This window comes from Canis lupus, chromosome 6 (assembly GCF_011100685.1).
Source record: "Canis lupus familiaris isolate Mischka breed German Shepherd chromosome 6, alternate assembly UU_Cfam_GSD_1.0, whole genome shotgun sequence".
NCBI lineage: Eukaryota > Metazoa > Chordata > Mammalia > Carnivora > Canidae > Canis > Canis lupus.
The window spans coordinates 25,978,804-26,093,354 of record NC_049227.1 but is presented as its reverse complement, the minus strand read 5'-3'; the positions used below and the strand labels follow the sequence as shown (position 1 = coordinate 26,093,354).

Sequence of the window (114,551 nt, the reverse complement as noted above, 5' to 3'; positions counted from 1 at the left end):
CAAAAATAAGTAAAGGTAGCTCGGTGCACGTGTGTTTAAGGAATTGCTGAATTGTATTTATAAATGAGAAGCGCGACGTGGAGGGGCCTGGAGGGTGTTATGCTGAGTGAAGGAAGGCAAGCAGAGGACAAACATTATATGGGCTCGTTCATTTGGGGAATATAAAAATTAGTGAAAGGGGATAAAGGGGAAAGGAGAGAAAATGAGTGGGAAATACCAGAGAGGGAGACAGAACATGAGAGACTCCTAACTCTGGGAAATGAACAAGGGGTAGTGGAAGGGGAGGAGGGCAGGGGTGTTAGGGTGACTGGGTGATGGGCACTGAGGGGGGCACTTGGAGGGATGAGCACTGGATGTTATGCTATATGTTGGCAAATTGAACTCCAATAAAAATGTTTTTTAATTTTTAAAAATTAAAAAAAAATGAAGCGTAGATAAATTTCCTGTGGCATTCCAGATCATTTATATAGATATTTAAAAGGGGTGGAGCCTGTGATTTCCTTCCAAAGAGGGCAGTATGGGTGGGAGGGCAAGTAACTTTATCGGGATAATACTTGGCAAACTCTCAGACGTTCAAGGTCCACACCCAACAGTGATGTCATGTTGACGGTATGCACTCTTGGTATGATGTGATGAGAATGACGCCACCGGTGGGGTTTCTCTCTCTCCAAAACCTGTAACCCTAGTCCAATCACGAGAAACCATCAAACTACAGGCGACACCTTCTACAGAATACCTGGGTATTACCCCCTTAAATTGTCAAGTTTGCCAAAAACAGGGAGAGTCTGAGAAACTCTGAGCAGCTAAGAGGAGCCTAAGAAGATATGACCCTTGTAAGTGTAGCTGGGCTGGGGAAGAGTAGGGACATGAAACCAGGAAAAGTAGCATCTATGCAAATTTGAATAAAATATGTGCTTTAGATAATAATAATGTGTCAATATTGGTTTATCTATTGTGAAAAATATATCAGTGGTTTAAGATAGTAGGAAACAGAAACTGAGTGGGGGGTGTACAGAAACTCTGTGTACTATTCTCTCTGTACTAGTCTCTGTATGGAAACTCTCTGTACTCCTTGGGCTATTTTCTGTAACTTTAAAACTGTTCCAAAATAGAAAATTTATTTATTTTTACAGTAATTGCTTGGCTCAAAATAAAGGCTATTTTTATTGTTAAGGGTGGGGTCACTGGGTTACTCTTTGCAGCCTAGTTTCCAATTATTCCCTAAGTCAGCTGGGCCACATGCCTCCACCTCTCTGAGCCTCTGTTTTTTCACCTGTAAGATGAGAATATATTACTAGATCCTGGGCTATAGTGAGAATACTCATCTGAAGTGCGGGCAGAGCTTGGAGTGGGGTGGGGTTGGGGTGGGTGGATCCTAATCTGGATGCCAATATCACACCTACACAAAAGAAAATCCAAACAAAGATGGAAATGAAAAGGTAAGACTATAGAAGTACTAAAAAACAGAAAAAGGATTTTTTTTTTTTTAAAGTATCCCCGAGGGCAGCCCGGGTGGCTCAGCGGTTTAGCGCCTGCCTTCAACCCAGGGCGTGATCCTGGAGACCCGGGATCGAGTCCCACGTTGGGCTCCCTGCATGGAGCCTGCTTCTCCCTATGCCTGTGTCTCTGTCTCTCATGAATAAATAAATAAAATATTTTTAAAAAGTATCACCGAGGGGAAGATCTTTCTGAGTTTGACCCAAACCCAGAAGCCGAAGAAGCATGATAAATCCAACTACACAAAAATTTAAAATTCTGCACCACAAGCGACGACATTTGTATAAGGATATTTTTTGCGATGTTGTTTATAACAGTAGAAGACTGGAAGCAGCCTAAATCTCTGTATGTAGGAGGCTGGTTAAATAACTTTTAACACATACCATGCAGCTATTCTACAGTTCTATACATAGACATATGGGAAATTCTGCATAGAAAAGCATATAAGTAAAAAAGCAAGATGCAGAAGTATATTAGGTAAGTTACCATTTGGGTTAAAAAAAAGTATATGTAAATGCATAGAATATCTCTAAACAAGAGTGAGGGATCTCTCTCTGGCTCTCTCTCTCTCAAATAAATAAAATATTTAGAAAAAGAGGGGGGTGCCCAGGTCAGTTGGTTAAAGCAGCTGCCTTTGGCTCAAATCCTAATTCCAGGGTCCTGGGATTGAGTCCCACATCAGGTTCCCTGCTTGGCTGGGAGCCTGCTTCTTCCTTTCCTTCTGCTGCTCCCTCTGTGTTCTCTCTTGGCTCTCTCTTTCTGTCAAATAAATAAAATCTTAAAAAAAAAAAAAGAGTGGGAGTATTTAATGATTATCCTTTTTTTGTACTGCATAGATGTGTTACCTATATGCAGATGTTTGTATTTTTAAGAATTACCTTTAAAGTTTGTGCAGTGTTGGGACGCCTGAGTGGCTCAGCAGTTGAGTACCTGCCTTGGGCTCAGGGTGTGATGGGGTCCGGGATCGAGTCCCACATCAGACTCCTTGTGGGGAGCCTGCTTCTCACCCTGCCTGTGTCTCTGCTTCTGTCTCTGTGTGTGTGTGTCTCTCATGAATAAATAAATCTTTAAAAAGAAAAGTCTGTGGAGTGTTGACTAATGATGGCTATTTCTATGATGAGGTAGTGCCTCCCTCACTCCCTCATCCCATTCCTCATCAGAGGCCACCTACTAGTCCCCAGTCCCAGCCTACAAATCCAGAAGGGGATGGCCAGAACCCAATGGCCTTTAGGGGGTGGGGTGTTCTTAAAGAAGAGGCTCAGAACTCCAGGTGTGAATCTCCATCCTGCTGGTCTCACCCTGGCACCTGGCCCTGGCTTGGGTCTGCATCCGGGGCTGGGTGGGGGGCCTTAGTTTCTCTCCATGCAAGGGAATAAACCCAAACTCCTGAAGGAGACTTCTTCCTCCTAGGAGAGGACAAATTTTACAGGAATAGAAATAAGATAGCTCTTCAGGAAAAGATCACAAAGATCTCCTGTTGGAAAGAAGTAGAAGACTGTCAGCCAGACAAATTCAGACAGAAGGATGGTGAAATCCTTGATTTATTGATTTTATTTCAAAGGAAGGCACATGTCTTGCCACAGTGCCCCCATCTCCTTTCTCAATTTCAGCACCTTATTTTTACAACTTGTCTATTTTCCATACTAGAATGTAGTATGGAGGCTCGGTGAGGGCTCTCTTTTGTTAATAGGGGAATAATAATAATAATTACTACTGCTTATTGAAAAATTACTTTGCACCAACCTTTATCATGCTTTACCTCTCTTAACCATCATTCCTAAGAAGACAATGGGAGCTTCTAAATTCTATTTTATGGAGAAAAGAGCCATGCTTTTCCCTAAGAGACAGGCAGAGTGGAATCACTCCTGCTTTCTCCTTCCCAGCATCCCCCAGAGATCACCTACCCCAAGCACCACTGCCTCCCCCTAAGGCAAGGACTGCTTCCTGACGATCTCCCTGCCCTGTCCAAACATTTTCCCAAAAAGGAAGTTGATCTTGTGATTTTCCTGCTTAAACACCCCCCTCCTCCAATGGTCTCCTCTTATGGCTTAGAATACACACTCATTCTCCTTATGGCCCAGGATCCCCCCAACCCCATCTCCTACCATCACCAGTGTGGCTGGCCTCCTTTCTGCCCCTTGAACACACCTAGCACATTCTTGCCTGTAGGCTTTCTGTTTGCTGTTTCTTTATTCTTGGAACCTACATCTCACACTTGCCCCTGATTTTGTCTACTTCTCCCTTCCCATGGCAAAAGATGGTCACATCGCAGCTCCAGGTTTTCATAAACTCTGCAAGGATTGAGTAGAGAGTCTGTGAGTCATAATTCCCAAATCCTAGAGGGAGGGTAGGTAAAGTTATATACTTAAACAGAAACTGATAAACTTAAGAGTAAATTCCAGAGACACCTGGGTGGCTCAGTTGGTTGGGTGTCTGCCATCAGCTCAGGTCATGATCCCAGAGTCCTGGGATAGAGCCCTGCATTGGGCTCCCTGCTCAGTGGGGAGTCTACTTCTCCTTTTCCCTCTGTTCTTCCCCTGAACTCGTGCTCTTGTGCTGTCTCTTAAATAAATAAATAAATATATTTTTTTAAAAGAGTAAATTCCTGTCCCTATCAACCGTGTACTTCATGTAGGCTGTCCTGATACAAACAAGGTTCCCTGTATTAGGAGTTAGTTGGATAGTTAAGTGGCCAGAGCCAGGGTGCCCAAAAAGAAAATATGGAATCAGGACAGCTAAATAAAAACAGCACTAACATCCTGCTTTACAGTTTAGACGGGACCTCACTAACATCCTGCTTTGTAGCCTTTGCAGAAATGACTTCTGCAAAATGTCCTAAAATAAGGCAATTAGCCACAAAGCACTTGTCAATATCACAGGCAAGGGGCAGTTAAGACATAAGCCTCCAGATGTCAGCAAAAAAAAGATCACCAGCACATTGACATTAACCTAATAGGTAGACAGAAACCTGACCAGAGCCCAGGTTAGCACGGCTCAGCATACCCTGATCGCTTAAGACAGTTCCGCAAAAGAACTCATAAAAACCCCTAAACTTAGAAACTCTGGTGGCAACCGTCTCGGGCCCCACTCCCTCTCTGGGTGCTTTATAGTATTACTCAACAAATCTTGCTTTGCTGCGCACTACTCTTTATCTGGTCGCCCTCTTCATGCTCTGAAGTGGCATGACCAAGAACCGTGAGCACTCAAGGCAGAGAAATCCTGGAACACCTTGTGCATCCTACGATGGAGTTTTGGAACATTGGTGAGGTCTGGAGCTGACAGCCAAGGAAGAATTCTTGAGACCTCTTTGGTGCAAAACAGGTGGTTTTATTAAAACACTGGGATAGGACCCTTTGGGCAGAAAGTGCTATTGCCCTGGGGTTGTGAGGAATGGCTAATTATATACTTGGGAGTTGGGGAGGGACAGAGAAAAGGAGAAAAGGAGGTTTTCTTTTTCTTTTTTTTTTCTTTTTTTTTAAAGATTTTACTTATTTATTATGAGAGACACACACCGAGAGGCAGGCAAAGGCAGAGGAGAAGCAGGCTCCATGCAGGGAGCCTCATATGGGACTCTGGGACTCCAGGTTCACAACCTTAGCCAAAGACAGATGCTCAATCACTGAGCTACCCAGGTGTCCCCAAAAGGGAGATTTTCTTTTTTCTTTTTTTCTTTTCTTCTTTTTTTTTTTTTTTTAAGGAGGTTTTCAAAAGTACTTTGATATGTTGAAGAAGACTTACAGGATACTGATGGCCTGGCCTTTGCTGAGTTAAGGTTGCTTTTCATTCCTGTAAGACACTAACAGTAAGACATTTGGGAGTTTCCTATCCCAGGTCCTTATCAATGGGCAGCAGGTCATAAAGAAATTTAATGTTTGGGATGGCTGGCTAGCTCAGGTCATGATCCCAGGATTATGGGATCAAGCCCCACATTGGGCTTCCTGCTCAGCGGGGGACCTTCTTCTCCTTCTCCCTCTGCTACTCCTCCTGCTTGTGTTCTCTTGCTCTCTGTCAATTAAATAAAATCTTTTATTTAAAGATGTCATTTATTTATTCATGAGAGACATAGAGAGGCAGAGACACAGGCAGAGGGAGGAGAGCAGGCTTCATGCAGGGAGCCTGATGTGGGACTCACCAGGAATCCAGGATCACACTCTGAGCCAAACATAGATGCTCAACCGCTGAGCCACACAGGCGTCCCAATTAAATAAAATCTTTCTTAAAAATTTAATTTTGCTTTCCCTCCTGCTGCTACTTCCCACACTCATAAAAGCGAAGGGGGCGTTCTTTCTCCAGGAAATTGAGTTATGGGTCTCTGGAAGTTAGGCTGTTGATAGGAATGCTTTTTCGTTGTAATCACTAAGAAGATATTGGTAAACTGATGGAGACACGTCCTGCAGGATTGTGATCTTTATCAGTTCACCATTTGTTTTCCCTTCCCTTAGCTTTAGGGCAGCCAGGAGTGCTTTAGGAATGCCACACACACTCTCGGCAGGGGAGCGGAGGAGGGAGGGGAGGGTTGCGGAGTATCAGCTTGTGCTTTGTCTTCAGCTTGCCTTCTGCTTCCCCATCACTGTGACCTTGGAAACTCATCCTCCTGCCTCCACCAGTTGTCATTTCACAAGTTGCCTGGAACAGAAATGTTTTGTAAACTGTAAATCTCTAAATAAATGTTTATATAGGAGCTTGGCCGTGTAAGACTTATAACTATGGGGTCACAAAATGAGACACAAAGAGAATTTTACATACCAATAGATGCATGCAAATAAAGCATATTGTTTTAGTTCATTTATGGAAAAAGAACTAGCCAACGTCTTTGCTACTTTGAATTTTCATGGACAATTTGAGATTACTTTTGGTTTGCCTTTTTACTCATTTGGTTGGTTTTTTAACTCACTTTTAATTTTGCATAGGCTGATTTGCTTTTATTTGGCAGCAGTGATAATCAGTCTAATTCTCTTTGAGGATAACAGGAATTTACTGGATGGTAGCGGGGCAAGATGCAGCTGAACCTCAGAAGGAGATGGAAACAGTCACACCAAGTAGTTATTTCTAGGTGGTGACTATAGAAGTCTTTTTCTTTTCTTTGTAAGATTTTTATTTATTTTAGAAAGAGAGAGCAAGAGCAGAGAGAGGGAGAAGCAGACTCCCCAGCTGAGCAGGGAGCCCAATTCAGGACTTGATCCCAGGACCCTGAGATCATGACTTGAGCCAAAGGCAGACACTCAACCAATTGAGCCACCCAGCATCCCAGTCGTTTTTTTTTTTTTTCTCTTATTGCTTTTCTGTATTTGTCAGCATGTCTACAAAACTGCACTCATAATTGAGACATGAAAGTTATTATTTTTAAATGATGTATTATAGGACACCTGTTCTTTATCCCTATGCTTTCTTTTGGGTCAGACTCTTAATAGAAAGACACAAAGATGCAGGGACATAAAATTTTTATCATTACTACAGCTAGTAATAATAATGTAGTTCAGCTTGATTGTGTGCTTGCAGACAAACCATTTCACCCATGGAGTCCACAGATTTCGCATTTGCAAAATAAATGGTTTACAGCAGTGGTTTTTAAACTGGGGTGATACGCTCCCCCCCACCCCCCCACCCAGGGGGCACTTTGGAAATGTGGGCAGGGAGTTTGGTAATTACCATGGACAGGGAATGCTACTGACTTAATTCAAAGGTGAAAGCCAGGCTGCTCCCTAGCAATGAGCTGATGGGTCCCATCCCATGCAATAAACATCCTGTTTCCTGGGACACAAACCACTCACGATCCAAGCAGACACGAAGGCAGGTTACAACCCGTTCTAATGATCTAAGCCAAGAACCAGACTCCGTCTGATGAACACCCAGTATTTTTGCATGCTCTGAACCTGTATTGAATTTTCCAGGAACACAGCTACCATGTACATTGAGGAGAGTATACATCACCTAGCCTCTAATTCTGTCAAGAGTTACTCACTATTTCAGAAAATCGAAGTTACTCAGGGTACTTGGGTCATCACGGATGTGGGGAACACAGGCAGAAGGAAATGTAGATAAAATTAAATGTCCTATAACCTGCAGCCCATTGACAAATACTTGAGGCAGTCAGTTCCTTCGGAAACTCCCAACTGTCTCTCTCTCTCTTTTAAGATTTTGTTTATTTATTTGAGAGAGAGAAAACAGGAGTGGTGGGGAGGGGCAGAGGGAGAGAGAGAGATAAGTAGAATCTCTGCTGAGCAGGAAGCCTGATTGGGGTTCCATCCCAGGACTCTGGGATCTTGACCTGTGCTGAAGGCCCTGCTTAACGGATCGAGCCAGCCAAATGCCCCAAGCTCCCAGCTCTCTTAATGTTAATGCCTTGTTAGAGGGAAAATCAACCTTAGCCTGACAGTTGCAAGGCCTCCAGTATCCTGGGTCTTCTTTAGCGTATGAAAATTCTTTTGAAACCTCCTTTAACTTTACTTCTCCCACCCCCAAAGCGTATACTCAGCTGCTCCTCACAATCCCGGGGCACTAGCTCTTTCTGCCCACCATCTCTTCCCCATGCTTTAATAAAACACCTTTTTTTGCACCAAAGACATCTCAAGACTTCTTTCATGGCTGTCTGCTCCGGACCCCATCCATATTAAAAAAAAAAAATTGACATCAATCATAACTACCTCTCTGCATCGCTCTGCCTTTTTTTTTTTTTTTTTAAGCCTTTGAGATATCTTTTCTGGTAGACATGCATTATTTCATGACCATTATTATTTTTTTAATTTTTATTTATTTTTTTATGACCATTATTTTCTTATAAATACTTGTGTTTTATCCTTCTTTCCTCTTAGACTTGGGTCAGGATACTGTTTGGTTTTCCGCATTAGTTGTACAGGTAGGTTTACACCATGTGCAAGGAACACTCTGCCTGTAGAGAGCCATGTGGCTCACTCCCTTGCTTCTCCTTCATGTAAGACTCTCACGTCTCTTGTTCAGTGGCATTCTTCCAGGCCACCTGTTTAACATTGCCCGCCTCTGCTCCCCTTTTCCCTCAACCCCTACCAGCCCTCTGACCCTTGGCTTAAATCAAGAGTAAATTCTTGGGGGTCCCTGGGTGGCTCAGTCAGTTAAACATTTGACTCTTGACTTCGGCTCAGGTCATGATCTCAGAGTCATGAGGTTGAGCTCCACGTTGGGCTCATTGCTGAACTTGGAGCCTGCCTAAGGTTTTCCTCTCCCTCTTCCTCTGCCCCTCCCCCTCTGCCCACACTGCACACCCGGCTTTCTCTCTTTCTCTAAGAGTAAGTTCTTGGCCTCATCAACCACATGTTTTTGTGTAAGTTGTTGTCCAGGTGCAAACAGGCCTCCCCGTGCCTCCCACTGCTTTTTCCTTTCATCCCTTTCCCTTGCCCCCTACAGTCATTCCACGGGTTGGCTTACAACAATCTATCCATGCTCTGTATGACTTCCTTTTTCATGGCAGTCACTACCTCTAACAAAATATACAACTGACTGTTTTCCGTTTATTGTGTGTCTCCCTCACTGAAAGGAAAGTCCCACGTGGGCAAGGATCCTGGTGTGCCTGTGGTCACTGATAGATTCCCCATGTCTAGATTGTCTGGAACTCAGTGACTCCAGCGGCTTCCATAAATTGGGTTCCTGAGGTTCATTTGAGGATTATAAGGGGGGGTGGGTTCCAAACTCTGGTCAGCTTGTGTTCAAATTTTCTCTGGAAATGTGAAAAATAACAGGGTGAGGGAAGGCCAGTTTCTCTTACATTCTGGGATAAATTGCTCCATGATTTTTAAATGCAATACTTCTTTGTTTGTAAGTCTTGAAAAGTAATTTTCAGGCAAATTGCAAGGTAATTTGAAGAAGGAAAAACACCTCTGAGATCTGGAGAGGATGAGCCCACTTTCAGTTTGCTAGGCTATTTGCTAAGGGCTCTTAGCAAAGGTTCCCTCCCTTGCTGGAGAGAGCTCAGTTGCTATTTTAAAGACTTCAGTGTTTGTGGTCCTGCCTCCATGCACATCCACACTGGCCTGTCTCTTCCCAGGGGGCTCGGAGATGGGCTGAGGAGGGCCGATCTGGAAAATACTTCCTTCCTGCCACCCAATTCCTACTTGGACAGCAGCCTTAAACCACTCCCTTTGCCTTCTCACAAAGCACAGACCATCCCCCCTCACCCTGGGATGATTCAGTTTTAATCCCCTCCTGCCAGGAACTGAATCCTAACAAAGGCCGAGAGTATTGCCCCTGGGGCTGCTCACAAGCCTAAAAACCAGCTGTTAGAGCTGATGGTGGCCCCTTCAGTGACATGGGAAGAAAAAACCGCCCTGTCAGCTTGTTTTACACACACCACCAAGCCACGGAGCACAGGACAATTGCTACATTAAATTTTTATTATAAACCCTTAGGTCCATCTATGTGCATGAGTGTATCAAGTTGCAAAGCCTTCTTTCTTGGGAAGGACCGTTTGATTCGGCTGTGTTATCCTTTTTCATGTTAAAATGTCCTATTTGCAGAGACAGGTGGCTGGCTAAGATTCGACAGCTGGCTCTTTCACTCAGTAGCTGTGTGATCTGAGGCAAGTTGCTAAACCTCTCTATGCTCCTGTTTTCTCATCTATCAAGTGATTCTAATAGCAATATCTACCGCCAATTTAGGGCTGGGACTAGAGTAAGGCAGGCAGGGGGCCTGGGGGCAACATTTAAGGAGATACCCAGGGTTGCAAGTACAGGGTTGGCACCTGAGAGTTACTATGTCACTCCTCCACCCTCCCCTTCTTGCCCCAACCCCCGTCCCCCATCGAAACTCTTAAGACTGTTGGAATGAGGGACACCTGGGTGGCTCAGCAGTTGAGCGCTTGCCTTTGGCTCAGGTCATGACCCCGGAGTCCCACATTGGGCTCCCTGCATGGAACCTGCTTCTCCCTCTGTCTATGTCTCTGCCTCTCTCTTGCTTTGTCATGAATAAATAAATAAAATCCTAAGAAAGAAAGAAAGAAAGAAAGAAAGAAAGAAAGAAAGAAAGAAAGAAAGAAAGAAAGAAAGAAAGAAAGAAAGAAAGAAAGAAAGAGAAAGAAAGAAAGAAAAGAAAGAGAAAGACATTGGGATGACATAGGGAGGTCATTTCTACAAAGCACTTGCAAGAGTGCCTGGTCCAGAGTAAGTGGTATATATAAATGTTTGCTAAATATACTAAATTTTTTTTTATTAAATGTTTGTGTTAGTAAATGGCAATGTATTTTTCTTCTTTTTGTTGAATTTTGCCTAGTATGGGTCATGTGGGAAAAAAAATGGTGACCCAAAATTTCTTCCCAAAGTTTATAGGAGAAATGTTATTGTTTTATAAACTTCATAGTCCAACCAAAAGGCCCGTGATGTCACACTGTCTCACTACTGGTGATGTTAAGTTTGCTTGCCTGGTTGAGATGGGGAGTTTGGGAATTTTACTTCCTTGGTTAAGTTTGTTCTTAGGGGGATGCCTGGGTGGTTCAGTGATTGAGCATTTGCCTTTGGCTCAGGGCCTGATCCCATCAGGCTCATCAGCAGGGAGATTGCTTCTCCCTCTGCCTGTGTCTCTCCCTCTCTGTGTCTCTCATGAATAAATAAATAAATCTTAAAAAAAAAAAAAGTCTGTTCTTAGGTATTTTTGATTTTTGATGCAGTTGTAAATGGAATACTTTTAATTTCTCTTTTTAAAAAATATTTAATTTATTTATTTGAGTGAGAAAGCACAAGCAGGGGGAGGGGCAGGGCGGGAAGGAGAAGCAGATTCCCCACCGAGCAGGAAACCCATGTGGGGCTGGTTCCCAGGACCCTGGGATCATGACCTGAGCCAAGGGCAGATACTTAACTGAGCCACCCAGGTGCCCCTCATTTTCTTAATTCCTTGAGCTTGGGAATTTTAAAGCACCAAGTTTGGATCATTAGGACTTGCTAACGTGCCTGGTCTGTTCTGTGCCCAGACCAACGTGAGTTCACTCCTTGGTGAGTCACAGAAACTGTACCGGGTGAGTTGTCACAGAGAGAACACTTTATTTGCAGCAAATAAGGAGATCACAGGGAATGGCTTCTTAGAGAGCTGGGACTCTCTAAGAGAGGGCGAATGGGTACCTCGGGTTTAGACTTAAGAGTGAGTACTTAGGGAAGCCTTGTCATTGGATGTAGAGGCCTGCAGAAAGTCGTGCATGTGCCTTAAGGAAACATGCCTGTGCACACCTTGTATGCGGTGTAAGTGAGGCTTGTGGTCCTCTTTGGGCGGAGATTTTAGCATTATTATGAGGCAAAGGTAATAGTAGGTCACTCCCGGGGGTGGGGGTGGGGGGTCACTTCAGGATCCATCTACACAGGCACCAGTGGGCAGTTTGGCTCAAAGGGCCTGGGTGGCCTGGCCAGCTGGAGGTCTTCTCAGGGCAGCCGGTCGCTTTCACCCAGGGTGGTTTTGGGTTTCATTTGCCTGAGTGAAGAGGTAAGCCAGAAGGAGGAGCTTAAGGAAAAATGGAAGAAAAAGGCTACTGAGTACGAGCAGGTGGGCCTTAAGAGTCAGGTCGCGGGGTCTAGCTGGTGACACCTTCGCTCCCTGGTGAGTCATAGGTAGACACTACACCAGGTGGAGTTGTCACTCAAAGGAAACTTTATCTGTAGCAACGAGGAAATCATAACAGCATGCCAAGCCATAATTCCCCAAGTGGGGGTGAGTGGGTTTCTCTTACTTAGGGTTAGGATGAATATTCAGAAAGGGGAGTCTTGTCAGCTCACGTAAAGGCGGGCAAAAGGTTGTGCAGGCATCCTTAGAAAACATGCCTATACACGTATCACGTGTTGTGCTATTAAAGCCTGTATTCCTCCTTCTCTGGAGATTTTTTATTTTATTTTATTTTATTTTATTTTATTTTATTTTATTTATTTTATAGAGAGAAAGCGCATGCGAGCATAAGCGGGGAGAGGGGCAGAAGGAGAGGGAGAAGCAGACTCCTCGCTGAGCAGCGAGCTGGCTGGGGCTGGATCCCAGGACCCTGAGATCCTGAACTGAACTGACAGTAAACCAACGGCACCCCTTGGGCGGAGATTTGAACATTACAATAAGGTAGAGGTCACCGTGGGACACTCCATGGCCCATCTGCACAGGCGTGAGTCAGTGGTCGAGCTCAGACTGGTCTAGGCTGGTCGGAGCTCTTCCTGTTGCTCACCTCTAAAAGATAAGATTAATGTTTCTGTCAAGAAGCAGCGTCCCTGGGGTCCTGCTGGTGACCGTTTTAACCTCATTAACCTCATGGGCCATGGTTTCAATCCTGCTAAGACAATTGGAGAATGTGTGGAATCAGTCCTGGGAGTTTTACCATTGATTTACTGTGATATACACAGGTTATGTCCTGGCCTGGTAGAGACCATTAAGTTTTGTATTCCCTTTGTTCCCTTAAAATCCATAAGGAATTTTTGCATTTTCTTGTTTTAACACCTCCTAGGAAGTTTTGGGAGAAGTGTGCCAGGGCAAGTAGGGCTGGTAAGGCACAGATCACAGAAAATAGGTGGGAGACTAAAATGACTTCTACCTCCCAGAAGCTGTGTCTCCTCTTTCTTTTTCTGGGGACCCCCTAACTCTTCTTATAGTTTATCTGTAAATTATATTACTTTAAAAAAAAGGATTTTATTTATTTATTTGAGAGAGTAAGCAAGAGAGAGAACACATGAACAGGGGCAGAGGGAGAGGGAGAAACAGACTGAGCAGGGAGCCCGATGTGGGGCTAGATCCCAGAACCCTAGGATCATGACTCCAGCCAAAGGCAGGTGCTCAACCGACTGACTGAATCACCCAGGCACCCACATATTCCTTTTGTTAACGTTTGTGATTCTTTTCTTTTCTCAGGGTTAAGATTTGGGTCAATTGAATCTTTGCAATTTCCAAAAAAAAAGCAAGTCAAATACCAAAGTGATTTGTAATCATCAGCAAGAAACAAACAATATCTGTGCATTAGAGAAACTTGTGAGCCCTTGATTAAAGAAGAGATGCAAGTCAACACACCAATTGGATAAACCTCCTCATCTGACACAGCTTCACCTGCTAACTGGATCTATTCAAGAGGAATAGAGGAAATCCAACTGTGGGATGTTCCAGAGAGGCAACTGGGCAAGATGTCTCAAAAATACCAATATCTTTAGAAAAAAAAAAAAAATGGGACAAATTAAAATGAAAAGAGATCAAAGAAGAATAAAGAGACATGAAACTAAATGCTATTCATGATCCTTATGGGCCTCTCCCCAGAGCAGCTTGAGCATCCTCACAACATGGGGGCTGTCTTCTCCCAGAGCTGGTGAGTCAAGAGAGAGCACGAAAGGCAGAAGTGGCACTATCTTTTATGACCTAGCCTTGGAGGTCACATGCTGTCATTTCCACCATATCCTATTGGTTACACAAATCGGTACTATTTAGTGTGGGAAGAGAATATACAGGGGTGTGAATACTGTGGGATGAAAATCACTGATGGCCATCTTGCAGGCTGGTGACCCTAGTACCTACCACACAGGGTGGTTGTGGGAATGAAATGCATTATTAATACATGGAAAGAATTCCAGACCAATGCTCTACGCACAGTAAGTGCTTATATTTTGTTGTTGTTGATTTTTTTAAGATTTTATTTATTTGAGAGAGCGTGCCAAGCAGGGGGAGGAGCAGAGGGAGAGGGAGAAGCAGACTCCCCGCTGAGCAGGGATCCCGATGCAATGCGGGGCTCAATCCCTGAACTCCAGGATCATGACCTGAGCTGAAGGCAGATGCTTAACCAACTGAGCCATCCAGGCGCCCCTACAGTAAGTGCTTATAAATGTTAGCTTTTGGTGTTACTGGCCCACAGCATAGCAGTTTCCTTTTCTTCAACTCCATATCACTGTCACAATTTTTAAGGCAATAATCTTTCAATCTTTAACCCAGGAGGTCCCTCTGAATCATCTGTGGGATTTTCAGGTTTGTTTCTTTTTTTAAAGATTTTATCTATTTATTCATGGGGGTTGGGGGCAGAGACACAGGCAGAGGGAGAAGCAGGCTCCATGCAGGGAGCCTGATATAGGACTCAATCCTGGGACTCCAGGATCACACCCTGGGCTAAAGTAAAGGCAGGTGCCAAACTGCTGAGCCACCCAGGGATCCCCAGATTTTCAGTTTAACATTGCTTTTTAAAACAATTTTAATATTTCTCTTTAGTATATACATTTTAAGATATTGTTTATTTATTCATGAGAGACAGAAAGAGAGAGAGGCAGAGATATAGGCAGAGGGAGAAGCAGGCTCCCTGTAGGGAGCTTGATGTGGGGCTTGATCCCAGGATCATGACCTGAGCCAAAGGCAGATGCTCAAACACTGAACCACCCAGGTGCCCCTGTCAATGCATTTAGATGTCAGTCTCCAATTCCACCTCACACCCCAAGGACTAACCACTGAGGGATTTTTTTTCTAGAGCATGGGGGCATGTTTTCATAATTGCGATTTCATGTGGAATGGAATAGTGGAGTCCTGACAAAGTTTAATCCCCAAACAAGTCAGTAGGCTTGACTCCATTTCAAATCTGTAATGCAATGTTGGGGGGAGTCTGTGAGCTCTGGAGTCAAGACGAGTCTGTGTTCAAATGTTGGCTCTGATGCTTACTAGTGGGTGGCTTTGGGCAAGTTTGCTTTTCTTTGTGCTAATCTCTCTTCTTCAGTCTCTGTATTTGTAAAGCCACCACTCGAGGATATTAAATGAGGTCATCCATGATGTCAAGTGCCAGGCAGGTTCTTAGCCTTGAGGTACTCATTCTAGGTTAGCCACGGTCAGTGTGGAACTTCCCACAAGAGGGCGCAAGTGAGCAGGTGTGAATGCCTTGCTGTCTTGGGTTGTGCAAGCTAGTAGCCACTAGGAGCCACCTTTGTATTCATTGCGAACTTCCCTGCAGTGTGTAAACACCATCCTCTCTGGAGACGGCAGACTAAAATTGTGTTGTGAATATAATGAGTGCTCCAGAGGGTGGCAACAGTTCTGTGCTGCCTCTGGGGAACTTGCCGTCTGGTTGCTATGGAATTTTCACAACTGTTCTCCCAAAAGCACTGAGTCAAAACCATTTTGTGACCAAGAGCCTTAGTTTCACCACCTTTAAAATAGATGGCATCATGCTTTCTGGTCCCTCTGGTCCCTCCTCGTCAAGTTAGCTGGAGATATTTGGGCAGAGTTGGGGGCCACTCAAAAAAGTGTTTGAACACAAAGTAACATGCTCATATTTTTAAAAGGTATTGTTTTTTTTTTTAGACACAGAGCATGTGTGCACATGCATGAGGTGGGGAGCAGAGGGAGAGGGGGAGAGAGAGAGATTCTTAAGCAAGTTTGCCCATGCTGGGCTAGATCTCACAACTCTGAGTTCATGACCTAGAGATCATGACATGAGCTGAAATCAAGAGTCCAATGCTTAACCAACGGAATCCCCCAGGAGCCACCCAAATGTATTTGTTTTAACTGGCTAATCCTGGGATGCCTGGGTGGCTCAGTCAGTTTAGCATCTGACTCTTGATTTTGCCTCAGGTCATGATCCTAGAGTAGTGAGATCCTGGCCTGCATGGAGCTCCAGCTCAGTGGAGAGTCTGCTTAAAATTCTCTCTCCCGGGATCCCTGGATGGCGCAGCGGTTTGGCGCCTGCCTTTGGCCCAGGGCGCGATCCTGGAGACCCGGGATCAAATCCCACGTCGGGCTCCCGGTGCATGGAGCCTGCTTCTCCCTCTGCCTGTGTCTCTGCCTCTCTCTCTCTCTGTGACTATCACAAATAAATAAATAAATACCTTAAAAAAAAAAATTAAAAAAAAAAAATTCTCTCTCCCCCTTGCCCCTTTTCCTACTCACATTCTCTCTAAATAAATAAGTAAATAAGTAAATAATAAATAATAAATAAATCTATCTTTAAAAAAGTAGAACTGGCTAATCATAACATACCAAATCTTACCTCCTTCAACCCTCAGAACAACCCTATGGAGGGGATTACTATCATTATCTCTGCTCAGTCATTGAGAAAATGTGAGTCACAGGGAGAGCTAGCAACTTTTCCAACATCACACAGCCAGAGAGTAGTAGAGGCAAGTTTCAAAGTCTTGTTTGTCCTAACTCCACAGCTCACGCATTTAACCACTATATATGCAGCCTTTTTGCTTGGGATAAGGACACCTGGACTCAGAGTCAAAAGTCATGGTTGAATCACACCTCTTTCACTGCTGAGTAGGTTTGCCCTCGGCAAGTCTCAGCAGTTTTTTCTGTTTCTTTTTTTTTTTTTTTAATTTTTTTTTATTTATTTATGATAGGCACACAGTGAGAGAGAGAGAGAGAGAGGCAGAGACACAGGCAGAGGGAGAAGCAGGCTCCATGCACCGGAAGCCCGACGTGGGACTCGATCCCGGGTCTCCAGGATCGCGCCCTGGGCCAAAGGCAGGCGCCAAACCACTGCGCCACCCAGGGATCCCCTTTTCTGTTTCTCCATGAAAAATTGGGGTCTGGGGAGAGTATGACTCTTCACTAATATCCCTCTCATGGGGTTGCGTAGGTATCAAATGTGACAGAGGTGTGAAAGTGCTTTGCAAACTGTAAAGCGAGGTACACACATGGAAGAGGCCTGCTGACAAAGTTGAAGAAGCTGCTGATGGTGAGCAAACATTCAGGGACTGCAGAGTCCTCATTGAATTTACGAGTTGGTCCACTTCCTTCTCCTTTCTCACTCTTAGTTCCATGCCGTAGTCATTCAGCAAATATAGAGTGCCCACTATGTGCCATGCTCTGTCCTGGGCATTAGGGATTCAATAATCAGACCACAGAGCGGGTGCAAATCTCTGCCCTCAAAAAGCTTCCTAGATTCTAGTGGAGGGAGCAGACAAGACACACATGCACCTATAATGTGTCAGAGCATGAGTGCTTTGGGAAAAAATAAGCAGGAAAAGGTAGGGAAAGAATCCAGGGCTGGGGACAAAGTACAGATGTAACTAGAGTTTTGAGGAAGAAGGCTAAAGGAGTCAGCAAGAAAGGGATGAAGGAGTTGGGTTATGTACATTTCCGAGGGAATGTTGCTATAGGCAGAGGGAACAGCACCTACAATGTTCCCGAGGAAGGGGATGGTGCTGGAATGCTCTAGAACTAGGAAGGCCAGAGTGGTGGAGCTGAGTGAGTGAGGTGTGGATCTGTGATAGATGAAGTCAGAACACAGGGTGATGGAGCAGAGTAGAGAAGGCTTACTGTAGGGATTTTGGCTTTTACTGTGGGTCAGGCAGGAGCCACTAGAGAGATTTGAGCAGAGGAACCGAGGTGCCTCTGCAGCATTGCTCCAGGACTATTAGCTTGAGAGTATACTGTGGAGGCACAAGGACACAAGCCAGGAGACCATGAAGAGGCCAGTGCAGTAATCAAGAGACCATGGGCTGGACCAGGGAGGTCGCAGTATGGAAACAGTGAGAAGTGGTCAGATTCTGGACATAGAGCTTGGACCCCCAGGATCTGCCGACAGAGCATATGCAAGGAGTGAAAATAGGAAAGCCATTGATGGTTTCTCTGTAGTTTCTGAGTTGAACAACCATCTGGAAAAATGGAGCTGTTGCTTTCTGAGAGGGGAGACAGTAGGAAAAACGGAGTAGAGGAAGGACCCTCGGGGATCAAGTTTAGCCTTGTTGGGTTTGGGACGCACAGTAGTTTTATATAGGAAGATGGATTCTGGTTCTGCAGGTCACATTGCCAAAGGGTATCCTTGCTTACAGGGAGGGGAGGAATTTGTGAAGAATTTATAATATATCATAACAAATAAAGTGGTTAGCACACTTGCTAATATGTAATTAAATTTTTTTGAAAAGATTTTATTTATTTGGGAGGGAGAGTGAATGAGAGAGAGAGAGCAAGAGCCTGTGAGCATGAGTGGGGGAGGAGCAGAGGGAGAGCGGGAAGCAGACTCCTCGCTGAGCAGGGAGCAGACACATGGCTCAATCCTGGGACTCCAGGATCATGATCTGAATCAAAGGGAGATGCTTAACCATCTGAGCCACCCAGGTGCCCCTAAATTTTGTTTTATGTAATAACTACTTAATAGCCCCGTGCTGTGTGGCAGGTCCTGTTTATGTAATATAACTCATAGTGTAGGCTAGCTTGTTAAGCCTCATGCCAAGAGGTGGGTCCTCTTGTTGTCCTCATTTTACAGATGAGAAAACTGAGACACAGAGATTCAGGAATTTGCCTGAGATTATGAAGCTAGATAGGATACAGCAGAGCTGGAATTTAACCCCAAGTAGATTGGTTCGGACTCTCTGCACTTAACATTTATGTTAATTTTCAGTACGTGTTGGCTGTTATTGTCATCGTGATCATTGATTCTATTCATGAAGCAGGCAAGTTGGAGACAAGTGTGCTCTACAAAATAAATTCAGATTCATCACATGACTGACCCGTTGCCCTGGGATCTTTGCGTGGGCTGCTGCCTCTGCACTTGCTGCCCTCACTCCTCTCCTGTTTGACTCTGAAGTTAACTGAAGCATCACTTCCTTATGGAAGACTTCCCTCATATCCAGTATACCCCTAAGTTATAACTTTTTTTTTTTAAGATTTTATTTATTTATTCATGAGAGACATAGAGAGAGAGAGACAGAGACACAGGCAGAGGGAGAAGCAGGCTCCATGCAAGGAGCCTGATGTGGGACTGGATCCCGGGTCTCCAGAATCACGCCCTGGGCTGCAGGCGGCGCTAAACCACTGCGCCACCGGGGCTGCCCTCAGTTATAAGTTCTTATATAGCATGTCGTACCCCCACCTTGGTTGCAATACTCACAATGGCATTTATATCACTAAATGTTTTTCTAAGATTTTATTAATTTATTCATGAGAGACACAGAGAGGAAGAGACAGAAGCAGAGGGAGAAGCAGGCTCCCTGCGGGGAGCCCAATGCAGGACTCGATCCCAGGACCTTGGGCGCAACCTGAGCCAAAGGCAGACGCTTCACCACTGAGCCACTCAGGTGCCCCCCTTCCCCCGAACGGTTTTTTGAATTGTGGCAAAAAGCACGTAACATTGAATTTAACATCTTTGTCATTTTTTTTTTTAAGATTTTATTTATTTATTCATGAGAGACACAGAGAGAGGGAGAGACACAAGCAGAGGGAGAAGCTGGCTCCATGCAGGGAGCCCGATATGGGACTCAATCCCAGGACCCGGGGATCATGACCTGAGCTGAAGGCAGACGCTCAACCGCTGAGCCAGCCAGGCATCCCCTTTGTCATTTTTTAAAAAGATTTTATTTATTTGAGCGAGAGAGAGCAAGAGAGTGAGCTTGAGCACAAAAAGGGGCAAAGGGAGAGGGAGAAGAAGACTCCCTGCTGAGCAAGGAGCCTGAAACAGAGCTTGATCCTAGGACCCTGGGATCATAACCTGAGCCATAAGCAGATGCTTAACTGACTGAGCCACCCAGGCACCCCTCCATCATTTTTAAGTTCAGTAGTATTAAGGATATTCATACTGTTGTGCACAGATCTCTAGAACTTCCTCATCTTGCAAAATCGAAACTCTATCTCAACAAAACACTAATTCCCTCACTCCCTCCTCACACCCTTCCTACTTTCTGTTTCTGAATTTTGACTACGTTAGGTATTTCAGGTGAGTGGAATGATATACAATTTGCCCTTTTGTGACCTGCTGATTTCACTTAGCAGAATGTCCTCACGGTTCATACACGTCATAGTGTTTGTTAGAATTTCCTTATTTTTTAAGGTTGCATAGAATCCCACTGTATGTATACATTGCATTTTCTTTATCTCATCATCTGCTGTTGGATATTTAGGTTGCTTCTCCCTTTTGGTTATGGTGAATATGCCGCAATGAACATGGATGTACAATATCCCCTTGAGATCTTGCTTTGAGTATGTTCTTTTTTGGATGTATACTTGGAAGTGGATTTGCTAGATCAGATGGGTGTTCTGTTTTTAATTATTTAAGGAGTATCCACACTGTTTTCCATGATAGCTGCACCTATTTACATCCCCACCAACAGTGGACAAGGGTTTGAATTTTTCTACATCCTCACCAATACTATTTTCTATTGTTCTGATAGTAGCAATCTTGATGAATATGAGGCAATATCTCATTGTGGTTTCGATTTGCATTTCTCTTCTGGTTAATGATGTTGAGCCATGTACTTGTTGGCCATCCATATGTCTTCTCTGGAGAAATGTTCAAGTCCTTTGCCCATTTTATTTTTATTATAATTATTATTTTTTAAAGATTTCATCTATTTGACAGAGAGAGTGAGCGAGCACAAGCTGGGGGAAGAGCAGAGGGAGAAGCAGGATCCCCACTGAGCAGGGAGCCCAATGTGGGACTCCATCCCAGGACCCTGAGGTCATGACCTGAGCCAAAGGCAGATGCTTAACCAACTGAGCCACCCACATGCCCCCCTTTGCCCATTTTAAAATCTAATTATTTTTGTTTGTTGTTGTTGAGTTGTAGAAATTCTTTATATATTCTGGATATTAACTCTTTTTCAGATATATAGTTTGCAAATATTTCCCCCCATTCCTTAGGTTGCCTTTTCTGTTCATTATACATTTTATTTAATAGACCTCTCTCACCTGACAGCCCCAAAGTCACTGGCAGTATCTGTTTTGCCTACCATGCTATTTTCCCAGGTCTAGCTGTTGGAGGATGTCATGGAGGGAACATGAACACTAGCTGGCCCTTGAGCTTGCCCTGGGCAATTGCAGGCTCCGCTCCCTCCCCCTGGCCTTGGTATGTACATTCTACCCACTGTTCCCACAGTAGGAGCTAGTTTCAAGAATGCACACTTGAGAGAGTAAGGTGTTGTTGAAAATATCTGGACTTGATACATGACTGAACCCCATTAAGGCTTTTTTTTTTTTTTTAAAGATTTTATTTATTCATGAGAGACATAGAGATTGAGAGAGAGAAAGAGAGAGAGAGGCAGAAACACAGGCAGAGGGAGAAGCAGGCTCCATGCAGGGAGCCCGATGTGGGACTCGATTCTGGGTCTCCAGGATCAGGCCCTGGGCTGAAGGTGGCAGTAAACCACTGAGCCACCCAGGCTGCTCCCTCATTAAAGCTTCTATATAAACATTGAAGATTCTGGAAGGCTGGTACAGAGATCTACTTATCTTGCAACTGCCCAAGACAAGCCTTGTATGTAAGTTTCCCTTGCTTATTAAACCAGCCACTTATCAATCTGGAGTGGTTTGGCTCTTGGGTCTTTCTTTGTCCTCTATGTACAGGGCCAATCTCAGATTATACCTGGGAAGCTCCTGAATTTGCAAACCAGCACTTGCACCATGCCTGATTCATACCGGGTCTTCCCTAAGTATTTCCTGAAGGAAATAAGGGCTGAATAAATTGTAGAAGAGAACTGGGAGGGGATCCCTGGGTGGCGCAGCAGTTTAGCGCCTGCCTTTGGCCCAGGGCGCGATCCTGGAGACCCGGGATCGAATCCCACATCGGGCTCCCGGTGCATGGAGCCTGCTTCTCCCTCTGCCTGTGTCTCTGCCTCTCTCTCTCTCTCTCTCACTGTGTGCCTATCATTAATAAGTAAAATAAAATTTAAAAAAATTAAAAAAAAAAAAGAAGAGAACTGGGAGAGGTATTTGGGGGAAGAGCTTCAGGTTCTTGCCCAAGACCGGCAGTATCCAATAAAAGTTTAATAGGAGACACATAATTTTATTTTTTATTTAAAAAAAATTTTTTTGGTTTGGTTTTTAATATTTTATTTACTTATTCATGACAGACACAGAGAAAGAGAGAGAGAGGCAGAGACACAGGCAGAGGGAGAAGCAGGCTCCATGCAGGGAGACTTACGTGGGACTCAATCCTGGGTCTCCAGGATCATACCCCAGGCCGAAGGCAGCGCCAAACCACTGGGCTATCGGGGCTGCCGGAAGACACATAATTTTAAAGTTTCTAGTGGCTATATTTTAGAAAAGGAAAATTAAATTATTATTTAAAAATAATTAAAAATTAATTTTTATATAAAAATAATTAAAAATTAGTTTTATATAAAAATTAAATTATTATTTAGAAATCATTGTAACAATATATTTTATTTAACGATTATCAGTATCCAAATATAATCATTTTAACATGCAATCAACTTAATGCTTCTTAAGGAGTTTGAAAAAATGTGTGTGTGTGTTTTTTGGGGGGGTGTTTTTTGTTTTTTATTTTTTTATCCTATGTCTTAAAAACATCTCAGTTCATTGGTGCCACAATTTCAAATGCTGTGTTACTACATGTGACTAGTGGCCAATGTTTTGGAGAGCGCAACCGTAGCCTGTGCACCCTCTGGATCCTCTGGGTGCGGGCTCGCAGCAGCCGGTGCGCGCTTGGTGACGTTTGCCTGATGGAAGGAAACAATGAATGCAGTGCCTAGAGGTTTCTGATGCCAACAGGTGTACTAACCCAGCACTTGCAGGAACTTGGCTGGATTCCAAGAAGGCGATCTTGCCTCCAGGCAGGAAGTCCGGGGGTGGCACCAGGACCCGCAGCCCAGCTACCCACTGCCCAGGCCAGGGTTGGGTTGCCCATGTGCCTTGCAGGTGAGCAGACGTGGTAGCCCGGAGAGCCAAGCTCAGGGGACTCAAAGCCAGCGGAGGTGAGGTAGGTTCGCCAGGTGTTGGGGCCAGCTCTGGGACCGTCTTCTCAGGTATCCACCGAGACTCAGCAGCTCTGGAGCCTCCTCCCTGGCTCCGAGAGGTGACTGATGAAAAGAACCAGGTGTCTGTCCCCAACGTGGGGTGGCAGGGGGTTGGCCAGGGGGTGGCAGCTTTGGCGGGGGAGCAAGGAGTGAGCGGGGATGGGGTACAAGAAATGGGAGGATCCGTTTGGGGAATATAAAAAATGGTGAAAGGGAATAAAGGGGGAAAATAGTGAATAAAGGGAATAGAGAAAATGAGTGGGAAATATCAGAAAGGGAGACAGAACATGACAGACTCCTAACTCTGGGACACGAACTAGGGGTGGTGGAAGGGGAGGAGGGCAGAGGGTGGGGGTGACTGGATGACGGGCACTGAGGGGGGCACTTGATGAGATGAGCACTGGGTGTTATGCTATATGGTGGCAAATTGAACACCAATAAAAAATAAATTTATAAAAATTAAAAAACAAAACAAAAAGAAATGGGAGGAGAATCACCCCGGGGGTGGAATCTCGGAATGGGAGGATCCAGGTGGTGGCTCCCGCTTTGGGCAGCAAGGCGCTGACCTGGTTAGGACCCGGTTAGGGAATATAGGGAAGCCCCTGAACAGTATGTACAATCCGCCGCCCCCCCCCCCCCCCCCCCCCGCCCTGTGCAGCCTTCCTGGCAGCAGCAGGAGAGAAAGAATAACCACACCCAATTATCTGGCACTCACTCAACCATGCCCAGTCTGTGAGCTTGTCTCAGCGCCGGGTCAGATTTAGAGCTTGGCTTTGGAATCACACTATTAATGGGTTCTGCACCTTTGGGCAAGTTACTTACCCTCTCTGGGCTCTAGTGCTCACCTGTGTAAAAAGAAGCTCAAAATAAGATGTGTCTCCTGGGTTTCTGTGAACCTCGTGTGTGCTAGGGACCCAAAAAGCACTTTCTAAATGTTAGATGTTTGTTTTTCTCCTGGGACAGCCTCCTGAGATAGGGCCTCCTGGTTCTAGTATACTCATGAAGATATTTGGGCTCAGACAGGTTAGGTAACTTGTCCACAGCAATCAGATGGAAACAGTAGGATTTGAATTCAGGAAGTCGAACTCCAGAGATGGAGCATTAATGTCTAATCCAGGTCTCACTATTTCCTAGAAGGTTGAAGGGAGGTGGGGAAAAGCTGCTTCTGAGACCCCTTCTCCCTATCTGTGAAATAGGTACAGTACTGTAATAGTAAATAGCCTATGGGTTATTGTGAGGGTTAGAGTTAACACATAAGTGCATCCTTATGCGTGTGTGCATGCCACACGGGTAGGATCTTTTTGCTATTTTTGTTTGCAGATATGTCCCCAGTGCTTGGCACATGGTAATGCCCAGTAAACACTTGATGAGTGGAGAAAAAGCGCTTATTAGTTGTTATTCTTAAAACAATCCCTGGGGCAGCCCTGGTGGCTCAGCGGTTTAGTGCTGCCTTCAGCCCAGGGTATGATCCTGGAGACCCAGGATGGAGTCCCATGGGCTCCCCGCATGGAGCCTGCTTCTCCCTCTCCCTGTGCCTCTTTCTCTCTCTCTCTCTCTGTCTTTCATGATTAAATAAATAAAATCTTAAAAAAAAAAATCCCTGCTATCTCATACTCCTGATGAGGAAACTGAGGTTCAGGGAGATTAGGTCATTTGCCAGATGTTACACGGGTGGCTGGTAGAGGAGTCAACATTTGAACTCTGGTCTACGGATCGTAGCCTGCATGTCCTTGACGTTCTATTCACATTCCCTCATCTTGTAGTAGAGTGAATGTGGCAAGTTATTGCTCTTCTGGGTCTGTTTCCTTATCTGTAAAATGGGGACAATAAATGATAACTACCCCATATGGTTTTCTTCTGGGTCAAATAAACATAAAGCACTCAGAATAGTGCCTGGCACTTAGCAGATGCTCAATAAACATTCGCTACAGTGAATGCTATGACTTTCCACTACAAGAGTAGAGGGGAATGTTACAGCAGGTATGTTCATTTAGAGGAGACAGGGGAGAGTAGAAGTGGGAAGGGAGGGGAGGAGGTGACCAAGGAGCTTTCTTGCCTTGTGTGTAGTTCATAGAGCCAGACCCCTGTTTGCTATCCGGAACATTGCTAAGAATCCCCCTACACTCAGTGCAGAGTGAGATGTGTCACTCAATATCCTAGTCTCCATCTAATATACAAGGAGGCTGTTACTGGGAGCTTTTTGTTGTACAAAGAGGGCACAAGGTCCTCTGCTTCAGTACATGACCCACAGCAGCTGATGAGGCTTTTGGGGAGGAGGATTTCAGGTGGCAAGGACAATTACATAGTAGTTATTCTGGCTAGACCTGGATTCAAATATTGTCTTTAATTCCCAGCTCTGAGACTTTGACAAGCTGTTTTCTGAGCTTCAGTTCCCTGATCTGTAGGACAGGCGCAATATGTAAAAATATGGTGTAGTTTCTAGAAGTAAGGAAACCGAGGGGGAGAAAAATTTTCCTAGAGTAAAATGCAGAGGTGCTAATTTCCTTGTCTTATCAATGGGAATCAGGAGATACTATCCAGAGTTTGTGGCACATTATATCAATAACAAAGGTGGTTCTTAACTGGGGATGGTTTTCCCTCCTAGAGGATACTTGTCCATTCCTGGAGATATTTTGGGTTGCCCACAGCTTGTGAGGTTTGTAATGGGGTGTGTCCTACTGGCACCTAATGGATGAAGGCTGGGGATGCTGCTAAGCATCCTCTTATACTCAAGACAGCCCCGTGACCAAGCCTATCTCGCCCAAAATATCAGTAGTGCTGAGGTTGAGAAACCCTGACTTATCCCTACAAGAGATTTACTGATTTGTCCTTTTACTTTGGATTCCCATCTGGCTCAGCTCCATACTGATTGGCAGGCAGGATTCTGCAATCCAGGTGTTCCGCAAGTGCTGAGGGCTAATAAGCCCACTGAAGGTAGAGTGTATTGTCCCCATTTTGCAGAGGAGGGTGGGGAAAAATGAGGTTCCAAAGGATAGAATTGTAGAGCCTCAGAGGGGTAGAGTTGCAGAGCACTAGAGTCAGGGTCTGATGCAAATTAGCTTGTTGTGAAATGTGGGGCTGGTTCCAGGCTGCCTGTCCTTTATCTCTGGAAGGGACGTGCCAGCAGGATTATGGAGTTAGTAATGTCTGAATGTTGCCCTAGGGGCATTACCTGCAAAACAAAGAGACCAGTGCTTGAGGGTGTCTAGCAGAGCGTCATGTTGTAGAAGAATGCTTTGGTGAATACATGAAAAGATAGGCTCTTTCCACTCCACTTCACTCTCTGGGATTAAAAAAAAATCAGCCTAGTTACTTCCTTATGGTGTCTAAGAGATAAAATAACCTCTAGAAAGGACTTTGCTCTTTATAGTGTACTGATGCCAAAAGAACATTGTTGGGAGGGCAGAGCTGGGGTTCAGGAAGAAAGAAATACACAATTTGGGCTCCTAGGCAGGGCTTCTTTGCAGATTCAGTACACAGGGGCCACGGCACAACCATGACATTGGGGATCAAGGACCAATCTTCACTTTAAGTGAGTGTGACCTGGTTATTTATTGGCTGGCAGCAAAGGGAGAGAGGATACCTAGGGTGGTATCAAACTGCCAGGAGCTGGTAAATATCCCGTCTGGAGGCTGAGTGGCAGGCCCAGCACGGTGAGTAAGAGCAAGCAGAGCTGTGTCTCAGGCACAAGAAGATGGGCTTTATGGGTTAGTGTTATAAAAAAAAAAAAAAAAAAAAAAAAAAAAAGATCCGCTGTCTCCATAGAGTGGAGAGGAAACGCCAGAACAGATGGAGGGCAGGTAAGAAAGACGTTTTGTGGTTGTTGTTTGTGGTGTATTTTTTTTTTTTTTTTTTTACGATTTTATTTATTTGAGAGAGAAAGAGTACACATGCGTACAAGTTGGGGGAGGGACAGAGGGAGAGGAAGAGAGAATCCCAAGCAAACTCTCTGCTAAGCTTGGAGCCAACTCAGGACCCTGAGATCATGACCTGAGCTAAAATCAACAGTTGGAGGCTTACCTGACTGAGCCACCCAAGCACCCCAAGTGTTTGGAAAGTGGTGTGGGGGTCACAGAAATGATAGAGAACCATTGGGAATGTGCCATAGGAGGAGGCAGGAACAAGCTGTCCTATTGCTTATTACCAGATGCCAGGTACAGAATAAATATACAATAAATACTTGTCACAGGGAAGAATGACTATGGGGAAACGGGAAGCAAGGCTTAGCAAGCTCTGGAGCTGTCTGCCTGAATCAAAATCTGTAGTTCCTTGGGTCCTGCTGTGCCACTGTGGGTGAGTTATTGTACCTTTCAGGGTTCAGTGTGCTTGTCTGTAGAATGTATGCCAAGAGCTCCCACCTTCCCCGGTGGAAATAAGGGTTAATAAGAAAATATGGTGCACTGTAAGCCACTCAGTAAATATTATCTCTAACTTCCCATCTTCCTCTTTGTCCTTCTCTTCTTCCTCTGATTATGATGATGATGATCCAAGTTCAGTCAGAGATGCACAGGTTAGAATCCCATCTGCCATTTGCCTCTGTTTAGCTTTGTGACCTTGGGGAAATTACTTAACCCTCTCTGGGCCTCAATGTAATCATCATAAAGTGAGGATAATACTTCTCCATAAAGTTGTTGGAGGATACAATTGCTAATGCATGGGAGGGGCATAACATGGTGCCTGGCACTCAGGTAGATCCTCAATAGATAGTGCTGTCTTTATGCTTATTGATATTGTTGTCTGACTAGGTTCCTTCTGCCCTGGAGAGGCAAAGAAGAGCTCAGTGGATATGGATGTTAAAGAAGTAAGGTCTATAATCATGCTTTGCTGGGTAGACCTGGATTCTGGCTAGGAGGAATCCCCAGGAGGAAGGGTCAGGTTGAAGGCATAAACTTCTTTCTAGAAGTTCGGTGAATAACACCATGGCTTATGTTTGCCAAGAGTTCCCAGAATGGTGTGCCGGAAGTCTGGATTATATTACTGCTCAGGCTATTTTCATCCACCTCAGGTTCAATGTTCCCAGAGATAAACCCAAGTTGATGCAATGCTAATCATCAGTAGGATCATTTCTAGAAAGAACACTCCTCAAATAACAGAAAAGAAGTAAGGAGTGGGGTAGGATTTCTGCATTTTAACGAATGTCAGAACAAACAAGTTCTGTTTTCTATGGCATTTAAATCAGGGTGGGTATCATTTAAAAGAAGAGCAGAAAGTTCTATTTCTATAAGTTCACAAGAAGAACTGGAAGTCCAGAGTTGTTCCCAATCTTTCATCTGTTAGAACCCCCAATAAATGAAATTTCATGGCTCTCCAAAGGAGAGGTAGAATTTTCTCCTGTTTCAGAGACTTAACTTATAAATTGTATGATCAGAGGAAAGCCCTTATAGAAGAGGAGGTAGGTGGAAATCCCAGGAAGATGGTTTAATTTGTGTACCGCCCTTCCCACCAAACTGTCATTCTGGGGACTCATGAAAGGCCTGGATTGCAGAGTCCTGTCTGCCAGTCACTGTGGAACCGAGCCAATTTGTAACAATCCTACAAATCAGACCTCCTGAACCTGGTTTGGGGCTTCTGGGTGGCTCAGTGGATTAAGTGGCTGCCTTCAGCTCAGGTCATGATCCTGGGGTCCTGGGATAGAGCCCTGTGTCAGGCTCCCCACTCCATGGGGAGTTGGCTTCTCTCTCTCTCTTTCCCTCCCCTTGCTCATGCTTTCTTGCTCTCTTTCTCAAATAAATAAGAGAAATCTTAAAAAAAAAAAAAAATCCTGGTTCTTTATTGAAATGTTCTTTCAATGAAAGCATGTTCTTTCATGTTCTTTAAAGTGTGTTCTTTATTGAAAATGTTGATATTCTAGTCACTGTGTTTTTTGCATTATTTCCAGTTTTTAAAAATATTACATAAGATAGTATTTATCTAGGTTATGGGGATTTTTGATACTCCCCCTTAAATTTGTGTCCCAGACAAACTCCTTACTTCTTCACTCTGCTCCTGGCCATGCTGCAAATAACACTGAATCTAGAAACTTCCCAAGCTTAACCTCATGCTTACCCAGCATGAGCAAAAAGATGTTTAAGTACAAGATGTGGATGTTGAGCAAATGAATTGAAAAAGAAAATTTGCTTCCTTGAGAGAAAGGGGCATTTACAATACTGTATTCCACTCTTTGTTGGCTGTGTTCTCTGGCCAGGTGTTACTGAACCTCTCTGTGCCTCAGTAAAATAAGTATGAGTAAAATAAGAATAGTAGGGGATCCCCGGGTGGCTCAGCGGTTCGGCGCCTGCCTTTGGCCCAGGGTGCGATCCTGGAGTCCCGGGATCAAGTCCCGCATCAGGCTCCCAGCATGGAGCCTGCTTCTCCCTCTGCCTGTGCCTCTGCCTCTCTCTCTCTCTATCTGTGCCTATCATAAATAAATAAATCTTTAAAAAAATAAAATAACAGCATTTGCTAAGGCTGTGTGTGGTAAGGATTTAATGAGTTAATACCCATCAGGTTCTTTTTTTTTTTTTTTAACCGTTTTGTTTTTTTTTTTTAAAGATTTTATTTATTTATGCATGAGAGACACAGAGAGGGAGAGAGAGAGGCAGAGACACAGGCAGAGGGAGAAGCAGGCTCCATGCAGGGAGCCCGACATGGGACTCGATCCCAGGTCTCCAGGATCACACCCTAGGCTGAAGGCGGTGCTAAACCGCTGAGCCACCTGGGCTGCCCTACCCATCAGGTTCTTATAACAATGCCTGGCACACACATATTGGTTGTTTTGTTATCATTGGTTTCTTTTTTATTTATTTATTAAAATTTTATTTATTCATGAGAGACACACAGAGGCAGAGGGAGAAGCAGGCCCCCTGCAGAGAGCCCAATGCGGGGACTTGATCCCAAGGACCCCAGGATCACCACCTGAGCCAAAGGCAGATGCTCAACCACTGAGCCACCCAGGTGCCCTGTTATCATTGGTTTCAGCTTCTGTTTTTCTTTCTCCAGATCTAGAACCACAATACTGGGGTTGTAAAATATGCTGGTTGTTTAAATAGGCATTATATGGATTAGTATGAGGATCTGAATTAGTCTGATTAAGAACTAAGCTTCTAGTCCCAGAGGTGGATCTAGAAGGGAGTTCTTTTTCCTCTCAGAGAGGCTTGCCCCAGACCCCAAATCACAGGGTATGGATAGAACTCATCCTAGCTTTACTGTCCTCTCCTGCCTTTCTGAAACCCAGTGGTAGAGAAAGCAGTAGAGCCACAGGGGACCTTAAGGTTTATCATTTTCCCTGCTCCTGGCAGGATTCTGAGCACATGGATGGTGGCAAAGGGGATGAGGAGGGGTTCCCACAGCCTTTAGGTTTCCAGAAAGTGAGATCCTTTCTTGAGTTGCAGAGGAGGCCACTCCTTCTAGCAGGTCTCAATGGATTCAAGAGCCATTATATGAATCTTGTGTTGTCTCTGGCTCTCCCAGAGAGGTCCTTGTTCTTCTGGGGCAGGTTGGAGCAGTGCAGCCATGCAAGAAGGCACTAAGCTGCCTGGGTGTCAGCAACTCACTACTTTCTCCTTCCCACCTCTGTGTACCTGCTCTTTGCAGCTTCCATTAACTGGCTGCTCTGCAGTGATTCTCAAACCTTGGCATACAGAAGAATTTCCTGGGAAACCTGATAAAAAGGCAAACTATCAGGTCCCATTGCACACCCAGTGAATAGAAACTTGTGGGAATGGGACATGAGCTAAAGTTGTTTTCCTGAGACTGACAGGTTCCTAGGACATGGAACTTCCAGTGCTAAAACCAAGAAAGTTTTGGGTAAACTGGGACTAGTAGGTCATTGACAATCCACAGCCCTTATCTCCAGCAAGCTCCCAAGTGAGTCTCCTGGGTTCCCCAGCTTGATGTACACTGATCAGTGAAGTTTTATTTATTTATTTTTAAAGATTTATTTATTTGAGAGAGAAAGACATGGAGGAAAGGGCAGAGGGAGAAGGGGAGAAAATCTCTCAATGCTGGGCTTGATCTCACCATCCAGAGATCATAACCTGAGCTGAAATCAAGAGTCTGATGCTTAATTGACTGAGCCACCCAGGCACCCCTGATTAGTGAAGCTTTAAATATTGGAGTTCCTAGGGCACCTGGGTGGCTCAGTCAGCTAAGCATTTGCCTTTGGTTCAGGTCATGATCTCAGGGTCCTGGGATTGAGCCCTGCATCAGGCTCCCAGCTCAGTGGGGGGTCTGCTTCTCCCTTTCCCTCTGTCCCTCCCTATCACCCACTGTGTTCTCTCTCTTGCTCTGTACTCTGTCTTTCAAACAAATAAAATCTTAAAAAAATATATTGGAGTTCCTTTAAGCTTTATTCTTCCCTAGACTTGAACTGCAAGATGCATGGTATAGAATGATTTCATCATCATAGAATGTTCTATTAGACAGTATTGCCCTAGATGATCTCCTCTATAAGGGGCTTTCTCAACCTCACCACTATTAACATTTTGAGTCAGATAATTCTCTGGGGGGACTATTCTGTACATCACAGGATATTTAACAGTATCCCTGGCCTCCACCTACTGCCAATATCATATACCTCACCCCAAGTTGTGAGAGAACAAGAAAGGCTTCCAGATGTTGTGAAATGTGCTATCTGGAGGCAAAACTGTACTGATTGAGAATCAATGTCCTAGATACATGACTTCTACCAATAATCTAAGAGAAGAAAAACCAACCACACACCCTGTGCTTCAAACAGAGCATGGGCACCTGAATGCAAATGCCATCTTGCAATTCCCTTGCATCAGTCTGCTTTATATCTAAGGCCTGTGGGCCTCACCTACTTTGAGGATGGTCTTATATACAAGATGGTCTTGTTACAAAATGTCATTTGTGGAGCCCCTGGCTGGCTCAGTTGGAAAAGAATGTGACTCTTGATCTTGGGGTTGATGTTTGAGCCCCACATTGGGTGTAGAGATTACTTAAATAAATATATTTTTAAAAAATGTCATTTGCATGGAGAGGGATTGAGTTCTGGTTATAAAATGAGTGAGATTCCTGGAAAGAATTTGGGGAGTTCTGAGGGAGTGCAGAGACTTTTCATCAAGAATGGATTATAGTTTGAAAAAAATAAAATGAGGAGGTATCTTAGCCAGTGTAATGAAATTTGGGGGCCTTCAAAACATCCATGTAATTAAAAGAATGATCCTATCTTAGCTTTTTCTTGAATTTTCCTCTAAAGATTTTGTTAAAGATTTTATTTCTTTGTGAGAGACACAGAGAGAGAGGCAGAGACATAGGCAGAGGGAGAATCAGATTCCCTATGGGGAGCCGGATGTGAGACTTGATGCCAGGACCCTGGGATCATGACCTGGGACAAAGGCAGAAACTCAACCAGTGAGCCACCCAGGTACCCCTCCTCTGAAGATTAATTGGTGACATTTGTCAGCTCTATCATCCAAGTTTCCCAAATTATTGTAAATATGTGTTAGAATCATCTTAATTTGGTGTTATAAAAAGCATTTGCAACCTCCACAGTAAATGTAGCACATTAGACCATTCTCTGGGTGGATTTTTGCCATGTCTAGGTGATATCTTCATGAGATTAAAGTTCCAGTTCATTTGGCAGCCTCTGACTCTTTCTCACATGTTAAGCAAGCTAAAAATCTTAAATTCTTGTTTTAAAAAAATATTTGGGGATCCCTGGATGGCTCAGCAGTTTAGTGCCTGCCTTCGGCCCAGGGCGTGGTCCTAGAGTCCCGGGATTGAGTCCTACATTGGGCTTCCTGCATGGAGCCTGCTTCTTTCTCTGCCTGTGCCTCTGCCTCTCTCTCTCGCTCATGAATAAATAAAATAAAATCTATAAAAACATATATATATATATTTATTTATATTAGAGAGAGCGAGAGAGTGGGGGAAGGAGCAGAGGAGGAGGAGGAGGGAGAGGGAGAGAGAGAATCTCAAGCAGACTACATGCCCATTGCAGAGCCCTACATGGGGGGCCAATCCCATGATTCTGAGATCATGACTTGAGCTGAAACCAAGATTCTGATGCTTAACAGACTGAGCCACCCAGGTGCCCCTCTTTTTGCAGTCATAAAATATAATTACCATTCTTTGGGAATTAAGTAAATGTCTTAAAAATTAAATTATTTTATGAAGGGCAAACATAAAGGACAGGAAGATATACTGACTTAGTTCTATTTGTATTTTCCCATTCTATTCAGAGTTTTGATATTGATATTTTGCAAACACAGACCTTGTTTTCTGCAGGATCCAAATGTATGGCTATGACTGCACCTGGGTCAAAGGTGGAAACGGTCTCTGAAATGTCCCATGGAGATTAATGCTTAGTAACCAGAGGGTTTTGTTAAATGGGTGATTGAAGGTTTTGCCCTCACATGCTTATTAGATGCTATTTAAATTGCCTTTATTTTCTCGTTCTAAACATTATGCACTGCAGATAAAAGATCCTAAAGCATATATTTGTAGTGGTGTGGATGATGACAGCCAAAGTAATTATTAAGATAACATGGCAACAAAGAGCATGGCAAACAAAATCTATGTCTCTGCTGAAATGTGGGTGTGTTCAAGTGTAGGATGGCTTCCTGCTCTGGTAACTGCTCAGAGATGGGTGATGGCCTTCCCTCTTTGTGTTGGAATTGTTTTTCCAAGATCAAGTGGAATCGAAGCTTCCAGAACTGTGATTACGAAAGCTTTCTTGAAATGAGATGCCTAGGAATGGACTGATTCTTCTTGTAAAATTCTTTTTTTCTTCCCTTTCTGGAGTTCTTAGAATTACAGACTGGTATTTTGTGTTCGTGTGTTGGGGTGAGGGGGTGCAGTTATATTATTGTATAATGTCTATTGTAATCCAGAATTTAGTCATTTGTGTTCCACCTTCATGATTTTGCCCCTTTTCTTACCACACATACTAATATTTATCTATTATTTTTACCTAACTGATTCATTTTAAAAGGAAACTTACGTCATTTTTGTAAATGGAAAACTTGTATCACTTGCTTATAAATATAGGTGACTATATATGTACATACATACAGGGAAAACCAAACCATGTTATTAAATCCTAGCTAGATTATGCTGAATGAAAGGAGTTAGTCTCAAAGGGCTACATTCTGTGTGATTCCATTTATACATTTTGAAAAATGTGAAGCTAGAAGGACAGAGAATAGATCAGTGGTGGGCAGAGGGTGGTAGGAGGGGTTGATCACAGAAGTGGTGGCATGAGGGCATTTTCGGGTGATGGAGCTGGTCTGTATCCTGGTGGTGGTGGTGGCTATGCATGTGTTCAAACTTGTAGAACTAGATACCAAAGATATTGTACGCTAATTTCAAAAATAAAATAAATCCTAGTGATAAATTGTGGCCTCATGAGGGTTCTGAGCTTGGAGCTTTGTTCTATCTTTGTTGAAAAAGAGACAGTGATGGGACCCCTGGGCAGGCTCAGCAGTTTAGTGCCTGCCTTCGGCTCAGGGAGTGATCCTGGAGTCCCAGGATCAAGTTCCACATCGGGCTCCCTGCATGGAGCCTGCTTTTCCCTCTGACTGTGTCTGGCTCTCTCTGTGTGTGTCTCTCATGAATAAATAAATAAAATCTTAAAAAAGAAAAAGAGACAGTGGCAAATTCAGACAGGTATTAAAGACTAATTAGCACCAGTGGAGACTTTACCTAGCTGTTAGTTAGAAATACTGAATGGGAATTAGGAGGCAAGGACTGATTGCCAGGAGATTTCTTACTATTTTCCACAAGGGAAACGATCCTTTCAAGAAACCCTGAACTAATCCCAAACTCTCAATTTATAAATGGGATATGTTTGTGCCAAAAATGGATGCAGGCATGAAAAAATATGGGTCCTCACCCCATCTTCCCCAGAGTAGTCCATCTAGTCCAGTGTAGGTTTGTTTTTGCCTCCCACTGGTTGAGGGTGTCATCACCATGATGGACTCTAGGTGATGGATGACATGAATGAAAACTTTGTGGGACAACATTCAGTCATTCATTCAACAAATATTGAGTGCTCTTACATGCTAGGCATGGCGCTAGATGCTGGGGATAGAGTGAGCAAAATAGTATAATTCTTGCCATCACAGAACATTCAGTCTAGTGGAGGACAAATATTGAACAATATAAGCACGTGAAGTAATATATAATTACAAACTGTTAAGTCCGTGGGCTTAAAGGATGGGAATTTATGATAGAGGCTGAGGGAGAACTATTTGCATGTGGAGGAATGAAGGAGACCTTTCTATGAAAGCAGCATTTATTTTTTTATTTTTAATTATTTTTAATTTTTATTTATTCATGACAGACACACACAGAGAGAGGCAGAGATGTAGGCAGAAGGAGAAGCAGGCTCCCTGTGGGGAGCCTAATGTGGGACTCGATCCCAGGACCCGGGATCATGCCCTGAGCCAAAGGCAGATGCTCAACCACTGACCCACCCAGGTACCCTCCTATTTGGTTCTTTACCAGTAAAGTGTGTTGATTCTTGATTTTGAGAACGAAGAACAAGGGCAGAAGTAGACAGGGGCCAGCTCATGTACACTTTTCACATCATAGTAAGGAGTTTATTTTTAATTTATTTTTATTTATTAAACATTAAAAAATATTTGAGAGAGAAAGAGAGTGCAAGTAGTGGGAGGGCAGAGGGAGAGGGAAAAGGAGAGAATCTCAAGCAGGCTCCACACCTAGTGCAAAGTTCACTTGAGGGCTGACGCAGAGATCATGACCTGAGCCGAAACCAACAGTTGGACGCTCAACCTACCGAGCCACCCAGGTGCCCTTACTTATTATTACTTTTTTTTGTTAAAGTTTTACTTATTTCAGTAATCTCTAACCCCAATTTGGGGCTTGAACTCATGATCCCATGATCAGGAGTCACATGCTCTTCCAACTGAGCCAGCCAGGTACTCCCATGGTAAAAAGTTGAAATGTTATTCTAGTATCAGTGGAAAACCATCAAGCAGCATTGGGGTGGAGGTGGGGCGGGTGGTTATGGAGTCTCTCTCTCTGTGTTTTTTTTTAACTCCGGTTTTTCTGGAGCCCTCGGGAAGTGATTTCCTCTGGATAAGCAAGAGAATCCTCTTCACTCTTATCTGTACCCCTAGATTTTGCTTCTCTTTTGTTGCTTGCCACTCTGGTAGAGGAGGTGGGCTGAAAGTTGTCCCATTTGTCAAATGTCTTTGTCAAGATGGAACTGAAAATGTGTTCAGGGCTGTTGGTTTTTCAATTTCCTTTTATTGCTGGGATGAATGTTATGCTCAACGTTTCTTTTTTTTTCTTTTCTATGCTCAACATTTCAGTGATGATTTTATTGTGCTTATTTTGAGGCTTTAAGTAAATGACAGTTCAAAAACTCAATATGCTTTGATTATAGAAAATTTTGATTTATTTTAAAGCTTCTGCAGCTTATTTGGGAACGGAGGGAAAAAAGCCTTCATACATTCAGCTTATTCCAGCATTTTCTCTCCCATTTTCCCCTAGACACTGCTTTAGTGTTTAACTTTTTTTTAGAAAATGGGTTTTAACTTTGAAACGACTATGATTTGGAAAAGTTCCTGCTTCCTTTTTTTTTTGTCTTTACTATTCTTTTTCTTAAATTTCGATAAAATACATATAATAATTTATCATGCTAACCATTTTTAAGTATACAATTCAGTAGTGTTACATACATTCACATTGTTGTGCAACCCATCTCCAGAACTTTCTCATCTTGCAACACTGAAACTGTATACCCATCAAACACCAAAAACAATTCTCTATTTCCTTCTCCTCCCAGCCCCTAGTAACCACTGTTCTGCCTATTTCTATTTCTGTGAACTTGACTACTCTAGATAACTCCTACAACTGAGTCATAATGTATTTGTCTTTTTGTGACTGGCTTGTTGTACTTAGCATAATGTTCTCAAGATCTACCCATGTTGTAGCAGGTGTGAGAATTTCCTTTTTAAGGCTGAATAATATTTCAATGCATGGATATATCAAATTTTGTTTATCCCTTCATCCATTGATGGGCACAGGTTGCCTCTACCTTTTCACTTTTATGAAAATGCTGCTATGAAAATGGGTGTATGCATATATTTTTTGAGACCCTGCTTTCAATTCTTTCAGATATACCCAGCAGTGAAATTGCTGAATCAGATAGTAATTCTATTTTTAATTTTTAATCTTTTTAAAGATTTATTTATTCATTTTAGAATGGAGAGAGAGAGAGAGAGAGAGAGAGAATGAGCACACAAGTGAGCAGAGGGGAGGGCCAGAAGGAGAGGGAGAGAGAATCCCAAGCAGACTCAGAGCTGAGCCCAGAGCCTTATGCTGGACTTGATCTCATGATCCTGAGACCACAACCTGAGCTGAAACCCAAGCTGAAACTTGGGTTAACCAAGTGCTTAACCCACTGAGCCACCAGGCACCCCTCTATTTTTACTTTTTTAAGGAACTGTCATACTGTCTTCTGTAATGGCTGCATCATTTTATATTCCCACCAGTAATGCACAAGGATTGCAGTTTCTCCACATCCTCATCAACATTTGCTGTTTTCTGTTTTTCTGATAGTGGCCATCCTAATAGAAAAGATAAGACAAAAAAAAAAAAAAGATATGACATCCCATTGTGGTTCTGATTTTCATTTCTCCTATGACTAGTGATGTTGAACATCTTCTCATGTGCTTGTTGACTTTTTGTATATCTTTTATAAATAAATGTCCAAGTGCTTTGCTTATTTTTAAAATCTTGTTCTTTGTTGGATTTTTTGTTGTTGTTGAATTGTGGTAGTTCTTTCTATATTCTAGATTTTAACCCTTTATCGATATATGCTTTGTAAATGTTTTCTTTCATTCCATGGATGACTATTCACTCTTTGGATTGTGTCTTTTGATGTATAGAAAGTTTTCATTTTGAAGTAGGCCAGTTGATCTATTTCTATTTTAGTTGCCTGTGCTTTTAGTGTCATATCCAAGAAGTCATTGCCAAGTCCAATGACATGAAGACTCTTTTCTAAGAGTCTTACAGTTTTAGGTCCTACTTTTAGGTCATTGATCCATTTTGAGCTGATTTTTGTATGGTACAAGATAAGAGTCCAACTTCATTCTTTTGCATGTGGTTCTCCAGTTTCTCAAACACCATTTGTTAAAAGGACTGTCCTAAAAAGAAAGAAAGAAAGAAAGAGAGAAAGAAAGAAAGAAAGAAAGAAAGAGAAAGAAAGAAAGAAAGAAAGAAAGAAAGGAAGAAAGAAAGAAAGGAAGAAAGAAAGGAAGGAAGAAAGAAAGAAAGAAAGGAAGGAAGGAAAGAAAGGACTGTCCTTTCCTCATTGAATGATTTTGGTACCTTTGTCAGAAATCATTTGACTTTATATGCAAGGGTTTATTTCCAGGATTTCCATTTTATTCCATTAGTCCATGTGTCTGTCTTTAAAACATTTAATTAATTAATTAATGGAGCAGGTGGAGGGACAGAGGAGAGGGAAAGAGAGAATCTCAAGCACTCTGTGCTGAGCACCAAGCCCAATGTAAGGCTCAATCCCACAACCCTGAGATCATTATATGAGCTGAAATCAAGAGTCAAATGCTTAATTTACTGAGCCACCCAGGTACCCCTATGTGTCTATCTTTATGCCTACCCTTGCCTCCTTTTTATTCAGCCTGTTTGCTGTTTTCCTTCCTGCGAAGAAGGCTTCTTTTCACTTGGATCAGAGTTGTGTGGTTTTATTTTCTATCTTTAATAGAGGGGAAAATGTGCCCCTATTTCCCTTTCTGCTTGAGCAATCTTCATTGGTTGTTCCAAATATGTAAGTAATTAAATGAGTAAATTAAAAAGTGAAAAAGTCTGTCTGCATGGGAGGTGGTCAAATGTAGTAGTTAAGGAACTTATATTCAAATCCTTGTCCCCATTCACTATCTGTGAGAACTCAGAGGAGTTACTAAGTATTTCTGATCCTTAATTTCGCATCTATAAGATGAGAGCATGGCCAGTCTCCACACTGAATCAAGTGAAGACTAAGCAGGAGCAAACATATACATCGTTCTGCTCGCTGCCTGGCTCGGGATAATAGTAAGAATTATAATGTCTCAGTTCACATTTTCTTACTTTGTCCACTTCACTTCTTCACTTAGCTTTCGCTTGCACAAAATGTCACGAAGTCTCCTTTGGCTCTGCATCTTTTTTCTTTTTTTCCTATGATTTTTTTCTTCACATAGTTGACTTGGAGAATGTTCATTGAGGCCAGTTATTTCCCCAAAGGGAAAAACCCTTTTAGATCTTTCTGCATTAATATCAGTTTAACTTGGCTGTTCTGAAACACAGAAGTGGGATGGTGGGAGTAGTGATTTTGTCCCCAGCAGACATTTGGTAATGCCTGGGACATTTCTGGTTGTCAGACCTTGGGGGAAGTGCTACTAGCACCAAGAAGGTAGAGACCAGGGGTGCTACTGAACATCCCACCATGCCCAGGACAGCTGCCCGGCAAAAAGAATTCTCTGGCCTCCGATGGGAACAGTGGTGAGATGGACAAAACCTCATTTAACTGAGGTGGGGCAGCCCGGATGGCTCAGCGGTTTAGCGCTGCCTTCAGCCCAGGGCATGATCCTGGAGACCTGGGATCGAGTCCCATGTCGGGCTTCCTGCATGGAGCCTGCTTCTCCTAATGTTCGTGTCTCTGCCTCTCTGCATCTCTCTGTGTCTCTCATGAATAAATGAATAAAATCTTAAAAAAAAATAATACTGAGGCAATTCCTGTCATCCTTGCTTATTTTTTTTAAAGATTTTATTTATTTATTCATGAGACAGAGAGAGAGAGGCAGAGACAGAGACACAGGCAGAGGGAGAAGCAGGCTCCATGCAGGGAGCCTGACGTGGGATTCTATCCTGGGTCTCCAGGATCACGACTGGAGCCAAAAGCAGATGCTTAACTGCTGAGCCACCCAGGCATCCCCCTTGCTTTTCCTTATTAGTATCTTGCACTTGACTTTTGCAAGCTGCATATGGGACTGACTTGTACTCTAGGGAAAGTAAGAAAGACCAGTTTGGGGAATATTCCTGGTTGTCTTTCTGGGGTGACAATGTGCAAGTGAAAAGACTACCTAGGGCAGCCCAGGTGACTCAGCGGTTTAGCGCTGCCTTCAGTCCAGGGCATGATCCTGGAGACCCGGGATTGAGTCTTATGCTGGGCTCCCCGCATGGAACCTGCTTCTCCCTCTGCCTGCGTGTCTCTCTCTCTCTCTCTCTCATGAATAAATAAATAAATAAAATCTTAAAAAAAAAAAAAAAACCTACCTACCACCATTGGAAATTGGTGTAACTATTTGGGGACCATCTCTAGTGAAATTGAAAACACTCAAGCCAAATGGATAGTGGATCTTTGGAACTAGTTACAAATTTCTACAGGATTATTTTGGTAATTTTGACTGTAGGTCTTTTTTTCTAAAGATTTTATTTATTTATTCATCACACAGAAGAGAGAGAGAGAGAGAGAGAGAGAGAGGCAGAGACATAGGCAGAGGGAGAAGCAGGCTCCATGTAGGGATCCCGATGTGGGACTCGATCCTGGGACCCTGGGATCACTCCCTGAGCCAAAGGCAGATGCTAAACCACTGAGCAACCCAGGCGCCCTGACTGTAGGTCTTAATATGCATGTATCTTATATCATTTGTTGGAATGTAGCTGGCACACTACGTATCAGCACATCTGATTTCACTTAGGTTCAAAGGTTTTCCCTGTCACTTGTTGGCATGACAAAGTTCACTTCTTCATTTATTTTTTTAATTTTTAAAAATATTTTATTTATTTATTAGAGAGAGAGAGAGAGAGAGAATGAGACCAAGTGGCAGGAGGGGTAGAGGGAGAGGGAGGAGCAGACTTCCCCAATGAGCAGGGTTCCCAGCGTGGGGCTCAATCCTAGACCCCAGGATTGTGACCTAAGCCAAAGGCAGGTGCTTAACTAACGAGCCACCCAAATGCCCCGAAAGTTCACCTTTTTAAAAGATAAAAGGTACAGCTGAAATTAAAATTTGTGACCTGGCTTCTCCTCTCATGGGATGTTGTTCTGCAGTTGGTGCTGTTTTACAAGGCCATGACTTCTCTCTCCTTTTCTTTTGGGTAATAACTGGCCTCAATGAACATAATTAACCTTTGCACCTTTATGACTGCATGGCCACAATTCTAGCCTGGCCCTGGGCCTGGGGCAAGAGAGAAGAAAAAAAAAAAGATTAGAGAGAGAGGCCATATATAGCCAGCTGTCTTCTGCTGCTATGTGTAGATGTCAAGCATTCTTTTTGATAGCTCCATAATATTCTTTTATGCAGATGTGCTGTCACTGATTTGGCCCATCCTTTGTTCATGGTTTCTGGATTGTTTCCAATTCTTTTTGTCATTACCCGCAAAAGTTGGCCTGACAACCCTCGTGCCTCCACATCCCTGTGATTTGTGAGGCCACTCTGGTGGCTGCAGAACCAAGCTTATAGGTGGCTTGCCTTGGCTTATGTTGTCTTAAGTCTGAGAAGCCTAAGAAGTGGCTGATATTCAGATAAGTGGCCTGAATGAGACCTCATCAGGGGATGTAATTTATCCCCTGAACATTCCTAGACTTGCTGAATGACAAATACAGGATTGTTCCGATCACCCATTCAAACTAGGAGCCTTGAAAGATCAAACAGGGAGTCTACAATGAACAGATTTAGAGGGCATATAATTTCTTGGGAATGTGATTGAAAACTACTGAAACTGTGAAGTGGGAAACCTAAATGGGATGTCCAGGATAAGACGGAAGTCAATGGGATGTCAAAAGGAAGACTCAGAATAGATAGCTCAATAGCCCTTATTGGGAAGTTAATAGAGCAATACAATTTGGAAGGAAAAAAAATATTTCATATCCTCTGTACTTTTCCAAGGCGCAAAGCAGAAGTATTCTTTTGTTTTTTTTTTTTTGTTTGTTTGTTTGTTTGTTTTGTTTTTTTTAGAAGTATTCTTTTGAAAGGGCGGGACATTTGTTTCTCTAAGAGTTAAGAGGAAACTGAGTGAGGTTCTCAGAAGATCACTCCCACTTCATCTGACAATTAATACAAGACTATTTTCTTGTGGTTATTTCCTCCTTCCTCCTCTTTTCTAATCCTTTTCTGTGGGCTTAGTTTTTGTTTGTTTAGGAATTTGTCCCAGTGCGGATGGTAATGGTTAGAGCACCATTTGTGCCTGGGCTGTGAAAAAGATGTGGAGTATATAAGCTCCTGTCAGATGATGCCAGTGGAACAGAGAACTGTACCAACAAACTTGGAACTAATTGTTGGCTGATCACAAATGAAACCTATCATCTATCTATAATCTTCTATGAATATATAATATGTTGTTTAACTCATAAAATTTCTTTCTTATGAGAAGCTATTTTGGGTTGGTAGAGGTGGGCTGTGCTCTAAATAGTCAGGCAGAAACCCAGGCTGATGAATGGGTTCCCATCTGAAATGACACTCACTGCCATTGCAGGAAGAAAAATGAAGCTAGAAGGTTGTGTTTTGGCTCTTAAATGCTTTGGCTTAGAAGTGACACAATCATTATGCTCACAAACCATTGGTCAGAAATAATCCTATGCTGCTGCCTTTCTGCAAGGGGGATGCTGATCTCACAGTGACCTGGAGGGAACTCCAGGGTCTCTTCCCCTATCTACCCCTGCAACTTGGCCTGGATTTGCTAGAGCTTCATGAACTTTTTGCTGGTGACCTTGAGCCTTGACCTTGAATGGTTATCCTATCCCTTTGGAAACATTCTTATGGTATATTCTTTTCAAAAATTCATCCTGGGAAAAAGTGTGGCCCTCTTAAAAAACTAGTATACTTCCTCTTTTTCACAAGTAGTATTAGATAGCTCATCATGATTCTCTTTCAGTCTGGGCTAATAAGCTCATAGTGGGGTAGCTGGGTGGCTCAGTTGGTTAAACATCCAACTCTCGATTTCAGCTCAGGTCATGATCTCAGGATCATAAGACAGAGTCTGGAGTTGGGCTCCCTGCTCAGTGGGGAGTCTGCTGAAGGTTCTCTCTCTCCCTCTCCCTCTGCCCCTCCCCTCATGCTCCCTGTCTCTGTCTCAAATAAGTAAATAAATCCTAAAAAAAGAAGAAGCAGCAGCTCACAGTCAAATTTAGTTCTTGTGTAAAATCACTATGTCAACCTAGGAATTATGCAGAATTGCACCTCTCTCTACTTTATCATAAGTATAACATTGTCTATTTTTTAATCATGCCCTGGGAATTGTCCACCAATTCCCTTCTTTTTTGGAACTTGCCAGAGTTTATACTACACATAAATACAGATAATGGTAAATAAAAGCTTCTTTTTGGTGAACACTTCCTAGGTATCAACTACTTTATGTGCCTTATCTTCTTCATTCTTTACAACAGCCTAATGAGATATTGTCAGGATTGGATGGGTGAGGAAAAAGGCTCAGAGAGGTTGTTAAGTGGCTTGCCCAGGTCCCCACAGCCAGCAGAGGGAAACTGAATTCAGTTATACCCGATGCCAAGGGCTGGCTTCTAACCACTTTCATTTTACAGCAGCACATATAGATGATTTAATTCAGATAACGTGTCCTGTTCTTACCTAGCTTTTGCTTTCATTAATTCAGACTTTCTGTGATATACATATAAGAAAATTGGGAATCTTTGTGAGCCAGAACCATTCTTTTTTTCAATTGTTATATAGTCCCTTGGGGGAAATAGAGGGTTTTGTGTTAGGACTTCTGGTTTAGGTCTTTTTCATTTTCAATTTCTTTTTAAAATTCAGGACAAATATATTTACAGGGATGTGCACAATTCTTAAGTGTATATGATGAATTTTCACACACATATGTATATCTCTCTCTCACACACACACACACACACACACACACACACGTAACCATCACCCATGCATTCCAGTACCCATAGGCCCCCCTCATGTCATTTCCCATCTCTTCCTTTCCCCAAAGTAATCACTATCCTGACTTCTAGCACCATTTACTAATTTGCCTGTTCTTGAACTTTGTATAAATGTTATTCTGTCTATACACTTTTGTATCTAACTCTTGCAATCATTGTTTTATTTGTGAACTGCATCCATGTCTTGCAAGTAGCTGAAGGTCAGTCTTTGTTATATCTGTGTAGTATTTCATTGTATGACTATACTACAGTTGATTGAGGTCTGCTGTTGAAGGCCATTTGGTTGTTTCCAATTTCTGGCATTTATAGAAAAAAATCTGCTGAGAATGCTCTTATTGCCTTTTGGAGGACATACTTGTTTCTCTTAGGTTGGTATTGTTGTACCAGGTTCCATTTTCTCAACTTGGAAAGGCATCATTTTTTTTTAAGATTTTATTTATTTATTCATGAGAGACAGAGAGAGAGAGAGAGAGAGAGAGAGAGAGAGGCAGAGGAGAAGCAGGCTCCATGCAGGGAACCTGACATGGGACTCGATCCCGGGTCTCCAGGATCACGATCTGGGCTGCAGGTGGTGCTAAACCGCTGCGCCACCAGGGCTGCCCTGAAAGGCATCATTTAGCTTCTTAGACATAATAGCTGGGATTTTGGTAGGCCATGGGGAAATCCTAGATCATAAATGTATTCACTTGTAGTCTTAAATATAAGCAAATGAATGGGTTCGTATTCCAAGTCATCAGAAAAAATTTGCATTATCATTTAGTTTCGTTTCGTTTTCATGGCACTCTCAGTTTCTGTAGATGTGTGTGTGTGTGTGTGTGTGTGTGTGTGTGTGTAGATTTTTCTGTTTGCCAAACTGGACATGTTAGTCAGAATCCTCTTTCATTTGCAAATGACAGAAACCCAACTTAAACAAACTTAAGTCTAAAGGGAATGTAATGATTCAGGTATCCAGTGGTCAGCTGCTTTCAGACATGGGTGGATTCAAGTGCTTGAACACTGTCATCAACATCTGATCTTTTGGTTTATCTCTGACTCTTATCTCTTCCCTGTTGATATCACTCTCAAACAGCCTCCTCCACTGGTGACCACTGCAGCTTCAGTCTTAATAACTTCCTCATTCCAAGTTCAGCCATAATAGAGCTTCTCTCTTCCCAAAATTTCTGATAAAATTCCCAGAATTTCCTGGCTCTGACTGGGTTATGTACCCTGACCCAATCACTGTGGGTAGAAAGAATTCTGCTTAGGTCATATATCCGCACCTGGCACATGTGAATTGAGAGGAGAAGAGGTATTACTCAAGGAAAAGTGCTATCACAAAAGAGAAATGATTGCTGGGCAAGGACAAAATAATAAACAATCAGCCTCCATTATGTTGAGGAATATGGAACTGAGTTGGCAAATAAACATTCTAAGGCGACAGTTAGTGACAGAAGGTTAATTCTTCAGCTCTGATTACTCAACAAAGAGTCTAACCCTTTTCATTTGTGTAGAGGTAAACTTGTAAACATCGGGTGAACTTTAAAAATGGTCTACTTCCTGCTTTCAGAGACCTCAACACTTTATCTAATCACACTGCCCTGAAACTTGGAGGTATTTTTGTCTTCATTTCCTTGCCTTTCACCCTTCCCATATTTGGTTAGTCCACAAATCCTTTGATTTTTCCTTTACATTTTCTTCTCTACTTATTTTCTTCTCTGTTCCTATGAACACTACACTAGCAGGTCCAGGCTCACATTCTATCACCATGGTAACCTAGTGACATAAAGGTTCCTCTTTCCCAGTCAAGCTCCTGGGGAACCAATGTGGGTTAGGTGCCCATTCCTGAACCAAACCCTGTGGCCAGGGGCATAGTGGACACTGATTGTCTAGGCTTGGATTGTGTGACTGTTCTTGGCGTCCGGAATGGGGAGAGGCAGGTCCCCAAATGAAAATCAGGGCATTGATGCCAAAAGGAGAAATGTGTAATAGCCTAGTAAATATGCTCCTTGCCTTAAACAGCACAAACTTGGGAATTATATTAATTGCTTCTGCTCATGTCCAATTGTCCACTCTTGTGGCCACATCTTGGTGCACAGGAGGCTGGGAAACAAGGTCCTGATTCTGGGCAGCTGTGTACCCAACTGTGAAAGAAAGGAGAATAGGAGAATAACCAGCAATTTCTGCAGTGAAGCAAAACTATCTGAACTTTTTCTTCTTTTTGTTTTTCAGATTAAAAAAAAAAAAAGATCCCTGAGTAACTGCAAATGAAGGAACATTTTAACACTCTAGGGTAAAGAATCCATACCAGCATGTCTGCCTACTACAGGAATAATGGATATGAGGAAGATCCAGATTACCCTGATTATTCAGAATCTTGGAACCGTTCATGGGGGCATTTGAAAACTCAGGATTATACAGATTCTCCAGATACTCTGAAAAACTCAGGCTACCCTATCCCCAGGAGCAACCCATACTCTGCAGACTACAGAACAAGCTTAGACTATCCTAAGTCTCTAGCAGAACCAGATTATCCTGGATCTCAGAATAATCCAGAAGAGTCTGGCACTAGAAGCAATCCATTCTTTGCTGGCTCCAGAAGTTCAGATTATCCCACATCTCTGGCAGAGCCAGATTATGTTGGATCTTGGAGCAAACCATCCCATTCAGGCTCATCCAGAGAGCCAGGCTACTCTGAATCCCAACGAAATTCTGACTTTGGAGGCTCCAGAAGCAGTGGAAACTATGCAGGTTCCAGAACAAATCCTGATTATCTTGACTATTTGGGAGAACCAGACTACCCTGGAGCCCAGGGAAACACTAACCATCCTGGCTCCAGAGCAAATTCCAACCATCCAGGCTCCAGAAGGAACCCAGAACATGCTGGTTCCGGAATCATTCCATATGTAGATGTTCTGGGAGAGCCTGATTATCCAGGAGCTGAGAATCAACCTAACTCTCCAAACTTTTTTTGGGAACCAGACTATCCCAGAGCTGAGAACTCTCCAAACTTTTGGGGGAAACCTGATTACCCAGTCACTGAGGATGGTCGTGATTATGGCTCTTCTGAGACTTCAGAAATTACCAGAGAGTAAGTGCAAACATCTCCCTCCATAGGGGTGAGGGCTGAATGCTAGATCATCAAGCTAATGGAATCTGGTTGGCGTTTGGGTTTAGGACTCATAGGATGGCTCCTGTGATCTGAAGTTGTAAGAAACTTTCATATCTACCTGTAGACCTCACCTGGGCCATGGACTTTCATGTTGAGCTTTCAAGCTCTTACTTGAATGGAACTTTCATCACCTCTTGTTTGGATAGCACCCTCCTCAGTCTTCTTGTAATCTTCCTAGAACCTCTTACTATAATCCCTACAAGACATTTAGATTCCCACTATTTTGACCCTGCTACTCTGCCAATAAAGCTGGGGTTAAGACTTGATTGTTAAGAACCCAAACATTTTAACCAGAATTATATACACAGAAGTGCATTTTAACCAAGACAATATTTTGAAGATCTAACTCCATGAACTCAATTTTATTCCTCAATTTTTTTTTTTTTTTTTTAAATTCAAGATGGTTCAGGACGCCTGGGTGGCTCAGTGGTTGAGCGTCTGACTTTGGCTCAGGGTGTGATCCTGGGGTTCTGGGATCAAGTCCGACATTGGGCTCCTTGCATGGAGCCTGCTTCTCCCTCTGCCTATGTCTCTGCCTCTCTCTGTTTCTCATGAATAAATAAATAAAAATTAAAAAAAAATTTCAAGATGGTTGAACCACTCTTGATTTTTTCCACTTTCATTTTTTAAAAAAGATTGTTTGTTTGTTTGTTTGTTTGTTTATTTATTTATTTATTTATTTATTTATTTATTTATGAGAGACACAAAGAGAGAGAGGCAGAGACACAGACAGAGGGAGGAGAAGCAGGCTCCATGTAAGGAGCCCTGATGCGGGACTCCAGGATCACGACTCAAGCCGAAGGCAGACACTAAACCGCTGAGCCACCCAGGCATCCCTCCACTTTCATTTTTATTTTACTGTAATTATTGTTGTCAGAATTAATTGCTTTTCATGTTTATGGCGGATTTAGTTTATTGATCTTATACATAATTGTTGTATTTATCAGATTTAGCAATCATAGTTTTCCCCATGTTGGTATTTCTTTAAATTCGTTTTAAAAAACAAAGTCCAATTTTTCCTAGTTCAATTCTGTAGATCTATATTTTGTCAAAAACCTTTTTAATCATGGGATGACTGGGTAACAGGCACTGAGGGGGGCACTTGACGGCATGAGCAATGGGTGTTATGCTATATGTTGGCAAATCAAACTCCAATAAAAAAATATACAAAAAAAAAAAAACCCAAAAAATCGTTTCAATCTTCCAGCAATTTTTGGTCATCAACAAATTTTACTAGGTACAGTTCTGGATATTGACAGTGTTAGTTTGGATGACTTAGTTCTCTACCAAGTCTGATTTTTTCTGGGTTAAGTTTTCAAAGTTCCTGTGGCAAACAAGATGTGGTTCTTTAGTCAGGTTATTTTTAATCTATAAGAAAAATTTTACCCTTTGAAAATTTAACCAATATGAGTCTCATTTGGCATGTATATGAATTCTACTGGTAATATTTATAAATTCAACAAAAGTTAATGGCTTGTATTTATCTTGAGAAATAAGGTTATAAGCTTCGGGTGTGCAGTAGCATCAGATATTTTCAGGACCTAAATAGGAGGATTAACAGAGCCAGATCAAAATGGCCTCCTTGGTCTTATCCCCCACTGCCTGATTCATCATGTCAAAATGCACCTTTGATTCTCTCACTCCTTTGTTTCTAATCTTTCATGGTTCTCCATAACCTTTGGAAGAAAGGCCTCACTGCTTTGCTTATGCAAACATTTAAGAAGGAGAATGCATTGGTCTAATGTAAAGTGCCAGCCAAAGACCTGCCTGCCTGCCTTCCTCCCATCTTCCCACCTACGTATCCCTCCCACCCCCTACCTCTAGCATAGTAGTTCTTGACCTGGACTGAACCTTAGAATCGCCTGTTTGCCTAGAGAACTTTAAAAATAACACAGATGCCTGGATCTAACTTTCAGAGCTTCTGATGTCATTGTCTGGGGCCGGGACTGGGAATTGGCATGTACCTAAAATTGAGAACATTGCTCCAGGTTAATTGATTTTTTTATAGTATTCCCTTTATATATTCAGCCCTTTTATTTATAGTCTTATACCTTTATTTATGCTGTTCTTCATCCTTGGAATGCCCTCCTCCTAACTCTTTATGTATGAATTTATCCTTCCAATCCCACTTCGATGTTTCTTTTTCTTTTCTCTTTCTTTTTTTTTTTTTTTTTAAAGATTTTATTTATTTATTCATGACAGACACACAGAGAGGGAAAGAGAGGCAGAGACACAGGCAGAGGGAGAAGCAGGCTCCATGCAGGGAGCCCGCCGCGGGACTCTATCCTGGGTCTCCAGGGTCCGGCCCTGGGCTGAAGGCGTCACTAAACCGCTGAGCTACCTGGGCTGCCCCAATGTTTCTTTTTCATGTAGATTTTCATCCAAACTGCCAGCCAGAATTCTTTTCTCTTTTCTGAACTCCTTGGGCCTGTCTTCTGGTACTCACCAGTTACTACTTGTATTATAATTGCTTAGCTGTGTCTAAGAAGCTCTACCAGAATGGACTGAGAGTTCCTTGAGGGTAGTAGAGACCCCATGTTTTTATCTTTGTGTTTTCACCCTCCTAGACTATGCCTAACACATGGTTGGCATTCAGTCAGCATTTGTGGAATGAATGAATGGATGGATGGATGGATGCATGGATGATGAATGGATGACTATCCTTACTATGTTACTGGATGAATATTGATCTGTCATTTTGGGATTTCAGGGTGCTCAGCAGAACATCTTCATTCCGGCCCTCATTGCGTCATAGGGGTGATGGCTCTTTGGGGATCGTTGGGAGAGAGAATGAAGATTACCCTGAAAACATTGCAATGAAATCCATGAATATGGCCTCTGTGCCAGGGGCTTCTGGCAATGGCTATGGTAAGCATTTGTTAAGATGAGGATCATATCCTGGGAAGAAAGTAAAAATCAGTGGACTTAGGGGAGCGGTTATTAAAAGTTCCAGGAAGAGAAAAATTAGTTTATTCCTCGCCCTTCAAATACTCACCTTACAAAGGTTGAACATTGACAGTCTAGAAAAGAAAAGTATTATCATCCCTTGTCAAAGTAGCCTGATTAGGTGTTATGAAAAATGAGACCCTGCACACCCTGTGCCTATATGAGGTGACTGGTGTTCAGATTTGGCCTATTAGGGTTATGGGAGAATGTGGGCTCTGTATGGCCATATCCTCGGATTTTTCTAAAGAAGCAAGAAATTATCTTTCTATGACTTATTTTGCTTAGCATTATATCCTCTGGCTCCATCCATGTCATTGCAAATGGCAAGATTTTACTCTTTTATGGCTAAGTCACATTCCCTTGTAACAATTATTTGTAACCAAGGTTTATATTTAAATGAAAACCACTGATTGATGCTGTTTGTACTTAATAGCATTATTTTCATATTTATGTCCTATTTTCCACCCAAGCACTCAAGCATTAATCTGTTAGGACCTCAAGGTCAAGGTTGAGGTCTTACTGATGATTACGTGCTTAATAATATTTAATATAGTGGGTTAATTGGTGATGTCTCCTGCCTCTTCATTCCAGTAAACCCTGCTTATGTGGGTGAAAGTAGCCCCCACCCAGTTTATGGAAACCCACCATTGTCTGGATGTGAGTGGCACAAATCACCTGAAGGTAAGGCTTAAATGGATAGTATTCCCCAAAAATCAACCCTAGAGAGGAATGTGTTCACAGACATCACTATTTCCTTTTGGCTTCTTGTGTGATAACTGATGCAGTACTAGCTCAATTTATAAAATGGAGTTTTATTTTAGATATGCAGAGTTTTTTTTCTCTCCTTGATAGCAAGGTGTCTTCATCAGGACTCTTCTGGTTTCATGTGATGGAAGCCCAACTCATATGGTGTATGTACTGGTTTATGCGGCAGGAAGGAGAGGGGGAAGCAAAGAATTAAAGGTAGAATTACCTTCCAGGACCTAGTAAGAACATTGGAACACAGTAGATGCTCAGAGATATTTGTGAATTAATTTGTGAATGAGTTAGTTACAGGAACAAGGGCCTCTGAGTCTGCATAGATCAAAATTTCTCTGTATAATCATATAATGATTATGATGCTGGAGTATAGGAGTGGTTGGACTGGAGAAAGAATGCTGTGAAATTAGTTAGGAAGCTCTGTAACGATCACTGTGTGTGGTGATGAAGGTTTCCTCAGAGGCAGACTGAGAAATAAAAAAGAAGTGAAACAGGAGAGAGGCCAGAGAATGCTGAAACTTGGAGGCAAATCTATGAGCAACAAGGAGTAAACCAACCGATGGGATTCTCTCTATAATAATGTGAATCAAGGGGCCTTGTGACCTGAAACCATGTCTCACCTTCTGGCCCCCTAGCCTAATGTGACAGCCTTTAGCCTCATTCTCTAAAAGCCTTCTCAAGTAGAGGTGTATCTTCTGCAAGGGTTGGGTATTGCTACTTGTGAGGGAGAACAATGGAGGTATAAATGATCACACTTTCCATTTGATTCCCATGAGAGCAGAAAATGGCTTAACTATTGGGGAAAAGAAATGGATTTTATTTTATTTTATTTTATTTTTTATTTTATTTTATTTTATTTTATTTTATTTTATTTTAAGAAATGGTTTTTAATTTCACTGGACTGCTCTACCTAGCCAGCCTGAGGTTTGGGGTCTCTAGTAAGTTGGGGGCTCTAGGACTCTGGAGAGTCTCAGAAGGCAGAGATAATTAAAGAAATAGAGGACCCAAATATGAATCTGGTTTTCTTCACCATTTTGTTTTGTATTGGTTTGGATTCTCAAGTCACCTACAATTAGTTGGTGGACAGCCTCTTGATAAAATATCACTTTGATGAATTATGCTATGCACCTAAGAAGCACCCAGTACATGGTAGGTACTCTTAAATATTCACTTATTTATAAATGAATAAATGATACATCAGCATCTTGTTACAGGAAGCGGCCAAGTGAAGTGAAGTGATTAAGGCTCCCTGCTTTGGGTTCAGAGGAACCTGGGTTTGACCCTCAGCTCTGCTACTTGCTAGTTTTATGACCTTAGGCAAATAATCTCTTTGGGCCTTGGTTTTCTTAGCTATAAAATGGGGTTTATTGTTGTACATGCTGCATAGGGTAATTATAAAAATTAAATTATAAACTTTAAAGTATTTGGCTTATAGTAATGGCAGGTATTGTTACTGTTATTATTATTGGTGGGGAGAAGGGATAGAGTCCCGGCCCAATCCTGCCATTTACTAAGAGTGTGATGAGAGTGGAGGTCAGTTTATTTGTGTGCACTTCAGTTTCCCCAAGTATTAAATAAACAACTTGGCCAAGGTGATTTCCAAATCATATCTATTGGGTAGGAATGGTGTTCTTGTGCCTAGCACTGAAATAGAATGGCTTCACAATTCAAGAGATTTATTTTTCTTCTGTAACAAGAAGTGTGGAGAGAGGGGGTTCACAGTTTATATGGCAGCTCTGCCCAAGATGCTGTCAAGGACTGAGCTCCTTCCATAGCTTATTTCTTCACCATCCTTTGCAGCTTTTGTTTTCAAAATGGCAGCTTCTGGTGAATAAGAAGGAGAAATGGTGAAGACCAAAAAATGGAACCAGGCAGACTGTCACGTTTTAAAGAGCATTCCTGAAAACTCTATGTCTCATTGACCATAATGGGGTTACAGATCCATCTTTAGCCACAAAGGAAGCTAGGAGAATTTTAGGTGAGCCTGGTGCCTACCGAGGAAAGGAGGCTTCTTGGGGTATGAGTAGATATGGGGGTAGAGACAAGTGGTGGGGCTGGCTACCCAAGGCAGTCAGGAGATAATAATTCTATTACTCTAAACTTGTCTGGATTTATATAGGTATATAAAATTGTAAGTATAAAATATAAGTTTTAGGCCAGAGGCACCAAATTAAAAAGGTAAATCTTGCCCTTTGATTATGAATCATTTAGAAGAATCTCTGCCTTCTGTTTCTAGAACCCTATTGTCTTTAATGAAGGATTCTGTTTCCAATTTCTTACCTAGCTACCAAGACAGAGATTTCTTCAGGAAAACACACTTCTTCATGAGGAGACCCTTCTGGTGCAGACGTGGGGTGTTATGTTGTGATCTGTGTAGGGCCAGCTTTGGCAATATAACCCTGATCTTTTAAAAAATGTGAATAGGGCATCCCTCTGTGATGACACTCTTCCTGGCGGCTCCAGGCAATGCCAGTGTGACTGCTCTATGAGGTCTTCGGAAGGCCACTCTGGTAGGAAACAAGGCTGGGAGGAGGCAAGAGATGCTGTCTGATGACCAAGTGAATGAAATCATCATCGAGGTTGAGAATGTTCCATCTAGGGTTGTTCCAGAAAAGACACCGGTTAACTCAAGCTTCAGCATGGTCTCATCCATTTCTGACGTCAATGTGACAGACTCTCAGAGTTTCAGCAGCCCACATGACAAAAAGAGCAAGCAGTTGTTGCGGTTTTCAACATCTTTGAATGAATCATTTTCTCAGGCCCTTCATAGCCGACGAAGTGTGGGCATAGACACTCCTTGTACTTCACATGAAAACATTCAAGGTAGAGAGACACTGGGAGAAAAGAGTTAGGAAGGGAACAAGGAAGGCTTCCAAGTTGTCTACAGGACTATTTAATTTTAAGACATCAAGTAGGTTGAAGTTTGGTGGGTGACCTGAGGATGCTACAGACCCCAGGAAGGGGACACTTTAGGAGCATCTAACACCTACAAAGGAATTTACCTTGATCAAGCTCACTTTCTGTGCCTGACATTCTGCTGAGTGCTTCCTTTTTGTTATCCATTGAATTTAGTTTGACTCATTCCCCATACTTTGAGGTAGGCACATTTGTCACTTCCATTTGGTTGATGAGTAAATCAAATGACCTCGCAGAACCAGGGCTCAAATGCAGGTCAGCCGGGTTCCCAAGCCTGACATTTTAACCACTGTCTTGGTTTGGTCCAGTTCCTTCCCACTCTGGATTTGCCAACATTGGATGACTCTTACTGCCAAGTCTGCCATGAAACCAGGTAGCTGACCCTACATCCCTGCCTTTCTGCTCTTGAGGCAAAATACTAGTTTCTTGGCTAATATTTCTGTTTCATCCCATTGTACTCCAGGCATAAAATCCAGCCTCTCTCAATGATTTCTAGGAGAAAAAAAAATCCATTCACACTAAAGCATTTTGTGGGTTTAGCCCCTTTATTGAAGATTGGGGTGTCTCCTCTCATGCTCCTATCTCCCCACATCTTTGTGTTCTTTTCTCCTCCTTGTTTTTTTCTTCCTCTCTGTTTAGCCTCCCTTCCCTCTCAGGAGAGACACAAATTCCTTGTCTTCAACAGAGTGAGTTGATGGATCTCTTTTGGAGATTTCCTTTTCACCAGTTGAGCTAGGTCAAATGAAGAGTTCAGCTCAATAACTCAACCAGGGAGCCAGTCTGCTCCCTCTGTTGTTGCTTCAGTCGGCCCCCCAACTGGCTTCATCATTACAAGATGGTAACATCAGTTCCAGGCTTCAAATGTGGCTATAACAACAAGCAGAGGAAAAAGGATCTGTCTTTTTCTTAGGGTTTTTATTGGGGGGAGGGTGTTTCAGTTTTTCCTTTTTGAGAAGGAAGAAACCTTTCCCAAGAAACTCCTCAGCAGATCACCTGTCACAGAACATTGGCCAGCATCTTGTCTCATGCTCATGCCTAAATCAGTCATCTGCAAGGATCAGCTTGGACTCATGGAGCTCACCCCCTGTGCCTGAAGATGCGTCCCACTCTCCAGAAGTTCAGGGGCTTGGGAAGCAGTGGGTAAATTCTTAAACAAAATCATGATTCTATTAAAAAGGAGAAATGACTGGGGTAGGTGATCCACAGTATCTGCCATGCTGAGTGAAGATGTGAATATGCATTATCAGGAGAAGATGAGTCATTCTGGAGGCCAGAAGAGCATATGACAACTGTCAAGAAATGTAGAGAAGGTGCTGGGGCCAGAGTGTGGGGATCAAGAGAAAGTGATGCAGGCATTCAAGTAGGGGAGGAGAGTGAGCCTGACCAGACATGCAGGGGCTTAGGGCTTCACTGAATGCTTCTTGTCATAGGAAAAAGAGAAATATCAAATGGGAATTGCATGCAAATGTTATCATTTCCTTTGGCTTTGAGATTTAAAAAATATACCACATTGGGGTGGCTGGGTGGCTCAGTGGTTAAGTGTCCAACTCGATATCAGCTCAGGTGTTGATCTTGGGGTTGTGAGTTCAAGGCCTGATTTAGGCTCCATGCTCGGCATGGAACTGACTAAAAAAAAAATTATACCATGTTGTTGTCTTGTTTTCATTGTGGTTTTAGGTATCACTGAGTCCATATATTATTCTTTCTTTGTGCTCTTCTAAAAACATGCTCAAAGTTCAGTGCCATACTCTAAAATGCTGAAATTCTGTGATAGGAAACAAAATTAAACTCCATTTATTTTCCTCTACAGGTCAAAAGTTAATTGCATCTCTGATACCAATGACATCCAGAGACAGAATTAAAGCCATCAGGAATCAGCCAAGAACCATGGAAGAGAAAAGGAACCTTAGGTATGGACCCAAAGCTTTTCTTCTTTCCCAGATTTCACATGAACCTCAGTCTTCTACTTTTGCCCCACTTCAGAAAGATAAGAAACAGGGGTTCCTGGTGATACAGTCAGTGGGGTATACAACTCTTGGTTTTGACTCAGGGCATAATCTCATTGTCATGAGAATGAGCCCTATGTCAGGCTCCACACTGAGGGTGGAGTCTGCTCAAGATTCTCTCTCTCTCCCTCTGCTCCTCCCACTCGTGCTCTCTCTCTCTTTGAAATAAATAAATACATCTTAAAAAAAGAAAGATAAGAAATATATAAATGCAAGAGAAGGGACAATCTTTCTACAGAAAAATTCCAAATAATCTCTATAAATGCTCCTCTCTCCTTTCACCTGGAGTGTGGGCTGTGCTTAGTAATGTGCTTTTCAAAGCATGGGGTATGGAAAACAAAGGAGAGTAACTTTCCAGTGATGAGGTCTAGCCAACACTCCCTTATCCATGTGATCAAAGTTAGCATCCCCAGAGATATCTGGTCAGAGAGCACATGCCCTCTGTGGTACTCTCTCCCAAAGACCATAACTCCAGTATCACCAGAGGAAAAAAATCAGGCAAACGCCAATGGAGGGACATTCTACAAAATACCTGACTAGTACTCCTCAAAATTGTCAAGGTCATCAAAAAAAAAAGGGGGGGGGGGAACCTGAAAAATTATCGCAAAAGATTCTAAAAAGACATAAAATAATGTGTCAAAATATTAACAATTTAAAAACCTATGCAATGGTTTACTTGGGTTATATGAATGTTTATATGAATGTTTACTTACTGACTCTTTATTTTCCCATGTTTGAAATTAAAACTAAATGGAATATGGGATGGGGTCCTGAAATAGAACATTACATTGGTGGAAGAATGAATGAAATCGGAATAGTGTGGAGTTTAGGTAATTGTATATGTGATAATGTTGGTTTTTTAGTTTTGGAAAGTTACCATGGAAATGTAAGATGTTGGGGCACTCTGGGTGTCTTAGTCACCTGGACATCCAACTCTTTATTTCAGCTCAGGTTGGGATCTCAAGGTCATGAGATCAAGCCCTGTGTTCAGCTCTGCACTGAGCGTGGAGCCTGCTTAAGATTCTCTTTCTCCCTCTCCCTCTAATCCTCCCTCCTCCCTCTGTAAAAAAAAAAAAAGAAAGAAAGAAAAGAAATGTAAGATGTTAATAGGAGAAAATGGTGAGTAGTGTATAGGAATTTTCTGTACTGCTTTTGCAACTTTTTTTGTAAATCGCAAATTACTCTGAAGTTTATAGCTTATGGGAAATATAAAAAGAAAATAAATGACCTCAGAGGCTTCTAAGGGCAGGAATTAAAAAAAAAAAGAGTGAAAGATTCACATTTACTGTTCCTTATCCTTTTCTTTTACAATTTGTACTCTTGGCAGAGACTAGTGGAGTGGATCCAATAATTGCTAATAAATAATTCAATGATGCAATTGTTCTGGGGTTGCAAAGATAACTTACAAAATCTGACAGGGGAGATGGATTCATGAACAAGTAAGTTATACACGAGAAAAAGGAGATCAGGCCAAATCAAGGTAGAGAAGACTGCAGGGACAGGACCAGCTGGAGTGACACAGGCTGCTTGGGTGGTACATGAGGGGATGTGTGCCAAGCCTTGGAAGATGGTGATGTGGGGGGTGGGCATTTGGGTGGACAAAGAAAATCCGGAAAGAACCAGGGAGAAATAGAAAGGAAAGGTAAGGAAGTCAACTGTGGCTGTATCTTTCTGAAAACACTCTTTCATTTCAATTCTGCAGGGCTGCCTCTGTCGCAGGGCCTTATGAGGGCCCCAAAGACTGTACGGCAGGATTTACCAACTCCATTATGCCTGATATTGGGGGCTGGGTCATTCTCTGCTGTAGGATTCTGGCCAGTTTATTGTAGAGGGTTTAGCACAGCCCTGGCCTCCACCCACTAGAAGTTAGTAGCAAACCTCTCTCCCCTAGAGTTTGACAACCAAAAACGTCTCCAGACCTTGCTAAATGTTCCTTGGGGGACAAAATCACCCCAGGTTGAGAACCATTGACTTTTAGTACTTTTCCCTCTCCCCCGAAATGGTTATCACTCAAACCCTCCTCCCTTCCCTCTGCTTATTCCATTCTAGCCATCCCAGTTTCCCTGGGGTCCCACGTTGGCTGTTCCCTATGCAGGCAACAATCCCTTATCCAAACGGCTCACCCCTCCTGTCCTTCAAGACTTTGCTCAAATATTGCGCTGTTCCAAATTACAGCGCACTCCCCATTCTAGCATTTCCCATTTCCTTACCCTGCTCTGTTTTTCTTTTTCTTTTCCATAGTAAACCTTTTATTTATTATTTGTTGTCTTTCTGTCCCAACTAAGCGATATGTCTGCTCCATGAGCCAGGGAAATCATTCTCTTTTACCTCACTACTTGGGTTGTGCCTAGCATATCCTAGGCACTCAGTAAATATTTTGGGAACAAAATGATTCCAGCATTGGTATCTCTCCCTTTCTTCTGCTGTTCCCCACAGGAAAATGGTTGACAAAGAGAAAAGTAAGCACTCCCATCGTATGTTTGAGCTCAACTGCTGTGCTCAGTGTCTAAGCTCCATATCACGGGTAAGAGGCTTTTATCATATTAAAAAAAAAAAGGGGCATAACAAGAGGATGAAACAAGGTGGCAGAGTGGGGATGAAAGGGATCCAAGGGGAAGAGGAATATTCAGGGCTGTTTCATTGAAAGCCACAGAAATTGGGTCAGCCTAGGTGCAGAGAAACCAAGTGGGCAAGCAGAGGTCCAAGAGGTTGCTGAGTTATTTGGACAGCTTAGCTATGGTGTCACCTTCAAAACAGCAAACCTAGGGAGGAAATAATAGCACTCACTTTGAGGAGTGGTCCTGCACACTAAATGAGATAATGTTTACAAACATGCTTCGCACGTGCCTGGCATGTTTATAAAGCTCTAGACACTGTCCATTTTTGTTCTTACGGGACCTGCTCAGTAGACATTTGTTGAGGGAACGTCAGGCCGCATGCTTGGTATCCCTACCCCAGGCCTACCGGAGATCGAAGAACAGCCTGTCAGAACTGCTCGATTACATCAGCCTATGGCAGAAGACCCTCAAGGTCATCGGAAGCAAGTTTGGAACCAGCGTCCTCTCCTATTTTAACTTTCTGAGGTGGCTTTTGAAGTTCAACATTTTCTCGTTCATTGTGACCTTCAGCTTTATCATAATCCCTCAGTTTACCGTGGCTGAGAAGAACACCCTCCAGTTCACCGGATTGGAGCTTCTCACTGGGGCGGTAAGGTCTTCATTTCCCCCACTGGGAGCCCATCAGCTGGGAACACCCCAGCCCTGACATACCTTGCCTTTCACCCTTCCAGACCTCTCACTCTGCCTGCGAGACAACTGATAGGGAAAGTGGAACTTTTTAAATTTATTTGTGTGTGTGTGTGTGTATGTATTTAAAATTTTATTTATTCATGAGAGACACAGAGAGAGGCAGAGACACAGGTAGAGGGAGAAGCAGACTCCCTGCGGGGAGCCTGATGTGGGCCTCAATGCTAGGACCCCAGGATCACGACCTGAGCCAAAGGGAGATGCTCAACCACTGAGCCACCCAGATGCCCATTTGTTTGTTTGTTTTAAAGATTTATTTACTTATTTGAGAGGGACAGAAGGAGAGGGAGACAAAAAATCTCAAGCAGACTCCCTGCTGAACACAGAGCCAGTCATGAAACTCGATGCTAGGATCTTGAGATCATGACCTGAGCAAGCCAAGTCAAGAGTCAGACAATGGACTGAGCCACCTAGATGCCCCAAAAGTGGGGCTTTAAAATGTGCTTTTTTTCCCTCAAAGTAACATATACACAACATAGTAGACTTTCTGTCTTTAGAGGTAACCATACTAATTGTATTATTTATAATTTCCTTTTCTGTGCACATCCAGACACACACACACACACACACGTATGCACATGTACATATACATCATTTTCTTCTCTTTTTTATAAAAGATGAATTATTCATATGTATTGCCTATGACTTGCTTTCGTTCACCTGCTCTGTAGTGGACATCTCCTTCTGGTGTTCATAAAGCTACCTTTTCTTTCTTTTTTATTTTTCTTTCTATAAAATACAGTGTTTTGAAAAGTTCCTACTATAGAAGAGAGCAAACTAAGTGAAAGTCCATGTTAGCATGTTTTCCTTGTCTATTGCCCCAGGTCAGAGCTCATCTTTGTCCACCATTTTTCTTTCTATACGGGCACAGATAGATAGGTACATTACAAACATATGCAGTTAGGTACTTAGATACGTAAGTAGATAGGTAAACATTTTTTTAAAAAATAAAAAGATGAGGCACCTGTGTGGCTCAGTCAGTTAAGCATCTGCCTTTGGCTCAGGTCATGATCTCAGGGTCTTGGGATCGAGCCCTACGTCAGGCTCCCTGCTCAGTGAAGAGCTGCTTCTCCCTCTTTCTCTGTCTCTTCCCCCACTTGAGCTCTCTCTCTTTCATTCTCTCTCTCTCAAATAAATAAAATCTTTTTTAAAAATTTTTCTTTTTTTTTTTTTTTTTTTTTTTTTTATTTATTTATGATAGTCACAGAGAGAGAGAGAGGCAGAGACACAGGCAGAGGGAGAAGCAGGCCCCATGCACCAGGAGCCCGACGTGGGACTCGATCCCGGGTCTCCAGGATCACGCCCTGGGCCAAAGGCAGGCGCCAAACCGCTGCGCCACCCAGGGATCCCTCTTTTTTAAAAATTTAAGAAAATTAAAAAAGTAAACAGAAAACAGGATACTACAGGTCTTACTTTGCAACCTTTTTTTGCTTCACTATGTATCTTAAGCATGTATATAGATCCACAGTATGCTTTTTAACAGCACCCGTAATTTATTTACCCAACTCCCTACTGAGAGACATATGGCTCCTGTCTTGTGAATTTACCTCATAGAAGAGATTTCTGCCATTGGGATTCTGTAGACCAGGGACTGACAAACTATAGCCATGGCCAAATCTGGCCTGCCACCTGTTTCTACATTTTTAAATGGTTGAAAAAAAATCAAAACAAGGATAACATTTTGTGAAACACGAAAATTATATGTGAAATTCAAATTTGTGCCCATAAATAATGTCCTTCTGGAACATAGCCACATCCATTTGTTTATGTGTCTATGAGGCCTTCCTGCTATGGTGGCCAGTAGGGTTGTTGCTATAGCTGCCAAACCAAAGAGATTTACTCTCTAGCTCTTTACAGAAAAAAAATTGCTAGCTCTTGAAGTAGAATGTTCAAAGTCAGGTTCTTTCATTTATTTTTTTAATTTCTTTTTCTGTTAAAATTTTTTCCTTGGAAGGAGTACATAGGTGGCTCAGTGGTTAAGCACCTGCCTTTGGCTCAGGTTTTGTTCCTGGGGTCCTGGGACCGAGTCCCACATCAGGCTCCCTGCGGGGAGCCTGCTTCTCCCTCTACGTATGTCTCTGCCTCTCTCTCTGTGTCTCTCATGAATAAAAAAATAAAATCTTTTTTTTAAATAAATAAAATCTTAAAAAAAAAGACCTATGCTGAGATCAGAGTCAGACGTTTAACCAACTGAGCCACCCAGACATGCCTGATATATATGTTTTATATTTGTATATATGAAACATTTTATTATGAAAAATATCAAACATGGGAAAATAGTAAGTAAACATTCATATAAACATTCATATAAACCAAGTAAACCATTGCATAGGTTTTTAAATTGTTAATATTTTGACACATTATTTTATTGTATTAGTTTTTGGAAGCATTTTACAGTAAATTACAGACATCAGGACATTTTATTCTGAGTTTCTTGTTTAAAAAAGATTTTATTTATTTATTTGAGAAAGAGAGAGTGAGAGAGCACATGCACAGGGAGGGGCAGAGAGAGAGGGAGAAACAGAGTCCCCAACAAGCGGGGAGCCCAATGTGGGGCTTGATCCCAGGACCTTGGGATCATGACCTGAACTGAAGGCAGACAGTTAACTGAGCCACCCAGGCACCCCTACTCTGAGTTTCTTCAACATATATCTCTGAAAAATAAGGACACTTTCTGCAGTTATTACACCTAGAAAAATTAAAATTAATATTATTTAAAATCCAGACTGTATTCAGATTTCCTCAGGTGTCCCCAAAATGTCTTTCATAGCTTGCTTGTTCAGACCAGGATCCATTTAGAGCCTGTACTTTGCATTCGGTGGCTTTTTCTCTGAAATATGAATTAATCTAGAATGATCTTTCCAGACACGGCCCCCTTTTTTCTTGACATTGACTTGTAGCAGAAATCAGGCCAGTTGTCATGCAGACACCAACATCCTATCTTCTGGAATTATCTGATTGTTTCCTTATGGGTCTTTCTGATTTGTTACTCTGGCCCCTTATTTTCTGTAAATTGTCTTTTTTTTTTTAATTGTCATTTTGACCTAATGGCTTGATTCCTTTCATTCTGAACATGTTTGACCATAATACCTAACAGATGACAGAGGCCAGTAATGGCTGGCTCTCTTGGTATTAGTCACACTTTTCTTAATCACTGTTTCAGGTGGTGACAGCTTGGTCCCTCCATTATAGAGAAGGTTTGAGAATCCTATCCAGCCTGAAGAGCCTAGTGATAAAAAGTCTACATTTTTAGTGCTCTTGGGTGCCCTTTCCCTAAACAAAAGGTTTAAATTGACTGATGCAAGTTTCATGCAGATGGGAAAGATGAACTGTGCTGGTTGATAATAGTCATCATTTTCTCTGTAGACCCCCCTGATCTAGGGTTTATTGTCCCTTTCAGGGTTATTTTATTTTATTTTACTTATTTTATTTTTTCAGGGTTATTTTAGAGACACAGTGATGTACTATGGCTTTTACACCAATTCTACGATCCGGCATGGGAATGGCAGGGCATCCTACAACATGCAGCTGGCCTACATCTTCACAATCGGAGCATGTTTGATCATCTGTTTTTTCAGTTTGCTATTCAGGTATGGAGCCTCTGCATTTCTTGATTCTGAACTGTTTAGATTTAGGTAAAATTCAAGAGAATCAAAAGTGACCCAGGAAACCATTTCTCTGCAATTTCACCTTTCTGTTGCTGTCTGATCATGCTGTCAGACTATAAGTTTGGAAGAAGAGAGGTTTTTCTGTGCTTTAGAAGAAATTGGTCAGTCTGAAAGTAAGGATGTAGTGCCCCAACTAGTTGTATGGCAAGAAGGGCATGGATGGACAATCGTCCCTTTGATAACTGTTGAAGAGGAGGTACAAATGTTCAACCTTTGTCTCATAATGATGGACCTCAGACTGCATGGCTTAAACAACAGAAATGTGTTTTCTCAAGTTCTGCAGGCTAGAAGTCTAAGATCAAGGTGTTGGCATGTTGGTTTCTTCCAAGGTCTCTGTCCTTGGTTTATAGAGAGCCGCCTTCTCACTGTGGCCTCACACAGTCTTCCCTCAATTTATGTCTGAGTCTTAATCTCCTCTTCTTATAGGACACCAGTCATATTGGACAAGGGCCCACCTTGATGACCTCATTTTGACATAATTACCTCTGTAAAGACCCTATTTCCAAAGACAGTCCCTTTCTGAGATACTGAGTTAGGACATCAACATACGAACTTTTAGGTATACAATTCAGCCTGTAACAAACTCACTGCCAGCATAGTAATTCAAAATAAATGAGATTTCATTTTTTCCTATTTCGTTTAAACAAGGAAGTGTTTCTTAAACTGCTGTTAAGTCAGTGGTCTCAAATTTTGAAGAGGTAATGTCCATTTTACTCAGCATTTTTTACATTACCAGGCTCAGTGCTAGGTGCATCCTGGGCTGATTTCAATGAATCCTGCTGACATTGCCATGAGAATAGCATCTGCCTTTATAAAGTGCTTACTGTTCTAACCGCTACATTACCTTTCATGGTTGGCTGACCAGTTCCCACTGCTCCCGTCTCCCAAAGATGTCATGTCCTAATCCCCAGAACCCATGAATATGTTACCTTACCTGGCAGAGGAGACATTGCAGATGTGACTAAATTAAGGATTTTTAAATGGGCCAGTTAATCATAAGGGGTCCTTCTAAGTGCTCCCATCTTACAGAAAGGTCAAAGTCAGAGAGGACAGAAGATGCTCCTCTCCTGGCTTTGAAGATGAGAGGGGGCCATAAGCCAAGGAATGCAGGGAGCCTCTAGAAGCTGGAAAACGCAGGGGAACAGATCTTCCCCTAAAGTATCCAGAAGGAACACAGCTTTACCAACACCTTGGATTTAGAATCATTTTCTGACTTCTGACTTCCAGTAAGAGGATAAATGTGTGTTGTTTTAAGCCACTAAGTTTGGGGCAATTTGGTGCAGCAGCAAGTGGAAACTCATACAATTCTCATAGAAGCTCTGTGAGTGGGTACTATTATCCCCATTATGTAGATGTGGAAACTGAGGCTCATAGCAATTAAAACAACCACCATCACCTGGGTGGTGATCCGTGATTATAAGCCAAGCCTGTCAGGTCTTGAAGCCAGTGCTCCTAATCATTATGTTGGTGATTGCATTGTTCCAGTAGAACCCAATGTTAGCTCTTCATACTACCTTTCACTGTTAATGATAGGACTTTCTTTTGTTTAATTTCTGCACTCCCCGATGCCTATTCCAATAACCCTTGAGTATTTTGGTTTCTGCCTTCCACAGCATGGCCAGGTATTTCCGAAACAACTTCATTAACCCCCACATTTACTCCAGAGGGATCGCTAAACTTATTTTCTGCTGGGACTTCACTGTAACTAATGAAACAGCTGTCAAGCTGAGACAGAAGAATCTTAGCACTGAAATAAGGGTAAGGCAAGCTTGCTTTATATAGCAGCTTCCCACAGCCAAGTTCCTTCTGTATGTCTGTAACCTTTCTTTTCTTTTCTTTTCTTTTCTTTTTTTTTTTTTTTTAAGATTTTAGTTATTTATTCATGAGAGACACAAGCAGAGGGAGAAGCAGGCTCCCCGCAAGGAGCCCAATGTGGGACTCAATCCTGGACCCTGGAATCACGCCCTGAGCTGAAGGCAGATGCTCAACTGCTGAGCCACCCAGGCACCCCTGTAACTTTTCTTTAAGTAATAATGATTTTTTTTTAATGGCTCATGAGCTTGCCCCCCTCCCACCAAAAAAAAAAGAAAAAAGAAAAGAAAAAGAACCAGACAAAACCAAAAACACCTAAAAATATTCATAACGTCTAGTGCTGGTGACAGTTTAGGGAAATGAACATTTTCACACAATACGGTGGCTCTGTAATTGGTACCAGCTTACTGGAGGGCAGTTTAGTGATTTATATCAAAATGTTAAATGTAAATGCTTCTTGACCTCCCAGTTTAAAGTTTAACATTTTTTCTAGTGGTTTTCAACTCAGGACAATTTTGCCCCTTGGGGATATATGGAAATATCTGAAGACTTTTTTTGATTGTCTCAGTTAGGGGGCGGGTGCTACTAGTGTGTAGTGGGTGGAGGCTGGGGATGTTGCTCAACATCCTGCAATGCATAGGAATGTTGTCACAACACAGAATTACCAGCTGAAAATGTTCATAATGCCCAGGTCTATAGAAAAAAAAAAACTTATTAAAAAGAAAGAGGTAAAAAAAACCAAACAAACCCGTAAATAGAAAGACCAAACCCAGACTCAAACCCATGACTCAGGTCATGATCTCAGGGTCTTGGGATTGAGCTCCGCATGCATTTGGCTCTCCAATGAGCAGGGAGTCTGCTTCTCCCTCTCACTCTCCCTCTGTTCTCTCTCTCTCTCAAATAAATAAATAAAATCTTTAGAAAAAAAAAAAGAAGCAAAATTTATAAGGGGCTTTGACAAGAGGTTTGAAGATGTTAACTTCCTTTGTGTAGATACCCAGCCTTATTCTTCAAAAAAGAGTTTCTTGACCTCAAAGTGCTTTCCTGAAGAGCACAGTCCCAACCTATTGGTCCCATCTATTCAAACACCCATCTGGAAAATGTGTTTGTTGCAGTGATGGGGGTTCTTGATCCACTGGAGATTTTCCCATGAGTCTCTCATAATCCACATATGACATGAACTTTCCCCTTTCTTCTGTGGGTATGGGATGGGTTTGTGGCTTGAAGGGGCAAACATTCACTCTAAGAGTCTTTGCTCACAATGGAGAGGGTACTGTGCACCAACTTGTCTTTCTTGTGTTTGTAGGAAAACTTGTCAGAAATCCTTCAGGAGAATGTCAAGTTAACGCTCAATCAGCAGCTGATCCGCTTGTCTGCCCACCTGGCAGCCTGGTTTGTGTCTACTGGAGTGGCTGTTGCCTGCTGTGTAGCTGTTTATTACCTGGCTGAGAACAACTCAGAGGTAACCACAGGGGCAGGAGCCCCAGGGTCCATAGCACAGAACCAGGAGAAGGGATGAGATCCTGGAGGGGAAAGCAGTGTAGAGCTGCTACTCAAACCAGACTCTGGCCAGCAGCACTGGCATCAGCTGGAAGCTTATGAACAAAATGCAGAATCTTGGGGCCCTCCATTGGCCCGTGCAGTCCAAATCCATCTTAACAATGTCCCCTGGTGATGTGTGTGCACACCTCAGAGCAAGAAGCTTGGGACTAGTGGAGAGGTGGGCACTTGGACCACAGACCTGGGATTAAGTTTTGGTTTCTTCTTTCATTATTATATCCCTAATGCCTCCTACTGCCCCGGCACCAAGTAGATACTCAGTAAGTCTTGTGATATGATGGACTTTGGTGAATGATTTAACCTTTCTGAGCCCTGAGCCCCATATTCTTCCTTGCAAAACAGGAATGATCCTGACTTTGTAGGTGTGTGGTCAGGCCTTGAGAAAAGTTATGTGAAGAATCTACTTGGTGTCCAGTACTATGGGTAATGAAGGAATGTTAGCTCTTTTCTCTTTTTTTCCTAATGATATGGACTCTGAGACTAATTAGCTGGGTGGTCTGGGCAAAGTATTTTTTTTTTTTATTTCAGCTTTCAAATCCCTTGGAAAATGGGGCTAATTGTAGCCAGTTTGTTGATCTCTAGAATTATGGTACAAGCTGGTCTGATTATGTCACCTTCTTTAATGGCTTCCTATTACCCTCCATATAAAATCTATCTTCCATGGCATGACTGACAGATCTTCTATGATCTGATCCCTGTCCATATCTCTAGACTCAACACCCCACAACTACCCATATCCTACACACCAGCAACACTAAATGCTACATCCATAGTTCCCTGAACACACCATGCCTTTCCTCATCTTTAGGTGGGAAACATGCAGTTCATTCTCCACCCCACCTCCCCTAATTCCCTTATCTGGAAAACTCCTCCTCTTCTAGATTTCAACACGGTGTCATTTCCTCACCACCACCACCCTCACTAGACTGAGTTGGGTGTTCCTAACTCTGCCGGCTTTCTCCATGCCCTTGTCATGTGTGGTATTGAAAATTCCTGTTTATACAACTGTCTTCAAAAGATGGTAGCTGGGCTCCAGGCCTAATAGCTCGTACGTAGTAGGTGCTCAACCAAAACAGTGAATAAGTAAAGGAGAAGCTGGCAAGAAAATGGATGTAGGATTATATAAGCCTAAGGGTCTTCCATTAACCAGATGAAGGTGTGCCCTGAAAGAGGGGAAATGAAGTCTCAATGCTGAAGGGCTTGGCAATGCTACCTAGGATGGATACTGTGACCAGAGAGCTATAGGCATAAAGAAGACTTCTGAGTTTCTTCTTTACCTGGAACCTTTTCTCTACACCCACCTGAAGGGAAGGAGGGCAGTGAAGGAGGTGAGGAGGCAGAGGTTGAATCATTCCTATTGTTTGAACACCTGCTCTATGCCAGGCAGGAACAACCCTTTGTACAACTCCAGGGGTCATACTCATTGGCAACTACAGTTTCCTATGAATGATGCCCTACCTGTGTTATTTAGGGGCCACACCTTGCCTTATTTGGTCTCATTTAATTTTTAAAAAAATATTTATGTTAGAGATAAAGAGAGGGAGAAAGAGAGAAAGGGAGAGAGGAGGGAAGGGCAGAGGGAGAGGGAGAGAGAATCTTAAGCAGACTCCCCACTGAGCATGGAGCCCGATGCAGACACAGGGTTCTATGCCAGGACCCTGAGGTTATGTCCTGAGCTGAAATCAAGAGTTGGATGCTTAACCAACTGAGCCAGTTAGGCGCCTCTGGTCTCATTTAATTCTTGAGATGGCTCTATGGGTTATGGCCATAATCCCCTTATTATATGGACAGGGAAAAGAGGCTTTAAGAAGCTATGCTTCTGGCTCCAGACCTTGCAGCTTATAAGCATGGTGAGGGGACAGCATTTGAATCCACCTTACCCTGGCCACAAAAATACTGCCCAGAGTGCAAGCGGGACTTTCAAAACCATCCAGAGGTAAAGAGAGTCAGAGTCAGGCCTTGGGAGCGGGGAGGCAAGGAAGGGATAGGGATAGTGGAAGACCGAGGAAAAATCCACTGGAATCCTTTACTCCAAGGATGCCTGGCAGAGGGGCACCTTAGACCTCAGTCTGAACTGAAGAGGACAAAGGTCCGGCATGGGCTGGCAGGGGCTCTGCTTTCCCCTAATTCAGCACCCAAGGACAGTGAAGCCTGCTGAAGATGAACAGGGCCACACAGAAGAGGGGAGGAAACATTCTCCTGTGATCGATCGTGATAGATGGAGCATTCTATCATACTTGCTTCGGGGGCACATATACTAGGATGAGCTTTTCTCAGCTTAGATGAGTGTGTTTTCAGGTTTATCCTTGTGCTGTAGCTTCAGCAGATGGAAGTTTTTGCTCCAACAGCCAGGGGCACATCCTCATCGCCCCGGACCTCTTGTCGAGGGTGGTAAAGTCACAGAATGACTGAGTTCAGGCCCTTGAGGAACATAGACCCAGTACAAATCTGCCACTTCTTGGTTGGTGACCTTGGGCAAGATTTTTCCCCTCTCTGAGCCTCAGTTTGCCAATCAGATAAGTCTATTCATACCCACCTGCTGGGCTGTAGTGAGGATCGTGTGCCATCTTGTGGGTGATGCTTGGCTTGGGATAAGTACGCCAGAGGAGCTACCCCTGAGGTTTCCCCATCATGGGCAGTCTTCTGTGGGAGGCAAGAAGGAGTTCAGTGCACACTTGGCATCTCAGCTCTTTGCCTCCATCCCCTGCAGTTCCTGAAGAACCACAAGGACCCTGGGGCGGTGCTGTTATTGCCTTTCATTGTGTCCTGCATCAACCTGGCTGTGCCACGCCTCTATTCCCTGTTCAGGCTGGTGGAGCGGTATGAGATGCCCCGGCACGAAGTCTATACCCTCCTGATCCGGTAGGTGTGCCCCATCCAATGACAGCCTCTGTTTCCATGGAGGGAAGTAAGGTGGGAGCTAGAACAGGTCATGCTCAAGTACCAACATTCTGTTTTCTAGAAAGAATTCCAAGAAGAAAGTGTGTTTGGTGTGTGTTAATAGCCATAGAATCCAAAACGCACTCAGAAAATACCGTTAAATCCACCTGCCCTTTGCTCAAAGTTATGGCTTAGCTTTCCCGATTGCCATCAGCCTGAGGATTAACATAGTTCTCCATTATGAGATGTACAGTTGTGCAGGTTGTATACTGCAGAAAAGTTCCTGGCTGAGGGGTTGTGTGGGGACTGAACTTTATTCACCGTTCCCATTAGTCAAGCTATGAGCCCTGGTAGCCATGCCTCAGCTGGGAGAAACAGGTGCATTTTTGAAATTCCCCACCCATGGGGAGGTAGAGGGAGTGCTTTTGGCAATTCATTGGCTGGGAGGGTGTGCCTTTTCGTGCTAGAGGTGGCCCCAGGGTTTTGGTAAACAAAGCATAAAAGTACCCAAATTTTGTCCTTTTTTCTTGGCCTTTTCTCTGACCAGTTTCTGGTTATGGTGGTGTTTATAATAATAATAGGTCTGTACAATGCAAATTGAGTTTGCATAGATCAGTTCCGGAGCCTTTGCCTTCCATGGCCTCTGCAATCTGACTGCTGACCAGCTCTCCCATCTCATTTGGGGAATTTGGATGGAGTGATGGTAGACATGTGTGCTCAGTGGGCCATTTGGAACCAATCACTTTGCTATTGTGTTTTTTCTGATTATTAAAGAGGTTAGTTGCCTTTTCATACACCAGCCATTTGTACTGCTTCACAACATATTCAAATATCTTCTCTGCATGAAAAGAAAATGAGAAAGCTCAGGAATATACAATTCTTTTCAATCTAAGATGAGCTTTCCTCAAGCTTGCTTCAGGAGCACATATACTAAGATGAGCTTTTCTCAGCTTAGATGAGCGTGTTTTCAAGTTTAACCTGGAGCTCCCCTGCAATAAAGGTACATGTTCATCCAATAGATATTGAGGGTCTACTGCAAGCTAGGTACTGGGAAGAGATTGGGGATCTGGCATTGAAAAAGACATATCCATTTCCCTTCCTTCATGGAGCTGAGTCTAACACAATGGTTTTCAACCTTCAGCATGCACCGGAATTACCTGAAGGGATTGCTTGGGCCCATTCCCAAAGCTTCGGGTTCAGTAGATCTGGGGTGGGGCTTGAAAATTTGGCTTTCTAGCAAGTTTACAGAGGGCACTAATGCTAAATGGGTTGGAAGACACACCTCGAAAACCGCTGGTTTAGTGGCACACAGTTCTTGGTACACCAGGGCTGAAATCTCATTAAAACCAGCAGGTGTTGATTTAGGTGAAGTAACTGGGTTTAAGAGCTCAGGCTATGAGAGCAGATGGTTCTCAGTTTTTATCTCTGTCATGCCCCTGGAAAGCTGTGTGACCTTGGACAAATTGTTTCACCTCTGAGGGATATAAAACACTCTCTATCTGGTGATAGAGTTGTAAATATTAAGAGTTGTAGAATGTTTAGCATTAAGTTATAAAGATTAAGATGATTCAGTGAAGTTCTTAGCACAGTGTACTGTCCATGGTTAGCCCCCAGTGAATAGTATGTACATTTACTATTATTACAACGAGAAGTGAAGTCAGATAGTTTGGAGATGCACCAAAAGATGGTATAGAAGTTGATATAAATTGGGTTACGCTGCAGTAAAAAACATCCTCTCTCTCCTTAGTCTCAATGGCTTAGAACCCAAAGATTTATTTCTTGGTCAATATTATATGTCCTTTGTGGATGGCGGGGAGTATTGGTCATGTCATTCATGCAGGGATCCAGGCTGAGAGCAGCAACCATCTGGAATTTTGCTGATATCCATTCCAGAGGGAAGATAGTGAGTTCTGGAGAGTGTCACTGGCACTTAAATGCTCCAGGCTAGAAGGGACACAAAGTGACACACATCACTTCTGCTCACAACTCATTTGCCAGAACTAGCCCTATGGCTCCACTCAAACTACAGGGGAGCAGGAATTTTAGTCCTAACATGTGACCAAAAGGAAATATTCAGTACTAATGACTATCATGGAAGGTAATGATAGTTGTTTTCTCTTCTGTTATTTAGAAACATCTTTCTGAAAATATCAATCATTGGAATTCTTTGTTACTATTGGCTCAACATTGTGGCCCAGGCTGGTGAAGAGGTGAGATTTCTATGCTATTTTGCCTTGAGTTTGGTTTCTTATCCTTTGACCACCAGGGAGAAAGTGAATTTCTCTAGTTTCTCAGAGTTTTTACTCATAATCTTAAATATCATATTATTCTTCCATCCATCCATGTATTTATCTATTCATCCCTTCATCCATCCATCCCTCCCACTATCCCTCCATCCCTCCTTCCCTCCCTTGCTCCCTCCATCCATTCATCCTTGGGCTGTGCACCCCAAACCTCCCTCTACTTGTTCAGTCAAATTTAAAAGCTCCCAGTCATCAGCTCTTAGCACTGATTTCCGGCAGAGGTAATTGACCACCAGTTTCATGAACTAATTCAGCCTTCCAATTTGTGCTAGCCTGCTAAACCCCTAGGCCTCTTTCTTAGTCAAGCAGTTATTAATGGATTTTCATAAGGTTAATAAAAAGACTGAAGGGGACGCCTGGGTGGCTCAGCAGTTCAGCATCTGCCTTCGGCTCAGGGCATGATCCCGGGGTCCTGGGATTGAGTTCCACATCGGGCTCCCTGCATGGAGCCTGCTTCTCCCTCTGCCTGTGTCTCTGCCTCTCTTTCTGTGTCTCTCATGGATAAATGAATAAAATATTAAAAAGAAAAAAGACTGAAGGCATTATCATCAGTGATGGCTAGCTGAGAAATTGGATCCAGAAGCATAGGACAGGGATGAAAAGTTTTAAGAGGAGAGATGGGAAGAGGCACCTGGGTGGCTCAGTTGGTTAAGTGTCTGCCTTCGGCTCAGATCATGATCCCGGGGGCCCGGGATAGAGCCCCACTTTGGACTCCCAGCTGCGTGGGGATTCTGCTTTTCCCTTTCCCTTTGTTCGTCCCCCTGCTCGTGCACGCTCTCTTTAATAAATAAATAAAATCTTTAAAAAAAAAAAGGAGAGATAATGAGAAGAGAAAGTTTGAGGTACATGTGGGGGGCAAGACTTACTGGGGGTGGGGGGAGGAAGGGGCACAGAAAGGGAGTAAACACCCTTGAAAACAAACTCAACAAATTAATGGTGCATCTCTGCCCAGAGTAGGTCTGCTTTTCTGGGTACACAAGGACTCTGTCAAACTGAGCCACCAGCCATGTCCTAATGAGTGCAGGGTGCCAGGAACAGAGGGGAATTGAGCAGGAAGCAATAGCCCCTTCCATCTCCTGACTCTTATTTGCCTTTCAGTGTTGGGAAACCCTCATTGGCCAGGAAATCTACCGACTTCTTCTGATGGATTTTGTGTTCTCTTTAGCTGATTCCTTCCTGGGCGAGTTCCTGAGGAGGTAAATATTTGTCAGCCTTTAGTAATTAATACCTGATGTTGGAACCAGAGTCATAGTCTTGCCTGAGCAGGAAGTATGGGTATGTACTGACTATGTAAGTGTCCCTTATATACTTTGGCGTACACTGTTACAAGTCTGCCTCTTGTTCTTTGGGACACTCCTTTCTTCTTGAATTAACCGAAAATTCACTTTTATCCGACAGTCTTATTGTCCAAGTTCATTTGGTTGAGCTGGCCCTTTCCAACCTTCTCTTGAAAAAAAAAAAAGTGGGGCATCTGGGTGGCTCAGTGGTTGAGCATCTGCCTTTGGCTCAGGTTGTGATCTCAGGGTCCTGGAACCATGTTCCACAGCAGGCTTCCTGCAGGGATCACGACTTGAGCCAAAGGCAGATGCTCAACCACTGAGCCACCCAGGCGCCCCGTGTTTGCTCTTATTAATCTTAACACTCTGCTGTGGCATCTTTCCCTGACATTACATTAGATTTATGTCATGATTCATTTAATTGAATTTGGTTAATGTGCTAATTATTATTTTAGACACCAGGTATACAGAATTGAGGCAATATTATTACTGGCCCATGTATAGACCTTTTTCATTGATTTATTCATTTATTTGTCAATAATATGTGGAGCATCTTATTCCTCATGGACACTTACATGTTTCTACAAGCTGCTCCTGTGATAATATGGCATAACACAAAAATTCTTTCCTCAATGGGTAGGTTGCATGCCCAACCCCCTCATTCAGTCTGCCCAAACACACTTTTATTACAGCCTCTTGTCTAGGGTCTGGACATAAAGATGAGGAGGTTGTTTTGTTCTGTTTTGGGCTTTTTGATGGCATTTTGTGTGTGTGTGTGTGTGTGTGTGTGTGTGTGTGTGTGTGTGTTTTGTTTTGTCTTGTTTACACTCTCTCTATATGAAGAAATCAAAGGGGTCAAGTTTCCTCAGAATAAATGGAGACCTTGGCTTCCTCTTGTGGGTTTAGAAAATGGGAAAGCACTATTAATCCAGTAACAATAACCAAAAATGGAAAAATGTTCAGCTTACTTGAGTTGGGAGGTGCTGAATTTATCTGATCCCTGAGAAAAAGGTTGAACAAGCAAACAAGTGATATAAATGAGATAAATAGGTAGGATAATTTTAATAATTATCTCCTTTAAATAATATCTATTATTAACTTATAACTAGTATCTATTTAAATAGCAGGTGGGATAAGTTAAATAATGTCCTCTAGAATTTTTATTTTTTATTTTTATTTATTTATTTTTTATACAGGGGATGTTGCAGAGAGAAAGGGAGAGAGAATCTTAAACAGGCTTCATGCCCAGCCCCAGAGCCTGACGTGGGGCTGGATCTCATTACCCTGAGATAATGACCTGAACTGAAATCAAGAATCAGATGCTTAGCCTAAATTACTTAGGCGCCCATCTACAATTTTTTTAAACCACTTCAGCAGTACCTCTATTTGAATGCATTGTATTAATTCCATTTCCCCTTAATTCCATCAATTATTTCTTTGAAAATATGCTTATACTTGGAACTTTTCCAGACACTTACAAGGGAACTTATGACTTTATTCAAAACTGGTGAGGCTCTACTTTGTTGATTGCAGGAAATCTTTTGAAGGAGAGAGTTGATGATTTGGGTACTAACCTCAGTGATCTTTTCACAGACTCATTGGGATGCAGTTTATAACAAGCCTTGGCTTACAGGAGTTTGACATCGCCAGGAATGTCCTGGAATTGATCTATGCACAAACTCTGGTGTGGTAAGTTTTGAAAATCTTCACACTGACTCAGATATATTTTGTAAGTGGGGATATTGTGGCTACTGTTACCCTGATGCGCACTTTCTATTTTAATTTATTTTAAAGATATTTATTTATTTATTTATTTATTTATTTATTTATTTATTTGAGAGACAGAGAGTGGGGGGAGTGAGCATGAATAGGGGAGGAGCGAAAGGAGGGGGAGAAGCAGCCTTCCCTGCTGATCATGGAGCCTTCAGGTTGCCTGGGTGGCTTGGTGGGTTAAATGTCCCCATGGGGCTCCATCCTGGGACTCCAGGATCATGACCTGAGCCGAAGGCAGACATTTAACCCACCAAGCCACCCAGGTGCCCTGAGCACTTTTTAAAAACTGTGGTAGGAAAATGCATAGTATAATATCATCTTAAACATTTCTAAATGTATTGTTAAGTGTTGAGTATATTCACATAGCTGTGCGACAGATCTCCAGACTCTTTTTATCTTGCCAAGCTGAAACTCTGTAGCCATGACAAGAACTCTGCAGTTCCTCCTTCCCCAGCCCCTGGCAAGCAGCACTCTATTTTCTCTATCAGTTTGACAGTTTAGATACTTTATGTTAGTGGAATCATACAGAAATTATCTTTTTGTGACTGTCTCATTTCCCTTAGCATAATGTTCTTCAGGCTCTACATATTGTGGTGTACACCAGTACTTCCTTCCTTTATAAGACTAAATAGTCCATTGTATGGCTATGCCATATTTTGTTTATCCATTCATCCATGAAGGGACCTCTGGGTTACTTCTACCTCTTGGTTACCGTGAATAATGCTGCTCTGATTATGGGTATGCAAATATCTCTTTGAGACCTGACTGCTTTCAGTTTTTTTTTTTTTTTTTTTTTAAGATTTTATTCATTTATTTATTCATGAGAGACAGAGGCAGAGACACAGGCAGAGGGAGAAGTGGAAATTGATCCCAGGTCTCCAGAATCTGGCCCTGGGCTGAAGGCGGCGCTAAACTGCTGAGCCACCTGGGCTGCCCCAGTTTTTTTGGATATATACCCGGAAGTGGAATTGTTGGATCATATGGTGCATATTGAGCACTCTCAATTTTTTAAATAAATGATGTGCATAAATCAGCTGATGTGATAATAATGGCATATCTTTATTTACTGGGTGCTTACTTTGGCCAGGTTTTTGAACCCTAGAGATCAAGCCTTCACACTATTGACCATTGGATGGTCAATCCCTGCTTGGGATTCTCTCTCTGCTCCTCTCCTGCTCACTCTCTCTCTCTCTTTAAAAAAAAAAAAAAAGGTTAACAGAATGACAGAAAGGAAGTGTAGATTACGGACAATGGTAGAAATGAGATGAGGTAAGTGTTTCCCAAAGTTGTGTTCTGCACACCAACCTACCCATTTTTTGGCATACCTACATATCACCAGTACTGGTTTTCACTTAATATTATTTTTTCTATGGTTTGTCCTCTTTTTTTTCTTAAATACATTTTAAAGGAATCTTTATATTTTACAGCCATAAATGGAAAGCAGTGTCATTTGAGAAAATCTGCAAGTCACTTGAAAAATAAAGTCAAACTGGGGGCACCTGGCTGGCTCAGTCAGTAGAGGGTCTGACTCTTAATTTCAGGGTTGTGAGTTCAAGCCCTATCTCTGGTGTAGAGATTACTTGAAGAAAAATCTCAATTTTTTAAAAAATAAAATAAAGCTAGGCCCATCATAGTCATTAAATTCTAGCTGGGTGCTGCTGTCTGCCAAGGCTCGCAGTTTAAACCTTATTCCCATGCTTTCTTTTCTTTTTTTTTTTTTTTAAGATTTTATTTATTTATTAATGAGAGATGCACAGAGAGAGGCAGAGACACAGGCAGAGAGAGAAGCAGGCCCCATCAGGGACCCCGATGCGGGACCTGATCCTAGACCTTGGGATTAGGCCCTGAGCCAAAGGCAGACGCTCTACCACTGAGCCACCCAGATGCCCACCCCAACCTTTCTTTTAGGATAAAAAAGGGAGGTTGGCAAATGTTAGGCCCACCAAAGTAAGATTTTCTTTTCTTGGTACTCAGGAGCATTAAGGAGAATTGAGGGGGAATGACCTTCTCATGTGTAACTCAATGCAGTTTTTACTGTCCCTGTAGGGTGTCAGACATTCTGGATGCCATGAAGGGAGGAATGAGACATGTCCCACATTTAGGACACCTCAGTTAGGGCTTGCTGAAAGGCATTTGGTGGTATGTGGGTGGTGCTTTCTGCAAAATATCTTTTCTAAAGCTGGGAAGAGAGCAGCTAAGGTTACTGGGTATGGTAGGGATTTTCTTGGTTTGCAGCATTTGTTTGTTAGGGCTACTATAACGAAGTACCACAGACTGGGTAGCTTAATAAACAACAGAAACGTATTTATTTTCTTCTTTTTTAAAAAAGATTTTATTGGGCAGCCCTGGTGGCTCAGTGGTTTAGCACCACCTCCAGCCGAGGGCCTGATCCTGGAGACCCGGGATCAAGTTCCGTGTCGGGCTCCCTGCATGGAGCCTGCTTCTCCTTCTGCCTGTGTCTTTGCCCGCCCCCCCTCGGTCTTTCAAATAAATAAATAAAAATATTTATTTATTTATTTATTTATTTATTTATTTATTTATTTATTTATTTATTTATTTGAGAGAGAGAGAGAGAGAGAGAGAGCACAAGCAGAGAGGAGGGCCAGAGGGAGAGGGAGAATCAGACTCCCCGCTGAACAGGGAGCTGAACCCAGGGCTCTATCCCAGGACCCTGGGATCATGACCTGAGCTGAGGGCAGACGCTTTACTGACAGAGCTGCCCAGATGCTCCCAGAAGTTTATTTTCTCAAATTTTGGAGGCTTGAGGTCCAAGATCAAGGTGTTGTAGGGTTGGTTTCTTCTGAAACCTCTGCCCTTGGCCTGTAGATGACACCTTTTCCCAGTGTCCTCACATGATTCCTCTGTAAGTATCTGTGTCCTGATTTCTTCTTTTAAAAGCACTAGTCAGATGGCATTTGGGCGCACCCTAGTGACCTCATTTTACCTTAATTATCTCTTTAAAGGCCCTATCTCCAAATATAGTCACATTTCAAGGTACTAGGAGTTAGGACTCTAGCATATGGATTTTGGAGAAACAGTTCAGCCCGTAACACTGTCTTTCCCCTCACTCCACAGTCCATATCTGCCCCCACTCCCCACTCTGTGTGTCTCCCTGTGACCTCTGACACTCTTTCTCCCTCATAGGATTGGAACCTTCTTTTGCCCTCTGCTGCCCTTTATCCAAATGATTACTCTTTTCATCATGTTTTACGTCAAAAATGTGAGTCAGTCTGAAGTTGGAATCAATCAGCTTCTCTCAGTCCCCTGTGACCCCAGGGGTGATTGGAATTGCACTGGGGTGGCAGGGTAGGGGCTGGTGGTGCTGGGAAGGCTATCAAGAAACCAGTGCCTGGCTGGGGTCCATCTGGCCTGCTTCTCTGGTCACAGATGATGCTTCTCTCTCTTCAGATTAGCCTGATGATGAATTTCCAGCCTCCGAGCAAAGCCTGGCGAGCCTCACAGATGATGACATTCTTCATCTTCTTGCTGTTTTTCCCATCCTTCACTGGGGTCCTGTGCACCCTGGCCATCACCATCTGGAGGTAGGAGAGATAGTGGCCTTGTGGTGAGGTGTTAGAGATGGGGTAGGTGAGTGTTTTAAAATGTAGGCTTTATTATCAAGGGTGAGGCCAGCAGATCAGAAGATAAAAATGCTGCTGAAAAGATGATCTGTTATTCTCAGATCCCAGTAGAGGTGGTGGCGGGGGATGGGAATACCACACCACAGAGGGCCACGTGAGGAAACCCCAGGGTTGGTCAGGATGCAGAGGGAGTGAGGAGAAAACGTGAGCAAGAGCCTTTGTTGTGGTTTCTATGGGAAGGTAAAGGGTGAGGAAGAGTAGGCAGGTTTAGGATTGGCAAGTTGGAACAATTTCAGTGGGTTTTGAGATATAGGGGCTGTCTGGAGTTGTTTGGTACCTGGCCCCGGGTGAACAGGGCAGGGGATAGTGACCCTGAGTGTGAGAACCTGATAGAGTAGGCGGAAGGTGGGATATGGGCTCTTGGATCAGTTGGTTTGCATATGAAAGATGTAGGGTAGCCCCAGGAGAGGCTATCTCTCCAGGGTCAGTACCCCCCCACCCCCATGTCAAGAGAAGTGAGAAGATATGCTTAATACATTGTTGCACCCAAGTTCCCTTGGTAAGTTCCCTTGGTAATCAGCAGACACAACAACCAAAGAAGGGAATAGATCTTAGCTTGGTTACCACCCATCAGGTGGCTTGGTGCAGCTTCCTCACTTCCTCAAAGTACTGTTCCCAGAATGGGGACAGAACTTCAGCCTTCAGCTAAATAAACATTTAATGCCTTGCTTGAGCTGGTTCCTTCCTAGCTCTCCAGCTTCACCCCACTCCGGCTCCTCTGTTTGAAATGTTCTTCCCACTTTGCTCGATGGCCTTCTGTATACCCTCTGGTTCTCGGCTCAGAGGTCATCTTCAAGATGTGATCCTCATGACCATCCTTATCTATGTCACTTCCACCTTCTCTCAGGGCAGTTTCTTTTCTTTATTCCATCATTCATGGTCAGAAATGCCTTCATTTGAATCTTTATTTAATCGTGACTCATTAGTTGTCCATCTTTCTTGGTAAAATGTAAGCCTGAGAGGGTGGAATCCAGGTCTGCTCTTTCCTATGGAATCTCCAGGGCTTGGTGTCTAGCACAGCACCTGGTACAGGTGCAATAAACTTTTATTGAATGAATGAGTTGATTTTTAGGACATAAGCAGAAATAGAACTATCAGGAACTCAGGTGGCTTCAGGCCAGGCTCCTCTGTTTTATGATGTCTTTGCGTCTCTCTTTTTTCCCTCTTCCTAACCAGTTCCTAGTTTCCCTCTAGTTTCTGCTATTTCCTACTGCTACACATGGCCACCATTGCCACAGCATCAGCTTCCACAGATCACAGGGTCTCTTCTTTGTATTTCCTAGTTTGACTTCCCCGGAAAAATAATCTGACCACCCAGTTCATTTCTGCAAGCTGGGATGCCACAGAGTTCATTGCCTGCTCTTTGGATTGGTGACCAGTAGATCCAATGTGAACCCTGTGTGGGAGCTGATCCTCGGAGTGCAGGTCATGAGCACAAAACATAGCAGCTGAGGCTAGGAGGGAGAGGGTATCAGCAGGCAAGAATTTCTGGCTCCAGGTCCAGGGCTCAGAAAGGACCATTTGATTCTAGAAAAAAGCTATGCCCCGAGTCTCCTGCTAGAGATGTTTTTCTATCCCTTGTTTTATCAGATTGAAACCTTCAGCTGACTGTGGTCCCTTTCGAGGTCTACCCTTCTTCATTCACTCCATCTATGGCTGGATTGACTCCCTGAGTAAAAGGCCCAGCTACTTATGGGTTGTTTGGATCTACCAGAACCTCATTGGAAGTGTGCATTTCTTTTTCATCCTCACCCTCATTGTGCTGTAAGTGGAGCACGTTTGGGAACCTGGGGGGAAATGTGCCATTAACTTCACCTGGGAATAGACTCAGGGAGGTTTGCCAGGAAAGCAGAGGGCCACAAATCAGTATTCTGGATGGTCTTCACTTTGCCCTTGAATTTTTAAAAACCGTTCCTTGCTATCATCTTGCCCTAGGTCTTTCGTTTTGGTTTTTTTGTGCGCTTTTTTTTTTTTTGCCTGTTTTATGAAAAAGTAATACCTGTTATGTCCCCTCTTAAGAAATAACATAAAAACAAAATGAAATTTTGGATTTGAGAATGCTAGGAAAATCACATGTGTGATTCTTCCTGAGATTGTGGTTACGTTCAAATGGATTGGGCATTGTTGGTACGTAGGATAGCATTCTTCCATTTTCAAATAAAAATGATCAATATCTGACTTCTTGTGGAAAAAAAAAAAAAAGAACTGCCAAGATTGGATTCATCTTCCTACATGAATAGTTGATTGGCTAATAGCTATCCCTCTTTAGAAGCCTAGTCCTGGAGCACCTGGGTGGCTCAGTGAGTTAAGCAGCTGCCTTTGGGATATAGGGGCTCCCCACTCAGCAGGGAATCTGCTTCTTCCTCTCCCTCTGTCCTCCCCACTCATGTGTGCTCGCTCACTCTCTCTCAAATAAATAAATAAAATCTTAAAAAAAGAAAGAAAGAAGCCTAGGCCTGATGGCATTAGAGATAGCAACTCTTCCCAGAGAGAGATACAAATCAAAAGCACAGATTAGTGGAACCAGTAGATGTTGCTTACAGAGCAACCTCTTAGTTTTACAGGTGGAAGTGATAAGACAGCAATGGGCTGACTTGCAGAGATAAGTTCCAGGCTGCACGGTCTGTGAGTGACAGCGTGCTACAACCTGGATGTCCTTGCTCCTGGGCATGCCTTCCCTCCCCAGACTAGGTTGTTATCTGCCTCTTTAAAATGCTCAGCTTTCCTAGCAGCTTGTTGCATCAAATTACCAATTCACTGGGGAGCTTGCTAGAGATCCAGAATCTTAGACCCTACCCCAGACCTACGGAATCCCAGAACCTGCATTTTGAAAAACTCCCAGGAAATTTGTGTCATGTTGAAGTTTGAATAGCACTATCCAGATTCACAAACTCTGGCTACACATTAAAATCATGTGTAATTTCTAAAAATACTGTTTGGCCCCTATGCCCCAGGAAACTCAGTCAATGGATCAGAGAAGGGGCCGTGAAATGAGTCTTTTTTCCATCTTTCACCTGATTCTCTGTACAGCCAGGTTGGGGACTGTTGCTCTTTATTTATTTTTTAATCTTTATTTACTCACTTGAGAGAGAGAGAGAGAGAGAGAGAGAACTCGAGCATGAGTGGGGGTGGGAGGATAGAGGAGGGTTGGAGGGGGAGGGAGAAGCAGACTCCCCGGTGAGTAGAGAGCCTGACATGGGGCTCAATCCCAGGACCCTGAGATCATGACCTGAGCCAAAGGCAGACACTTAACACTGAGCCACCCAGAACCTAGAACCGTTGCTGTGATGTATTTAACCTGTAACTCACTCAGACCAACTTTTCAAGGACACTGTAGGGCCAAAGTCCACTTGTAAGCAAATATTAGTTTCTTTGAGCCCTTTTGGAATTTGGGGACTGCAGAACATTGGCAAAAGTATCTGTCATCTTTTTTTTCTTCTCTTCTAGAATCATCACCTACCTCTACTGGCAGATCACAGAAGGAAGGAAGATTATGATCAGACTGCTCCATGAACAGATTATTAATGTGAGGAGTCCCTCTGTTATCCTCCTTCCACCTTTTTTTTTTAAACGTTATATAATGAGAACTTTCAGACATACTCCAAAATAGAATAGTTGAATGAATCCACGCCTGCCCACAACCCAGCACCAACTACCATCAGCATGTGTATACTCTTATTTAATCTACACTAAACCTTCACTGCAAATCTCTGAATTATTTTAAAGCAAATCCTAAATTTACATAATTCTATCTGTAGAAACTTCTATGTGCCTGAGAAATATAGACTTTTTTTTTTTTTAAGATTTTATTTATTCTTGAGAGACACAGAAGCAGAGACACAGGCAGAGGGAGAAGCAGGCTCCTTACAGGGAGCCCAATGCGGGACTCCATCCTGGACCTGAGATCATACCCTGAGCTGAAGGCAGACGCTTAACCACTGAGCTACCTGGGGGTCCTGAGAAACAGACTTTTAAAAAACATAACCACAATATCACCATCATCATGCCTAAAAGAAAGTGTAATAATTCTAAAGAATTCTATCAATTCTCATATGCAATCAAAGGTCAAAAATCCCCGATTGTCCCATGAAGTGTCTTTTTACACTAGGGGTGTTCAAATCAGGGTCTGAGTAAGTGCCACGTGCTGCATTTGGTTGATACGTCTCTTGTTTCTTTTAATCTGCATTTGTTTTCCCCTTCTCTCTTCTCTTGCCATTATTGTTGAAGAAACTAGGTCATTTGTCTTGTGTTAGTTCTTACATTCTGTGTATATCTAATTTGCAACCTTGTGGTGGTGTTTACCCTGTTTCTTTTTTCTTTTTATTTCCTGTACCCTGGTAGTGATATTTAAAAGTCCGATTAAATCCAGATTCAGCATTTGATTTTATGTTTTATTTTTTTAAGATTTTATTTATTCATGAGAGACACAGAGAGAGAGGCAGAGATATAGGCAGAGGGAGAAACAAGCTCCCTGAGGAGAGCCTGATGTGGGACTCCATCCCGGGACCCCAAGATCACGACCTGAACCAAAGACAGACGCTCAACACTGAGCCACCCAGGTGCCCCCAGATTCAGCATTTTAGCCAGAATTCTTCATAGATGATGCTATGTACTTCTTACAGCAATACCCTGAGACATAAAGTGTCCTGTTGTCTATTTTTGTGTGGTATTAAAAGTAATCAGTGAGTCCATGCTTTGTTAGCCCGACCCATCCATCCTAAGATTCCCCATCTGCCTTTCACCTGATGGATTTTACAGCCTTTGATGAGTATTGCCTAGAAGACCACTGATTTCATTAGAGATGACAAAAACATGGTACTCTACTCCTAGAAATTCTTCTGCATTGATTAGCTAAGACTCTTCTATGAAAAAAGAATTTTTGCTCAACTATTTGATTACCTTGTAATATAATTTATAAAGGAAAGGCAAAGTATATGCATGATTTTTCCCCCTTTATTTACCATTTTTTGAAAGGATGCGTTGGTATCCCAGTCTGTATTAGTTTCCTAGGGCCTGCCATAGCAAATGATCACGAAGTTGGTGGCTTAAAATAACAGAAATTTATTCTCTGTCAGTTCTGGAGGCCAGAAGTCCAAAATCAAGGTTTCAGCAGGGTACCTTCCAAAGCTCTGAGAGAGTATCTGTTCCATGCCTTTCCTAGCTTCCTGTAGGGGCCACAGGCTAACTTAACTGTTTCCTGATTCGTAGCTTCGTATCTCCTGTCACTGCCTTCACCTTCACAAATTCTTTTTCGTTGTTTCTCCTTCTCTTCTAAGGACTTGTCATTGAATTTAGGGCTCATCCTCATCCAGAAAGATCTCATTCCAGAATCTCTAATTATGTCTGCAAAGATCTCATTTCCAAACAAGGTTATATTCACAGGTACTTAGGTAGGATAACATGGACATATCTTTTTAAAAGGGAGATACTATTCAACCTGTCATATCTAGCAACCTCCAAATGTGGCCAGTGAGGATTTTAAAATTATCATTATGAATTCATAGATTTGAGTATACTTTGACATCTTTCAATTATAATAATTTGTGGGGTGCCTGGGTGGCTCAGTTGGCTAGGCATCTTGCCTTCAGCTTGGGTCATGGTCCCAGGGTCCTGGGATCGAGCCCTGAATTGGGTTCCCTGATCGGCTGGGACTTTGCTTCTCCCTCTCACTCTGCCACTCTCCCTACTCATGCTCATTCTCTCTCAAATAAATAAAATCTTTTAAAAAATTATAATAATTTGTTAATGCTTAAATAGTCTCATCCTTTGCTAATGGAAATCCTTTTGGATTAGCTCCTGGGCTCTTTTGACATGACCCCAGAAGTCTTTGATAGCTCACCTGCTCTCTGGAAGGACAAGATGTTCAAGGCTCTTCTTGTTCATTACCTTGCCCCAGAACATGAATCGGACATTTATTCAAGGAATCCTGGTGAAATGGCATTTAGAGACCACAGTCTGGGAATAGTGATGCTTATTGCCACTGGGCTGGTTCCCTTTTCTTCTAAATACCAATATAATTATGACATGAACACTTACATCTAAGAATATGGGAAAGAAGCAGGATTCCCCAGGGTTCTATCTGCTTGAATCTTTGGGGTTTCAGATCATTTGGGTTGGTCCTTTATATGGTATAAAGGAAGGGCATGGATTAATTATGTTCTTTTTTCTGCCTGTCCCTACAAGGACCACTTGTAGTTTTCTAATGCAGCACTTTGAATGTTTTGGGCAAGTCTTATGCAAATCTTAACAGGGGACACCTGGGTGGCTCAGCCGTTGAGTGTCTGCCTTTGGCTCAGGGCCTGATCCTGGAATCCCAGGATGGAGTCCCACATCAGGCTCCCTGCATGGAGCCTGCTTCTCCCTCTGCCTATTTCTCTGCCTCTCTCATGAATAAATAAATAAAATCTTAAAAAAAAAAAAAAAGAAAATCTTAACAGGGGAAGTATTTGATTTTAAAACCTTATGTTTTAAGGGAAGTACCAAGTAAAGTGAGGAGGAATTTAGATGGCATCATTTCAGAGAGGCACCAGAAGGATCACCACAGGCGTACATGGTTGGGAGTCTTACCCAGAGGTTGCACCACAGAGGCAGGTTCATTGTTTCTAAAAGAACCCAGACTAATTTTTATTACTCTCTCTGGGGTCATATACCTCTTTAATCCCTGTTTTAAAATTAGGGAAACTAAGGCTTACAGACTGAAGTGACTTGCCTAAAGTCACAGAGCTAGTAAATGGTGGGATTTGAACTGGGCAATTTCAAAGTTTGTACTCTTAGCTACAATGCAGCTTTGCCTCCCTGAGTCAAGATCTTTTGGATAAATCCTAAGAGTTTGCATTTTTGCAAGCTCTCTAAATAATTCTCACTGGCACTAGAGTTTGGAAACAGCTGCTAGAGACCAGTAATTTTCAAACAATTTGGCTATATCCAAGACAGCTAGCGAATTTGTTTAAAATGCCACTTCCCGAGGACAGCTCTTCCTTGCAGGATTCCAGTGAAGAAATGTAGAAGGAATGAGGGAAATAGAAAATTATTATGAAGCAAATATGATAGCTTCATTATATAATTATTGGATGCTTAAATTTGTGGGTGACAGTCTAAGGAGAAACATGGGCATGGGAAAAGGAATTGATCTAGACTGGCCAGACCATCAATGGCGCTTGCTAGCCTACTTCAACACTAGTAGAATATACCACCCTCTCATCTGCAGCAGATTCACCAGTAAGTGATTCTCACTCCTGGTAGGATGTACCCTCTTCCTTTGTTCCCCTCCCCAATTTGAGAAATTTTCATCTAGGTCTACTCCATTGACACTGATAACTTTGACAAATATATTTGACGTCCCCAGATGCAGAGCTGTGAGCTTTGACATTCTCAGTGGGAGGACAGGGCAGCGATGTTGGTGCCCAGTGTTCTGAGACTGAGGGCATGCCAAGAAGGGAGCTACTATACACCAGTTGTCCTGGGCCTTCAGGCAGTGACATTTTAAGTTGCTTCTAGCAGCAGGATAGAGAGGCTGCTATTCAAGCCTGCTTGGAGAATTGCTTTAGAGGAGATGTTACAATTCAGGAAGGCTATGTTGGGTAATTTGACAGTGCTGTGAAATATTTCTTCTCTTTCATTAAGAGAAAACAAAGCCGGGGCACCTGGGTGGCCCAGTTGGTTAAGCCTCCGATTCTTGGTTTCAACTCATTTCCCTGAGCTCAGGGTCATGAGATCAAACTCTACGCTCAGCAGAGTCTGCTTAAGATTCTCTCTCCTTCTGCCCTTTCCCCCAACCCTCAAATCAATCAATCAATCAATCAATCAATCAATCAATCTTAAAACAGAAAAAGCAAGCAAGAAAACATGATGGCAGTCTCTCTTCTATGTCTGGGACCCTACCAGCCTGAAAAAACCAACCTTCATTCCATCATTTGCTTTTCAACCTCCTACCATCCCCCATGTTTTTGTTCTTGTTTTGGTTTTGTGTCTTGGCAGGAGGGCAAAGATAAAATGTTCCTGATAGAAAAGTTGACCAAACTGCAGGATATGGAGAAGAGAGCAAACACCAGCTCATTCACACAGGAAAGGAGAGATGTAGAGGTGAGACTGGGGGTTGCCTTGGGTTCCTTGTGACACAGACCTGCCTCCTTGTGAAATGTGCATTAGGAAGCTAGAATAACATAAGACACTTCACTTTCTATGTTTAAACATTTCTGTATTTTTTATTTAACAAATAGTATTTATTCAACCCTTTCTTTCTTTTTTTAAAAGATTATTTATTTATTTATTCATCACACACACACACACACACACACACACACACACACACACACACACAGGCAGAGACACAGGCAGAGGGACAAGTAGGCTCCATGCAGGGAGCCCGATGTGGGACCCGATCCCAGGACTCCGTGATCATGCCCTGGGCTGAAGGCTGATGCTCAACCACTGAGCCACCCAGGCATCCCTATTCCACCCTTTCCATGCTGACACTTTTTCTCTGTGATGGGGTTGTCATAGCAAAGGCCTTCATGGGGCTTGAACACATCCTTTATATAGTCCGATCAACCAGAAGTACATCCCATGGAGAAGGAAAATACTCTGAAATCTTCCTCCACTGTGTTAATGGTTCAGTGTATACTCTTTCAGATCTTTTCCTGAAGGCATCTGCAAATATACATGCATATACTAGCACTTTTGTTTATTCATTTATTAGAAAAGTGGGGCTGTACTATACACATAGTATCCTAACTCCATCCCTCATCACAATACTGTATTTCCAACATTGTTTCAGTCTGTACGTATTTGGACATTTGGGTGGTTTCTAGGTTTTTTGTTTCTAATACTAAAAACAGTGTATAATGAAACATTTTTGTTTTAAATTGCTTTTATGTGAGCATTTTTGCCACAGGGCATGTACATGATACTGTTAATAGATATTACCGTATCATGCTGTTAAGATTTTATCAATTTCATGCCTACCAAGAGGATATAAGACATGTCTGAAACCCTGCCATAAGTCCAAAGTTCTTGCTGGCTTCTTTGGTGTTCTGGAAAATATGGATAGACAGTAAATCCACCGTAATTCAAATGCTACTAGTTTTGGAAGTTAGGATCTTGTCAGTAGAGACTGCCATGCCATTTACTACTTGTGCAAATTAATACCATCAGCATGATGTAGATATGGGGTCTAGAGGTCTGACTCTAGTTCCTGTGCAGGCAGAGACCCTGTCTGGACCCTTACAGCCCTGGGTCCTGATATATTACCTAGCTTATTGTAGATTTTCAGTAAATGTCTGTGAAATGAATGAATAAATTAATAGAATCACTTTCCCTAAAAGACCAACAAAGCATGTTTGCTATGTCTATGGCCAAGCCTTGGTTTTCATCTGTCACATCTTAAATTTTAAAATGGTGGCAGTTCACAAATCCCACCAACTATGCAATAGGACCCGAGTCTACATTCCTTTCCAGTGATGAGACCACCTGTTTTATTTCCTTTCAGCAACCAGGAGCTTTGTATGTCAAAGAACATGATGCTGCTTTTGGTGAGTAACCGGCACTGAAGGAGACCTACTTTAACCAAAATCATTTGGTTTTGGAAGAGGGTCAGAACCACTTCATGTATCAGTTACTCTGTCAATTAGAAGAACCAACTGAAGCTGTTTTTAGCAAAAATTCCAAGAATAATTCTTGCTTTAGGTGTTACCAGAAGCAGAGACTCACAATATGTTACTGGAACCTAGTTTCTTTCTGTTCCATACTTTTCTATGTTAGCTCCTTTCTTGAAAAGGCTCTTCCTAACAACTGCAAGACACTTTTATCAGCCTCTTGTACTTTCTCAGATGGAAGTCTAGTGGGAAAGAATGAGAGGCCCAGAATTCTTGATGTGTTTCATTGGATCTGACTGGGTGATGTGCGCATCTGTGAACCAATTGCCACGGCCATGAAAATGTGATTTCATCGGCCAGATCAGAGATCTGTAGATAGAGGTGCTACAGCCAAACAGATCACAGAGACTGAGAATGAGAAAGGGTGGCTTCCCAAGGAAAATCTGGAGCTGAGGTCAGAAGGGAATGAATACTGGGGAGGAAACAAACAAACCCATTCATCTTTTTGGGGTAGCATTTACTGATGACACTCAATGATGGGAGTTCAAGGAGAAAATTGCAGAAACTTAACAGAAGGCAGGAGGTATGAGAAGCCATGGGATCTTGAATTTGATATTTCCCTCACAGACATATAAGAGTGCTAACTTCTCTTTTCTGGGTCCAACCTAGACCTGCGATTTAGGCGCTCAGTTCAAGAAGAGAATCCAAAGGCGTGATGTTTGTTGCGGCAGCCAGACACCAATCAAATGAAAAGATAAAGATGGAGCAGCTTCTTCTGTGACACCTGAACCTTTCTGAGCTTCCCAGGAGGGGAATTCAAGCCATTAGCCAGAGTGGGAAGCTGACCACAATGTATAAACTGAAGAAGATTTGGCCATTGCCTGCTGGTTTTTTATACCTGGATTTTCCAAGAAAAAATATTTGGGATTTTAAAATAAAGACAATTGTAACATTTAAACTGGTTCACAGAAACCCAGAAGAGATAACCTGGGAATTATTTATTAAGTCTTTAAGAGATGTGCATATGAATTGTTGGTCCTTAGAAATCTCTCCTCTCAGACCCGGCAAAGATTTGGAAACTGGTGCTCAAATAGTCCAGCCTGAATAAAATGGGGATCCTTAGGGATGTGAAACCTCTGAACTGGGGAACCTGCTTTGTTCGTGACTTTGAACTGCAAATATCCCACCCCATGTTCCCAACAGAGAAATACAAGAGGTCTTGTTTACAAACTTTATTGCATATCACATATGAGTCTTTGGGGTTGAACTGGGATGGGTGTGGGTGTGGACTGGGACTCTGCCCCTGTGAGGTTGATACATGAGTCACCATCAAAACCTTATGTTGAATCAAAGATGAAACCAGTGGTGATGCATGAAGCATGTATGTATATATGTGTGTGTGTGGAATGAATATATACCTATGTGTGTATATACACACATATGTACACATACCATTCCTTTAAAAATATTTTACTTATTTAAGTAATCTCTACACCCAGCTTGGGGCTTGAATTCACAACCCTGAAATCAAGAGTGGCATGCTCTTCCGACTGAACCAGGCGGGTGCCCCAACATATAGCATTATTGTGCAGATTTGCTGAATGATTCACAAGGCATGTGATTGTACTTAGAATTGAAGCATCTAGCAGAAAGGTGGAATTGACCAAATTATTTAGGGGAGAAGTCTCCTCTTGAGTAATCACTATGATGAAATATAGTTGGAACTGAATTTTGAAAGCATTTAACATGCATTTGAAACACAAGCATCCAATCAATGCTCAGTCGATTCACATTTTCATTCACTTGTTTGTTCGTTAACTCATTTCATCAAGTAAATTTCATTGTTAATTTCTTCTCTGCTAGTAGTTGCTAGAAGTGTTTATTCATTCATTCAACAAATATGTGCCAAGTAGTTGTGAACAAATTAGTGAACAAGTCAAGACAGAGTCTGTAGAGTCAATGAAGGGAGCCCACTGAATTGATGTTTGAAGTGATTTTTCCCCCCTTTGTGTCATCTTAAAGCTGTCTTGTGCTTCTTTGGCTTCTACAATGAAATATGAACTCCCTCCGAAAGTAGAATTTTTGCCTATTGACCATCTGGTAAGGGCTTATATCTGGAATGCTTCTCCATTTGCCTCCATTGCTTGTGTCAACTTCTGCTTCTCCTGGAGGTGTAAACAAAGGAGAAAGATCTAGTCTGTAGGTCTCACACGCATTTGGATGTGAGGATGCTTTTAAAACTTGGGCTTGGGATGCCTGGGTGGCTCAGCGGTTGAGCGTCTGCCTTCAGCTCAGGGCGTGATCCCAGGATCTGGGATCAAGTCCCACATTGGGCTCCTTTCAGGGAGCCTATCTCTCCCTCTGCCTATGTTTCTGCCTCTCTCTGTGTCTCATGAATAAATAAAAAATATTAAAAAAAAAAAAAACTTGGGCTTGAGGGGCACCTGGGTGGCTTAGTTAAATGTCTGCCTTTGGTTTGGGTTGTGATCCTAGGATCCTGGGATAGAGCCCTACATCAGGCTCCCTGCTCAGTGAGGAGCCTGCTTCTCTGTTCCCTCTGCCCCTCCTCCCTGCTTGTTCTCTCCCTCTCCCGGATAGATGATAAATAGATAGATGATAGATAGATAAAATCTTTAAAGAAACAACAAAAAACTTGGGCTTGAGATAGGGAATGTATTGGCTTGCTAGGACTGCCACAACCAAATACTACAGACAGGCTGGCTTAACACAAATTTTTTCAGATTTCTGGAGGCAGGGAAGTCCATGCTCCTTGTCAGTGTCCACAGTTTTGGTTTCCTTCTGATGCCTCCTTGGCTTGCAGGTGGTTACCTTTACACTGTTCCTCATATACTCTTTCCTCTGCATGGACATCTTTTTTTTTTCTTTCTTTATGTGTCCTTTATGTGTCCAAATTTCTTGTACTTATAAAGATACCAGGCAAATTGAATTAGGTCCCACACTAATGGCTTTAATATAACTTATTCACCTAATTAAAGGCCATATATCCAAATATGGTTACATTTTAAGGTATGAGGGGGTTCAGATTTCCAGTGTATGAATTTGGGGTCAATACAGTTCAGTCCTGTAAATAGGGGTCAACTCTCTTCCAGTCCTCTCACGGCCTCCCATTAGGCATGCCGGCTCACTCAGTGCCGGCTGCACTCAAATTGCAGGGGGAGCTGACCAACAACAGCCAGGCCCAGGACCCAGTCTATACCAACTAAATCAAGCACCTTACTTTTTCTTTAAAGGTCCCCAAATGGTTTCAATGGAAAGCCAGGGCTGAGAAATTGTGAGCCAGGATCTGGAATATCTTATCCATGGTTTCATTTTTTCAAGTTTCAATGACCCATGGTCAACTGCAGTTGGGAAGAAGATGATCCTCCTTCTGACCAGTTGTCAGGAAGTCAAGAGGTCAGTGGTATCCTAATTGTATCCAATTGTCACAGCACCTACATCCCTCCCCTCATTTCATCTCATCACATAGACATTTCATCACATCACAAGAGGGGTAAATACCAGACAATATTTTGAGAGTGATTACATTCACATAACCAGCATATTGTTGTATAGTGTTGCTATTCTCTTAACTGTGCCTGATTTCTTTTTTTTTAAATTCATTTATTAATGAGAGAAAGAGAGGCAGAGACACAGGCAGAGGGAGAAGCAGGCTCCATGCAGGGAGCCCGATGTGGGACTCGATCCCAGGACTCCAGGATCATGCCCTGGGCTGAAGGCAGGCGCCAAACCATTGAGCTACCCAGAGATCCCCTGTGCTTGATTTCTAAATTAGTCTTTATCATAAATGTGTATGGTAGGAAAATAGAGGGTATACTATGTTTGATACTATCCAGGGCTTCAGGCATCCACCCTGGGATGGGTTAGGGGGAGCTGCTGTACTTCTTCCCAAACTTGCCTGACTATAAAAGCCACTGGACATGCAAATAGCTCAGAATATTGCATTAGGGAGGGGCACCTAGGTGGCAGTCGGTTGGGTGCTTGACTCTTGGTTTCCGCTCAGGTCGTGATCTTGGGTTGTGAGATTGAATCCTGTGTTGGGCTCTGCACTCAGCATGGAGTCTGCTTAAGACTTTGTCTTTCTCTCCCCCTGCTCCTCCCCACCATGCTTGCGTGCTCATGTGCTCTCTCACTTAAATAAATGAATCTTTTTCTTAAAAAAAAGAAGATTGCGTTAGGGAATAGTCTCCATCCTCCTCTTCCAACCCTTATTTTAATTCGTACAAGATGATAAAATGAACATATGCTTTCCAACAGTCACTTGAAAGTTGGATAACCCCTATAGTTTTAAGTATAAAAAAAGGTGTAGACTTTTAAATTTCTGTAGGATCTGATCCTTTAATTGGTTGCTGTGAATGGCCCATTTCATTTTTTGAGGCAATGAGATGATTTTGTTTGAAGTTCAATTACAAAAGGAGCGACTAAAATAGCATATGACTGACATGTTTTTATAATCTTTGAATTAAGGACAGGTGGTAAGGAGTCAGCTCCTGACTCACTACAGTAGCACTTCACAGATACCTCCCTAAATCCTTAAAGTTGGAACTTTTCCGGAACATTTACATATCTGATCAACTGTCAGATGGCCAGAGGAGAGAAGCTCAGGTGTGGAACAGAGGGGCCCTTCTGGCTTGGCCCATGACTGCACCTGCCCCGTACAAGTAACACCTGACCCCTGTGTAGTACTTTGCCCACCTCAATTGCCTGGGTTCTTATTAAAAAGCAGATTCTAATTTACGAGGTCAGGGATGGGGCCTGAGTAGTTTGGTGTTAGAGCACCTTCCACATTTTTAATTTTTATCTTCGTAACAGTATCATATATACTGTTAACACATTTTTCAAATCACTTGCATTTCCTCCCCCCCTCATTGAACCTCATAACATTGCTTTAAGTCAATTAGTACTAATATGATCTCCATTTGATGGATGAAAAATTAGGCACACATAGGTTAAGTGATTTGTCTAAGGTCTCATAGCTAGTTGAAAATTGAGAACTTTGGGTTTTTCTCTGGCTTAGTGTTTCTCAGGCTTGAGCAAGAATCAGAACCACCTGGAGGGCTTGTTGAAACAGATCCTGGGTGTGGACCAGAGTTTCAGGTTCATTAGTTCTGAGACAGGCACCAAGAATCTGCATTTCTAACAAGTTACCCCTTAGAGGCTGATATCGAATAAATGTCTCAAAGGACAGTGTCTTTTCAGAACCATTGTGCCTAGCTGATCTCCTACCCCTTTGTACTATTTGGTAATACTCTGCTAATCAGACTTTAATCAAAATTAGATTTTGAGCATAATTTAGCTTGATAATGGAACATACAAGGTCATCCACACTCAGTGGTTGTGATCGAAGAAACGAACCCACCTTGCAGTATAGTAACTGTCACTCCAAGCTAAAGGTTTGCATGGGTGTTTGGAAAACTTCATTAATTCAGACTTGTTTGTCCCCAAAGCTGTGGTTTATTGTTCTTTTGAAATACTATTCCTACTTTAGGAAATGGTAAGTATAATTTTATTAGAAATTTGCTTCTTTTTTTTTTTTAAACATTTTTTTAAAATTTATTTATTTACGATAGTCACACACACACAGAGAGAGAGAGAGAGAGAGAGAGAGAGAGAGAGAGGCAGAGACACAGGCAGAGAGAGAAGCAGGCTCCATGCACCGGGAGCCCGACGTGGGATTCGATCCCGGGTCTCCAGGATCGCGCCCTGAGTCAAAGGCAGGCGCCAAACCGCTGCGCCACCCAGGGATCCCTAGAAATTTGCTTCTAATAAAAATGGGAGTATTTACGTCTTGGTGAAATTCTTGTCAAAACAGGATTACAGACACTGATCTCCAAATGAGAAAATGAGTATTGTTGTATCAGGAGTGGATTTCTTGTCTTTTGAGGTAGTCTTTTCCTATTACCTGTCGGTGGCATCCTGAGGGCAGAGGGGCAGTTGAATGAACAGCAGAGGGTGGAATTTTTATCTGTATTGACTTTCTTGGAAAGAATGCTGCATGAGGCCAACAGACAGAAGTCATCTGTCAGGACTTCAGATGACCCTCTAATGCTGTGGAATCCTGAATCATTTATCTACAACTCTCACTTCATACTAGGTCTGTACCTCAAGTGTCCTCAAGAAGTTTCCACTTGGCTATCCCAGAATTCAGTCCTTCAACATTTATTGAGCATCTACTATGTGACAGGCAGCATAATAGGTATTGGGAATGATTAAGTTTCTCATTTTAAGAAAAAGATTTATTTATTCATGAGAAACACAGACTGAGAGAGAGGCAGAGGTACAGGCAGAGGGAGAACAGATTCCATGCAGGGAGCCTGATGCGGGACTCGATCCGGGATCCCAGGATCACGATCTGAGTCAAAGGCAGGCTGAGCCATCCAGGCATCCCTAAATGGTTTCTCATTAATGAGTCCTTGCTACGGGTTAGGATAGGGGTGTAGAGTGTGAGTTCTGGAATTGTATCACCTGGCCAAATCCTTACACTATTACTGTTGTGTGACTTTGGGCAAGTTAACTTCCCTGTGCTTTGCTCTCGTTCGCTGTAAAGTGGGATTGTGGGGTGCCTGGGTGGTGCAGTTGATTAAGCATCTGACTCTTGGTTTCAGCTCAGGTCATGATCTTAGGGTGGTGAGATTGAGCCCTGTGTTGGGCTCCGTGCTCAGCTTGGAGACTGCTGGAGATTCCCTCTCCCTGTGTACCCCAGCCCCTAGACTAATAAATAAATCTTTTAAAAAAATACCGTGGGATTGTAATGGTAGCAACCTCCTAGTATTGTTGCAGACACATGGAAAGCATTTGAAAGTGTCTAGTACAAGCTAGGGAATCCATAAATGTTATCAGTAACATTTCACCTTCCTTTTACATGTACTCTTTCACTTAATCAGCCACCCCCTAGGTGGCACCAATTCTGCCCCTATTTTAGAGATGAATTAAAAACCTTGCCCAAGGTCATAGAGCTATTAAGTTGCTAAACATAAAATTGGATTTAGTTTTCCCTGATCCCAAATTCTGCTTCTAATCCCTATACTAGTCTTCAAGTGCTTAATAGTAGTGCTAACACCTTCTTTCTTTGTCCAAATTCCCCAGTGCTTCAAGGACCCACCATCTTGGCGCTGGATCTAAGTCCTTATTGGGCCAGAGTCAAGGGCAATATGGATTTGGGACAAAGGTCAAGAAAGAGAGAACTCTTGGCTCTCAAGAGGTCTTCCCAAAACAGAAGGGATGTTAACTCTGTACTGCTCCCACTTCCCTGCCAAGAGAATCCCTTCCTTGTTGGTTGCTGTGCAGTCTGCTCGCCAAAGCGGGGATTCAATCTGCAGACATGTTTGGTCTTTCTGGTCCCCTCCTCCTCCTGCCATTCTAGTCATAGTGTGGCACTGAAGTACACAGTTTAGGTATTTGTTCCATTCATTGGTAAGTCATTGTCCTGTTGTTAATTTTTAGATTCAGGAAAATTTCTTTGTAAATGTTGATGGAAAATGTCCCAAGCCCCATCTATCATGCCCTTACTGACACTAACTGTGGCAAAACTCAGTATGTTTCTCACTGCCATCTAGCTGTGTGGACTGGTGGTCTGGCTGCTTTGAGTGTGAGGCTGGTGACCTACTGGGGCTCAGGAGGTAAGTCATGACCAAGACTCAGGTCAAGACTACAGTTGGGGCTGAAAGGTGGGAGCAGGGACAGCTACAGGGGACAGATGGCTTTGCAATTTTTTGAAGACTCAATTTCTTTTCTTTTTTTTTTTTAGAGCGAGAACACACATGCAAGTGGGTAGGGGCAGAATATTAAGCAGGCTCCATGCCCAATGTATTATGTCACCAGCTATGTCTTTCTGAGAAAGATCTTTTCCTTCCACAGGTTCTAGTTTTCTCATTTGTAAAAGGAGGATAAGCCTAGATGTTCTTGGATGTCTCTTGCAGTTCTATTGGAGTTGCCCCAATGATCTTAACCCTACCCTCTAGTGGTTTGTAGCTATTTCAAGATATCATAAACAATGCCTTGGACTGGTATGAAGACTTACCTACCATTTTCTTTGCCTCTGGTCCCTGGATTGCAGAGAGAAGCTTCCCTAAATTCCTTAGCTCTCAGGACATGATGCTTGGTACACAGTTTTCCCTTAGCGCTCTTTTTAATGACTTTATTAGTACGGTCACAAGTTTGATGTCTCTAGTACATTGATAATGTAGCTGAATACAAATATTTTAAATAAGTATATTACATAAATGTGTCAAGTTTTAAAGTGTCAAGTTTGAATGATCATGCATTTCCCATGCATTTGCATCTGCATCCCCAAATTGTACAACTCAATCTGTGCTATCCTCACTGGGTCTCAGTGTATGCCTCAGCTAGGCTGGGGCAGGAGCTGTTGTGCCTTTTTGCAGACCCGGATTTTCAAGAGCAATGGTGTTGAACTCAGGCATTCCATGGAGCAAGGAAAGCAAAACCAGGTTTTGCTCTGGTTCAGGTAAAAATGCAAATACCAACTATTGCTTGTGTGAGCCACCCGATCCTCCAGGGCTTGGGCTAGCACAAAGGGTATTTGGGTATCCCTGCATGAGGCCAACAGGCAATTTCTGTACCCACGTTTCCTCCCTGGGGGAAAATTCTAGAACTGAGATGCACAGTCTTCCAACATGCTGTCAGTTATATAGCTGGAACCAAGATGGGATTCATAGTAACTTTTTTCATCAAAGGTATTAACAGTCCAACCAACAACCTGAATGCCTTTGGCTGACCACTTCTTCAAGTAGTCCCTAAAGAAAGAAGAAAAGCCAATCCAGTTAGAATAAGGACCAGTTGTTCTAGGAATCTATAATGGTCACTACATATGGTATTCAATGGGTACTAACAGTGCCCCAAAGAGCCTCTTAACTGGCCTCTGCATGCAATCAGAGGGAGTGTTCCAAAACCCAGCACCAGAACCTCCTCCAAATTGTTCCAGCTTACAACACTTCAGTGACTTCTAAAGATATCCTCCACCACCACCACCCCGCCCCCCCCAAAAGTCATATTGGCTGGCTTATCCCCACCTGTTCTTTGGCCTCATCTTATACCACACTCCCCGCTTCCTTTTCGGTGATAGGATATGGATTTTCTTTCAATTCTTTGAAAGATCTAGGCTCCTTCCTGTCCTAACACTTTTGCATGTTTCCTCTTCTACTTGGCTGTCTACCCTCCCACCCCATTCCCCAACTTGTTCTTCTGATCTTAGCTTAGTTGTTATCTCCTTGGGGATGATTCCTCTGATTAGGTCAAATTACACAGTATATGTATATGTACACTGTTCTCTCTACAGAGCATTTATCTTAGTTGTAACTTTATATTTAGATTTTAATTTGATGAGCAAATATCTCTTCTACTTGACTATAAATTCCATGAGGGCAGACCATGGTTTTCTTACCATAACATTTTTCAGCTCCTTAATATACCTTGCAATACTGTAAGCAACAAATATTGACTGACTTGAATGCACACATGCCTGAAAAAAATACGTAACTAACAACTCTAATCAGCTAAAATACACAGCTATAAAACTGCCACAATAAAGGTCAGAGATTGCTAGCGCATTTGGGAATGGAAAGTTTTCTTGGAAGCAATGGAGCAAAGCCTCTAATGTAGAGCAGAGCAGGAAGAGAGGTGGGAGGAATAAGGTAGGCGCTCACAAGATGTTTTCACTGTGACTCTGCTCTGGATCCTATGTTGGTTTTCAACGGAAGCCAATCACAAGGGCATGTATTCTTTCTTTCATCACAGTTTGGCAGGTTTATTTTTTATTTTTTTTTATTTTTATTTTTTTTTCCCTAAAAGTGCACTAAAAAGTAAGAATTTTGATTAACTTATTTTGGAAACAGCGAAGTATGCCTGAATTCTTCCCACCTAAGAAGCCAGGAGCACTGTACCTTAATAAAGGCATGAAGGGGGCAGCCCAGATGGCTCAGCGGTTTAGCGCCGCCTTCAGCCCAGGGCCTGATCCTGGGATTGAGTTCCACATCGGGCTCCCTGCATGGAGCCTGCTTTTCCCTCTGCCTGTGTCTCTGCCTCTCTCTGTCTCTCATGAATAAATAAATAAAACCTTAAAAAAAAAAAAAAAAAAAAGGCATGGAGGGCTTTGTGGGTAAAAAATTCAATCCAGGCTCTCCACTTTGTTAATTCTTCCTTTCCAAGAAGAACATTTCAGGAAATGTGTCAGGAAAATATAAAAAAACCTTCCAACTTACGGGGATACAAAATCCTTCTGTATGAGGAAAGCTGAAATTCCACACAGGTACCACAAGATATTATGCATGCTCCAATCGAGCAAAATGTCCATTACCACAAACATGGACTGTTTCCAGAAAGTATCATAGCGTGGCTTCCCATCTCCTGTATGGCTAAGGCTCCAAGGTCTATGAGTTAATGCTGTTATTACATTCTGATCTGTTTGTCTCATCTGAAAAGGAATTTTAGAAATTAAAATAAGTATCGTATCTTAAATCCAAACCTCTTATTTTTCTTTAGATTTAGTCAATGTACTTACTCATTCTGATGAAGTGGCCATAATGGTCCCCTGCCTCTCCATGTCTACTAAGTAGACCTAAATCCTTTGAGTAAATAATGTAATGGATGTAAAGCATTTAATATGCAGTATAAATGAGAACACTTCCTTCACGAAATCCTTACCTTTAAAATGAGTAAACTATAATTTCAGGGTCAAATTCTCATGTACAAGAATAAACTTTCAACTGGTTATCAGTTTAAACTTTGGCCAGAGATAAGTATATTAGAACTCTGTGAAGACGGAACCATGATCATCTCCAGATGGGCTGGTTAGCTTTTGATTCTAGAGAAAATGGCTGATCAAGAGTCGTTGAAGTGGGGAAGTGGGGCAAGAAGGAAGTGAGGAGAGAGAGCAGACAGAGAAGTAGGGGCAGGGGTTAGGGAAGGACAAGGAGAAATAGGAAGATGTGGATGTTTCAGTCTGTGCTCTGTGCTCCTCTGGACAACGTAGCAAACATTTTGAAGGCCTCTGTGGTCCAGTAAGATTGGGAAACATTGATTCAAATGTCCCCCATGACCCTATTCATCTTAATGACAGTTTATATCTGGATAGGTTCCACCCTTACTGTAAAATTTTAAATGTACACTCTGTTGGTCACTGTTGAAGAATGCTATAGAACCAACACATTACCTTGGAAACTGGTAAGTAAAAGAAAAGATTAGCATTTATTTGCTTATCACATAACTAAACAGTAAAAAAAAAATTCTCCATCACGAAGTCATTTTTTTTAAAGGTATAGTCTGTTATTTAGTGAAATGAAGAGCTATATAATTTTTTCTCCTGAAAATGTTTACTAAAGTAATCTGAATGAGCCTGTAAACAATATAAAAGGAGCTTAAAGAGGAATCTTGGTATTTTAAAATAGGGTATGAGTTCATTCTATTTGAATTTTTGTTAAAAGAGGAATTTAACTGAATGAAATTCAGTTCCATTTAACAGGCATCTATCTTATGCTTACCTGGCCCTTTCTGTTATCACCATCAACTAACACAGTATTATGTACAACGCAAATGCTGAATTTTACCTTATAGATAACTTCTGGCAAGAAAGAACAGACGATACTATTATTGTATAGTTGAGGAAACTCCAGATATATTTTCTTTAAAGCATCAGTAGCCTGCAAAGCAGAGAGATTCATGTATTTAAATGTAATAGTCCCAGCCAATAACTATTATATACTAAGTACAACCCTATGGAATAAATCAGAACTTTACTAATATATAAGGATGTTGAAAGGAATATTGGTAGATTCCATTATCCATTGGGATACTTCTTAAATTGACATCTACAGCAGACAGGGAAGAAAGTGGGGGTACTGTTGTTTTACTATTTTGTTGAGAGGCTCAACAAAATACTTTTTGGAATGTATGGCAGGCAGCAGGCCAGTTGAGGCTGGAAGCAAAATTTTAAACTTTTTCCCTATATCCCAGTTTAGCTACTAGGAAAAGTCCTTTTATACCCACAACTCTATCACCCTCTGTCTTTCCTGGCTGAAGCATGAGTCAACCAGCCTGGGAACTACTAAGGGTAGATGTTCTCAGTCCAGGGGACTGAAAGGAAATGGCATTCATCACCAACATGGAGGCAGAAATCATGGGACAAGGGGGGAACTGGGAAGAGCTTCCCAAGGTGAAGAGAAGTTTCTTTCTGTACTAGTCCAGCTAAAGGAATGAAGAAGAAATGATAGAACTAAAATAGTGACATTTTGTAACCTCTTAGTGAATTAACAGATTTGGCCACTGAGCATCAATAGCAGCTAACAACAGAAGTGACTAGGCATTAGGGGGAATGTAATGTCACTATATAATAATTCTTGAAATATCACTAAATTTTGCAAAGTCCCAGATACCTATAACCAAATGTAAGCAACAAAATGCATTCCCAAAAAGAAAGAAGAACATAGAAATTACTCATGTCCTGTTTCCCCTTCACTAATGTGACAGAGCATGGGCTAAAGAGCCAAAGGTGTTTTCTCGCTGTCTGAACTAACATATGCCCTGTATGTGATTCTTCACCCACATTATTTAATTCTTTTAACAACCCCATGGGATCATTTCTTTTATTATTCTCATTTTCCCCATGAGGAAACTGATGCACATCAAGGTTAAGTTTACATTGTACCAAGTGAAAGAGTTTAAAACCATCTGTTGGACGCCAAAGGCCATGATTTTGGCTCCTGTGCTCTACTATCTCCAATTTGCTACACTTGTTCCTTTACACTACCATTTTGGTCACTAAGTTCTAACGTTGCCCAAACTGTCTGTGAGCACCCAACCAGAAAGCTCAAATAGCTGGATTAAAAAAAATTTTTTTTCTTCTTATTCCCCCCTTTATTCTAAGGGAATATGCATGAAGGTCAGTACACTGTGGGTGAAATGTACCTATCAGGGTTCTCAGCATGGGCAATATCATCAACAAAACCTGAAGTGCTCATTAAAAATACATGTTCATTGACCCTAGACATTTTCAGAATTTCTTTTCTTTGTGATATGGCCCAGGAATTCATATTTTTAATAGGTATTCCTGGTGATTCTGATGCAGGCCAACTGGAGAGCCTAGATATATACAACTATGTATCAGAATATCAGGATGTACCAGCTTGATAAATGAGCCAGAGCACCAGTCTCCTTTATTCGGAAATGAGTGTTTACTGTGCTAAAGTTAGAATATATACTTAGGCTCTTATTTCAGGTTTTAACAACTCTATATTCAGGTTAGAATATATACTTAGGCTCATATCCCAGGATGAATAAAACAAACAGACATCAGAATTCTCTACCAGCAGATGGCTTATTACTGATAACAACTTGCAAGGGGGAAAATACTTATAAGTTGTCCAAATGCAGAAAAAAAGTATTTGTACTTGAAAAGCTGATTATAAGTGAACAAATGTAATCTAAACTGTATTTTCCCATTGATTTCCATTGCAACAATATGTTTTTATGAATAAAAGTATATGTTCTAAAATTTAAACAAATTTTATTTTGGAATGCCATATGCATTTGAAGAGATTATAATAATTTATCATAAAAATATAATTACTCAAATCATAGAATAACAAAACTGTACATAAGGGATAGAAATCATACAGGGGGATCCCTGGGTGGCGCAGCGGTTTGGCGCCTGCCTTTGGCCCAGGGCGCGATCCTGGAGACCCGGGATCGAATCCCACATCGGGCTCCCGGTGCATGGAGCCTGCTTCTCCCTCTGCCTGTGTCTCTGCCTCTCTCTCTCTGTAACTATCATAAATAAATAAAAAATAAAAAAAAAATAAAAAAAAAAAAAGAAATCATACAGGGAAGAGAACTCTAAGTAAAAGATAAATATCCTAACAGCTATCAAAAAATCTATATATGGGAGTTCTCTTTAAAGTCAGTATGTTGTCCAATCTGAAACCGCAACTGGTCTTGAGTCTAACTCCTGAATTCTTTCTTACAAGGTTAGTTGAATGGTTTATTCAAGAAATGCCTCTTTATGCCTTATTTAAATATCTTTAGTAAATGCTATTTGTGCAAGTGAGAGAAACCCCACTCTCTATTTTGTATCAGTTGTATGTCAGGAGTTGTTCAAGGGTAGCATCAAAGGTTAAGAGTTCCATAATTTACTATTTCCTAAAAGATGTGGATTTTTGCATTGTAAACTTTAATATTCAAATATAGTTTGTAAAAATAATTTAAGAAGGGTAAGAAGCAAAATCTACAGTTAATTTTGGAAATGACTAGCAATTAAAAAAGATGTCCTTTCAAAAAAGTGAAGACTATGGCATAAACTGTACCATGTTTGCATGGCCCTTGACATCAAAGAAGATTGTGAGGTTATAGTTTAGGCACTCTGCAACGGCTTCTCTCAGGGTAGGGATCTTTTCATCAGGGAAATCATTCCTATAAGAGAGGGGAAAGGAATAATATATTGCAGGGAAAAGAAAAAAATTTAGTGAAACATTTGACAAATGTCTCCCAACCAACAGGAAAGAGTGTTTCTCTAACTTTTCTTTAAGCGTACAGAAGTCTAAGGATAATTTATGTCTTTGAACCAGATTACAGATACCCTTGACCAAAGAACAGTAACAAAAAAATCACTTAATTTTTAGGAAATCATTAGATTTTTAATATAATTAGTAACTCTACTCACCAAAGGGAAGAGTATAATGCCACCTCTGGAGAACCTGAGACTTAAATTTAAGACTGTAATTGCCCTATAAAACCTTGTGCAGAAAACAAAACAAAACAAAACAAAACAAAAAAAAAACAAAACTTGTGGAGAAATTCCTAGAATACATAAATCTGTTCATTGTGTTGTGCACTTAAGTACAATTGTTCAAAACAAATAATTGTCTATACATAATTTTCTGATAAAGAAAAGGATAGTTAAGTGCCTGATATATAATTAGCTTTTTTTCACTTTACATGATTTAACTTATGCTTATCCAACTATTTAATTTCAAGTGTAATATCTTGGTTAAAAAGAAAAAGATAAAGATAACTTAAATACTACAGGCAATTTTGCCAGCCATTCTATTCAATGCCTATTCCCTGGGAGTGAGAGATGAGACATGCCTTTGCTATTCCCTTGGCCAGTTTTAGTTTCCATACTCTCCTCTCAGGATGAGCATCTCACCATAGTGAGGGTAATTCTAGAGAAAATACCTATTTTTCCTACAACATGGTCCATAAACACAAGCCAATGACTTCACCTGGTGTTTAAACAAAGAGATGGCAGCGAGTTCCAATTGTACGATAAAGACTGGCTGTGTTAAAGACATTAAGATGGTATATTGACACCAATATTGCACCTTTTTTTTTTGAAATTAGAAAGGTGTTTAATTAGTTCTTAATGTGTATTTTCCAATATAGATTAGAAGTAGTAAAACAAACAACAACAAAACCTATGTAGAATGACATAGTGTAATATAGTAATGGAGTAGTTACCTAGAAGATATTTCTCATTTGATTTCCCTTCCCTGTCTAGAGGATTTTTATGTGTTTAAAATTTTTCACATACTCTTTTCTTTAAGATCCACTGTACTAGGGCAGCCTGGGTGGCTCAGCAGTTTAGTGCCGCCTTCTGCCCAGGGTGTGATCCTGGGGACCTGGGATCAAGTCCCACCTCGGACTCCCTGCATGGAGCCTGCTCCTCCCTCTGCCTGTGTCTGTGCCTCTCTCTCTCTGTGTGTGTCTCTCATGAATAAATAAATAAAGTATTAAAAAGAAAAAGAAAGATCCACTGGACTATAAGGAAAAGTGAATTTTTTTTAAGGCATACTGATGAGTGAATGAATAATTGTTTTTTTTTTTTTTTTTAAAGATTTCAGACATTGAACAGAACTCAGGGTTTGGATTTTATTTAAGGGTAGCAGTTTATATGATAGATGCCAACATTTTCAGTGGTTTCTCTCCTCCATGGATTTCCAGGATTATTACAGGTAATTTTTGAGGAGTCTGGCTAAAAGTTTATCAATTTTATTTATCTTTTCAAAGAATCACATCTTGGTTTCATTGATTTTTTTTTTTTATTGACCTTTTCTATTGTCTTTTTAGTCTCTTGTTCATTTATTTTTGCTTCGATCTTTATTATTTCCTTCCTTTTACTCACCTTGGGCTTTGTTCTTCTTTTCCTAGTTCCTTTGGTTGTAAGTAAGGTCTGATTGAGATTTTTCCTATTCCTTGAGGTAGGCCTGTATTGCTATGAATTCCCTCTTAGAACTGCTTTTGTTGTATCCCAAAGATTTTGGACTATTGTGTTTTCATCTGTCTCCATATATATTTTTTTAATTTCTTCTTTGATTTCTTTGTTGACTCATTGGTTGTTTAGTAGCATGTCATTTAGCCTCCACATGCTTGTGTTTTTTCCAGCTTTTTCCTGTGATTGATTTCTAGTTTCATACTGTTGTGGTCAGAAAAGATGCATGATATGATTTTAGTCTTCTTAAACTTACTGAGACTTGTTTTGTGGCCTAACATGTGATCTATCCTGGAGAATGCTCCATGTGCAATTGAAAGAATATATACTCTATTGTTTTTGGATATTATGTTCTACGTATATCTGTTATGTCCATCTGATCTAATGTGTCGTTCAAAGACCAAGAGAGTTTCATTACTGATTTTCTGCCTGGATGATCTATCCACAGTATCATGCCTTCTTAAAGGATTTTAAGAATGGTGATGACCCTGAGCATTTTTTGCTTTAATTGCTGACTTGGAAGCTGACCTCTTGTTAGCTGCAATGTCACTGTAATACTAAGATCAGCCTTTCCCTCACAGATACCAAACAATGAACTATGATGATTGTAAAGAGCAATTCCAGCAGCCTGCACTCAGAACTTTCAAGTGTTACCAATACTTTTTCTAGATTAAAGTATAATTTCCTTTGGTTGACTTTTCTGTCAGATCCTAGGAAAATAAAATCTGAATAATCTTTTAGGGAGTACTATAATGTAATCACTAGGCTGAAAATTTAATACTCAAGGAATACTGACCATTCTCCAGAGAAGTGATACAACATGACTAACAGTGAGCACATGTTTTTCAGTATTACAAAGAGGAGAGGGATTTAGATAACCACATTCCAAAGTATATTACCCAGTATACTCATTCTAACGTGTTTATAGTTGTTAATGGTGGGAATGGTGAGGGTTCTGTACTCATATATGTTTGACAAACATTAAAGGTAATAACTGATTGATATGGACCATTTATCCCTAAAAGAAACATCTAGAATATAGTACTTGATCTCAGCTAATCCGAGAACCCTTTTCTTGTGGAATATCTTATAGAATTAGTTCTGATATACATATATATAAAATTTATTTATATGATAACACAAAGTAATTGTTTAATGTTACTAATGTTAGTGACCAGACAGAGTATTGTCTTGAGAATAATTCCCAGACCAAATCTGGATGTTTTTCCAGAAAAACATCCATGCCATATTTCTGTTGTTCCTGGCACCCTGCTCATTACCTGGGAAACCTGTATTCAGTTCAAAACAGAATACAACAAAACAATTCTCCCGGAGCAGAAGATGTCAGTGTCTTTACCAGGTGCCAGTATCTTTATGTGATCCCCAACAAAAGCTGAAAGGTATATTTAAGTGACAAGGAACTACTTACCTTAACCTGTGATTTGCTGCAGGATTAAGCTTCCTAATTTGTTCAAATGTCAAATCACACAATCGACCAGTGCCATCAGTCGTCCTGTCGACTGTGTTATCATGCATTAGGACAGGAATCCCATCAGAAGTAAACTCAATGTCCAACTCCACACCTGTTGCTCCATTCTTAGCTGCCTTAACAAAAACATCAACAATATTAATGGCAAGTGGCCACAGATACCACTTTACAATTTAAATGATCAAGATAACCAACACATAGCTTCTCTTACTGATTCCTTCTCCTTCCTGTACCAAATAATAACTCACTCAGTTTCTACTTTTCCTATTGATAAACTTCAACTTGCACACTCAAACACTTCCAATTCCCCACTCTTCCCATTCTCACAGTAGTAGATGGGGGAAGTTTCTGGAACTTAAGTTTTCTCTGGTTGCTTTAACCTCATGGGCTATTAACGGCTCACAATTACAAATATTTAGACAAATTCCACTGTTCACCTCCACTCTGCTTGGTACAGCATCTCTGGTAAGTCCCCTGTGTTTGCTGATTAGCTGTATATTGCACTACTTTGGCATAAACAAGAGGAGTCAGGTTTTTGTTGGTTTAACATTACACTCTGTAGCAAAACACCAAGCCTGCTTCTAGGGGACACTACACTTTGTTTATGTAAGCAGCACTGGCTGTTGGCCAGCAAGCTGGTAAGCAAGATAAGGTTTACTAGAATTTATCTGAAAAGAGAGCTTGAGTATGTTTCTCTGAGATACACTACCCAGCGTTTGCTTCCTTGCCTTCTCTGTCACAATGAAGACCTGAAATACTCATTATGATCAAGATTTTAAATTAAAAAAAATTTTAAATTATGCAAATACACAGCAGTATACAGCAAAAAAGACTTAACAGATGTTAATATTTTGCCACATTTACTTCAATTTCTTGCTGACCTGAAACATAGTAGTCACTATATACTGAGCTTTTTCTATATGGTCTCATGCATTATTCTAAATGCTTTAAATGTATCAACTCATTTAATTTTCACCACCCTTGGGTAGTACCAAGATTCTCATTTTCAAATGAGGAAATAGAGAAATTAAGAAACTTGCTCTAGGGTGTACAAACTGTAACATGGTAGAGGCGGCATTTTTTTTTTTTAGAGGCTGCATTCTTAAGCACTATGTTTACTACTGACACTACGGATATAGTGAAATTTCTCCCCCTTCCTTTCCAGCTTAAAGTTGATGTGCATCATTCCTCTGTAATTCTCTTACAGGCTTAAGTACCCAGAAACTACATGCAACTCTGTACTAGTGCACAGAAAGCATTCAATAATTGTTAGCCATTGTTATTTATTGTGTTCTTTTTAACACATTTTAAATTTTAATACAGTTGAATTTATCAATCATGTCCTTTATGGGCACAGATTATTCTATTTTATTTTTTAAGATTTTATTTATTTATGCATGAGAGACACACAGAGAGAGAGAGAGAGAGAGGCAGAGACACAGGCAGAGGGAGAAGCAGGCTCCATGCAAGGAGCCTGATGTGGGACTCGATCCCAGGACTCCAGGATCACATCCTGGGCCGAAGGTAGGCGCTACACTGCGGAGCCACCCAGGGATTCCCAGATTATTCTATTTTATTTAAATTCTTTCCTACCCCCATTTATAAAAATATAATACAACTCTATTTTTTTAAAGGATTTAATTTATTTTATTCATGAGAGACAGAGAGAGAGAGAGAGAGAGAGAGAGAGGCAGGCAGAGACACAGGCAGAGGGAGAAGCAGGTTCCTGCAGGGAGCCCAATGTGGGACTCAATCCTATGACCTCAGGATCATGACCAGATCTGGAGGCAGATACTCAACCACTGAGCCACCCAGGTGTCCCAATACAACTCTATTTTCTTCCAAGCTTTAGAGCTTTTTTGATTTTCACATTATGACCAAGATTTTCCCCTCTAAAAAAAAATCCCAATTCTATCACTAACTGGCTGTGTCATCTAGTTATTTACCATACTCCAGACTCAGTTTCATCTTTTTTTTTAAAATATGTATTTATTTATTCATGTGAGAGAGGGAGAGAGAGAGAGAGACACGCAGAGACATAGGCAGAGGGAGAAGTTTCATCATTTTTAAGATGATACTTCTCAGGGCATCTGGGTGGCTCAGTCAGTTAAGGGACTCTTGATTTTGGCTCAGGTCATGATCTTGAAGTCGTGGGATGGAGCTCTGCATAAGGCTCTGCCCTTAGAGTGGGGTCTGCTTGAGATTCTCTCTCTCCCTCTGCCCTTTCCCCAACTTGCATGGACAGACGCATGCTCTCTCTCTCAATAAAATCTTAAAAAACAAAAAAGATACTTCTCTAATGATCTTAAGAGATGTGAGGATTCATAAATTATGCATGTAAATTACCAAGCTTGATGACTGCCTCAAGGTTGGCACTCAACATAAACTATTATGATTTTTTTTTTCAAATATTTTATTTATTTATTCATGAGACACACAAAGAGAGGCAGAGACACAGGCAGAGGGAGAAGCAGGCTCCATGCAGGGAGCCCGATGTGGGACTCCATCCCGGGTCTTCAGGATCACGCTCTGGGCCGAAGGCAGGTGCTCAACTGCTGAGCCACCCAAGCATCCCAACTATTATAATTAAAAAGAAAAACAACTCAGTGAAAAAACCATTACAATGTAGTGCTCACATCTTATACTGGTTAAAAGGTATATCTTTTTTTATAAGATTAAGATATCTTCTCTAAGTTAAAGACAGAAGAATGCACTGTTAAATCATCATGGGTTTTATCATTTAAGACATAAAACAACATCACACTTTCAGTATTCACAGTGCATCTCTCTCACTGTAACACAAATGTTATCCTTATTCCTTGATGCCAGCACTGTAAGTAGGTCAATTATTTTTGTACTTATTAGGGACATCTCTATTTGGTTAAACATAAAAAATAACAATGGTGAGACACTGAATTTTAGGAAGATTAATTAGTGAGTTCATTTATTTGTTTTTTTCTGAATAGTTTATTAAGGCCCAAAACAAAAGCTTCTAATGACTGCACTCAGCTTTATCAAACTTTCATGTTATTCCAGGTATAGAGGCAAAAAGATAAACTCCTGTTTTAAATTCACATATTAGTATACAATTCACACTCATCTTTTCACTTAGAGAAATTCCTTATAAGAGTATTTTTTCTTCAAATTTCACATAAACTGGCTTACAAAAATACTGCAATTTTATTAAAATTTTATTTAAAATGAAAAAACTTATTTAAAAACTATACTGATAGTTTAATAATAGAATAGCACAATGTAGTTCAATGGTTGTCCTGAGGCAGAAGTGTGAGTTGGGAGTTAACTCCATTGAGCACAAAGGAACTTTCTGGGGTAATGGAAATGCATTAAGGTGGTAGTTAGCCAGGTGTATATATTCATCAAAACTCATCAAACAGGGATGTCTGGGTGGCTCAGCCCTTGAGCGGGCTCAGGGCATGATCCTGGAGTACTAGGATCAAGTCCCACATCAGGCTCCCTGCATGGAGCCTGCTTCTCCCTCTGCCTGTGTCTCTCGTGAAAAAAGATAATCTTAAAAACAAAACAAAATTCATCAAACTGTACACTGAAAATGTCTGTTATTAATGTAACTTACACTTTGATAACATTGATTTAAAAAGTATTGGTTTAACTACTTCATTATATTTATATGATTTTTTATTTTATTTATTTTTTAAAAAAGATTATATATATAAAACTATTGCTGGATTGAATGAATGAATAACTGTGTTTAACCTTTTCAGGAATTGCCACTGTTTTTCCCACCAGCAGTGTAGGAAGTTTCCAATTTCTCCACATCCTCGTCAATACCTGTTATTGTCTTTTTGTTTATTGCCACCTTAATGGGTATTTTGTGTTGGTTTGATTTCCATTTCCCTGATGACTGATAATGATAAGTATCTTTTCTCATGCTTTATTGGCTATTAGTACATCACAATCTTTCCAACAAATACTTATTGAGTGCCTATTAGATATGAGGCACACTGTTCTAAGCAGTGAGGAGAGAATGGTGAACAAGAAAGAAAAGGATCACAGATCTTACATTTCAGTAGGGAAAAACAGATTACAAATATGTTACATGTAAATGATGATAGTGATAAATGTTTTGAAAAAGAAAACAGAGGGTAATATGAAGGTTAAGGCAAGGCAGTCAAGGAAGGGCTCCCTAAGAATATGACATCTGAGCTGAGACCTCAATGATCAGAGGGAGCTAACCATATGAAGATTCAGGGGAAGAGTTTTCTGAGCAGAAGAAACAGCAAGTACACAGTACAAGACCACACAAAGACCACAATGTAGGATGGAGGCACAAACTGTTGACTGTCCACTCAAATCTATTTCCTTTCTTCTTCCCCGCTGGTAGAGACCTATTTTTGCCCCATTGATTAGAGTAAGCGAACTATTTTCAAACCCTCTCTCTGTGTGTAACGGAGACTTCTGGGAAAAGCATATGGATGAGGGAATGAGATTGGATGGTGGTGTTTAAGAATGTGATGTCTGGGGCTGCATTGGCCAGCTGGCAACTACAACAAAGGCTAGCATAAATACGCTGCAGGTGGCAGAGCAGATTGAGCCACAGAACCTGAGTCCTCCATGATTATAAACTGAACAGCTAAATAAACCATTGTGGAAGTCACCTCTCTCCCATACTCTTGTTATGTGAGATAGTAAGCCCCCTTACATATTTGAAGTTTGAGTCTCTATTACATGAAGCCAAAAGCATCCTAACAAACACCCAGGGTGGTTGAAATGGGAGCAGGGGTTTTGAGAAAGGTATAAGATAAAAAATGTCTGGATTTTATTTAATTCCAATAGAGAACCACTGGAGGATTTTAAACAAGGCAGTATATAATCTGATTTATACTTTTAAAGCTGCACTCTGGCTCCTGTGTGGAGGATGGACTGTGGGTATAATTTAATTCCTCTGTCACTGTTAATAATCATGTATGTTTTTGGAATACATCGATTTCATCTCTTTCAAGTTTCTCCTTCTGTATCTATTGTATAATCTATTAGAAATTCTACCATTCTCAGAATGTCTTTCCTGATTTTTTACATAGTAAAATATTTAAGAATATAAATTATGAGCTGCATACATACAAAGGGAGGAAAACAGGACCAAAAACATACTTTGATGGAAATAAACTACATATTCCTTTTGAAGTCAAGAAGGAGGATGTGACCTTGTCTTCTACAGTTTGTATTCAACAGCTAAATTCTGTTACAGCTAAAAAGTTCATCCATAATGATTTTATAGGTGAATAAGAAGAATTATCATAATTCACTTCGTCTTAAGACCATGAACTTGGCATAGTTTTTATCATTATTACATATATTAAAGACATGCACAACCTAAACATACAAGACATGAATGGAAATTAGCTTTAATTCCCTTGCAACACAACAGGATATGAAACACTCTATGTGTATGTGTAGCTCATGTACATACTTCCTCATTTAGTATGATTTATATGTAGTTAATGATGTTCCTGGTCAAACCTGATCATTGATAAATACTTAGGAATGTCTTTTGTGTTTAATTAACATGGAGTTATACTTTAAGGCAATTTACATAAAGGTAATTTGAAATGGAAGCCAGTGACAATTATGTACTTTTCCCCCTATAATATAATCTTTCTTTTCGTGACAATTCTTCTGTGTAGCTATGTTACTTCACTTGACCTCAGTTTAAGTTAGAACGTAAAATACATTCTTTAATATCTTTATAGTTCTATTTATTTTTTAAGATTTTATTTTCAGGTAATCAAGATTTTATTTTCAGGTAATCTCTACATCCATCATGGGGCTTGAACTCATGACCCTGAGAACAAGAGTGGCATGCTCTTCCAATTGAGCCAGCTAGGCACTCTTCCCCTTGGTCTATTGTGACAGAAGGGAGACAGAGCAACTTTTCTAGCTTTCTATTTAAAAATAAAGATATTGGATCACCTGGCTGGTGGGCTTGCTCACTTCCTCAAATAAATAAATCTTTAAAAATAAAAAGAAAGAGAGAAGTCTAACTTGGTTTGCAAACACAGAATCAGCTATCCTTCACAAGCTTCTTTTTTTTAAGATTTTATGTATTTATTCATGAGAGACACACAGAGAGAGAAGCAGAGACAGAGGCAGAGGGAGAAGCAGGCTCCATGCAGGGAGCCCGATATGGGACTCAATCCTAGGTCTCTCTCCAGGATCACGCCCTGGGCCGAAGGCAGGCGCTAAACCGCTGAGCCACCCAGGGATCCCATATCCTCCACAAATTAAAAGCTGCCTTCCTGACTCCTTGCCTTCTTCAGACTTCATTTTTTTTTACCGTTAGACTGAGATGATTTTAAAAATGAAGCCATCTTTAGATTATTGGCCTAAAGATCTTACATTTGTGGAGGTCTTCTCACGGGCTAAGCACTTTCTGTGGACTACCTCATTGAATCACAATCTATTAGGTGGGTACCAGTATTATCCCCATTTTATAGATAGGGAAACTGAGGTCAGGGTGGGGGAGAGTGAAGAGAAGTCTAGACTGCCTTCCTTTCCCACCCTACTCAGAACTCTGACTGGGACACAGAGATCTTAAGTAACTTGCTCATTATGTAATACTGTCTGTCCCTAGCTGGACAAGAAGTTCAAAGTTTTTACGTCCTGGAACACAGCCTAATCTCTGACAATGAGCCCTGGGGCTCGGAATCCTGAATTCTAAGAGTTGTGTGTATTTGAGTCAGTTTTCCTACCCATTCCATGTTAAAATAACGTCTCAAAGATATGTGAGGGTCAGATGTATTTCCACAGATGCAAAAGTGCATATAAAGCTGAAAATCCCTCATCCGACACCAACTATCATTATTATGAAGTCAGGAAAGACTGCCAGGGGCTTGGAAGGAGCAAGAGTCTTAGGACAGCCTTGTGAAAAAGAGAAGCAGAAATTGTTCGGGAGTCTAGCTGCCAGGGTTGTTTGGTATGAACTGTGTGTTTGGAGAAAAAGGTGATAAGAGGATGACTTGGATAATTTGGAGGACAAGCCAAGCCATCTCCTGTGAATGCGATGCGTTTAGAATAGAATCAACCACCACAGCGACCGTACCTTAACCTGGGCCACATCTCCTGCTCCATTTGCCAGTCTTTGTTCTGTTCCTTAAAGTCAGTCTGCATAGTGTCTGTTACCTGAACATTCCAACATTATTCCCACCTCTGGACTTTTGCACCTGCTATTCCCTTTTCCCGGAGACACCTTTCTTCCAAATCCAAGGCTCATAATCTCAGTTTCAGTCCAGGTCACGTCTTGCGAGGGGACTTCTCTATCTACAATGGTCTAGAATAGCCTATCTAGAATAGTCTTAGTCCTCCTCCTCCTCCCAGTCATTCCTTATCCCGTTACCCCTTTTCTTCATTACACTTTTTCGCTCTCTTAAAAGTCATCTCATTCATGCGTTTCCTTGTTGAAGGCCGATTTCCCACATTCCAATCAACGCACGCTTTCGCAGGGACCCTTCTTCCCGTCTGTACCCTCCGCGCCTGGCATAGGGCAAATATGTAGCTATTCGCGGTGATCTAGAAATGAGTTGGGAGATTTCGGACTTCGGAGGGACCGAGGGCCAGCCACTTGGGGACGAGTGGGACCTGGGAAGGCTAACATGAGAATACGGGGGAACCTTCGGAGGGCCCAGCAAGGACCCTCGGAAGGTCCCACCTCCCTCCAGGGGGCGCGGAGGGGCGCGAGGCGTGGGGGGCTCACCTGCCGAATGGCCGCCAGCGTGTTCTCGGGCGCGTCGTGGCTGCCGCCGCGGTGGGCGATGGCGGAAACCCGGTCCCGCGGCTTGAGCACCTGCAGGGCCCTGCGGGAGGGCACGGGCTCAAAGCTGAAGAGGCGCAGCAAGAGGTAGAGGCTGCCGGTGAAGAGGCAGGCATTGAAGGGACTACGCGTCACCAGCAGCAGCAGCAGCAGCAGGAAGGAGAAGGGGCCCAGGAGGCCTCCCTGTTCCTCCCACAGCCACATGCCGGCGCCCGCACCGGCACGGATGGGAGTCCCGGGCCCGCCGGGCTCCCCGGACAAGAGAGCGAGGAGCTGGGGCGAAAGCCCACGACACCCGCCACAGAGGTAGCCCTCTTAGGGGACCAGCGCCGCACAATGGCGGCGGCGGCCGCATCCGGAGAGGGAGCCCGCCGTCCAGCCAATCAGGGCCGGGGATCTGCAGAGCTCGGGGGGCGGGGGTGGGGTGGGGAGGGCGGGGCCGCTGCCATGGCAACGGAGGGGGGCCCAGGCGCTAGGCTCACGTTCCAAAATAGCTTGGGATTATTCTGGGGTCGGGACTTCAACCAAGATTTTTCAGACTCCAGAAAGGAGCGGTCGCAGGGTTGTAGGGCTGGAAGGGGATCTTGGTGACTCTTCACTCTGCCCTTGAGGAAACTGCCCAGCGAGCCTTGCAGGGGCAGGACGTTTAGATTGCTTATTTGTTCAAGATGTGCAAACACAGGCGCTCAGGACACACGCGTGCGTGGGACCGCCTGGATCGCTGCTCTCCTGGGGTTTACATTCTCGTGGGAGGAATTAATAGCGCTTAGGGAGTATAGCTCACATTTGTGGAGCGCTTACCATGTTCCAGGGGCTGTGCTAGCAAATGCTTCATGCATTATCTCATTTATGCTCACAAGAGTCTCAGTGGGTAAGTATTAGTTCAGGAGGCTGAATTCAGTCGATTTTGGAAGGATTTTTTTCAGATTCTGAGGAAATGAAAGAGCATGGCGAAAGAGGCACAATGAAATTATAAAGCTGGAAGGAATTTTTCGGAGTCCTTCATTTTATAGATGAGGAAACTGAAGCTAGGAGTGGTGAAGTGAATTGAGCAATCTATGACAGGCAGGACTGACATCAAGCCATCCTAGTTTTAAGCCAGTGGTCCTTGCACTCTTCCTCCTAACCTTACATTTCCTCCTACTAAGGGCTAATAGTGGGGCCTTTGTACTAGGGACTGTGCAAGAAATTCATCTGAATTGTTCTTCACAACTACCCTTGTGATAGGCTCTTTTCTTTCTTTCTTTCTTTCTTTCTTTCTTTCTTTCTTTCTTTCTTTCTTTCTTCTTTCTTTCTTTCTCTTTTTTTCTTTCTTTCTTTTCCTTCCTTCCTTCCTTCCTTCCTTCCTTCCTTCCTTCCTTCCTTCCTTCCTTCCTTCCTTTCTTTCTTTCTTTCTTTCTTTCTTTCTTTCTTTCTTTCTTTCTTTCTTTCTTTCTTCTTTCTTTCTTTTCTTTCTG

At 42.1% G+C, this 114,551-nt stretch overlaps 2 protein-coding genes across 12 annotated transcripts; one reads left to right on the top strand and one right to left on the bottom strand.

The window, feature by feature from the left end:
* The first annotated feature begins 21,450 nt into the window (after positions 1 to 21,450).
* On the top strand, positions 21,451 to 88,828 carry TMC5 (transmembrane channel like 5). Of its 9 annotated transcripts, none has more exons than XM_038540229.1 (21): positions 21,451 to 21,632; positions 46,210 to 47,068; positions 49,860 to 50,017; positions 50,687 to 50,776; positions 55,581 to 55,680; positions 58,213 to 58,300; positions 58,735 to 58,983; positions 62,520 to 62,671; positions 64,363 to 64,507; positions 65,868 to 66,023; positions 68,832 to 68,983; positions 71,133 to 71,211; positions 72,403 to 72,500; positions 74,175 to 74,270; positions 77,499 to 77,574; positions 77,763 to 77,896; positions 79,586 to 79,759; positions 81,443 to 81,521; positions 85,973 to 86,077; positions 87,483 to 87,525; positions 88,258 to 88,828. In XM_038540229.1, the coding sequence occupies exons 2-21, from the start codon at positions 46,290 to 46,292 to the stop codon at positions 88,302 to 88,304; spliced, it is 3,000 nt and encodes a 999-aa protein (XP_038396157.1). In that variant the 5' UTR covers positions 21,451 to 21,632; positions 46,210 to 46,289; the 3' UTR covers positions 88,305 to 88,828. The 9 variants fall into 9 exon arrangements, with proteins under 9 accessions (XP_038396157.1, XP_038396154.1, XP_038396159.1 ...); XM_038540226.1 differs by lacking the exon at positions 21,451 to 21,632 and adding an exon at positions 22,909 to 23,031; XM_038540224.1 differs by lacking the exon at positions 21,451 to 21,632 and adding an exon at positions 22,936 to 23,092.
* A 623-nt stretch (positions 88,829 to 89,451) lies between these two features.
* Positions 89,452 to 113,466, bottom strand: GDE1 (glycerophosphodiester phosphodiesterase 1). Of its 3 annotated transcripts, none has more exons than XM_038540234.1 (6): positions 113,038 to 113,466; positions 105,252 to 105,427; positions 101,919 to 102,024; positions 99,168 to 99,260; positions 97,824 to 98,035; positions 89,452 to 89,753 (listed from the first exon to the last, which is right to left on the bottom strand). In XM_038540234.1, the coding sequence occupies exons 1-6, from the start codon at positions 113,296 to 113,298 to the stop codon at positions 89,738 to 89,740; spliced, it is 864 nt and encodes a 287-aa protein (XP_038396162.1). In that variant the 5' UTR covers positions 113,299 to 113,466; the 3' UTR covers positions 89,452 to 89,737. The 3 variants fall into 3 exon arrangements, with proteins under 3 accessions (XP_038396162.1, XP_038396161.1, XP_038396163.1); XM_038540233.1 differs by lacking the exon at positions 89,452 to 89,753 and adding an exon at positions 95,716 to 96,359 and having other exon boundaries at positions 113,038 to 113,464; XM_038540235.1 differs by lacking the exon at positions 89,452 to 89,753 and adding an exon at positions 95,716 to 96,359 and having other exon boundaries at positions 105,252 to 105,423; positions 113,038 to 113,425.
* Positions 113,467 to 114,551: the final 1,085 nt, after the last annotated feature.

Excerpts from the sequence above, each read along its gene's own strand:
- GDE1 (XM_038540233.1), bottom strand. The coding sequence starts at position 113,298 with ATGTGGCTGTGGGAGGAACAGGGAGGCCTCCTGGGCCCCTTCTCCTTC. Across the intron at positions 105,428-113,037 it reads CGCTGGCGGCCATTCGGCAG|GCAGCTAAGAATGGAGCAAC; the intron begins GTGAGCCCCCCA and ends GTTTTTGTTAAG. Across the intron at positions 98,036-99,167 it reads TGCCAGAAGTTATCTATAAG|ATGAGACAAACAGATCAGAA; the intron begins GTAAAATTCAGC and ends ATTCCTTTTCAG.
- TMC5 (XM_038540229.1), top strand. The coding sequence starts at position 46,290 with ATGTCTGCCTACTACAGGAATAATGGATATGAGGAAGATCCAGATTAC. Across the intron at positions 47,069-49,859 it reads ACTTCAGAAATTACCAGAGA|GGTGCTCAGCAGAACATCTT; the intron begins GTAAGTGCAAAC and ends TTGGGATTTCAG. Across the intron at positions 50,777-55,580 it reads GTGGCACAAATCACCTGAAG|GTCAAAAGTTAATTGCATCT; the intron begins GTAAGGCTTAAA and ends TTTCCTCTACAG.